Here is a 142,476-nt window from a genome sequence, read left to right as displayed (position 1 = left end):
TAAGATTCAAATGATGAAATTATTCTTGTCAGTATGACCGAAAAGGTTTTAATGAGTTTTTTAAGTAGTTTACAAGTGATCGCACTGGGACGAGGGTCCATGTCAACCTGTCATGCAGTACACACGCTGCTGTTATTCAGCTTCCACACGCAGTCCACACGAACACTTGAAAATGCGCACATTTAATAAAGACATAAGCCTACATATCATCACAAACGTGACTATTGGTGGAGCTCGACTGTTTTCTGCCATGTTTGGCGCGATTTGAGTTGTGCAGCGTTAAAGGCACAGGGGCTAATTAGTGCTGCAGAGTCACAATAATTATTTTTAAAACAAATTGTATAAGTTTATTTTAGTTTAAGTCATTGTCGAGTCTTTTACTTAAAGTCAAGTCAAGTCACTTACTCTCAAATCCAAGTCAAGTTATTTTCTTACATCAATCAAGCAAGTGGCAAGTCCTGAAAATTGTGACTCGAGTCAGACTCAAGTCAAGTCATGGGACTTGAGTCCCCCACCTCTGCAGAATATAATAGAATCTTTTTTGTCACGGTACAAAGTACAGCTAACCTGAAAAAAACAACAACAAGAGCTATAGGTAGTAATTTAGTTAAGAAAGGTGGTGAAAAATGTGAGTAAAGAAGAACCACCAACCACCCACTGGCCCAATGGCGGAGTCCAAGTGTCATGGCGAAGGCATGTGCGCGTTCTGTCTTTCCAGCGCTCTGGGTTGTTACAGTTAATGTTATTTTAACATTGCGTAACTTATCTGACTCCAAAAGATAAAAAGGAAAACCTTGTTGAATGATATTATTTGTATTTGATTATTAAGCGTGATAATAATCCTGCACTTTGGGTCATTGTTTGATTATCCCGCTTTACTCTAAACTATATTCACTCATCATATTCTCAGTCTTGGTCATTGCCAGAGGTAAGAGACCAGTAACATTTAGGTGGCTGCCCCCTGCAACTCACTGCTAAACGCACCTTTTTTGGTCAGCCTAGATTATTAACACCTAATCACAAGCAACAATTATTTTCAGCCACAGGTAATGACCACTCCACAGCAACAGATAGACCAATCTTACCTTCTCCAATGGCAGCTTTATATAATCATGCCATCGTTTCCCATGTACACTTAACTGGAATATTATTACTGTAATCAGAGTCTGAGACTTACCCTATTTAGATTGGTCAGACAACACTTGTGTTGTTCTAAATGGAAATTCACATTAACAGCCTCTAAGATCTAAGTACACTTAAACTAATGCCAAGTTGTTAGCCGGATCTCTAAAATTCTCAGATGGTGTGTTTTTGTCACCTAGACAGGATTCAAGTCCGTTACTAACCTGAGCGGGGATTTGCGGTAACAAGGATGTAACGGGATACAATATAATTCTTATACTGAATACATAATATAAGAATGTTGTTATAAATCCAGAATACTGCGGAACAATTTCAAACATGACACTTTATTAATGTTTCTTGCCAATTACAATTCAATTCAATTCAGAGAATACTAAAACAAAACATCAAATCCTCACAGATTAGTCTAAAATGCTTAGCTGACAATAGAAAAAGATGCGATCGAAAAACACAGTGCTGTGTGTCTAGAGAACAGATGTAAAGGTGTGAGTTGGTAATCATCATTCATTGTTGTTTGCTGTCTGAGATGGAGATGCAAACTCTGTGGGGAGTTCATTGTATTGGATGAAGTTCTGTGTTTCCCGGGATATGGTGCCCTTTTGGTGCGGACACCTTGGCACCAGCCTTACAGTTAAGAAAACACTTTATTCTTACATGTTTGCCACATTACAAAAAAAATATATGAATTTAAATGCTGCTATATAAACTCATGTAAAGCGATGATGACATTTGAATAAAATCAGTTTTTAACCTGTTGTTCCTTGTCATATTTGCTCTGTATCTCCTGCCCGAAGGCAGTAGTTCAAACAGAGAATGGCCGGGGTGAGATGAGTCTTGTAAAATGTTCCTTGCTTTCTTGAGGCAATGAGAATTGTACAGTTCTTCCAGTGATTGAGCCAATGCTCCTCTGGGCTTCTGGAGTGCATTGTTGTCCGCAGCTGTCAAACCAGACACCAATGCAGTATGTTAGAATGCTATCTATGGAGCAGCGGTAGAAGGACACCAGCAGTTCCTCACTCAGATTGTTCTTTTTAAGGAGACTTAGGAAGAACAGTCTCTGCTGGGCCTTCTCTACATGTGCAGTGGAGTTAGCGCCCCCAGGACAGGTCCTCCTCGATGTTATTGCCCAGGAACTTAAAGGCAGCCATCCTCTCCACACAGTCCCCACCGATATACAGGGGCCCAAACTCTGTTTTGTTCCTCCTGTAGTTCACAATTAGCTCCGTGGTGTTGAGGACAAGGTTGTCGTCTCCGCTCCACCTCATCCCCATTGGAGGAATTATTTCTCCCGGTGATCAGCCCCACCACGGTGGTGTCGTCTGCACATTTGATGATGGTATTGCTGGAGTGGATGTGGGTGCAGTCATGAGTGTAGAGCAGGAGAGTAAACCTTGTCCAGTGTCTTCTCATCTCTAGTGGAGAGTTTGGCACATGTTGGTAGAATTTAGGGAGCACAGTTTTTAACTCGGTATGGTTAAAGTCCCCGGAAATAATATGCATAGCCTCAGGATATTTGTTTTGCAGGCAAAAGCCCCAATGCTAAGTTAGCATTAGCATCCGGCGGAATGTACACAGTGGTGACCATGCCGACAGTAAACTCTCTAGGTAGGTAAAAGGGTCTGCGTTTAACATTGATGTACTCTAAAACAGGGAGCAATGATCCTAGAGTTAGTGCGCCAGCTTTTGTAAACATATATGCAGAGCCCCCTCCTCTGATCTGGGCTGCTAGCTCGATGGCCTCGTTCATTATAGCTGAATGAAGCCATGTCTCAGGGATCAACAAAACACAACAGTACTTTACGAGCCTGTTGGTTGCCGTCTTGCCTCTCAGTTCATCCATTATGTTGGCAAGGGATGTTGCATTAGCAAGTGGTGGCATGTTGGGGTTCTTTTTTAGCTTCGTCACGCCGGCTCAACAGCCTTGCTTTTGTCTTCTGTCCCTGCGTCGCCTTTGCTCCTGGGGTCCTGGTTATATCCACCAGTATGTTGTGAGAACAGAAAAAGTGATCTGTAACAGCTCGGTCACTCTGTAGTCTTATCTTTAAGAGCTTGTGGTGGCTGTAGATGTTTTTTGCAGGGTAGAATGTGCTCAAATCGATGAACAAAACATACATAAACATCAAAACAAAACACTGAAACGAAGAGCACGGAGATGCTATGCGTGACACTAATGCTGTGTGGGTATCATAATCTTTCTGACAGTCCTTTCAATGAACCAGTTCAAAAGACCAGTTTATCAATTCTTTTAAAGCCTGACGTAATGTTCAATCAGCACTTTCAAATAAATAAATCTGTAATCATAACTTCTGTCTCTTACGTATCAATACACCTCAGACACCATACATATATTTATAAAATAGACGTTTTAGCAAAAGGTTCCTGACCTGTGTTCTACAGCCTGCAGCAATGTCTGTCTTCTGAGCGTGTGAGTTAAAAAATAACTCTATGGAAGCTGCTTAAGACCTACATGCAGTTTAATGGACATGTTCATTCTGTACAGTAGAGTTAGAGGTTTACATGCTTTTATCAGAAAATTGTGTTTTCATAAGTTCAGCACACAGGAATGAAACTCAAACCGCTGGTGTTGTTCATGAATGCATACTCAGACATCAGTTTGTGTGTTTCAGGTTTTCCAGCGGTTGACTGACTACACTCTTCTGCCCACGGCCTGCAGTGAAGCGGTTAAACTCGGGGCTGCGCTGTCATCTCTCTGTCTGCTCATCAACAAGAAGCAGAACTATTAAACAATCACTACATCGTCTTTTACCTTGTTTACAGATAACACTTTAAACATGTTCCAAATATTTCAGTCTGAGTTTAATGTAACCAGTTCAGTTTCAATACGAGCGTGACATTATTAAAGTTTGATAATAAACACACGTGTGTAGTGAAGTGTTTAGTTGACAGCTTGTGGAGCAGCAGAATTCACCTGCACTATAGCGTACTTCAACAAACATCCCAGACAGACAGATGAACCTTTACATATTCGCCCAGATTTCTGATGTTTAGAAAGTTTTTTCAGTAGATGAACAGTTTTGCAATCGTTTTTTTACTATAATAGTCATATATGAATTGTCAGTAATAAGACTCATTACACAAACCTCCACCAACAGCAGAATTAAGTTTGATACGGCTTTGATTGCATGAATGTGGATCAGCTACAGTTGAATCATCAGGCAGCATTCATCCATCACATTTATAAAACTGACAGATCAAATGTTTTCTAGATCCTTCACATGAGCACAACTGTTATTAGTGGGTTATTCAGTGATCCTAGACCGGATTAACAATTTTAAAAGCATCACCATTCTGGAATGAAGCCAGCTGTGTTTTCATCCATTATTATTTCATTACAAGTCAGTGCTTGGGCTACAATTTTAATTCCTGTCCAAGATGAAGGAAAAAGCCACTAGAATAGAACAGATTGTACATAACTTAATAGAAGCCAAGAATCAGAAACAAGGTTTGGGGTCTAAAACAGCTCTTGCTGTAGCTTTTATTGAAGATTATTTAAAAATGAGACCGTTGTTCAATAGTTTTTCGAGATTATTTCAATAGTCAAAAATATAAATCACTGCACTATTCCACAGATATATACACAGGGTTGGGAGGATTATTTAAAAAAAAAAACATTCCAGTACAGTTACAAATTATGTTACTGATTAAGTATCACACTATAAAAGTAATGTATTCCGATTACTTTAAGAGTCACATGTAAATTACATGATTTTTCATCCACACAGAAGCGAGGCGGCGTCAAAACAGTCTTGGTGACAGAATATCAGATGAAATTGAGATAAACAGGAACTTGCTGCTAGATTAAAACGAAACGATTATGTTTGATTATTGACTATTAATGTCAATTAACACAATACATTGTAAACATACTTATTTTTATAGGCAATGTACACAAAACAAGCAGAGAAGCAATATAACATTGTATATAGAAATTGGTTGCACAACTCAAACACACTTTAAAACAACTTCAGTTTTGAAACAATTGTAATCTGGATAGAAAACTTTACTTAGTAAAATTACAGTAACAGGGTTCCTCCCGAACCCTGCATACACATTACATGGTTGATGTTTGGTGTCTTCAGATGCAAATCCTTCATGAAGATCTAAAAACATTACAGAACATCTGTCACATCACCTGATAGTCACACATCACAGGTTTAGAATGAATAAAACACGTGTTAACTCTTCAACCCAAAATTCCATGTTTAGCAGCTGTAACTAACATAAAAGTTTCTCAAGAGCAGCTGAACAAAATCTCACTCACTTGTGAAATATTGTTTTTCTAGAATCAGCGGAAGGTCATGTCATGTATTAATGTCTTCAAACTGTATCAAAGATAGATAAGATTTCTGATGTCATTCCTGCATTATGTGCAGAACACACAGGCTAATATTATACACATGTCCTTCATACATTTAATGCATCTTTTAAGAATGCCTTTTTTACCTCTGAACAGACGTGTAAAACATGTTTCTGAGCTGGTGATTGGCCGGGCAATGAGAAGCAGCAGCCAATGAATAAGCAGAGAGTTTATTCTGCGAGGACTTAAGCACACCAGGATAATCACAATATCAAGACGTGACTCTAGTCTCGCTTCATCGGAGTACAAACACACCAGTGTAGAATAGAACGAGACCTTCGGTTTATAGCTGCTCACCTGCAGAGGAAGTGATGACACACGCACAGGAAGTGATGTCACCGGACTACACAAGCAATGTGAGTGACCTGCAGGAGATCTGAGGAAGCAGACATAAACAGTCAGCTAACATCATCACAGGTTAAATAATGAGGTTTTGTTTCTGAGCTGGTGATTGGCCGGGCAATGAGAAGCAGCAGCCAATGAATAAGCAGAGAGTTTATTCTGCGAGGACTTAAGCACACCAGGATAATCACAATATCAAGACGTGACTCTAGTCTCGCTCTTCAACTTGATGATCATGACGAGCATTCAATGAAATTACAGAGAACATCACAAGAAACACAAAGGTAACATGTTTGGATACCTACAGCCGCAATCATGTGCTTCACTTTCTCTCATGATGCTCTACAGGCCACACGTGAACACTGGTCAGGCTGATAGGAGGAGGACATTTCCCATGATTCCCTCAAACATCTATGGAAACCTGAAAAAAGTCAAAGGTTCAGGTTTGGGCTCAGAGAATACAAGAGGATATGAGAGCACAGATAATAAACAAATGTATTAGATCTGGATGAGGTGCGCTTTCAATGATACTTCTGACACCCGTCATCTCACACCCACACAAGAGTGAGAACACACCGCTGGACTAGTGTTCAGTCCTGATAAACGTCTGGCTTTCTTTCTCACGGCTCTACAACTTAATGCCGTATTGACAAAGTTTTCACATTTCAGTCCAGTTTCAGACAATCAAAACAGCAGACACTGGTGACAATATTACTCCATCTGAACCACACAACAACCTGTTTATATGATGTGTGTGTGATGACAGAGAGTGTGTTCAAGCTTTTTCAACATGCACAATATTGGTTATTTTAGCCGTTTACAAAAACACAAATTCAAGTTTATATGAAGAATACGAGCTTAAAGCTTCAGTCAGAGGTGATCCACGTTGACTAAAGGAAGGGTTTAGGAACTCATGATGTCATGTTCGGGGTTCACCACAACATACCAAAACTTCTCATAGGCCTTCCAAATTCTGATTTCATAAAAAGCCAAGCTTTTTAAAAAAGCCAAACATTCATTATCTGGATCAAATGAAGATCAACGTGTTGAAGGTTAGGAACATTCCATTATATTAAGCATGATGTGTCAAACACAGTAGAGGCGTGTGACGGTACAGGCACGCATGACGTCCAGTGACACTGGGGTTTATTGATGATGAAACAAGACAAGCAGCCACATGAATTCTGAAGTGTACAGAAATATACTGTCTGGGTTTCAGTCATTGCCTAAAAAGAATTCTAAAAAAATATTAAATTCATTTTGAATATTTTAATTGTTCTGTATGACACTAGAAAATAAGTAGTGAGTACTTACAGAATATACACACTAAACAGTATATATGGAGCGACATGTTTCTGAGCTGGTGATTGGCCGGGCAATGAGAAGCAGCAGCCAATGAATAAGCAGAGAGTTTATTCTGCGAGGACTTAAGCACACCAGGATAATCACAATATCAAGACGTGACTCTAGTCTCGCTTCATCTGAGTACAAACACACCAGTGTAGAATAGGAAACATTAGCTGCGCTGATATCACATTGTAATTCAGTATATACTGTCCCAGTAGAAGTATCTAGCTATTGACCGTTCAACAGTGTGTTTAATATGCGTTCACTACGTGACCCGTATGCTCTTTGACCTGTGACGCATTAACATCATTGTGTAAGTAGGCCTTGATAAAAACAATTGATTCAAGAGAAATGTATTAATCGGTTTTCTGCTATATTTATTTGATTTACTTTTGAAATGTGAGTGTTGCTCAGCTCCCGTGGCATCATGGGATAGAGAAGTGTCCATCTGATCCACACTCACCAATCTCATCTGAAGCAGATCTCTCATACTGAGGCAGCGTAAGACATGCTGGTCATTAGGGGTGTGACAAGAGACTTATCCCGAGACACCACAACCAACCAAGACATTTGCATGAAATATTTCATCATTGAGGATTTCTTTCAAATAGAGGAGAATGTCCTTTTAAACACACAGTACCACACATTTAGACATTTAAAAATAAACTTGTACATAATTAAAATGACTTCATTTTAAATAGAGGTGTGAACCTACACTGGTGTCACGGTTCGGTTCGATTATCATGTCATCGATTCGATTCGGTTCAATTCGATATCACGATGCATTGACGATGCATTGGCATCTCAAATTTAAATTTTACTAGTTCACATGTTTGTCAATAAATACAGGCAGTCAGATATATGAACTGAAACTTTACTTTTACCTGCTCTAATTTGAGTATCAAACATCAAGCAAAACTCAAATCTGGGCATTAGCATTTGTGGTATTAATCCCTGCGAATGGGCGTAAATCGCATTTAACAGTAGTGGGGCGACAATACACATAAAAATTCTCAACAGCAATTTTTGAAGGGGAAACAAATAATACAATTGTACTAACTACGACACAAAGCGACAATATGCATTAGGTTCATAGGTTTATGATGCAGCCTTGCAGTCAAATTATAACTGAACTGGACTTTCACATACTGTAACACAAGTGAACAAAAAAAGCTTCATACCATTTATATTTTTTGTCTCTGTTGTGAAGACAGGAAAACAAATATAAAAACACACAACCCTTGATAAAACATGTTAACAATGAGTCACTTTTTAAACACTTGTTATTCTGATTTATACAGCAACATCATCTGATAAAGTCACCGTACATCGACATTAATGAGTGGTTGTTATTTTCTCCTGTAGTGCACTGCCTCCACCAACAAACTTTGTTCATGTTCGTGTACCCAAACAAACAGTCAGTAACAGTGACAGAAGCTTAAATTCTGTGTTGTACTCGTTGATGAATCGCCCGTGTTTCAGTAAGCTGAATGTTTAGCTTATCCGCCGCGCACATACTGAACACAATAGATGCTGAAAAAACAACCTTCTCCAACTAAATGAAAGCTGAGCACCTTTTGTGGACGCTAGATACAGTGCCAACGTCACAAAACTGTAACCGGTATGTTCGCGGCTGTGTGTGACACGGGATCTGAATGGCAGGATCGGTGGCTAATTGTGGCCGTTAATGTTCACAGAATGCCAGGTCGCAAAAAATAATAAATGCATGAGAAACGGCTTCGGCGTGTTAGTTGCAGTGTGTGACGTCCTTTGTTTACTAACGTTCACTAGCCAAGTAACATTTTAATCGCTTACATAGCAGATTCATGTAAAATACATCGGTAATCAGCATTTTTTACAACAACTAATTTATTAATGAATCCACATCAACTACATTGAAGAGAATCACTTCATTTAAAGTGAATAAAATATCCTTCTTACTGGAGTTCAACAACCACTGATGAACAGAGCCGCATACCTGACTTAAATATGTTACGCAATGCGCAGGTGAGATGAAGGCGAAGAGCAGGCAGTGCACAATTAGTTTAGGTAAACATATATATGACAATAGAGAATACGAGTTTAGTTGATTTGAGGAGGGGACAACCCTCGGATGTGGGGGGAAGTGTCCCCTCCCTCCCCCGGGATTTACGCCCATGCCCCTGTGTGTTTTATTTGTGAGTGACAAGATTTACACACAGCTTGTGTCCTGTCCAGGTCTTGCTTGCCGCATTTTTCATTAAAGCCGAAATGTGCACAGATGTCGTCTTTTAAAGTAGTTGGTGAATTTTTAATTACTCGCGTCTCGCCTTCCTCCGCCATTGTATGCTAAAGCAGTAAAAGCACGTATGTGGTTAGAAAAACTTAAGTACGTAATAACCGGTGATGGTCTGTAACTGAACCGATACCGAATCGTCCTCGTTTGCATCGCGATGCATCGTAAAAACGATTAATTTCGACACCCCTCATTTTAAAGCGGCGCTAACATGCCATGTCATTCACTTTGACTTAAAGCGTCATGAAACCGCCCCTTTGGAAACAGGCGCCTCAATCACAAGGTGCCGTCAAGAATCATCAGGAGAAAAGTCTTCTCATTGGTCAAGAAAACACAGTATGATGAATAATAATGAGACACAGACTCTTCATCAATGTATTGTGGTACATCACCACGTCACATCTTTTGACGTTGGCTAGATGAGGATATTAAACACAGAAGCAACAGCGCTTCGGGTTGGTGGCGCTTTAACACCAGTTATCTTAACGGCTTCTCATGCTTCACATGGTGACCCTGTCAAAAAGTAATTTTGATCTGGATTCACTCCACCTGGGCTCATACAGGTTTATGAAAGGTTTTATCCAACATGGATTCCCGTTTCGTAACAAGGGATTGGACAATTCTCCTAAAAGAGCACGCCCACACGTCATCCACCCAGCAAAAGACCACGCCCACCTAACCCTACTCTAGTTTTGAATAGAGCTGGACTGATTATCCACGTGGATTATAAGCCCATCAATCAAGGCAGAAGAAAGACACTGAAGGATTGCTCTCTCACACTGAAAACATCAGTTGATGGAAGAGGCATTTCCACATTCTTTTTAGTCCAGTCAGTCACAAATACAAACCATTTTAAAGCATCAAGTACTCACGTAAAGACAAGAGGATGAGGAGTCATGTGATCACATCCTTGGGTTGAGCGCTCGATTTCACATGATCTGTCCCAAACACAACAAAACAGCAACATTCTTCATCAAATATGTAGAGTTTACTGCATGTTTAGCCGATGTCATGCTGCACATGTGTGGGATCTTCAGTCAGTCCTAAAAAAAAAGAGGAAATGTTTGAATTCTGTGTTAAAAAAGATGATTTCTCTGAGGAGAAACGGTTTGAGTGTAAAGAGCGACTGATTTAAGTGGAGCGTATTCTTTCTGAGCAGTATTGTTTCTTTGTGTCCTTCCTCTTTACCATGATGTTATATAGTCACCATGGGTTTAGGGCAAACTTTTTATCTGAGCTCTCCATATTCTTCATTTTAAACATATTTTTCATTTTCACACCACACACTTGAGCTGCACGATTCTGGATAAATTGAGAATCCCGATTCTTTTGATTTGAATAGAGATTGTGATTCTGAATGACTAAAAATAATACATTAACTAGAGATTCTGACAAAAACATATACATCGATCGGTTTAAAATATCAGTGATCAGTCTACTTGATCTGTTATAGTTGACATCGGCCTTGAAAAATGCAAGTCGTCTAAACTAAACGGTGTACATGGAGCAAAATGTTTCTGAGCTGGTGATTGGCCGGGCAATGAGAAGCAGCAGCCAATGAATAAGCAGAGAGTTTATTCTGCGAGGACTTAAGCACACCAGGATAATCACAATATCAAGACGTGACTCTAGTCTCGCTTCATCTGAGTACAAACACACCAGTGTAGAATAGAACAAGACCTTCGGTTTATAGCTGCTCACCTGCAGAGGAAGTGATGACACACGCACAGGAAGTGATGACACACGCACAGGAAGTGATGTCACCGGACTACACAAGCAATGTGAGTGACCTGCAGGAGATCTGAGGAAGCAGACATAAACAGTCAGCTAACATCATCACAGGTTAAATAATGAGGTTTTGTTTCTGAGCTGGTGATTGGCCGGGCAATGAGAAGCAGCAGCCAATGAATAAGCAGAGAGTTTATTCTGCGAGGACTTAAGCACACCAGGATAATCACAATATCAAGACGTGACTCTAGTCTCGTTTAACACAATAAAAGATTACAGGTGAATAATATCAGATGACCTGAAGAGAGAAATCCATCATCTGAAGATGCGCAAGAGTCTGGACAGTCTCACACACTTCACATTCACAATTTAAGACAAAAATGAATTTAATCTCCCTACACGTCAACATCTTCTGTTCTCCAAAGACAAAAACTCTTTTCGTGTAAAGTATGAAATAAATCAGAAGTGTGAATGGCTCAAAACCCTAAAACAAAAACCTGATGAAAATGTAGACATTTATATTAAAACGAGCACGCGCACACTCACGCACTTCTATGACTCGTTCGGATTGACGTCGCACCCATATAAACACCGTGAATATACATTAAGTAACTACAACTTTACTGTTATATACAAAAATAAGTTGAACAATTTAAGTTATTAAGGATTCATTTACCATTACAGGTCCTTTCATCGACACGTGAACAAAGTGAACACGTGATCTTAACTCTATCTGAACACGAAACTTCACTCACAACTATCGACAGCTGAAGTCTATAATGACATCAAACAAATGTGTTCAGATCTAAATATTAAATTCTTTGTTTCTATCGTAAAACTCAAGCGTGACTCTCACTTACACGCATCTGCTGCCGTGCACATCGCGCCCTCGAGACAGAAAGAACGCGCAAGCGGCGCGTGGCCGACAGTGACGTCGTTTTCTTTAGATGTTTTATGGCGAATGGCAAACCAGCTCAAGCGCTGCATTTACCGCCACCAGCTGGACGGGAGAGAGTGTGACGCGTTGACTGAACGCATCTGTATTTCATCATCACCACCGCACTAGTTAACTGTTTCTGTCTGTCTTACTCTTGTACTTTAATCAAAGCAGACAAGAATCCACATGTCACGTGGCGCATTCAGAGAATGAATTACTGAATTACAGCTCATAGTATGGAAGTAAAATAGTGGCAAATGTGTTTGAAGCAAAGAGACGTACTGAAAAAAATGCATTGTAATAACAGTTCTTACATTATAAGGTTCTGCTATTCAATATGGTTGTACATTTAAGCTGTGAATATTTCAAATTGAAACATTTCACACTCGGTATCAGCGTCTAAAAATTAAAAAATCTAAATTCACCTTTTAAATTTCATTTAAAAAATTCAACTTATTTTTAAATTCAACCTTTAGTTTTCGACAGATAATTTTCAGTCCATATTATTATTTCAATTTAAAAATTCGCCTCCACAAATTCAGGGGTTCAAATTCGGCTTGAAATTCAAAGTTTCACATCCGGGAATCCCAGGAAAAGCAATAGAGCGCCGATTGTACAAATGCATGATCTCTTCCTGCTGCCTGACCGCTTCACCAGCAGGTGGTGTACGTCGGTTCTGACGTAGATCAAATCAAGAAATGCAGAAACTCTTTAAATGTTTGCCACACAGTCCACTCATCTGCTCGATTAAGTGAATTTAGTTGTTCTCATATATAGCTTCTTATACATCATCAACATTTTCAGAAATTCAACTGACTCTTGCACTGCCAGTAGTCTGCACAGACACACTTTAGGCCTATTATGCTCAGACTATGAATCTCCTCCTGCTCTGGCTAGAAAGAATTAGGTTATGTTTTACTTCAACCCATCATGTTCACATAAATATTATGCATCATCAACGTTTACATGACATTTGTTGTCGGTCAAATACTGAGATCCCACTGATAACTGCTCCGATTTTAACATGTAGGCAACTCTCTCAGTAAGTGCTTCTGTTTATATGACATAGCAGCAATCTCTACAGACTTTCTTTTTATTTTCCTCACATGATCTTGTTTTAATTTGCGACACTCAGAAAATGCTGGATGTTGTGGAATTGTGGAAACGTTCGTCGTTTTTATTTTGTTAATAAAAAATAGAAAAAACGATCTTTTAGCCAAGCGAACTTCTTGACCAGAAAGCACTTTGTTTAGAGCCAGACTACACCCGAAATGTCTTGCAGCCTGCAGCCAAACAAGATACCTCACGGCGTTACGGATCTAACCGCTGTAAGATGGTGTTCCCCAAAATGTGCGACAAACTGCTTGAGTTGCTGTCTGTCAATAAAATGCAAAAATGTCAATTAGACATAAACATAAACTCGTACTCTAGATAGACAGTGCAAGGAGATGGGGTAGAATATTAAAATAATTAAATTAATATTATAAATGTATGACTCCATTTATTCCAGGCCACCTAGAATTGTCCCCGTGCTCCATGTCCTTTCCAGGGCTGACAGTGGTGAGCTAAGCTGCCAGTACAAACGTCAATATTTTTTTTCTTGATGATGCATAAGAAGCTACATATGAGAACAACTAAATTCACTTAATCGAGCAGATGAGTGGACACCGTGGCAAACATATAAAGAGTTTCTGCATTTCTTGATTTGATCTACGTCAGAACCGACGTACACCACCTGCTGGTGAAGCGGTCAGGCAGCAGGAAGAGATCATGCATTTGTACAATCGGCGCTCTATTGCTTTTCCTGGGATTCCCGGATGTGAAACTTTGAATTTCAAGCCGAATTTGAACCCCTGAATTTGTGGAGGCGAATTTTTAAATTGAAATAATAATATGGACTGAAAATTATCTGTCGAAAACTAAAGGTTGAATTTAAAAATAAGTTGAATTTTTTAAATGAAATTTAAAAGGTGAATTTAGATTTCTTAATTTTTAGACGCTGATACCGAGTGTGAAATGTTTCAATTTGAAATATTCACAGCTTAAATGTACAACCATATTGAATTACAGAACCCTAAATTGCAAGAACTGTTAATACACGCATTTTTTTCAGTTAGTGCTATTCAGCACGTCTCTTTGCTTCAAACACATGTGTCACTATTTTACTTCCATATGCTAGTGAATGTGCTCAAAACATGTTGACTCTTCCATGACAAGTGTTCGGCACATGCAGCTGAAACGACGGAAAAATCATATCCAGTGAAGTGTTTTCAGAGTTAACGTCTATATTCTGAGATGTCTCAATGTCCGCTAATGTCTGATTCGACTCATTTCGAAATGACTCATTTGAACCGATTCATTTTGTTGAAACAACTCATTTGTGAAAAACTGAACTCACTGACCGAACCCATCAAATCAGTCACTCAGAACACAAGTGAGCTTTAACCATTTAACAAGACTGTAAGATATAGTGTTTAAACTTTATTTATGACAGTAATGTAAATGTAGATATTTATCATTTAGTTCCGAGTTACCTTTGAGTTTTGAGCTCGCTCAGTTCATTTTATGTGGTAAAAAAAAAAAGCTGGTGTCAATATCACAGCTTTTTGCAAAGAGGGCAATAAATGAGGATTGCGAATAATTTCATAACCAATATATAATTTAAATATAAAACTAAATAACAACTTTATAAAATTACAACGTTTCTTTGTAGTTATTTTGGATTTATTATAATATATAATAGGAAGTGGACTATAATAGCTGACTATTCTAAAAGACACAGTGACAAATGAGCAGAACGATTCTTTCTCGAACTTTTTGATGAATGTGTCATGTTTTCAGCCATTCACAACGTTGAACCTCTACTCACTGAAGATGTCAATAAAATCTAAACTTGTGTTGTCTACTGACTCGAGATGTTTATTATGAAAATAATTCTCATACAGCAGTTTCATCTCTGCACTTATTACAAGAGTACACACACATCAACATTTAAGAAACAAGTTCATAAAAGGTAAAAACATGAATTATTAACATCATCATGTTTTAAGTCTACTGCTACTAATATACTAGATACATTGTTTTGTTGATTATTTGCACTACAGATTAACATGTGTTAACATGACCAAATGAGATGAGATTGAATAAACAAGAAACAGATCAAATCACGACAGTTGAATGTGAGCAGCGGGTCATCTGATGTCGGCCGGTCTGAGCTGTCGTTCTCCTTCAGCTAAGAAGATCTGCATTGTGCGGTAAAGCAGATGAACTCCTAACTCTCTCTTCCTCCGGACGGGCCAGGTTGACACCACACCGTAGTAATCTCCTCGTTTCTTGTTAGTCAGCATCTTCAGACCTTAAACAACACAGATGAAAACATGAACGTCAAGAACACGCGAGACATGTGGCCCAGAGAGATCTGAGCGTCTCCTCACCGACAGCATCCACCATACAGGCCTCACGCGTGTACGCTTCCACAGCGATGACGTTCTGAAAACAGTGAAGAGAGATGACTCCATTCCCACTGTTCCACACCTGAAGAATCTGCTGCACTTTTGAACACAGCTTCTGCAGAAACAACAACAACACAACATCACAACAACACGATTGTGTTTTCAGGTCTGTTCAAGACATTACACACAGACAAATGCTTTCAGTCATTTCACGAAGCCATAAAACCTGCTAGAGCAAAATAAAAGCACAATGTTTCATTAGGCCAGACTTAGAAACGACATCACTGACAGACTCTTTTAAAGAACACCGAGCGGCATGAGTGCAAAAGAAGAACACACAGATGTCCATCATGGGTCCTTCAATAAAGACACACGTTACCTTTGAGGTCTTATCTCCTTTAAAATATTCCAGCGCTTCATAGAGATGACTGTACGGTCTGGAGCGTTTGCCTTTGCCGATATAAAACACAGCATTGATGAAGGTCTGAAAACACTCTTTAGGACTCATGGATTGACTTCGATACGGCAGATTCATCGTCACGCTATAAAAAACACACAGAGAGAGAAGTTGAGTTTCTCTTCATGTGTTGACCTGAAAGCAGCAGATTGTGAAGTCATACACACACCGCGGGTCCAGGAGCAGATAGTTAAAGCTGGATTTAATAAAACCTTCACGCCATCTCTTATTCTGATCGGCCTGATCAAACTGCTGACACAAGGCCAGCTCATCCGCCTGACAGTCTGGAAGAATGAACCTGTCAAGAGCTTTCTCCAGTTCTCCACTGTAACCTGTAACTGACACACACACACACACACACGTGAGAAATACACACGTTTAAACACGCAAGCAGACTAAACATGTGATGGTATCAGGACTGTAATATCAGAATCAGAAAAAAATGGTTTCTTCCTCTTAAATATATAAAAAATTAAGCTTTTTTTATTATATTTATTATATTATCTTTTATCCTCTCCACTGTGTTTATTATTATCAGTGTTTTCCTGTTGCTTTGAAACGTAGTGGTGTTCAACGATTAATCACATCCGGTGTTTACATTATATATGTTCTTGTTCTACATTTTAACATGAATTATACCTTTGTATGTTTGAATACTTAAATATCGTTTTATTTACAGCTACAGGGTTTTAGGCACTCCACTTAGCATCATGCCACAACGCCCTTAGCTGTTATAAAATGCACTGTAACCCACTATTACTGCTTTAACAGCTTTAACTCAACAAATGACCATGGCTAGCCGTGCGTTAAAGGATTTTAATGCACCTCCTCTTCGTGTCGGGTGCTTCTCGGCATCCACGTTGTGCATTAAAATCCTTTAGCCGTGGATTATCCCTAACAAACAGAACATGTAAGATATAATGATGACAGATGTCAGATGTTATTGGGGAATAACTGAGCTCAGAATGTCATGACTCAAGTATTCCTGAGCGCTGTGTGATGTTCAGTATTACTGAAGAGGGCATAATAATATTATACAAGACACGATACCTGTGAGATGTGAAGCTGGACTCTGTGATGAGTGTGACGTGTGTGTCTTCTGAAGAGATCTCTTGTATTTCTGCAGATATAAGGGTCGAGTGTGAGTATTTATGGGTCCTGGATCTTCTCCCAGTTGGATGAGTTTGTTTCGGAGTTGTCGGTCAGTTAATCCGCTCAGCACGTCTTCATCATCATGTTGATCGTGGTGATGTTTGACTGGATTTGTGTCGGTGATCTGTAGAGATCTCCAGTCATACAGCAGCGTGTCTTCAGAAGAGCACAGAGAGCTGTTGGACGTGACGGGGACGTGAGTCTCGATGAGTTCGTGACCTTCTTCAGAGTCCGTGTACAGATATTCCACCGGATCGTTGCATGACGTCTGTCCGCTGATGACAGAGATGTCGGCCAGTGTCCGGCGTCTCACATGACCTGACAGTCGGCTCATGCTGTATCGAGGCGTACAGCCCGTCAGTCCCGAAGAGCCGAATGCTTTCATCCGCGTTTCAGGAGTTTCACAGCCGGTTTCTGGAAGCGATGCGGTGGAGTTGCCGGACTCCGTCCTCCTACTTTCCTCAAGTTCGTCCGAAGTCAAATATCCCATCGTATCTGTTTCTTTCCGACAGCTTTCAGGAATGATGACGGTGTCGGCCATGCTGTCGAATAACAGATGCGTGTCAGCTTGACTGTCTCCGTCAGACAGGTTCAGAGAGCACACATCAGATGTTTCTTCACAGATGTCGTGTTTGGACAGAGGGCACGGTGATCTGAGGGTGTTGCGGCGTGAGCGGGTGACGGTGGGAAGCGTCTGCTCAAACAGAGAAGAGCTGGAGGACAAACTGGAGCTCATTCTCTGTGAGCAGCGGCTCTGTCGCGAGCGCGTCCTCCCGGTCACAAAGGGACTGGGTGTGAAGTGGAGTTGGGTGACCTGGTGTCTGTCTGAATGAGATTCGCACTCCGTTCTCTTCCCGTCATCACTGGCTGAGGGAAGTTTAATGTTTTCAGTTGAAGTTTGGCTTGGACTGGTGTAGGGGACGCTGTCACAGCTGTTGTACTCACTGGATCCGCTGCTGACGGGAGGCTGAACGGTGCTCTTAAACACTTCTTCATCATCATCATCATCATGGTGATGTAATCCCGGCCCCACCACAGTCTTTTCAAACTCATCCTGCAGCTCATTGGCTTCTTTGGAGAAAATGAATACATCATCAGGATATGTGACATCGATTCCCTGATTCTGGAAGACTGTAGCCATGCGCTCCGATCCCAGGAACTGAGAGTAGTCCGAAAGGTTTAGGGTTACATCAGCGGAGCGATCGGGAGACGGCTCTGGACTGGACGCTGGGAAACCATCTGGTGGTTCTCTGAAGGTGACGCTCTTTCTCCAGGGACATCCGTCGCTCTCATGGTCCAGCACAGAGACTGATGTACTGGAGAGAATGGGCTGTGCATCAGACACGTCAGACAGACAGAACATCTGACTCTCTCTGCTCATCCTGCTGGACAGACGTGTGCTGCTCAGAGGTTCATGTTGATCAAACACGCTGGAAACCTCCAGACCGAGCGAGCTGTCACTCATGGACGGGCCTGACAGAATGGCTGCAAAGAGACAATACGAGAGGTTTATTTCTGCTGCCGAGCGGAACAATGAACTATAAATCTATAAATCTTCAGCGTAAAAGCGTACAGTATTGCAATTTGTGCGGGTGGTGTTCCTCCAGTGACGTGTGTGTTTCATACTCTTGAAGCAGACTGGCACATTTACTGTTCTCCTCTTGTTCTGCCAGATCTGACGGTTTATTGCCATCCTGAAAACACAAACAAACCATTCCTGCATCCATCACTTCAGACGTCTTCTAGTGGAATGAGGTCCAGATGTCTCACCTGATCTTTGAGGTTTGGGTCTCCACCGTTTCTCAATAGTAAGCGCAGATTCTGAAAACAACCCCAAGAGGCAGCGATGTGTAAAGGAGTCAAATCCTCGCTGGTCCTAAAAAAAGACACGTCAATGAAAATGCTATGTTGGATTGTTTGGAGATGTAGCGCGTCACTGATCATCACTTCTCATGTTTAACTGATTTCCTGGCCGATGTTGATTTGACATCATTCTGAATCTTCCAGTTAGCACAGAATTTGATCAACAGGTCTGGATTTTTGATAGTCTACATAATATGTTTCTCTTTTTTTATTTTCTGTCTCTATTTCTATGTGTGTTATTTAATGTATTGTCAATATATAGCAGCCTTGTAACAATGAAAATTGTAAAGCGCTTTATAAATGAAAGTTGAGTTGAGTGAACTTTACGTCACAACACCACCTATCAGTCCAGAGATATGATGAACAACAGCTTCTGTTCAAGTTTCACATGCTGTGTCAAATGGCATTTTAGTAACTTTGCTGTAAAATCCAAATGCACATTTTCTTTGTATCGCTCTGAAACCTGCTGTTTGGTAACTTAATGCTGGAGCCCCAAAAACTACTAAATCAAACTCCTCTCAAAGCATTTGCTGCTTAGCATGAAATGTGATGGAGAACATCGAGATGAGATGATGATGCTCATCCACCGTCTCCAAGAATTCAGCGGCGCGATGTGTTTCTGAAACAAAGCTTTCATCTGAATCATAATGTGAGAGCATATGCACAGTTTCAGCAGATCTCTGTTTATTTTTGGTCTCAGGTGAGCAGTTCTCCTCAGTTTAGAGTGTGAAGCCCACTGAAGGGTGATGATGATGATGACGTGAGTCACCTGAGGTTTGCGTCAGCACCGTGCTGTAGAAGGAGTCGCAGACATCTCAGTCCTCTCTCAGACTCTTTACCTGCCGCTAGATGAACGGCTGCCACACCGCCTCGTGTGATCGTGTTGGGGTTCTCACCCTGACACAACAGAGTGTCCACACACCTGGAAACAAGAGACCATTCCCTCCTATAGCAGCTCGTAACATATATTACACGTCTCGAAATATCACACCGAGAAAAACAAGCTTCACTGACACACGTCTGTAACTGCTGATATATAAACTCCCCACATTTACACACCAAATACTTGACAAGCACACGCACTACACAACAGTAGATTACATTGCGGCAGTAGATGTGGAGTGACGTGCTCTCTCTCACCGGGCATCTGTTTGATTGACGGCTTCGATCAGTAATGACTCGGCCTGTGTTCCGCTCATCTCTCCTCAGGAGTTTATCACTTTCATCTCTCTGAGGTTTCACATTCAAACTCATCAAGTCTCTCTCGCCGTCTCGCACACACCGCGTCTGGATGTCAACAACATTGAAATTTCCCTCCATCCTCCGTCTTCAGCTAGTGCAGCGCGCCACAGCGACACCTGCTGTCCGGGGGGAGAGAGAGAGAGAGCGGGCGTTTAGCGCAGCACCGCCATATTGGAGCGGGCATGACCTGAACACAAACAGATGTGAGGAACCTGAGGTTTATCTACATCAAAACACACAATAACGACCTATGTCACGCAATGAAACATACAAAGTATGAAAACTGGTGTCGTAATTGTGTGCTACTGTGTTGTTTTTTACCCCACGAGATTGTGGTACAGTAGTGTTCCTGTCACAATTTCAAAACTCTTCACACACTGTGCATCTCTGCAAAACAAAGGGCCAAACTGTCAGTCATTTTTAATTGGTTTCACACAACATGCATTCAACATCTTCCAAAATCTACAAACACTTGTCATTCATACAAACCGTTTGTACTTTCAACTCATTTGTCAAATGCATATCGGCAATTCTAAACAAAAATGTGACGACTTTAATGTGTTTCTGGAGTCATTAGTTTGAAAACTAGAAAATAAAAGAATAATATTTTCAAAGAAAGTTTTATTGTGATTTCAGATGTCCTGTTTTTACTCTCTTTACCACGTTTGATCGCTATCTTCAGTAGTGACGTCACAATTGACAGGTAGTAGCAATATTGTAAAATTGTCTTTTGATTTAAATATTTGCCTGAATGTTTTCTATACCAGCATGTGCTCACTGCATTATACTGCATGTTTAAAAGTTTTTTTAGGAAAAAAAGACAATTTGGAATCACTTTAACAAAGTTGTTCATGAGTTCCAGACGACTGCTAAAACACCTCAGAATCATATTTGAGCGATGCGTCTCAGGTTTGGTGTTTTGCACACAGCTCTTCTTGGCTGATTTGATATTGAATGGATTGACTAGTGAACTGAACTTTATTCTGGCCAAACATACAAAGACTGATTCAAAATGCTCTGCCAGGCTTTAACCCACACTACATTACACCACTTCCTCTGCCCTTCACTGGTTAACAGTGAGTTTATTTCTTGTTGTTTGAATGATCTGAACTGTGACTTGTTAACCCTTAGTTTGAGATCCTCTGGTAGGGCTCTATTAAAAATCACTTAATCCAGACTTGGCACTAATGATTAGATTAGATTAGATTCAACTTTATTGTCATTACACATATACAGGTACAGTGTAACAAAATGTAGTTTAGGTCTAACCAGAAGTGCAATAAGCAAGTGCAGGATATACAGTGTTAATAAATACAGAATATAATATTAGGAAAATACTATACAATGGGCATGTACTATGAAAATATGACAGTCGGTATGTACTATGAACAATATAAACAGAAGGATATATACTGTGAACATTAATGTACAGGTGGTTATGAACAGATAACAATATAGACTATACAATAGTGCAAGTGACTTGAGTTTGCATTAGTTACAGACTTTAGCTATTAAAGTTACAGTGCAGTAGATGAGTTGGTGCAGTTATTAAAGTTACAGTGCAGTAGATGAGTAGTGCAGTTATTAAAGTTACAGTGCAGTAGATGAGTTGGTGCAGTTATTAAAGTTACAGTGCAGTAGATGAGTTGATACAGTGCAGTAGATGAGTTGGTGCAGTTATTAAAGTTACAGTGCAGTAGATGAGTTGATACAGTGCAGTAGATGAGTTGGTGCAGTTATTAAAGTTACAGTGCAGTAGATGAGTTGATACAGTGCAGTAGATGAGTTGGTGCAGTTATTAAAGTTACAGTGCAGTAGATGAGTTGATACAGTGCAGTAGATGAGTTAGTGCAGTTATTAAAGTTACAGTGCAGTAGATGAGTTGATACAGTGCAGTAGATGAGTAGTGCAGTTATTAAAGTTACAGTGCAGTAGATGAGTTGATACAGTGCAGTAGATGAGTTGGTGCAGTTATTAAAGTTACAGTGCAGTAGATGAGTTGATACAGTGCAGTAGATGAGTTGGTGCAGTTATTAAAGTTACAGTGCAGTAGATGAGTTGATACAGTGCAGTAGATGAGTTGGTGCAGTTATTAAAGTTACAGTGCAGTAGATGAGTTGATACAGTGCAGTAGATGAGTTGGTGCAGTTATTAAAGTTACAGTGCAGTAGATGAGTTGATACAGTGCAGTAGATGAGTTAGTGCAGTTATTAAAGTTACAGTGCAGTAGATGAGTTGATACAGTGCAGTAGATGAGTAGTGCAGTTATTAAAGTTACAGTGCAGTAGATGAGTTAATACAGTTATTAAAGTTACAGTGCAGTAGATGAGTTAGTGCAGTTATTAAAGTTACAGTGCAGTACATGAGTTAATGCAGTTATTGAAGTTATAGTGCAATACATGAGTAGATGCAGTTATACAGTTACAGTGCAGTAGAGGCGTTAATGCGGTTATGAAGGTTACAGTGCAGTAGATGAGTTAATGCAGTTATTGAAGTTATAGTGCAGTAGATGAGTTAATGCAGTTATTGAAGTTATAGTGCAATACATGAGTAGATGCAGTTATACAGTTACAGTGCAGTAGATGAGTTAATACAGTTATTAAAGTTACAGTGCAGTAGATGAGTAGTGCAGTTATTAAAGTTACAGTGCAGTAGATGAGTTAGTGCAGTTATTAAAGTTACAGTGCAGTAGATGAGTAGTGCAGTTATTAAAGTTACAGTGCAGTAGATGAGTAGTGCAGTTATTAAAGTTACAGTGCAGTAGATGAGTTAATGCAGTTATTAAAGTTACAGTGCAGTAGATGAGTAGTGCAGTTATTAAAGTTACAGTGCAGTAGATGAGTTAATGCAGTTATTAAAGTTACAGTGCAGTAGATGAGTAGTGCAGTTATTAAAGTTACAGTGCAGTAGATGAGTTAGTGCAGTTATTAAAGTTACAGTGCATTAGATGAGTTAATGCAGTTATTAAAGTTACAGTGCAGTAGATGAGTTAATGTGGTTATTAAAGGTACGGTGCAATACATGAGTAGATGCAGTTATACAGTTACAGTGCAGTAGAGGCGTTAATGCGGTTATGAAGGTTACAGTGCAGTAGATGAGTTAATGCAGTTATTGAAGTTATAGTGCAATACATGAGTAGATGCAGTTATACAGTTACAGTGCAGTAGATAAGTTAGTGCAGTTATTGAAGTTATAGTGCAGTAGATGAGTTAATGCAGTTATTGAAGTTATAGTGCAATACATGAGTAGATGCAGTTATACAGTTACAGTGCAGTAGATGAGTTAATGCAGTTAGTTATGCAATAGATGAGTTACAGTGCAGTAGGGAAGTTGGTGACCGTGACCGCCTCTGCTGTTTGTGCCATAACCTGTGGAACTTCCGGCCCAATCTCAAGCAGGCAAATACTGACTCTTCTTTTAAATTCCTTCTTAAGTATGTATTTCCTCTGTAAGGGCTTTACTTCATTTTATAATGTGTCATATAATGAAGTATTTTTGTATTGTAGCTCTTAAGAAATCTTTCATGGTCATACAATGTTTACCAAGTCTGTTTCAATGTAATGATGAATGTGGTGCTTTACATTTTCAGTCCGGATTACTTCACACGCTGAACATTGTGTCGTCATGGTAACGGTGTGTGGATGCGCTGCGGATGCAGGAGATCTGTGGTGGGGGGCACAGCCCTGTGTAATATGGCGGAACACTAGTGCACACATACACCAGAGAATACGGCTGTACATGATGAACACTAAACAGTGCGCACGTGTACTGTCCACACCCGACCTGCGTGCTGCAGCTCACGAACTTCGAACTTCAGCCGAACTTTGACGAACTTCAGCCGAACTTTGACGAACTTCAGCAACTTGACGAACTTCAACCGAATTTTGACGACTAAACAAACGGAACCAGTTGGTCCTCGTGCGCTGCTGGTGCAGTTGTGAAGTTGTTGTGTGTCTGTGAGATTGATGAAGACTCAGAGTGTGTGTAAAGTGCACTTTTGCACAAGTTTACAGTTTCAGTGTGAGCAACAAACACAGCGATGATTTTAAAGAAACTTCCGGTCAAATCATCAGTGTTGATCCTGCGCGTGAGTAACGTTACACTTCATCTAACATAAAGTGTGTTATTATTACACACGTCGTGTGCTGTTTAACGAGCTTGTGTTAGTAAAACTCAGCGCAGTGATGAATGATCGATCGGGTTTTGAGTTCGAAGTGAATTGTCGTGATCGTGTTGCTGATCAGACAGTGAAGGGCTGCTGTTGTTCCACAGGCCGGGATCAGACGGGTCCACTCGGTTCCGCCGCAGCCGGTTCCTCCTCTCGAGCAGACGCTGCGGCGGTACCTGCGGGCTCTCGAGCCGCTCTTACCCGCCGATGAGCTCGAGCACACCCGCAAGATCGTGCAGAAGTTCGGCAGTCCCGGGGGTCTGGGTGAAAAACTGCAGAAAGAGCTGATGAAACGAGCCAAACATTCACACAACTGGGTCAGAAACTTTCTCTCTCTCTTACACACACACACACACACACACACACACACACACACACATGTTTGTTCAGCTATCTCTATGAGGACATACATTGACGCAATGCAATCTCTAGCCCCTAACCATCAGAAGTGAGTACCTGACCCTAACCCTATACCCTAAACCTGATTATACCCTAAACCTGATTATACCCTAAACCTGATTATACCCTAAACCTGATTATAACCTAAACCTGATTATACCCTAAACCTGATTATAACCTAAACCTGATTATAACCTAAACCTGATTATACCCTAAACCTGATTATAACCTAAACCTGATTATACCCTTAACCTGATTATACCCTAAACCTGATTATAACCTAAACCTGATTATAACCTAAACCTGATTATAACCTAAACCCTAAAACCAGGTCTTGACCCTCAAACAGCCCTTTAAAGGGGTCTCAGAAAGTGAGGACCGGCCAAAATGTCCTCACTTTACTCTCTTAGTCCTCACTCTGCTGGTCTAAAACTCAAACTGGTCCTCATGAAGACACACACACACACACAAGTGTTTGACAGTGGTGGTTGTGACTGTGGTCATTGATGTGTGTAGATGTCAGACTGGTGGGTCCAGTGGGCGTATCTGGAGAGCAGACAGCCCTTGGCAGTTCACTCAAACCCGGCCATCTCACTGCCCAAACGAGACTTCACAGACTGGAGAGGTCAACTAGTGTATGTCAATCACACACACACACACACACACACACACACACACACACACACACACACACACACACACACACACATCGCATTATTCACTGCTAATGATGAATTGACATAACTGATAAAGTCACGAAATAACCACTATTTTGCACAAACATTACATCAATTGAATGATATTCTGTCTCTGGTGGTGTGAATATGACATGAAAATAATGCAATTTGATTATTGGAGCATTTATTACATTTACATGTAGTCATATAACAGAGGCTTTTGTCAAAGAGACTTACAGAGAGTTTAAGAAGCAATAAGTGATATGTCACACAGGAGCAATAACACAACAGGTGCTGATACAAAGTTACTAGTTTCAACAAACCTGTTGAGAGAATATCTATAGATTTACATTTGTCATTGTTTTTATTTGTGTGTGTGTGTGCAGGTTTGCATCAAAGCTCATAGCTGGAGTGTTGGATTTTAAAGCAAAGGTGGACAGGTTTGTCTGATGAATTGATTTAAACTCTCACAGCTGTTCTGTCATACGCATGCTAAGATTGATTTAGTGAGTCATCTGGAACTCACTTCTGTGCTTCAGTCCAACTCTTCACTTATTTATAAACATATCATCATGATCACACATTACTGTCTGTCACACAATATCATCTTCCCTCTGTGTGTGTTCTCTTACACAGTATTGTGTGTAACTCAATATCTGTCTATATTTCTCTTGTGTGTGTGTGTGTAACTGTGTGTGTGTTGTGTTCTCTAACACAGTATTGTGTGTAACTCATTATCTGTCTATATATCTCTGGTGTGTGTGTAACTGTGTGTGTGTGTGTGTGTGTGTGTGTGTTGTGTTCTCTAACATAGTATTGTGTGTAACTCATTATCTGTCTATATATCTCTGATGTGTGTGTAACTGTGTGTGTGTGTGTGTGTGTGTGTGTGTGTTGTGTTCTCTAACACAGTATTGAGTGTAACTCATTATCTGTCTATATATCTCTGGTGTGTGTGTAACTGTGTGTGTGTGTGTGTGTGTGTGTTGTGTTCTCTAACACAGTATTGTGTGTAACTCATTATCTGTCTATATATCTCTGGTGTGTGTGTAACTGTGTGTGTGTGTGTGTGTGTGTTGTGTTCTCTAACACAGTATTGTGTGTAACTCATTATCTGTCTATATATCTCTGGTGTGTGTGTAACTGTGTGTGTGTGTGTGTGTGTGTGTTGTGTTCTCTAACACAGTATTGTGTGTAACTCATTATCTGTCTATATATCTCTGGTGTGTGTGTGACTGTATGTGTGTTGTGTTCTCTAACACTGTATTGTGTGTAACTCATTATCTGTCTATATATCTCTGGTGTGTGTGTGACTGTATGTGTGTTGTGTTCTCTAACACAGTATTGTGTGTAACTCATTATCTGTCTATATATCTCTGGTGTGTGTGTGACTGTGTGTGTGTTGTGTTCTCTAACACAGTATTGTGTGTATCTCATTATCTGTCTATATTTCTCCGGTGTGTGTGTCTGTGTGTGTGTTGTGCAGCGGGGGGCTGGCGGTGGAGTATATGCGGGCTCAGCCGTTATGTATGGAGTTGTATCCACAGCTCTTCTCATCGTGTCGTGTTCCAGGACCCAAACATGATCATGTGATTCATTACGGTCGTCCGCGCCGCGGCCCCGCTCACATTACTGTGGTCAGGAACTATCAGGTGATCTTATCATAACCGTTCTTCATCCTCACTGATCTCACACTAACATTATGATGAACACACCAAAATAACATCACATCATAACACACGTGTAGAAAAGAATCATTTCAGTTCATGCTGATGCTGATGCTGTTGCTGATGCTGATGCTGATGCTGATGGGAAGATTGCACGGGTGGATCCACATGTCTCTGATCCTGGACTTAAGACTTCATGATATATTTGATTCATATGTGAGAATTGAACCCATGATCTTTTCGATCCATTATCGGTTCATGCAATACAGAAAGTGTTCATAACACAAGAAGATGTGAATGTATAGTCTGAACGAACTGTGAGTCACTCGGCCAAATGCATAAAGCAAACGCTCCAGAGGGTGTGTCAACAGAGCAAAACTCTTCTGATTGGCTGTTTTATGTGATTGATTGACAGTAATATTTGAGTGTAATATGTGTTTATGAATGCTTTTCTCTTATAAAGTCACGTGGATTACTCTCATGATATTTAAGAGGATGAAGTTGACGACAGGTGTTTTTTCTTCAGCAGAGATGTCACTCATGAGGTAAAGTCAGCTGACTGATGACGTGTGTGTAGTTTTTTCAGCTGGATGTGTATAACAGTGATGGAACAGCGTTGACAGAGAGTCAGATTCACTCTCAGCTGCTCCGGATTCGCTCACAGTCGTGGAAAACCGATAAAGAGCCTGTGGGGATTCTGACCAGTGAGCATCGGCACACCTGGGGTCAGGCTTACACACGTCTGCTGCGAGGTACACAACTAAATCTCATCTCTCAAGACCTTATCTGGACCATCTGTTGTTCAATCAGAGGTTTGATCCGGAAGTGTGGGAGCGCATGTGCGCATGCTTGTGTGCGTACGCGCGTGTGCGGGAGTGAGTGCGTGGGAGTGAGTGCGTGGGAGTGAGTGCGCGGGAGTGAGTGCGCGGGAGTGAGTGCGCGGGAGTGAGTGCGCGGGAGTGAGTGCGCGGGAGTGAGTGCGCGGGAGTGAGTGCGCGGGAGTGAGTGCGCGGGAGTGAGTGCGCGGGAGTGAGTGCGCGGGAGTGAGTGCGCGGGAGTGAGTGCGCGGGAGTGAGTGAGTGCGCGGGAGTGAGTGCGCGGGAGTGAGTGCGCGGGAGTGAGTGCGCGGGAGTGAGTGCGCGGGAGTGAGTGAGTGCGCGGGAGTGAGTGAGTGCGCGGGAGTGAGTGAGTGCGCGAGTGCGCGGGAGTGAGTGCGCGGGAGTGAGTGCGCGGGAGTGAGTGCGCGGGAGTGAGTGCGCGGGAGTGAGTGAGTGCGCGGGAGTGAGTGAGTGCGCGGGAGTGAGTGAGTGCGCGGGAGTGAGTGCGCGGGAGTGAGTGCGCGGGAGTGAGTGCGCGGGAGTGAGTGCGCGGGAGTGAGTGCGCGGGAGTGAGTGCGCGGGAGTGAGTGCGCGGGAGTGAGTGCGCGGGAGTGAGTGCGCGGGAGTGAGTGCGCGGGAGTGAGTGCGCGGGAGTGAGTGCGCGGGAGTGAGTGGCGCGGAGTGAGTGCGCGGGAGTGAGTGCGCGAGTGAGTGCGCGGGAGTGAGTGCGCGGGAGTGAGTGCGCGGAGTGAGTGTGTGTGTGTGTGTGCGCGTGTGTGTGTTTGACCTGACAGAACTTTTGTCAGCTGAGACCCATTCGTCAGTGCAATCATCATCCAATCCTACACACACACGCATGCACACATATACACACACACACACACACACACACACAGTATATTTACACAACACAATATAAACAATCTCACAAATCCTCGGGTGGTTTATACAGATGTCATAATACACATCATCATCAGTGCTCAGGCTGGACTCTACAGTCCAAACATCTTCAGTTGACTGTTTACACATGCAGTGTAGCGTCTATGGGGTGTTCAGTGTGTGTGTTTGTGTGTGTTTTCAGATAAAATCAATAAAGAGTCTGTGAGACTGATCGAGAAATCTCTCTTCACTCTGTGTCTGGATTCTCCTGTCATGAGGATTTCAGATGAGAAGTGAGGATCTCTTTACAGCGCTTCATGTGATGATGGCAGGCGGTGTGTGTTTCTGTTGTTGTTGATGATGGTGTTTTTTCACACAATGATTGATTGACAGGTACTCTAGTCGAATGGCGGCACAGATCTTACACGGGGGCGGGACTTATTCCAACAGTGGAAACCGCTGGTTTGATAAGACACTCCAGGTGATGTATCTGTGATCTTCAGCTTTACTGTCGCTGGAACAGTGAAGTGTGAATGAGGAGATCTGTATATGATGATTCATGTGTCATGTCAGATATGATGATGTGTGTTATGGGCTTGTCTTGGTCAGTTTGTAGTGGGTGAGGACGGTTCATGGGGTCTTCTGTATGAACACGCCACAGCTGAGGGTCCGCCCATATCAACACTTCTGGATCACATTCTACACTGCTGGTATTCACAGACACTTACATACACACACAGTTGTGTTTAAATTACTCAGTACACACTGTCACATGATCATGCTTGCTTGTGTGTGTGTGTGTGTGTGTGTGTGTGTCTTTCAGTCAGAAGCCGGAGCGGGTACGAGCTCCTTTAGTACCTCTGGCCATGCCAAAGAAACTCTACTTCTACATCGACTCGGACATTAAGAGAGACATCGAGATGGCCAAACAAAACCTGGATATGTGAGTCCAGCTGCCTGTTCTTCACAGCACACACCAGTCTTCTGTATGAAAACACACATCAACTCATACATGTATAATCCACAACAAAATATAAGAGCAGCCGTCATCATAAAGAGAAAACACAAATAGTTTAGAAATCTGTCAAAACTGCTTTAAAACTAAACATATTTATCTTTTTATACCCAAATCTGATCGGCCACATTCAACTTCTCTCAAAAGTCAAAAAGAATCAAGCGTAACATTCAACCCCTCACACTTATCTCTCTGTTAAAGAATGCTTGTGAATAACTGAATTAAAAATGATCAAATGCTTTTCTGTTTTTTCTCGTTGAACAGTCCGTTCATGTCTAACAACAATGCTGATCTTTTATCTTCAGAAATAGATCTCACACACAGTCATGATGATTCTGCTCATCATCACTAATACTGTTAGTTTACAGGTCTCGTACATTTCTTCAACACTGACTGTTTATACTCTAAATGAATCCTTAAATTAATGACTCATATCACACTTTATATACATGTAGATTTATTTAACCCTGTAAAAGTCTTTCATTGTTTAGTCCTCTGGATTAACTGTAATAATGTCGTAATGTTAAAGGCTTAAATATTGAAATGAGTGAATAATACACATTTAGTCAGACATGAATATATGAACATACAGTTCAACAGATCTACTGTACTTCTCAATCAAATCAAATCATGAAAGATGAAGCGTCAGGAGACAGAGTGTTGTGTTTCTGAGGGGTTTGTGTGCACCACTTTACACAACAGACATGTGCTCTTCTCACAATAACAACATCAATCATTCCTGTCATCTCTCCTGTCAGTCTCATCAATGATCTGGACATCAAATGTTTTAACTTCCAGCGGTTTGGAAAAGAGTTCATCAAACAGCTGAAACTGAGTCCAAACTCCTTCATTCAGGTGGCCATACAGCTGGCGTACTACAGGTGACACACACACACACATGACAGTCCATAGGCATAATGAGTTGTATACTGTACAAACTGTATATTTTATCCCCTAAACCTAAAGATCATAGAAAACTTTAGCATTTTTAGATTTTCATAAATGATTGTTCTGTACCATTTATAATGTTTTGTGCCCGTGAGGACCTCAGTTTTGTTCCTCACAGTGACACGAGTCCCTATGAGTTGCTGTGCATTTAGGTCCTCACTAACACATAAAAACATGTCCACAGACACACACTTGGGTTTCCATGTTTTATGGGGGCATTCTATAGACAAAATGTTTTTTATACTGTACAGAGTGTATATCATATTCCTTAACCTCTAAACCTAAGATCACAAAACAAAACATTTCAAAAAATTCTGTATGACTTATAAACTTGTTTCCTCATGGGGACCAAAAAATGTCCTTTGTAAAAGAAAATCTTTGTGGGGACAAAATGTCCCCATACCGTGGGGTTTACCTTACCCACACACACACACTGTTATTCTATTCATGTCTTTTCATTTTGCATCGGTGCGTTACTGCTTTTCATTATACAGTGTTTTGGAATACTTGATTCTGATTGGCCATTCGCCACATTCAAGGTCTGATATTGCCAGATAACAGCCGCCCAAAACTAGGCACAGTATAACCTTCATTATGTTTACACATGATTAAACCAATCGCCTGTTTGAAGCTTCTGCAGGTTGTGTCTGACTTTAAATAAAAAGTGTTTTTCATTAGGAAAAAAAGGTCTGTGTTAAGATAATAAATATTTTAAATCAATACTTCATCTTCAATAACTTACTGATGAGGTAAGTAGCGGCTTGTTATAACCGGGATCACGCACACATTCATGATCCTAACATGGCTGTTGTGTTTTACTCACATGAATGTGCATCCAACATGTCCACACACAAGAACACAGCTTCTGTTCTCTTTGAAGCTTTCTTCTCTATCTCTCAACTCAGATTTGATATTGATGAGATGTGATAGTTGTAGTTTTTGTTCATGATGTGAAGCAGGCGTTCAGTGACGGTGTGTTGTGTTGTTTGTGTGATCTCAGGAATGTAAAAGTGTTGTGTTGTGTTTCCAGGGTTCACAGTGAAGTTTGTGCGGCGTGTGACATCGCCTCTCTGCGGATGTTCAGAGGAGGACGGACGGATTACATCCGCTCCCCGACCAATCAGATGCTGAGCTTCATCCAGGCCTTTGACGATGAGTCTGTATCTGTGAGTACTGATGAAGCACAGAGACACTGAAGAGGATGAAGGACACTGATGACAGGATATGAACTGAGAAGCGGTACTTTTGGACCGGTACATAATTGGTCGGTACCATAGTATGAATAAGCTTCATGACAAACCATACTGTTATCCATACTTGCGTTGTTTGTAATTCGATCATTTGTAATCAAGTAAACATGTTGAATGACATTATGATGTGCTCCTATGCATATGCTAAGTGCCGTAAGTGGTATGCTAATGAACACACACACGTTTTGTTATGTGGCATTTGTCAACTGCAGTTCTAAAGCTCAGTTGTAATAAAGAAACTTCAAATGTTTAACATCTTTCACATCATGTGTTTTTGCATCAAATTAAAGAGCGTAGTATCAAAACCAGTATCGATATCCATAAAATCGTACTGATACCCATCCCTAGTTGTGTGTGTGTGTGTTTCAGAGAGAAGTTAAAGTGGATCTCCTGAGAGAAGCTGTTGATGCTTACAGCGTCCTCACAGAACAGGTGAACAGACACAAACTTACACCAAACATCACTGCTGTCTCACACCTCACAGACAGACATCTTAATGCTATAGTATACATGTCATCACTAATGAAAACTATGAACACCACTGTAACTGTAACAAAAATAAAACTTTTACATTGATGCATGTGGCAGAAGCGTTTATGCAAAGCGACGATAAAAGACAAAAGTGCAGTAGCTACACAAACGCGGAACCTGAGAAAAATGCCTATCAAGCTAGTCATTGCTGCCAGTTACTGCACTTTTGAAAGTCTCGTTTCCCTGAAAGGGTAAAAAAAATGAAACACAAAGACAGAACAGATGTCACATGAAATGCCTGATCTCAATTTGGACCAAACGTCTGTTCACTGCACTTTGTCTTCGTAGGGCAGCGTACTGCACACTTCTTTCTGAGTATGTTCAGATGTCTAGGATGGAACCCATGACCTTGGTGTTCCTGAGCAAAATCAAAATGTGCAAAGAAAAAACATTTGAATCCATCAGTTTTCTAATGAAACTGTCCAGAATGATGAATGTGATTACTGATCAAACGTGTGTGTATGTACACAAGCATTCAGTGCGCTGCAGTTATATTCGTGGAAGTTTGCTTGGTTTCATAATGATGAGGATGTGTTCCTTCATGATGTCACACACACATTGTTTTAATAAGGCACTGATGGGACAAGCTGTTGACCGTCATCTGTTGGCTCTCAAACTTCAAGCCATCGAGGAGGGAATGAGTGTGCCCAGAGTCTTCATGGACACGGCGTATGGACTGGCCACTCACTGGAAACTCAGAACAGGACAGGTAACACCACCAGAACACAAACACTTCTTCTCGTTGTCCTAAACATGTTAAAGAGTACCTAGCATATGGTTTTTTTGGTCCTACTTTGGTTTATGGAGTGTCCAACAACGAGTTTATGTACATACAATGTGTAAAAACACTATAATGTCGTAATAATAGGCAGTTATTCGTACCTCCCTCTTGACTGACTCTCAAATGATTCGTTCCTGCGATTCATCCGTCTAGGCCCAGCCTACCTGCTAATCTTGCGTCATGTGATTGGTCAGATCGTGTAGTCTGTTGTTATTGGTCAAACGCGTTCATCATTTGGCGCAAATGGAACCCCCATACCATCATTACAGGATTACGGTTTACATGTGGTTAGATGTCATGTATACTATATGTGTAGCCAGAGGTGGCGGCGATTTTACTGAACCAATTTGAGCCCGAGTCTGACGAGGAAGAAGACGCTAATCCTCCACAAACTCCACCACGACTGGAGCAGATGTTTGTCAGTGACAAGTGACAACTCTTGTCATAAAAACTCCCAGTGTGACAACATGCATGTTGTGCTTTTGCTCATCAATGAAATAAAATATTATTTTTTCCTAAAATACTGTTAATACTATTATTTCGTCTTAACTGTGCGTTCTCATGGTACATAGAGCATTTCAGAAAGTCGACGTTATAAAAAATTATTGTAGTTTCACCCAAATTTGTCTATATAGGTGCATGTGCGGCAAATGTGTCAAAATGCAAAGTTAATAGCCAGATAAACAAACTGTAACGGTACATGCTAAAGTTAGTGTTATATGCATTAGCTAAACACAGACATAAGGTACACAAATATTTCTTGAAGTTAAGACAAAAATCAAAAGTCACAGTTACAGGTTGTGATTCAGTGGAGCTAACAGGTCCAAATAGAGTTTGTATTGCCCCTCTTTCAAGGATAGTTGTTTCACATACCCTGCAGTGAACGCGCCAAGATTATTAAAGCAATCTTCAGTGAAATCACGTGCGCACAGTTAAACTCTGGGGTTATACTCCTCTGGTATCGTTTGAAAGATTAATTGTAACCATTTTTCCCTCAGAAGTTCTTCCTTTAGTAGTTGAAATAAGACGGACTTAGTGTTTAAGAAAGTAGGGGATAAACCGATTAAGGATTTGTAAGTAATTAAAATAATTTTAAAATCAATGCGATACTTAATGGGTAGCCAGTGAAGCGATGATAAAACTGGGGTTATGTGATCGTATTTTCATGACCTAGTAAGAACTCTGGCAGCTGCATTCTGAACTAACTGTAGTTTGTTTATCGATGATGAATGACAAGGATTACAATCGTCAAGTCTTGAGGTCACAAATGCATGAAAAAGCTTTTCTGCGTCAACAACACATCCAATATTTCGTCATTTGGCAACTTTTCTAAGGTGGAAGATAAGAGCTATAAGCAATATTTCTATTTTATTAGAATTTAAAAGAGAGAAATGACTAGTCATCCAATGTTTTATATCTTCGATGGACTTCGATTAGGCACAGGCTGAAAACAGGTTTCAAGGTATACTGAGGTTTGAAAGAGTAAAGGTTTCAAAAGCACTAACATTTTCTGTGATACCGTTTCTGAGGTATGAGCTGTGTTTACACAAAGATACATCATTAAGTCAAGTGACGCAGTGTTTGATGTTTAGGTCTTATATATAGGCTATGACAACGATAAATGTTTTGAAAGAGTATTATCATTTTAAGGCTTTATTTTTTACATGACATATGAGTGACCCTGGATCACAAAACAGTCTTAAGTAGCACAAATGTTTCTTAGTAAAAGCCAAAAAAAACATTGTATGGGTCAAAATTATTCTTTTATGCCCAAATTCAGTGGAATATTAAGTATAGATCATGTTCCATGAAGATATTTTTTTACATTTCCTACCTTAAATATATAAATCTTTATTGTTGTGAGTGGATGACCTGTCACAGTGCTTTTGAATAACAACTTCAAAGACCATTTTCTCAATATTTTCATATTGGATTCCTGAGTTTTAATCGGTGTATCTCAGCCAATATTGTCCGATTGTAACAACTCATACATCAATAAAAAATTCTTTATTCAACTTTCTGATGATGTAAAAATCTCAATTTCAAAAAATTAACCCACAAGGCTGGTTTTGTTGTCCTGGATCACATATGTTCAATCAATGTTGTTTAAAAATAAAATGTTTTTTTTTTTAGTGTTGTAATTGCAATACCGTGAAACCGTGACACGGTCACTAGAGGTTATCATACCCTCAGAATCTCATACCGGCCCATGACTACTTGCGATGCAGATCTACTGTACATCTGAAATAACACGGGTTTGGTATGTCTGACAGGTGCCCACTAACACGGACAGCGTGATGTGTTTCGGACCGCTGGTTCCAGATGGATATGCAGTGTGTTATAATCCACAGCAAGATCACGTCCACTTCTCCATCAGTGCCTTCAACTGCTGTGAGGAGACCAACGCTGAGAGACTGTCTGTGACGCTGGAGCGCTCGCTCTGTGCTCTTCAGATGTTAGTTCAGCCTCCTCTGTAGAACCAGAAACACTGTGTGATGATGAAGATGATGATGATGATGATAATGATGGGTCACTCTGAAAAAAGGAAAAATGTTTGTCTGGTCTAACAGCTTTGAGAAACACAGATGTTGTGAATGTGATGAGATTCAATTGAAGTCAAATCTTTTCAAGTGTTCTTGGGCCAGATATTTCACTATGACATTTATGTGTAAAATAACAAACAGTAGCTGTTACATCTCCTGAATAAAACTCTGTTTGTCATTTGGTGAGAATAGAGTGCACTGGTTTATAATATTCCCTTTTAGATTTGTGTTGATTCTGTTTCACTTTCTTAAGTGTGATGTGATTTTAAATCCGCTCTTTACATCTTTGAGATGTCTTAAGATCAGGCCTGTATTCTTAAAGCTTCTTACAATCCTCTAAAGAAGCTCTTCATTTTGCTTAAAAACTTCTACAATGGAGTCTTAGCTTAAAAATGATTCAGGATCAATCTGAGAGAACTCTGAGCAAAGACAAGACAAGAACTTTTATCTTAGTGAGGTGGCGGGGCTGACCCGTTGCTATGTAGGACACACTCTTTTAAAGACTGTGATTGGTTGTTTGACCAAGAAGGAAAAAATAGCGCTTTTGAGTATAAGTGTCATTAGTTTTTTTTATTGATGCTTAATTAACAACAACAACATAGCATAGAGGAGAAAAAGTTAATGAACAATATACGCAGAGATATTCAGATTAACAAACAACATTGTCTACATACAACATAAATAAATAATAATAAAAGGACTAAAGAAAATTAAAATTCAAGGCTTTGCAATAGTCCACCGTTCTCTTAGCTTCTTTACACCCTTCAATGTTTCAAAATATTGACAGAGCTCAAATTTTAATGTGTAAAGTTTGGTGTTATGGAAGCAAATAAGAGACATAATGTTTTGAAATTTAACAGCCTATGAATACCTGATTTTGAATTATTTTACTTTGGAAACCATGTATCTGAATTTATTTGTTTCGAATTTACCTCTATGAAATTTAAATATGAAAATTCTTGATTTCCAATTTAAAAACCTGAATTTAATGCTCACAAATTCAGATACAAAAAAAATCAACTTACAGAATTTCAGATAAAATACATTCAGATTGATCAAATTTGATTGCTCTTATTCAGATCTCAAATTTCAAGTTAATACTTTTCAAAGAAAACATCTGTCTAATTCCACTGCTCAAATTCAGATCGAAAAATTCAAGTTAAATATTCACATGGTAACATCCGGGCTACCCAGGATAAGAAAAACAGTTAAGCCCAGAGCCCGTCTGTAATTGAACCGAACCATTGAACCGAACCATTGAACCAAACCGACGTCGGTCGAAAAATAAGAATAATAATAGTTCCAAAAAATAATTAGCAACAACATACTTTTGTTCTGTAGAGTCTGATTGTACATAAACAGCAAACTTAACGGAGCGCCTTCGTTTTCCCTAGAAGTCATCTTCTTTACAGGTTTAATATCCGTGCCTTGACCTCTTCTTGGATCATGACTGACAGTCAGGTTGTCGTGCTCTGATAGGCCGCCCGACATCGGTTCATTGGTTCTGTTCAATGGTTCGGTTCAATAGTTCTGTTCAATGGTTCGGTTCAATAGTTCTGTTCAATGGTTCGGTTCAATAGTTCGGTTCAATGGTTCGGTTCAATGGTTCGGTTCAATTGCAGATGGGCTCTGGGCTCAACTGTTTTTCCTATCCTGGGTAGCCCGATGTGAATATTTAACTTGAATTTTTCGATCTGAATTTGAGCAGTGGAATTAGACATATGTTTTCCTTGAAAAGTATTAACTTGAAATTTGAGATCTGAATAAGAGCAATCAAATTTGATCAATCTGAATGTATTTTATCTGAAATTCTGTAAGTTTTTTTTTTGTATCTGAATTTGTGAGCATTAAATTCAGGTTTTTAAATTGGAAATCAAGAATTTTTTATATTTAAATTTCGTAGAGGTAAATTCGAAACAAATAAATTCAGATACATGGTTTCCAAAGTAAAATAATTCAAAATCAAGTATTCATAGGCTGTTAAATTTCAAAACATTATGTCTCTTATTTGCTTCCATAGGTGTCTTTTTTGACTACGACATTTGTGCTTAAAATAATAAATAGATTGAGCAAAAAGGATTTTTTTAATCTAAAGGTTTTTCATACAAAAACAAAAGATTTTTAGCATCCAAGAAAATGTCAATGGCAGAAATCTCCCTTAAAAAGACTTTAATGTCTAACCAAAATAGCTTCCAAATGCAGTTAAAAAAAGATGCAAAAGCGATTCATCATCCGTATTAGAAAAAGCACAGGTTATAATGTCTTTTATTATATTATAACTATCTGGTTTACTGGGTAAATACAGTGAATAATCTTATTGGTGACACAATACTTCCTAGAAATCATAAAAGCTTTCTGCCATTCAACCACTGGGCTCTTATTCGTGTTAGAGAAATGTTGTCACAACTCTTGTCAGTAACACACACATGTTTAATAACAACAGGACTGATTAACTGAATAAATGCAGAGGCTAAAGCATCAAAGACAGTCGCATACTCGATATATACTCGATATGGGAAGTTGAAACTTATTTTAGAATTCTTCATATGACAGTAAAGACCGTTATTGTGAAATAACTGCGTCACCAACAAAATACTATTTTTCACCAATAGTCCATAAACATTGTTTATTCTTATATGTAATATCTTTATTGTTACAAATTAAGCATTTGTGGGAAGAGAAATAATGTTTATGTACCAATAACCAAGATAATTAAAAAGAAAAGTGAAGCCGCCAATTTTATAAAAGATTGAATTTGGGATATTCCACATTTATCATTAATTTAATACAATTTTGAATCCATTTAATAAAAAAATATATATTTGAAACTTCGCAGTCAATAGCATTTAATCCACTCTGATTAAACAAATGACACAATTAACAATTCCGTGAAATGACAACATTACCATGAAAAATGAAGTTTTTACCAGCAGTTTTTACTCTGCTCACAGCACAGATTTGATCATTTGCAGGGATGGGCATAAATACATGTAAATGTATTTAAATACAAATACAAAATACTGTGTGGAAAAAAATACTGTGTGGAAAAGTGTATTTAAATACAAATACAGTATTTTGTATTTTGAAAATACACAAAATACATGTGAAATTGGTGATTCAGTGCAGGTACCCCTGTTAGGCTGAAATCTATCTGGGCCTATTCTAAATGCCAAAAGCATGATGTGTTTAACTGCTAAGAAACTTTCGTTTTCATTTTATTTACTGCTTCCCTTCCCCTGCCCTGTAGGAAATATACAACTACAGAAAAAGAAACTTAAAAAAAAATGTATTATGTTTTATCTCCATCATTACTTCGAACTCAGTAACAAAAATAGAAAGTTTGTCTAAAATAAATAAAATTAGAATTTGGCATTATTCACCCAAAGGTTGTTTTTTTCTACTAAAATCTAAAGATTTTGTGTGGTGTATCATTCATCAGTGTCATCACAGATGCACACAATAAATACACTAAACTGATGGAGATTATTTTGTTTAATACAATCGTTAATTAAAAGAAAATAATACATTTAAAAATGTATAAGACAGTATTTTTCAATTTAATGTGTGTTTAATGATATCATATATTGATATGTTTTGTTATAATGTCACAATTTGAAGTTATTACTGAGGGTTTAATTAGTGTACTCAAAACCTTTTTCACATAATGACCTAAAAATGACCGAAAACCTAATCAATTTATATGTGAAGAAATGCATTAATCATTAAAGTGTTTCACAAATTATTCGGCAAACAAATGACTTCCTCTCATCGCTCCTTGATGATGATTTGTAGAAGAATTTATCAGAGTCGCCCCCTGTCGTTTCACAGACTTATACAACAGAGAGCACGTCACGAATAAAAGCCTCGTCAGTTTAATGAGGAGTGCGCGCAGTAAACAGTTTCGCGGCGTATCTATGCGAATTGTGAAAGTATAAACAAGGCTTTAACTGCACAAAGCAACAGAAAGCGGCAACTGTGCGCTTATTACAACGCTTACGGCGTCACACGTGACACTCCGTCTCGGAGAGCGTGCACAAAAAAAACTGCCAACGTGCAAAGTGAGAATTTGAATTTCCTTTCGCGCCAGTTTTAATAACAAATCACAATTACTCATTCACACTTGTTTCTTTTTCCACTCTCATCTTCCAAGTATTCCTGCCCACTAAAAGGTGCACATGTATATCTACTTACCCCAATAGCTCTATAAACTATTTAGTGTCATAAAAAAAGTTAAATCAATTTATATAATCGCTACGAATCTACGTCATGTTGATGTTGTTATGACATCACCTATACCCAGTGGCGGCTCCAGACACTTTTGATTGGGGGGCAATGGGGGTCCTGGTCATTTCAAGGGGGGTCTCATGAAAACCAAAAACAAAACAGTGGACACGGCTAATAACTGCAAATTACTGCTAGTAAACAAATAAAACCAGATCCATGCACACTGTGAAAACAATGACGACAGGCAAAACAAAAAGCCGCATCTTCTGACAGAATATTCAAGACACTGGTACTGTTTGAACCACGAGTAACTAAAACCCCTGGACGCTGCCCCTGAGATCCGAAAGAACGACAGGGTTATGATTTTAATTTAGGCTGTCTTGGTTTCTCGTCTGGGCCATGGCTTAAATCCCCTGTTAAATCCTTTCCATTTCAAATAACGTATGTGCAACATTAAGTGCAAAATGAAAATAAAAATTCAATTATATCAATTACATTTGTAATCATAAAACCCGTGTAGGAACTCCCAAATGTAATTGATATAATTGAAATTTTATTTTCATTTTGCACTTAATGTTGCACATACGTTATTTGAATTGTATATTTAGATACACAATTGCATTGTCAATTTACATACTGCATTGCCATTTTGCATATTACATTGCAAATTGAATTTTGCAACACATAAGCTTCCATATGCGAGTTGCTGCGGTCCCACCTCCTCATCCTCTAATTCAGTGGTTCTCAACTCTGGCCCGCGAGATCCATTTTTCTGAAGAGTTTAGCCCAAACTCTGATAAAACACCTGTTGAGGCTAATCAGTGACTTCAGGAACAGACCCGTTCAACTTAATGTAGGGCTGCACAGATTGTTTGGCATATCGCATTAAAGTACCGCGAGAGCGATTCAAATCCGTACAGAACAATCTGCACTTGAATTGCTCTCGCGGTACTTAAATCTCATACTCTGATAGATTTGCGCAGCGACGCATTAAGTTGAACGCGTCTATTCCTAAAGACGCTGATTATCTTGTTCAGGTGTTTTATATCAGAGTTCGGGCTAAACTCGGCAGGAAAATGGATCTCGCGGGCCAGAGTTGAGAACCACCGCTCTAATTCCTCGGTGTCCTCTATTTCTAATTCTAGGATCAAGCAGGGCTCGCCTCCACTGCAACGGGTATATTTTCAGTCCTATTTCCGTCTGCTGTCAATTTGTTTTTAGGTATGACGAAGCGATCCATTTTTAGCTTAAAGATATAAAGTGCGTTGCAGCACTTGCGGGCTCGCGGCAGCGCCTTGAACGCAATGACGCAAGGCGCAGCGGCAGCAGCGTTCATGGGGCGTCGCTGTGATTCTTATGTTTATATTTTTTTATATATCGAATAAATAATTAATTATTATTGTTCTGCGTAGTTTGAAGAGGACCATTGTTAAATCTTTATCCCGGATATATATATTTTAATATATATTAAATATTTTTTAATCACGGAGGCGGTGGGGGGTCAAATGGGGGGTCAAGGCGTTTTTTGGGCGGGTCTTGAGACCCCCCAAGACCCCCCCTGGCGCCGCCGGTGCATATACCTAACACGCAGTAACGTTAATATTTGAAACACAAATAAAATTGACCATGAAATCCTCACATTATTCCAGAAAAGTCGCAGATCCAATGCTGGGTTGTAGCTACAGCTGAAGCTCACGTGCATGAATGTTGGGGCTGAGGAAGGGCGTGTCTGGCCTGAATTATGTTAGTTGATGTTAGGGTGACCACCTGCTAATAAGCCCAAGCCCTATTCCCCTAAACATGTGTAATTGCTGATGTATGCTCATGAACAGGCCAGCCAATGTATATTTTTTTACATAAAGATTCACAATATTTTGAACATTCAATGAATTGACAAATGCACTTCCACTTACGATTTACTTTAGCCATTTAATTTCCCCAGTCTTTCTTGTACCCACACCTTCTCTTTTTAATTAATGGCTCAGACCAGTGGCGTTGCTAGGCCCTTTTTAGGGGAGCTAAAGCCCCCCTAAAGTTCTAGCTCAGCCTCCCCTAAAATATGTGTAATGTAATCTGCACAAGAATTCGAGATCGCTTTATAGCCCCCTTTAAAACTCTTATTATGAAAACGGCGTTAGGCTGCGTCATTTAGCGCATTCTTCAGTTCACACAGTAGCACATTGGAGTTAACATCAATAGCAGAGTAACTTTACAAGGTGTGTTCATTAACATGACGTCTGCATTTTTGCCATTCTTTGTTATAAATGCATCTTAATATGATGTGGAAGCGATACAAGACCCTTTCCCATCACTGTTTAAAAGTTTTATGTGCGTTCACCCCTCGTTAACTATTTGTTAACTTTACCTCAAGCCAAATGAAAGCACTAAACACCAATGACGTCATACTTCGACGATCAAGATGATATTGTAGCGCACAGAAAGTGTCATTAATGATGATGTGCAATAGTTATAGAGAGGTGACGGTAGTTTTGACAGCTCTGGAAAGAGGACGAGCAGAAGAGTTACTGTAGATCAGCCCGGTGCGGCAGTGTTATTCATTGTTCTGAGTTCAGAGGAAATAAAAGTGTACAGAAGCTCTATGTCGTTTTTCAGACTCTTCAGTATTTTTATCATTAATTGAAAACATATTGTGGATGTAATAGATGAACACACAGTCATGCAGAGAGAGTGACAGCGCTAGTGCTCATCAGAATGAATGGCAGGGAAACATATTAAGTTATTTTTACTGAATAATGATTCAGCAGTTGATTGTGACATTTTATTTTATGGATTGTGGCTGTTGTTGTCACTTTGAAATATAAATGTTGCAGATTGACCGATTAATGTGATATTCATTTGAATAACAATAACTTGTATTTATGCTTTTCTGCATATTCTTTCTTAATTATTTATTTTAGTAACGTATACAATATGTGGTGATTAGAGTGTGGCTCTCTCTCTATATATATATCCTTATTGGAGGCTGAGCCCCCCTAATATTGAAGACCTAGAATCGCCCTGGCTCAGACTCTCTTTCTCCATTTTTCAAATTGGAGCGCGCATCTAAAAGTTCTTCCGTAGTGTGTGCAGTGTGCTCGCGCTGTCATGACAACAACAACGGAACAACCTAGTCAGCAGTTCAACTGAGGGGTGGGTGTGGCAACAGTAGCGTGCTGAACTGTCAAGTAATGTTCGTTTGGTTGTCTGGGGCTCGAGGATATAGAGCGACCAACTTTTTTTTGAGCAAGAATTGATTATGCGTGACACGGTCTCAATTTGCGGGACGCATGAATCGGGCCTCAAACGCTGTGCGCGCACGCGCTACGCGGGACGGGTGGTCACCCTAGTTGATGCACGAAAACACCCTGATAAAAAGGTTGACTGGCTCAAAGTATTTTGAGTATTTTGAAAATACAAAAATACTCATCTTAAATGTATTTAAATACAAATTACATTAGATTTTTCCAAAGGCTTTAAAATACAAAATACTATTTTGTATTTCAAATACGTATTTTAAATACATGTATTTGAAATACTGCCCATCCCTGATCATTTGGTTGTTCAGATACTCATATGAGATCTTTCTACAAATTTGTAAAGCATTTGTTTTATTTTTAGTTCATGATTTTTCTTGTAAGAGTCATTTTCAAGATTGTCACATCCATAACACTTCATATTCCTCATAAATGGACACATGAAAATGAATATAAAGTCACTATTTGATGTTCTATAAAGAAGCATCACTTCTCCATTCATTGTGTATTATTGCTTCAGGTGTCACGGTCCAGTCCTTCCAGTCGTGAGTATTCGGGCCTTGGGGACAGAGCCGTGACAATATCTTGTCTTGTGTGTGTGTGTGTTTCGTCTTGTGTGGAGACACGTGGTGGTTTGTTTTGACATTTCGCCGCGTGTCTTCCGTGTAGCTCCGCCCCCTCGTCTGTCTGTCTAGCGTCACATTAGTGTTTCATCTTCCTCACCTGTCTGTGTCTCTTCCTGCTAGTCGCACTCATTGTTAAGTCTTGTGACCTGCTCGTCCAGATCCCTTTGTCATCGCTCCTCATTAGTTTCCCCTTATTTAATGTCCCTGATTCCCTTGTTTTTGGACTTAATTTAGATTATTCTGAACTTTGTTTTGCCCCCTCGTGGGAAGTTTTCTGTTTGTCAGTATTGTTTAGTTTCATGTTTGCCCCTTCGTGGGTTTATTATTTTCTGCCTTAATAAATATTGTTTAACCCCTTCACTTCTGCCTGCGTCTGGGTTCTGTCCGACCGGACGTGACATCATGATTGTGCATTTATTTCACAGAAATTCTACAAAGTTTATCGTCTCCCAAAAACCACACCCTTTTTTTGTCACGTAACGCATGTTTATTTCCCTTTTTATAAATATAATATTTCTTCATAGACTGACATTTTTTGACGCTTAGACTCTATCAACAAAGGTTTAGTAAAATATACAGTCGTGGCCAAAAGTTTTGAGAATCACATAAATATTCGTTTTCAAAAAGTTTGCTGCTAAACTGCTTTTAGATCTTTGTTTCAGTTGTTTCTGTGATGTACTGAAATATAATTACAAGCACTTCATACGTTTCCAAGGCTTTTATCGACAATCGCATGACATTTATTCAAAGAGTCAGTAGTGTTGGCCCTTCTTTTTCAGGACCTCTGCAATTCAACTGGGCATGCTCTCAATCAACTTCTGGGCCAAATCCTGTCTGATAGCAACCCATTCTTTCATAATAACTTCTTGAAGTTTTTTTGTGAAGCCTTGTGCTTGTCAACATTCTCACCTGAGTTAACAAGATGATGACTGAAATGATCTCAGCAGGTCCTTTAATGACAGGAATGAAATGCAGTGGAAAGGTTTTCTGGGGATTAAGTTAATTTTCATGGCAAAGAAGGACTATGCAATTCATCTGATCACTCTTTATAACATTCTGGAGTATATGCAAATTGCTATAATAAAAACTTAAGCAGCAACTTTTCCCATTTCCAATATTTATGTAATTCTCAAAACTTTTGGCCACGACTGTACATGTATATTCAGTATATTCGTAACAGATTAATTCTCTTTTTATGTCACGTCATTAACGCAGGAATTGCCCAAATACATTTCTGTTTATATCATGCGGGACATTTTTCCGAATTAAATGAAACGAAGCAATATTAACTTTTTTAATAAGTGGTTAGGGAGCCGCCAAAACTATCGATGTATATGCCGATCTCGACAATCCTTCAGCGTTTGATAACAATATTCTACCATCTAAAGGTCGGTCTAATATTAGACGAGCATTAAACAAATTACATTGTCTAGTAATAATTTAAGTCCATTCTATCCTTTTGATCTTTACGTATTTTAAGCCCTAAATAACAAACGTGTTCTTTAATTGAGATACCACACAGTTCCTCCATCATTAGGTTTGTCTTTCAAAGGAAACAATTCACATTTACTACAATTAATAATGAGGTTTAATGCTGAAGAAAAAACATTTAAACAATCGAGCGCCACATTTATTTCACTTTAATCTCTCATAAAGTAGTCGTGTCATCGGCAAGCTGCAAACACTTTATTTCTCAATCGAATAAACAAATACATTGAAACAAATGACTATTGATGTGAAGACTAAACACCTCCATAACTAATAAAAATAAAAAGAGAGCTAATGGATCCTTGTTTTACACTTCTACCAATAGTAAATCTAGGAGTTCAGATTCATTACATTTACTATACAATGTACGAATTGCCCTAATACAATTATTACCAAAACCAAAGAAACTCAGAGTATCTATCAAACATTTCTGATCAACAGAGTCAAATGCCTTATAATAATCAATAAACCTGCATTAAATGATTTTAATCAATACGACACAAAATAAATCGAATATTATTACCAATGAATCGAGCACACATGAAGCCAGATTGTCAATAATCAAACAGTGTCATTAGTTGACCGACTGCTGCACAGCTGCACTTCTCATGTTATTAAATATGTTCATGTGGACATTTCTTCTATTTCTGCGCTGTTTAGGAGATTATTAACTCACTGTCAGTCAATTCGATGTATTTTTAGAGTGCTTTTACAATTTGCATTGCATCAAAATAGCTTTAAAATAAATAAAAAAACAATAATAAATCATGCATGGCAACACGTTCATTCTCACTTTTCGTGTTTCGTCCATTTAGCTGCTGCTAGAGAAACTCTTAAGTCTCTTATAAGACCCCCTCTCTACACATAAAATATTGGACCTTAAATCCATTAGGGGTTAAGATGCTTTATGAATGACTTTTATTCTATACCAGGATCTTTTCTGTAATCTGCGGGGAAACGCGCACATTTCTAAGAATTTTCTTAAAATTGTGTCACTAGGAGCAACTCTTAGGCTTAAATTGTTCATGAATACTGGCTCAGCTGTGTAAAAGATGTTAGAAAGAGCTGTTGTTCATCACTTCATACACATCTAACAGACATCTTATATGACATGTGACAGCAGATGTCCGTGTTCTATCAGGGAAGAAACCTCGGATTTGAGATCCTCAACCTGGAAATGATTTCTGGAAGTGCAATCCAGATGCTGTGGTTTTTCTTTTGTTATTTGCTTCGTGAAATTATGTACTGCATTTGAACTATTACATACTGAAATTAACCCTATTGATGAATGAACAAATCTGATGTTCCTTCCTTGCTGGAGGTGGGAAATATACCAATCCCGAAATGTATTGAACGCAACATTTATATTTCGGATGTAGGATATTTCCCACCTCAAACCGGAAATGATTTCTGGAACTCTTTTAATGTTAATAAACACTTGTCATGTTTTAATGTTAAATTGTTGGTGCGACCCGGCATTAAAAGAACAGAAGAACGTTACGTAACTTACGTTACTTGCGGGTTTAAGTTGGTTAATATCAATATCGTAAATCCGAGGTATCATGAACGCACGTCGCGCGTATCACGACAGGCGGATATGACGTTTGTTGTTGTAATGCACCAGCCGGAAGCAACACAGACGGGAATAAACAAGTGAGGGCGCCGGGCGGTTGTGTGTTAAATACCTGCAGCGCTCGAGTTGTCGTTCGCTTGTATTTTGTTTAACATCATCGTTAGATGTGTGTGTTGTTGTGATGATGAGAGTCGTGTTTGTGTTTCCTCTGCTCGCCGTGTGTGTGTTGTGTGTGTGTTTGGCGTATAAACCGGTGATCATCGTCCACGGACTCTTCGACAGCTCGTCAAATTTTAACGCCCTCATCAGCTTCATTAATGCGGTAAGACGTCACCTTCAATGACGATTATAAGATCCAATAAAAGTGTGTCGTGATGACAGTAAACGCGCGTGCATGTGTTGTGGTTAATGTGTCTTTTGTGTCTGCTGATGTGTCAGTCTCATCCGGGCACGAATGTGTCTGTCATCGACCTGTTTGACGGCAGTGCGAGTCTCGAGCCGCTCTGGACACAGGTGGAGGGCTTCACACGGGCCATCTATCCCATAATGCAAAACTCTGCTGACGGTGTGCACCTCATCTGCTACTCACAGGGTCTGTAGTACACAAACACGTCTGATGTCTGTCTGATGTCTGTCTGATGGCTGTCTGATGTCTGTATGATGTCTGTATGATGTCTGTGTGATGTCTGTCTGATGTCTGTATGATGTCTGTATGATGTCTGTCTGATGGCTGTCTGATGTCTGTGTGATGTCTGTCTGATGTCTGTATGATGTCTGTATGATGTCTGTCTGATGTCTGTCTGATGGCTGTCTGATGTCTGTATGATGTCTGTATGATGTCTGTCTGATGGCTGTCTGATGTCTGTATGATGTCTGTATGATGTCTGTCTGATGGCTGTCTGATGTCTGTATGATGTCTGTATGATGTCTGTCTGATGGCTGTCTGATGTCTGTATGATGTCTGTATGATGTCTGTATGATGTCTGATGGCTGTATGATGGCTGTCTGATGTCTGTCTGATGTCTGTATGATGTCTGTATGATGTCTGTCTGATGGCTGTATGATGTCTGTATGATGTCTGTATGATGTCTGTATGATGTCTGTCTGATGGCTATCTGATGGCTGTCTGATGGCTGTCTGATGGCTGTCTGATGGCTGTATGATGTCTGTCTGATGGCTGTCTGATGGCTGTATGATGTCTGTCTGATGTCTGTCTGATGGCTGTCTGATGCTGTCTGATGTCTGTATGATGTCTGTATGATGTCTGTCTGATGGCTGTCTGATGTCTGTCTGATGTCTGTCTGATGTCTGTCTGATGTCTGTCTGATGTCTGTATGATGTCTGTCATTCTGTCTCCTCTCGTGTCCGTAATCGTTTTTAAGCAACAGAACACAGACTGTGAAGTGAGCAGAGATGTTTGCTTCACAATAACACAACTTGTGTTAGGAGATCACCTACTGTACACTAGTGCTTCAGCCGACCCCAGATTCTCTGTCTCTCTCTCTCTCTCTCTCGCTGTCTCTCTCTCTCTCTCTCTCTCTCTCTCTCTCTCTCTCTCTCTCTGTCTCTCTCTCTATCTCTGTCTCTCTCTCTCTCTCTCTCTCTCTCTGTCTCTCTCTCTCTCTCTCTCTCTCTCTCTCTCTCTGTCTCTCTCTGTCTCTCTCTCTCTCTGTCTCTGTCTTTGTCTCTCTCTTTCTGTCTCTCTCTCTCTCTCTCTCTCTCTCTCTCTCTCTGTCTCTCTGTCTCTCTCTCAAATTCAAATTCAAATGAGCTTTATTGGCATGACTGTGAACAAACACAAATATTGCCAAAGCATTGAGTAATAATAAGACATATAGTATGAACATTAAAAAAGAAAGCAAAAGATAAAATAAAATAAAAATAATAATGACACATTGCAACAATAAAAATAAATAAATACATGTACAAGGACCCAAACTAACAGTGGTATCAATAAGATTTAGTTTTTATCTCTCATGTTATGACAACAGAACAAGTATTGTGCAGACAGATCAATACATTCCACCATTTCTCCCAAAAGATATGATAGTTTTTCTATATCATTCACTCTATGGAATTCAGGATAAACATTTCCTATTAAAGTAAAGTACTTCTGTCTGATGGATTGATATTTACTACATTGAGTGAGAAAGTGAAGTTCATCCTCCACAACAGCATCAGTGCAGTTTGAACACAATCTATGATCTCTGGATGTCCAGTTCTGTCTGTGTCGACCGGTCTCTATACACAGACTGTGATCACTGAGGCGATATTTGGACACAAGCTTTCTCTGCCTGTAATCTTTCAGTTTTATTAGGTATGGTGCCAATTTGTAATCGGTTCTTATTTTCGGAAGCAAGTTAATTTGTTTACGTCATTGATCTTATTTTGCCAGTAAAGAAGATATTCTTCTTGAGTCGTGTTTAAAATGTGTCTGAGTTTAGACTGTCTGAACTGATCTGATGTGTTCAGCTGATGTTTGTTCAGGAGGTGTAGAAAGGATCGCTCTCTGGATGTGATGTATTATGTCTGAAAGCACTATGATGGTAGTTGTCTGGTGAACTCTCAGATAAGTGAAACCAGAACTTAGATGCCCTCTTCTGGATTTCAGACAGGAGAGGAAACTTTCCAAGTTCTGCTCTACATCCCAGATTTGAGGTATTTCTGTGAGTTCCCAGGATGTTTTTGCAAAACTCAAGTTGGAAAATTTCCACTGAACATTTGTCCCAGGATTCATAGTTCAGTTGGAATTTGGGGCCCAAGATTTCACTACCATATAGAAGAATGGGTTTGATGACCCCATCAAAGATTTTCAGCCACAGTCTAATAGGGAGGTTCAACTGAAAAAGTGTTTTTCTTAGACCATAATAAACTCTACGGTCTTTCTCAGCAAGTTCTTTAATTGCCATGTTAAATTGTCCTGAAGCAGAGATGGTCAGACCCAAATAGTTATAGTTTGTCACATGACTAAGAATTGATCCCCCAAGTGTAAAAATGTATTTTTTCTCTGTAAAACGACTTTTCTTTAGAAATATGATTATTTTGGTGTTGTCCATGTTTATTGGGAAGGCCCATTCACTGCAGTGATGTTCTAGAACTGACAGACGTTCACGCAAACCTTCTTCATTTGGTGACAAAAGCAGAAGGTCGTCCGCATACAAAAGACATTTAATTTCTCTGTCCTCAAGAGTTAAACCAGGACTAGAGGATTCTTCAAGCTTTGTGGCCAATTCGTTGATATAAATATTGAATAAAGTCGGGCTTAGAGAACATCCTTGGCGAACTCCTTTAGTCTGTCTAAAATAGTCAGTTCTTTCGTTGTTGATTTTGATGAAACACTTGTTGTCCTTATACATGTTCTTAATTACATCATAAACTTTTCCCCCTATTCCACTCTGGATGAGTTTAAGAAAGAGCCTGTTGTGCCAAACCGAATCAAAGGCCTTTTTAAAATCTATAAAACAACCAAATATTTTTCCTTGTTTTGTTTGATAAACATGTTTCTTTATAAGTGTATGTAATGTGTATATATGATCAGTGGTCCTTTGTTTGGGCAAAAATCCAATTTGACAGTTATTTAGACTTTTGTTGTCATGGAGAAACTGCACTAATCGCTCATTAATAATGGAGCAGAATAGTTTGCCGAGGTTACTGCTTACAGTGATACCTCTGTAGTTATCAGGGTCACATTTGTCCCCTTTTTTGAAGATTGGTGTTATTTGACTTTCTTTCTATTCCTCAGGAAAGTGTCCTGATCTCAACAGCAAATTAAATAATTGGAGAATGGCATCTCTTAATTTAGGGCTGCTATATTTCAACATCTCATTTTTTATTCCGTCTGGGCCACAAGATTTTTTATTTTTCAGAGATTTTATTTTTTCTGTCAGTTCATTTCATGAAATAGGAATGTCTAATTGGTTCATTTGGTCTTTGATAGTGTGTTCTAGTTCATGTAGATGGGAGGTCAGGTGTTTTTGGGAGGGGTTTGGATCATTTTGTGTATAAAGGTTACCAAAATGTTCGGTCCAAATATGTGGATCATCGATGGGAATGTGTTTTTCTTTTTTAGACTTATTTAAATGATTCCAAAAGTCCCAAAATGAATTTTGGTTTACTGCTTCTTCAATCATGTTAAACTTAGTTGTCATATGTTCAACTTTTTTTCTCTTTAACAGTGACTTGTATGTTTTAAGGGTTTGTTGATAGAGAGCACGTGTCTGATGGTCTGAAGGATCTCTGTGTTTTTTATTTGATAACATTCGTAGTTCTCTTCTAGACATTTGACATTCTTTATCAAACCAGTCATCTTTGTCCATCTCTTTCTTACCATGGTTCAATTTGATTATGTTCAAAGATTTGTTGGCCACATTCCAAAAAATATGACGTAATTGTTTTGTTGCCAGATTGACACTTTTCTCATCTTCTTTAAACACGGAGAGAAGAAATGTTTCTATCATGTTTTCAGATTGAGTGTTACTGAGCTTCATATTGTTCACGACTGGATCTCCTCCAGTAAAATCTTCTCGGCATGGGAAACAGTTTGTGTTTGTGATGTGAAGCTGGTAAAGGGTGAAGGGATTTGTTTAAACTAATGACTATGTGGCAGTGGTCTGATAAAGGTAACTGTGGCATGACTGTGAAATAATTGATCTTGTTTTGCTGTAAATCTGTGATGACATAGTCAACGGTGCTGCTGCCCAGACGTGAGCTGTATGTAAACTGACCCATAGAATCACCTTTTGTTCGCCCATTAACTATATATAGACCCAGACTTTTGCACATCTGTATGACTTGTTTACCATTTTTGTTTATAGTGTCATCATAGTTCTGACGGGGTTTAGTTTTAACTTTGTTTTGCTGTACGTTTGAAATCTTGATATATTTATCTCCAGTAGAACTAATGATGTCCAGTTCTTTCCCAGTTCTTGCATTGAAGTCCCCCATTAACAGAACTGATCCTAAAGACTGGAACTGAATGATCTCCGACTGTAATGTTGGGAAAATGTCTTCATCATAATATGGAGACTCGTGTGGAGGGATGTATGCGGCACACATGTATGTGTCCTCATCTGAACACATGAGTTCTCTTTTCATTTTTAGCCAGATATGTGTTTTCCCTTGTTTAACAGGCTGAATGTAATGCAGCAGTTGTTCTTTAAACCACACAATTATTCCTCCAGAATCCCGTCCAACTTTCACATGAGGACGCTTAACTGATGGTATAAATATTTCTTTGTAATTTAAAGGAGCGGAGATCTGACATTCTAACCGACTCCAGGTCTCAAGTAATATTATGATATCAGAACTATGTACAATATTTACAAGATCAGGGTTTCTGTGTTTCTCTCCAAAAGCAGAAGAATACATTCCCTGAATGTTATAGCATGTTATTTTAAGGGAGGACATGTTATTGTTTTCTTTAACCAGAAATAATGTATGATTTCTCGATCACGTTGTGCAGATAAAAGGCAATATTGCAGAGTAAATATTAAGTAAAGTAAATGTAGAAAGAAATAAACATGTGCATAATATAAATCATGAAAAATAAATATTTAAATGAATAGATGAATGTACCTAACTATCATTACATATTTAGTGTAAGAAGTTGTCACATATGAGTTTCAGCATGTGTTTGATCTGATGGAGGTCTCTGTTGTCTGCTGTGGTGTAACTGACCGTCTGTCTGACTCTCTCCTCATGGACACGATGTGTTGTGTGAGGACTTCTTAAAGTTGCCTCCTTTAGTGTTTGTGCGAACAGTCTCATGCCGTCTCTATGGATGTGGATGTGATCGTACAGATGGTCATGACTGATGCGCTGATGGTTTGCGATGGAGACGTTCTTCAGTTGGGCACAGACTCTGGCTAACTCTCCGTTAATTTGGTAAATGATGTTTTGTGGAATGTCTCGACGGGGCAGAAGGGTTGAGAAGATGACTTTAGCGCTGGGGTAGATCCTGCAGGCTGTTCTCAGTACATCTGACAGAGCTTTGGTGACGTCTGTTCTTCTTCCGGTGAGGTCGTTGGTTCCAGTGTGGAGTATGATGTGTGTTGGTGCGCCCAGCACATCTTCTCTCAGTAGATTCAGTGCAGACTGGGAGGTGGGACACCAAAACTTCTTCACGTTTCTTCCTGGAAACAGTCGTCTCTGATGGAGGTGATGACCGTTGGAGTCACACAGGATGACGATGTTCTCTTTTCTCATCTCTTCTCTGTTGGTGCTGTTGGGTGATGTTGTTGTCAGTGGATTGCTCTGTCTGACGCTGCTCTTCTTCCTCCTGTTGTCTTGTGAATTAAATGTTTGTGTGATTGTAGTAGAAGAGATGCTCTTTCTTTGTTTGCCGATGTTCTGTCCATGTTGTGTTGTGTTTGTGCTGTTCCTCTCAGTAGATGTGCTCTGTGTTGATGGGAGGATGTCTTGCAGACGTTGTGTCTCCTCAGCAGAAGAGATGCTCTGTGATAGTGTGTTGACTTCAGGCTGATGTTGTGCTGTGTTCTCAGTGGATGAGTTGTTGTGTTGTATGAGTGTGTTTAATTGTCTCCTCATCTCGTCCGTCTGTCTCTCTATGATGATGTAGTGATGTTCTCTTGTGACCAGCTCCTGTATCACTCTCCTCAGCTCCTGTCGCAGCTCCTCATTGTCCTCCTCCAGCTGTCTGACAGTGTTGTGAAGTTGTTTCATGTGTTGTGTGTTGGGATGGTTGATCAGACTCTGGAGTTGGTGAAGACTGTTGCTGGTTTCCTCTTTAAACAGACAGTAGTCCTGCTCCAGTTCTGACAGGTTGTCTCTCAGGATCTTTATTTTAGGTGAGGTTGGAGTGCTGATGTCTCTGTATGTTGGAGCAGAATATGAGCTTTGATCAGTGTTGTTGTCCGCTGTGGTGCACGTCTCATCTGGTGTGATGTTCTTCACTTCAGGATCTTTCTTTATTTTTTGAACCTTCATTTTCAAGTTTTTGAAGTTCCTTTGAAATTCCTCTAGACTGGACTCTGGTCCCTGAACCATGACTGTCCCATTGTGATAAAGATTTACAATAATCTTGAAGTCATTTTCTCCCTCCAGTGTGAGCTGTCTACCTTTACTGATTCCTCCTCTTCTGCAGCACGTCATGTTAGATGAGAGGACTGTGTGCCAGACTGAAGGGTGTTCAGTGAAGAACAGCAGGTTACAGCGAACTCTGTTCTCTTCTGCTCCAGTATAGTCTGACAACAGCATCTCTGGGTTTTCTTTTAGGATTATTTCTTTTATCTTCCTCTTTTCTTTCGTTGATTTAACATCCACTGAATATAATATATCCAGCTCCTCTTCATTTTTAAAAGATGCCTCTGCTTCCACAGTTTTAACTGTCATGACTAGAGTGTACTGACTCTATATTAACTTTAGATGTTTCCAGAAATGTAATTTGAGGTCTTACCCTAATAATCTTCTGCCTCTTTTGTTCTTGAGTTAGTATCCAATCACGTACACTATGTTTTAGTCGAAAAAACATACATTATCTGGCAAAAAAATATGCAAAATCATGAGCTGATGACTTTGCTGCCAACTGCCATCTCTCTCTCTCTGTCTCTCTCTGTCTCTCTCTGTCTCTCTCTGTCTCTCTCTGTCTCTCTCTCTCTGTCTCTCTCTCTCTCTCTCTCTCTCTCTCTCTCTCTCTCTCTCTCTGTCTCTCTCTGTCTCTCTCTGTCTCTCTCTGTCTCTCTGTCTCTCTCTCTCTCTCTCTCTGTCTCTCTCTGTCTCTCTCTGTCTCTCTCTCTCTCTCTCTCTGTCTCTCTCTGTTTCTCTGTGTTTTTTGAAGGTGCGGTGTGGTTCATCCATGGTCTGGGTAGGGACTGCCTTGCTCTGTTGCTTCTAGGGGGGTTGTTTGTGTTGCGGTTTAGAGCAACATCTTTTAATTTCTTTGCAAAGATGGGGACAGACGCTCTGTACAGGTGTACATGGTCATAGAGGCATGTGAGGTCCAAGGTGGGATGATGTGCCAGGTGCACTTGAGGTTTGAGTGCACAAGTTCTAGAGAGATTTGCGTTTATTTGTTGAATTGTGTCTGGGTGGAAGTCTTTCCGTGGTAGCAGTGTCGAGATGGTGACTTTGGCCTTTGGGAAGGTGGTTGTAGCTTTTTCGATTACCCTTTCCAGTGCTGTGGCCACTCTTTCTTGTTGTGCTCTCAGGTCGTTTGTGCCAGTGTGGATTATAATGTGGCTTGGTGATCCTAGGTTGTCCTCGTTCAGAGAGTCTGAGGACACTCTCTGTCTCTCTCTCTGTCTCTCAAGATTCAAGATTCAAGATCTTGAGGTCAACAAAGCATGAGTAGAGCTTTCTTTTATTTTGGTTCTCTCTCTCTCTCTCTGTCTCTCTCTCTCTCTCTCTCTCAAGATTCAAGATTCAAAGGAGCTTTATTGGCATGATAAAAGAAAATTTACATTGCCAAAGCACAAGATTAAATATAAACATGCAGAAATACAGATTAAGATCAAAAATAAAATAGAATAAAATTAAAAGTCTATAAGTAAAAATCTATATATATATACATCTCAATATAAACAGAAAAAGAGTTTTAATTAAAGTTCTCAATGAGGGTGACAGTGTCAGTTTGTGTGTGTTGTCCTGTCAGTGTTGTGTTGTGTTGTGCTGCTTGTTCTTTGGTCGTGGCAGGACTTGACATATCTTGCAGCCAGGTTTGAGCTTCTTGACTTTTCTCCCAGTATGTATGAGATCTTGTCCTTTTGTTGAAACTGGTCAAAGTCTTTGTGTAAGTTTGTAAACTGGGGGAAGAATGTTTCTCTGATGTGTGTGTAGTTGGGACAGGAGAGGAGAAAGTGCAGCTCTGTTTCCACTTGATTGTGTGTGCAGTGTGGACACAGTCGCTCTTCTCTCGGTGTCCATGTGTGTCTGTGTCTGCCCGTCTCTACAGTGAGCTGGTGATCACTGAGTCTGTACATGCTCAACACTTTTCTTAGTTTAGGGTCTGATACGCTTGTGAGCTATTCTGACACTATATATTCTCTCTTTAGTGACAGATAGCATTCCAGTTTACTTTGCTGAGCTGTTGCTTCTGTCCAGTGTTGGAGATATTTCTCTTTTTGTCTTTTGATCATTTGGTTTAGTCTGGCTGGGGTTGACTTGGGCATGTTTGGGGTTGTAGAGTTAGTTGTGAGATCAGTTGGATGAAGGGGTTTCTCTCTGGGCTCAGCTTTTGATGACTTGAGGCTTTGTGATGGAGTGTGTCTGTGTCGCTGTTCTTAAGGTGTGTGTAGAATTTTAAAGCTCTTTTTTGTATTTTAATGATTAGAGGATACAGTCCTAATTCTGCTCTGCAGGCGTTGTTTGGAGTTTTTCTCTGTACCCGTAGAATGTTTTTACACATTTCTGTTTGCAGAATCTCTATTGGTTGTTTGTCCCATCTGGTGAACTCTTGGTTGGCGAGAGGACCCCAAACCTCACTTCCATACAGCGCGATTCGTTCTATAATTGATTGTATTATTTTCAACCAGATTACGGTTGGGATGTCAATTTTGATATTCTTTTTGATGGCGTAAAAGGCTCTTCGTGCCTTGTCTCTCAGGTCATTCACAGCCTTGTTTAAGTTTCCGGTGTTACTAATGTTTATAGCGAGATATGTGTAGTTCTTGGTGTGTTCTAGGGGCACGTTGTTTAGTTTGAAACGGTGATGTTGATTTTGGCTACTGGGCTTTTTTTGGAATATCATGACTCGAGTCTTCTTAAGGTTAACCGATAGGGCCCATGTTTGGCAGAAAGTGTGCAGGGTGTCCAGATGTTGCTGTAGACCTTCTTTTGTGGGTGACAGCAGCACCAGATCGTCTGCAAACAGGAGACATTTCACTTCGGTGTCTTGTAAGGTCGGGCCGGGTGCTGGTGACTGTTCTAGAGCTCCAGCTAGTTCATTCATGTAAATGTTAAATAGTGTAGGACTTAGACTACAGCCCTGTCTCACTCCACGACTCTGGGAGAGAAAGTCTGTGTGCTTGTTGCCAATTTTAACTGCAAATGTGTTATTGGTGTACATTGATTTGATGATGTCGTAGGTTTTTCCTCCGATGCCGCATTGAATCAACTGAAGAAAAAGTCCCTCATGCCAGATTGAGTCAAAAGCTTTTTTGAAGTCAACAAAGCATGAGTAGAGCTTTATTTTATTTTGGTTTGTTTCTTTGTCAATTAAGGTACGAAGAGTGTATATATGATCGGATGTGCGGTATTTGGGTTGGAAACCAATTTGGCATTTTCTCAGGATGTTTTGGTTGTTTAGATATTGGATAAGTCTGCTGTTAAGAATGTTACAGAGGAGTTTACCTAGATTACTGTTAACACATATTCAGCGGTAATTATTAGGGTCGAATTTGTCTCCACTTTTATGGATTGGAGTTATGAGACCTTGGTTCCAGATTGTGGGAAATATACCTGTACTAAAGATGATATTAAACAGTTTGAGGATGGCGAGTGTAAGTTTTTGGTCTGCGTGTTTAATCATCTCGTTTAGGATACCGTCGATACCACTTGCTTTTTGGGATTTAAGTTTTGGTATATTTTGTTCTAGCTCAGCGAGTGTAATTGGATAGTCTAAAGGGTTTTGGTAATCTTTAATTGTTGACTCCAGAGTGCATAGTTTGTTGTGTAGGTTAGTTTGTTCATGGTTCTTGGTTATTTTACTAAGGAGGTTTGAGAAGTGCTTTATCCATACGTCTCCGTTCTGAATGGGAAGATCTTCATGGTGGGGTTTGTTAAGTGTGTTCCAATGTTCCCAGAAGCGATTTGTTTCTAGAGATTGTTCAATTGCTTTTAACTGGTTTTGTGTATCTTGTTTCTTTTTCTTCCTTAGTGTGTCCTTATATTGTTTAACTTTTTCATGGTAGAGTTGGCGTGTGTTTACATTGTCAGCATCTCTGTGATTTGATAGAATTCTTACTTCTTTTCTAAGGTTTTTACACTCCTTATCAAACCATTTCTCATTTACAGGCTTTTTGTTTGGTTTTGTGTTAGTGGGTTTTAGGTCAGATAGGGTTGCAGATATTGTAAAAATTTGGTTAATCCTGTCTACTGCTAAATTTACACCTTCACTATCGTGTGGAAATGGGGTATCGAGGAATTTATTCAGTAGGATTTGAATTTTTGGTTCACGAGTTATGCTTTTGTATGTCTCTTCGCAATTTTGTTTCCACCTGAAAGTTTGTTTTAGGGTATGGAGGTGAGTTTGTTTTGATGCCTCTGTGTTAGGTTTGGATCTATTGAGGTAGAGAGTGATTTTACTGTGATCTGACAATGGGGATGGTGGGCTAACTGTGAACGCTCTGAGGGAGTTAGGATTCAGATCCGTGATGAAATAGTCTACCGTACTGTTACCCAGCTTAGAACTATAGGTGTACCTACCGTATGAATCTCCTCGTAGTCGTCCATTGACCATGTACAGACCCAGTGTGCGACAAAGATGGAGAAGTCTTAATCCATTTTTGTTTGTTGTTTTATCGTAGTTCAGTCTTTGTGTGTGTGTAGGCATGGAAAAGACATCTCCTCCTGGAATGTGTTTGTCTCCCTTGGAGTGAACCGAGTCTAATTCTTCACCTGTCCTGGCATTTAGGTCACCGCAGATCAGAACATTGCCCTGTGACTGAAAGTAGTTGATCTCCTCTTCCAGGATCGTGAAACTGTCCTCATTGAAGTAGGGTGACTCTGCTGGAGGGATGTAGGTTGCACACAGGAAGATATTCTTATCTGTTGAAGTGATGGTCTTGTTGATTTCTATCCATGTGTAAAACTGGCCAGTTTTAGTCATTTTTATTGAGTGGGCGTATTCGGACTTATACCAGATCAGCATTCCGCCTGAGTCTCTTCCCTGGGTGACACCAGGCAGTTTGACGGATGGAATGATGAATTCTCTGTAGTTTGTAGGGCGACCAGTGGGTCCGTCTCCTCTACTCCATGTCTCCTGTAGGATGAGGATGTCTGAGTTTTTTGTTTCAGAGCTGAAGTCTATGTTTTTGCTTTTCAGTCCAAAAGCAGATGACCTCAGGCCTTGAATATTCCAACATGATATTGTAAATGATTTGTTATCCATAAGTTATTTATTTGTTTATTGCGGATTTTGTCTTAATACAGTAGGTGTGAGCAGATCAGGTTCAGCATCTGATGGATGTCTTTTAGCTCGGCTGTTGGAGCTTGTGCAGATGTCGGTGTGGAGTTTCTGCTCACTGTCTGGGCATAGCTTAGGCTGCTGGAGTTCTGTTGCATATGCCGGGTGGGGGTGTAGGCAGCAGGGCTGGTGCTCTGGTCTGTTGGCTGTTGTTTTGGCAAGGAGGGTGGCCCAGTCTCTGGCTGTTTTTTGAAGGTGCGGTGTGGTTCATCCATGGTCTGGGTAGGGACTGCCTTGCTCTGTTGCTTCTAGGGGGGTTGTTTGTGTTGCGGTTTAGAGCAACATCTTTTAATTTCTTTGCAAAGATGGGGACAGACGCTCTGTACAGGTGTACATGGTCATAGAGGCATGTGAGGTCCAAGGTGGGATGATGTGCCAGGTGCACTTGAGGTTTGAGTGCACAAGTTCTAGAGAGATTTGCGTTTATTTGTTGAATTGTGTCTGGGTGGAAGTCTTTCCGTGGTAGCAGTGTCGAGATGGTGACTTTGGCATTTGGGAAGGTGGTTGTAGCTTTTTCGATTACCCTTTCCAGTGCTGTGGCCACTCTTTCTTGTTGTGCTCTCAGGTCGTTTGTGCCAGTGTGGATTATAATGTGGCTTGGTGATCCTAGGTTGTCCTCGTTCAGAGAGTCTGAGGACACTCTCTGTCTCTCTGTCTCTCTCTCTGTCTCTCAAGATTCAAGATTCAAGATCTTGAGGTCAACAAAGCATGAGTAGAGCTTTCTTTTATTTTGGTTCTCTCTCTCTCTCTCTGTCTCTCTCTCTCTCTCTCTCTCTCAAGATTCAAGATTCAAAGGAGCTTTATTGGCATGATAAAAGAAAATTTACATTGCCAAAGCACAAGATTAAATATAAACATGCAGACATACAGATTAAGATCAAAAATAAGATAGAATAAAATTAAAAGTCTATAAGTAAAAATCTATATATATATACATCTCAATATAAACAGAAAAAGAGTTTTAATTAAAGTTCTCAATGAGGGTGACAGTGTCAGTTTGTGTGTGTTGTCCTGTCAGTGTTGTGTTGTGTTGTGTTGTGCTGGTTGTTCTTTGGTCGTGGCAGGACTTGACATATCTTGCAGCAGGTTTGAGCTTCTTGACTTTTCTCCCAGTATGTATGAGATCTTGTCCTTTTGTTGAAACTGGTCAAAGTCTTTGTGTAAGTTTGTAAACTGGGGGAAGAATGTTTCTCTGATGTGTGTGTAGTTGGGACAGGAGAGGAGAAAGTGCAGCTCTGTTTCCACTTGATTGTGTGTGCAGTGTGGACACAGTCGCTCTTCTCTCGGTGTCCATGTGTGTCTGTGTCTGCCCGTCTCTACAGTGAGCTGGTGATCACTGAGTCTGTACATGCTCAACACTTTTCTTAGTTTAGGGTCTGATACGCTTGTGAGCTATTCTGACACTTTATATTCTCTCTTTAGTGACAGATAGCATTCCAGTTTACTTTGCTGAGCTGTTGCTTCTGTCCAGTGTTGGAGATATTTCTCTTTTTGTCTTTTGATCATTTGGTTTAGTCTGGCTGGGGTTTGGGGTTGACTTGGGCATGTTTGGGGTTGTAGAGTTAGTTGTGAGATCAGTTGGATGAAGGGGTTTCTCTCTGGGCTCAGCTCTTGATGGCTTAAGGCAGGGGTGTCCAAACTTTTTCTTAAGGGGGCCAGATTGCATTTGGTCAATACACAAGGGGGCCGTATGCTTTTATTTTTGAATGCTTTCATGGATTTTCTTTGTTATGCTAATCATGGTCATTATAGTAAAATGCAACTCTAAATTAACTATAATTTATTTTTAGGTCCAAGCACATATAAAAACAAAACTTCAGCGTTACATAAATTGAATAAAGTATGTATGAAAAAGAATGTATGAAAAGTTTAGCTCAAACGAAGTATGACACTATAGTAGTTAAAGGTAACATTTTAACAGTCACTTTCAAATTCAACACCTGAATGGAGGGATGATAGGCCTACAAACATCAGGGTTTAATAAATTAGAAACTGATTTATAACAAAATGTATACAAAGTGTAGAGAGAAAGTTATATCTCAACGAATAGTGACAAATAAAAAAAATATAGATTATTAACAATTACCTGCAAACTCAACAAAGCATCAGAGGTTTTAAACATTTATGTAAGCTGCATTAATTTAAAATATGGATGAAATATACTGATGAAAAGGCTAAGCTCGAGTTAAGTGACACTAGAAAAGAATAAGTTTTAAGTATTCGGTAAACAGGTAACAGTAACACTGTCGGGCCTCCTTAAAAAAAAATTAATAGACACACTGCGGGCCGTTTAAAATTCATCCCCGGGCCGTGATTGGCCCACGGGCCTGACTTTGGACACCCCTGGCTTAAGGCTTTGTGATGGAGTGTGTCTGTGTCGCTGTTCTTAAGGTGTGTGTAGAATTTTAAAGCTCTTTTTTGTATTTTAATGATTAGAGGATACAGTCCTCTCTCTCTCTCTCTCTGTCTGTCTGTCTCTCTCTCTCTCTCTCTCTCTCTGTCTCTCTCTGTCTCTCTCTCTGTCTCTCTCTCTGTCTCTCTCTCTCAAGATCTCTCTCTCTGTCTCTCTCTCTCTCTCTCTCTGTCTGTCTCTCTCTCTCTCTCTCTCTCTCTCAAGATTCAAGATTCAAAGGAGCTTTATTGGCATGATAAAAGAAAATTTACATTGCCAAAGCACAAGATTAAATATAAACATGCAGAAATACAGATTAAGATCAAAAATAAGATAGAATAAAATTAAAAGTCTATAAGTAAAAATCTATATATATATACATCTCAATATAAACAGAAAAAGAGTTTTAATTAAAGTTCTCAATGAGGGTGACAGTGTCAGTTTGTGTGTGTTGTCCTGTCAGTGTTGTGTTGTGTTGTGCTGCTTGTTCTTTGGTCGTGGCAGGACTTGACATATCTTGCAGCCAGGTTTGAGCTTCTTGACTTTTCTCCCAGTATGTATGAGATCTTGTCCTTTTGTTGAAACTGGTCAAAGTCTTTGTGTAAGTTTGTAAACTGGGGGAAGAATGTTTCTCTGATGTGTGTGTAGTTGGGACAGGAGAGGAGAAAGTGCAGCTCTGTTTCCACTTGATTGTGTGTGCAGTGTGGACACAGTCGCTCTTCTCTCGGTGTCCATGTGTGTCTGTGTCTGCCCGTCTCTACAGTGAGCTGGTGATCACTGAGTCTGTACATGCTCAACACTTTTCTTAGTTTAGGGTCTGATACGCTTGAGGCTATTCTGACACTTTATATTCTCTCTTTAGTGACAGATAGCATTCCAGTTTACTTTGCTGAGCTGTTGCTTCTGTCCAGTGTTGGAGATATTTCTCTTTTTGTCTTTTGATCATTTGGTTTAGTCTGGCTGGGGTTTGGGGTTGACTTGGGCATGTTTGGGGTTGTAGAGTTAGTTGTGAGATCAGTTGGATGAAGGGGTTTCTCTCTGGGCTCAGCTCTTGATGACTTAAGGCTTTGTGATGGAGTGTGTCTGTGTCGCTGTTCTTAAGGTGTGTGTAGAATTTTAAAGCTCTTTTTTGTATTTTAATGATTAGAGGATACAGTCCTAATTCTGCTCTGCAGGCATTGTTTGGAGTTTTTCTCTGTACCCGTAGAATGTTTTTACACATTTCTGTTTGCAGAATCTCTATTGGGTGTTTGTCCCATCTGGTGAACTCTTGGTTGGCCAGAGGACCCCAAACCTCACTTCCATACAGCGCGATTGGTTCTATAATTGATTGTATTATTTTCAACCAGATTACGGTTGGGATGTCAATTTTGATATTCTTTTTGATGGCGTAAAAGGCTCTTCGTGCCTTGTCTCTCAGGTCGTTCACAGCCTTGTTTAAGTTTCCGGTGTTACTAATGTTTATACCAAGATATGTGTAGTTCTTGGTGTGTTCTAGGGGCACGTTGTTTAGTTTGAAACGGTGATGTTGATTTTGGCTACTGGGCTTTTTTTGGAATATCATGACTCGAGTCTTCTTAAGGTTAACCGATAGGGCCCATGTTTGGCAGAAAGTGTGCAGGGTGTCCAGATGTTGCTGTAGACCCTCTTTTGTGGGTGACAGCAGCACCAGATCGTCTGCAAACAGGAGGCATTTCACTTCGGTGTCTTGTAAGGTCGGGCCGGGTGCTGGTGACTGTTCTAGAGCTCCAGCTAGTTCATTCATGTAAATGTTAAATAGTGTAGGACTTAGACTACAGCCCTGTCTCACTCCACGACTCTGGGAGAGAAAGTCTGTGTGCTTGTTGCCAATTTTAACTGCAACTGTGTTATTGGTGTACATTGATTTGATGATGTCTCAGGTTTTTCCTCCGATGCCGCATTGAATCAACTGAAGAAAAAGTCCCTCATGCCAGATTGAGTCAAAAGCTTTTTTGAAGTCAACAAAGCATGAGTAGAGCTTTATTTTATTTTGGTTTGTTTCTTTGTCAATTAAGGTACAAAGAGTGTATATATGATCGGATGTGCGGTATTTGGGTTGGAAACCAATTTGGCATTTTCTCAGGATGTTTTGGTTGTTTAGATATTGGAAAAGTCTGCTGTTAAGAATGTTACAGAGGAGTTTACCTAGATTACTGTTAACACATATTCCGCGGTAATTATTAGGGTCAAATTTGTCTCCACTTTTATGGATTGGAGTTATGAGACCTTGGTTCCAGATTGTGGGAAATATACCTGTACTAAAGATGATATTAAACAGTTTGAGGATGGCGAGTGTAAGTTTTTGGTCTGCGTGTTTAATCATCTCGTTTAGGATACCGTCGATACCACTTGCTTTTTGGGATTTAAGTTTTGGTATATTTTGTTCTAGCTCAGCGAGTGTAATTGGATAGTCTAAAGGGTTTTGCTAATCTTTAATTGTTGACTCCAGAGTGCATAGTTTGTTGTGTAGGTTAGTTTGTTCATGGTTCTTGGTTATTTTACTAAGGAGGTTTGAGAAGTGCTTTATCCATACGTCTCCGTTCTGAATGGGAAGATCTTCATGGTGGGGTTTGTTAAGTGTGTTCCAATGTTCCCAGAAGCGATTTGTTTCTAGAGATTGTTCAATTGCTTTTAACTGGTTTTGTGTATCTTGTTTCTTTTTCTTCCTTAGTGTTTCCTTATATTGTTTAACTTTTTCATGGTAGAGTTGGCGTGTGTTTACATTGTCAGCATCTCTGTGTTTCTGATTTGATAGAATTCTAGATCTAAATATGAAACTCAGAGTAGATGGTTTTGACTACACCGTGTTTATTACCACGGATATTGTGAAATGTTTTGGGTGCGGAAAATCTGGACATTTGATTAGCAGGTGCCCTGAGCCCAAGACTCATAACAATAGAGAAAAAAGAAAGGAAAATGAAACTGCAGTAGAAACTGAAAATGAAGAACTTGTTGGTGTTGTGAATGTAACAAATAATGACCCAACCCCTAGCACATGTGATCAGGGAACACCAACTGTAAATGAAAAGATGAAGTCAAACGATTTAAATTTGACAAAAACCGACAATGCACAAAGTGAGATCAGTGAAATTGTCATTGAAATTGTGAATAAAGTTGGTGGTGATGAAAGTGAGGAACCAATTGATACACAGGCTAGTATGAGCCAGTGTTCTGATGTGGAGTCAGTGGTTGAAAGTATGAGTAATATTGAGAATTCCCTTATGGATACGGACCAGGTTGTGTTCAAAGCACCTTTAAAGAGGAAAAAGGACAGGAAGAGTATAGTGGTAAAACAGGCAAAAACAGTGGAAAAAGAACCAGAGGAAAGCAATGTGGTGCTTGAGGATGGTAATGAAAGTGACTACTCTGACTCTGGTGCGTCAATTTGTTCTCAAACAAGTGGCACAGGTGGCAACTATGGGGCAGATGAAATCCAAAATTTCCTAAAAGTGACAAAAAATGTAAGAGGTGTAAAAATTAATAAATACTTTCCAGATCTCAAGCGATTTGTGGAAAGCATAAAGGTTTCGATGTGCGAGGGCCGATTTGACGAACAAGAAGTTTTTAGATGAGAAAAATGGTGACAAAAATTCAAAAACAGTCAAACAATGATGATGATGACATGGCTTAATTTGATTTTTTTTGAGCGTCTTTTTCTTTTTGCTGCGGTCTCTTCCTCCTTTCAAAAAATGACTGATATTCGCATTGCCACATTAAATGTGAATGGAGCTAGGGACTACAGAAAAAGAGCAGAGATAAATGAAGTAATGAAACAAAATAAAATTGATGTTTTTTTTGTTCAAGAGACACACAGCGATGAAAATAATGCGATTGAATGGGCCAAAGAGCATACTGGCCTCTCTTTTTTAAGCCATAACGCTACTTTAAGTGGAGGAGTTGCAATTTTGTTCAATAAGAATTTTAGCCCATCATCGTTTGAAGTAGAAGAAATTGTAAAAGGGAGGTTTTTAAAGGTCAAAGCTGATTTTGAAGACCATGTTTTTGTTTTTCTTTGTGTTTATGCACCAACCTTGCAAATAGATAGAATGTTGTTTTTAGATTGTTTAAATACAGAAATAGGAAAATGCAATGGTGATGACCTATTGATTTTGGGGGGAGATTTTAATTGTGTTGAAAAAAATATAGATAGAAATCACATAGAACCACATATGATTTCAAGGAAGAAACTAATACAAATGATAGAATCCAATGAGCTATGTGATGTTTGGAGAAACTTTAATGAAAATGTAAAACAGTACACTTGGTTACATCTTCGTGATAATTGGTTGTCACTTGCAAGGTTGGACAGGTTCTATTGTTTTAGACACCATTTTAGTTTTTTTAAAAATAGCTCCATTTTACCAGTGGGGTTTTCCGATCATAGCTTAGTGATTTGTGTTTTAACTGTAAGCTCTGTGAAGTCACAGAGCGCATATTGGCATTTTAACACAACCTTGTTAAACGATTTACACTTTAAAGAAATTTTTGAATTTTTTTGGAAACAATTTAAAGAAGAAAAAGAGAAATATGTTTCTATACAAAAATGGTGGGATATTGGAAAAGTCCAAATAAAACAATTATGCCAACAATACACTCGAAATGTCACAAATTTTTTTACTGAAACCATTGCAATGTTAGAAAAGGATATCTTAAAGGCTCAAGAGTTAATACAGACAACCGGAAATCAAGACCAAATTGAAGTCCTTTATTCAAAACGAACTGCCTTATCAGATTCATATAGGAAAAAAGCACAAGGAGCATTGATTAGATCACGATTTCAAGGCGTAGAACACATGGATGTTCCTTCAAAGTATTTCTTTGGCCTGGAAAAAAAGAATGGCCAGAAACGTCATATTCAAAATTTGCGCTCAGATACTGGAATCATGTTATCAGATCCTTTTGAAATCCGTAAAAGAGCAAATGAGTTTTATAAGTGTCTGTATAGTTCTGAGTACAAAGAAAATCAGACGATAAAACCAGATTTTTTTGAAGGATTACCAAAAATCTCCCAATGTGGAATTGTGTAAAGGCATCACCACAATAGAACTATATGAAGCTCTTCAGAGTATGGAGAATGGAAAAGTTCCAGGGATAGACGGTATCCCCTTTGAGTTCTATAAGGCTTTCTGGGGTATTATTGGAGAGGATCTGCGAGCAGTTCTCAGTGATAGTCTAGCCGGAGGGCTACTACCGCTCAGCAGCCGCAGAGCAGTTCTTACCCTCTTACCCAAGAAAGGAGATTTGGGTAATATCAAAAACTGGAGACCTGTCTCGCTTTTGTGCTCAGACTATAAAATTTTGTCAAAAGCATTAGCAATTCGTTTAGGGAAAGTCTTGGAGGAAGTCGTCCACTCTGATCAATGCTATTGTGTGCCTGGAAGATCAATATCGGATAATATTTTTTTAGTCAGAGATTTAATGGAGTACTCGAAGCTGACTGAGTTAAATTTTGGCTTGATTTCCCTCGATCAAGAGAAGGCTTTTGACCGTGTCGAGCATGATTATCTGTGGGAAACATTAGATGCCTTTGGGTTTAGATTCGATTTTATAAAATATATTAAAGTTTTATACAGTGACATTGAGAGTCTATTAAAGGTTAATGGTGGTTTATGCGCTCCCTTCAAGGTTGAACGTGGGGTGCGACAAGGATGCTCGTTGTCTGGAATGTTGTACACTCTGTCAATAGAACCACTTTTACATAGACTAAGAAAAGTTTTGAAAGGTGTCTCTTTAAAAGACTGTGATGATGCTTTTAAATTGTCTGCGTACGCCGATGATGTGGTTGTTTTTATTAACAGGCAAACTGATGTGGACATTTTACGGAAAACTTTAAAGGATTTTAAACAGATCTCAGCTGCAAAGGTTAACTGGTCTAAAAGCGAAGCTTTTATGTTGGGAGAATGGACAGATGGAACCCCAAACCTTCCAGATGGATTAACATGGTCAAAAGGTGGATTCAAGTACCTGGGAGTATACTTGGGAAACAATGTTTTTCAATCGAAAAACTGGGAAGAGACTTACGAGAAGCTGAAGGGTCGACTGGATAAGTGGAAATGGATTAAACCATCACTATCTTATAGAGGACGTATCCTTGTTATTAACAATCTTGTTGCGTCTTCACTCTGGCATCGTCTAAATTGCATAGATCCACCATTATATCTGCTGGCAAAAATTCAATCAATGCTTGTAGACTTTTTTTGGGACAAAATGCATTGGATAATCCATAGTGTTTTATATTTACCAAAGGAAGAAGGTGGCCAAGGACTCATAAACTTGCAAAGTAGGGCTGCTACATTTCGAATGCAGTTCATACAACGGTTCTTGACTGGACCTGAAGCTGTAAATTGGAGACCAGTGGCTTCTGCTATATTAAAGACTACTGGTGGACTACAGTTGGACAAAACGTTATTTTTAATGAATCCAACAAATGTTAATGTTAAAAAACTACCTATGTTCTACCAAAATCTTTTTAAAGTTTGGAATACTTTCAAGGTGGAACGAGACAGCAGAACAATGTCCTTATACTGGCTTCTTCAAGAGCCCTTGGTTAATGGTGCTAGATTAAATCTAGTTTACGGTGGTGTTTCCATGTCTGAATATTTTATCAAAGCTAAAGTCATAACACTTGGACATCTAGTAAATGTAACAGGCCCAAATTTTACAGAAGTGGAGAAATTGTCAGCATTGTTGGGTTTTAATTCAGCACGAGTTATTGGTAAAGTTATACAAGGTTTGAAGTCCATTCTTACAACGGAAGAGAATGAAATGTTAATTAAGTATAGTGCTAAGGAAATTCTTCCCTTAGAGAAAGATGAATTCCCAAAGATCTTGTTATCACCAAAGTTGGATGAATATACTGGCTTTTTTCTAGACTCCGGAAAATTACTAGATTTAGAATTGAAAGAAGTGAATGGGAAGAAAATATATAAAACCTGTGTCAAAAATTTTAACAAGAAAACTTTACATGGGAAAGTAGATACACCTTGGTGTTCTTTTTTAAGTCTGGAAGAAAATGTAAAACCACAGTGGAGATCCTTTTATAAACCACCATTAACTAAAAAGAATGGAGATTTACAGTGGAGGATTTTACATGGCATCATTGCAGTTAATGCTTTTATTTCGGTGTTGAACCCAGATGTTGGTCAAGAATGTCCTTTTTGTTTTCAGAGGGAGTCCATTTTCCACACTTTTGCACTTTGTGATAGGCTTAAAGATCTATTTTCTGTTTTAAAACTTTTTTTTAACTGTTTTAATGTGGAATTCTCAACGCAGCTTTTTATTCTTGGTTTTAAGTATACAAGGACACGACAGAGGGAATGTCAATTGTTAAATTTTATATTAGGAAAGGCAAAAATGTCAATCTACATGAGTAGAAAAGACAAAATAGAAAAAAACTTTTATTTCAATGTGGTCTCAGTTTTCGCTGCCCTAGTTAAATCACGATTGCGAATTGATTTTTTATATTATAAATCAATCGATTGTTTATTAGTTTTTGAAGACATATGGTGTCAAAGAGAGGCTGTGTTCTGTTTTTGAAAACAAACTTTATTTTTCCAATTTCTGTTGATTGTTTTTTGATGTTAAAGCCAAGTGATGTGTAAGGGTTGAGAAACTGTAATTAAAAGTTTTTGTTAAAAAATCAAAAAAAATCTCTCTGTCTCTCTCTCTCTCTCTCTCTCTCTCTGTCTCTCTCTCTCTTTCAAATTCAAATTCAAATGAGCTTTATTGGCATGACTGTGAACAAACACAAATATTGCCAAAGCATTGAGTAATAATAAGACATACAGTATGAACATTTAAAAAAAAGAAAGCAAAAAAATAAATAATAATAATAATGATACATTGCAACAATAAAAATAAATAAATACATGTACAAGGACCCAAACTAACAGTTTTTATCTCTCATGTTGTGACAACAGAACAAGTATTGTGCGGACAGATCAATACATTCTACCATTTCTCCCAAAAGATATGATAGTTTTTCTATATCATTCTCTCTATGGAATTCAGGATAAACATTTCCTATTAAAGTAAAGTACTTCTGTCTGATGGATTGATATTTACTACATTGAGTGAGAAAGTGAAGTTCATCCTCCACAACAGCATCAGTGCAGTTTGAACACAATCTATGATCTCTGGATGTCCAGTTCTGTCTGTGTCGACCGGTCTCTATACACAGACTGTGATCACTGAGGCGATATTTGGACACAAGCTTTCTCTGCCTGTAATCTTTCAGTTTTATTAGGTATGGTGCCAATTTGTAATCGGTTCTTATTTTCCGGAAGCAAGTTAATTTGTTTACGTCATTGATCTTATTTTGCCAGTGAAGAAGATATTCTTCTTGAGTCGTGTTTAAAATGTGTCTGAGTTTAGACTGTCTGAACTGATCTGATGAGTTCAGCTGATGTTTGTTCAGGAGGTGTAGGAAAGGATCGCTCTCTGGATGTGATGTATTATGTCTGAAAGCACTGTGATGGTAGTTGTCTGATGAACTCTCAGATAAGTGAAACCAGAACTTAGATGCCCTCTTCTGGATTTCAGACAGGAGAGGAAACTTTCCAAGTTCTGCTCTACATCCCAGATTTGAGGTATTTCTGTGAGTTCGCAGGATGTTTTTGCAAAACTCAAGTTGAAAAATTTCCACTGGACATTTGTCCCAGAATTCATAGTTCAGTTGGAATTTGGGGCCCCAGATTTCACTACCATATAGAAGAATGGGTTTGATGACCCCATCAAAGATTTTCAGCCACAGTCTAATAGGGAGGTTCAACTGAAAAAGTGTTTTTCTTATACCATAATAAACTCGACGGGCTTTCTCAGCAAGTTCTTTAATTGCCATGTTAAATTGTCCTGAAGCAGAGATGGTCAGACCCAAATAGTTATAGTTTGTCACATGACTAAGAATTGATCCCCCAAGTGTAAAAATGTATTTTTTCTCTGTAAAACGACTTTTCTTTTGAAATATGATTATTTTGGACTTGTCCATGTTTATTGGGAAGGCCCATTCACTGCAGTGATGTTCTAGAACTGACAAACGTTCACGCAGACCTTCTTCATTTGGTGACAAAAGCAGAAGGTCGTCCGCATACAAAAGACATTTCATTTCTCTGTCCTCAAGAGTTAAACCAGGACTAGAGGATTCTTCAAGCTTTGTGGCCAATTCGTTGATATAAATATTGAATAAAGTCGGGCTTAGAGAACATCCTTGGCGAACTCCTTTAGTCTGTCTAAAATAGTCAGTTCTTTCGTTGTTGATTTTGATAAAACACTTGTTGTCCTTATACATGTTCTTAATTACATCATAAACTTTTCCCCCTATTCCACTCTGGATGAGTTTAAGAAAGAGCCCGTTGTGCCAAACCGAATCAAAGGCCTTTTTAAAATCTATAAAGCAACCAAATATTTTTCCTTGTTTTGTTTGATGGACATGTTTCTTTATAAGTGTGTGTAATGTGTATATATGATCAGTGGTCCTTTGTTTGGGCAAAAATCCAATTTGACAGTTATTTAGACTTTTGTTGTCATGGAGAAACTGCACTAATCGCTCATTAATAATGGAGCAGAATAGTTTGCCGAGGTTACTGCTTACAGTGATACCTCTGTAGTTATCAGGGTCACATTTGTCCCCTTTTTTGAAGATTGGAGTTATTTGACTTTCTTTCCATTCCTCAGGAAAGTGTCCTGATCGCAACATCAAATTAAATAATTGGAGAATGGCATCTCTTAATTTAGGGCTGCTATATTTTAACATCTCGTTTTTTATTCCGTCTGGGCCACAAGATTTTTTATTTTTTAGAGACTTTATTTTTTCTGTCAGTTCATTTAATGAAATAGGACTGTCTAATTGGTTCATTTGGTCTTTGATAGTGTGTTCTAGTTCATGTAGTTGGGAGGTCAGGTGTTTTTGGGTGGGGTTTGGATCATCTTGTGTATAAAGGTTACCAAAATGTTCGGTCCAAATATGTGGATCATCGATGGGAATTTGTTTTTCTTTTTTAGACTTATTTAAATTGTTCCAAAAGTCCCAAAATGAATTTTGGTTTACTGCCTCTTCAATCATGTTAAACTTAGTTGTCATATGTTCAACTTTTTTCCTCTTCAACAGTGACTTGTATGTTTTAAGGGTTTGTTGATAAAGAGCACGTGTCTGATGGTCTGAAGGATCTCTGTGTTTTTTATTTGATAACATTCGTAGTTCTCTTCTAGACATTTGACATTCTTTATCAAACCAGTCATCTTTGTCCATCTCTTTCTTACCATGGTTCAATTTCATTATGTTCAAAGATTTGTTGGCCACTTTCCAAAAAATATGACGTAATTGTTTTGTTGCCAGATTGATACTTTTCTCATCTTCTTTAAACACGGAGAGAAGAAATGTTTCTATCATGTTTTCAGATTGAGTGTTACTGAGCTCTGCTTCATATTGTTCACGACTGGATTTCCTCCAGTAAAATCTTCTCGGCAGAGGAAACAGTTTGTGTTTGTGATGTGAAGCTGGTAAAGGATGAAGGGATTTGTTTAAACTAATGACTATGTGACAGTGGTCTGATAAAGGTAACTGTGGCATGACTGTGAAATAATTGATCTTGTTTTGCTGTAAATCTGTGATGACATAGTCAACGGTGCTGCTGCCCAGACGTGAGCTGTATGTAAACTGACCCATAGAATCACCTTTTGTTCGCCCATTAACTATATATAGACCCAGACTTTTGCACATCTGTATGACTTGTTTGCCATTTTTGTTTATAGTGTCATCATAGTTCTGTCGTGGTTTAGTTTTAACTTTGTTTGGCTGTACATTTGAAATCTTAATATATTTATCTCCAGTAGAACTAATGAAGTCCAGTTCTTTCCCAGTTCTTGCATTGAAGTCCCCCATTAACAGAACTGATCCTAAAGACTGGAACTGAATGATCTCTGACTGTAATGTTGAGAAAATGTCTTCATCATAATAAGGAGACTCTTGTGGAGGGATGTATGCGGCACACATGTATGTGTCCTCATCTGAACACATGAGTTCTCTTTTCATTTTTAGCCAGATATGTGTTTTCCCTTGTTTAACAGGCTGAATGTAATGCAGTAGTTGTTCTTTAAACCACACAATTATTCCTCCAGAATCCCGTCCAACTTTCACATGAGGACGCTTAACTGATGGTATAAATATTTCTTTGTAGTTTAAAGGAGCGGAGATCTGACATTCTAACCGACTCCAGGTCTCAAGTAATATTATGATATCAGAACTATGTACAATATTTACAAGATCAGGGTTTCTGTGTTTCTCACCAAAAGCAGAAGAATACATTCCCTGAATGTTATAGCATGTTATTTTTAGGGATGACATGTTATTGTTTTCCTTAACCAGAAATAATGTATGATTTCTCGATCACGTTGTGCAGATAAAAGGTAATATTGAAGAGTAAATATTAAGTAATGTAAATGTAGAAAGAAATTAACATGTGTATAATATAAATCATGAAAAATAAATATTTAAATGAATGTAGCTAACTATCATCACAGATTTAGTGTAAGAAGTTGTCACATATGAGTTTCAGCATGTGTTTGATCTGATGGAGGTCTCTGTTGTCTGCTGTGGTGTAACTGACCGTCTGTCTGACTCTCTCCTCATGGACACGATGTGTTGTGTGAGGACTTCTTAAAGTTGCCTCCTTTAGTGTTTGTGCGAACAGTCTCATGCCGTCTCTATGGATGTGGATGTGATCGTACAGATGGTCATGACTGATGCGCTGATGGTTTGCGATGGAGACGTTCTTCAGTTGGGCACAGACTCTGGCTAACTCTCCGTTAATTTGGTAAATGATGTTTTGTGGAATGTCTCGACGGGGCAGAAGGGTTGAGAAGATGACTTTAGCGCTGGGGTAGATCCTGCAGGCTGTTCTCAGTACATCTGACAGAGCTTTGGTGACGTCTGTTCTTCTTCCGGTGAGGTCGTTGGTTCCAGTGTGGAGTATGATGTGTGTTGGTGCGCCCAGCACATCTTCTCTCAGTAGATTCAGTGCAGACTGGGAGGTGGGACACCAAAACTTCTTCACGTTTCTTCCTGGAAACAGTCGTCTCTGATGGAGGTGATGACCGTTGGAGTCACACAGGATGACGATGTTCTCTTTTCTCCTCTCTTCTCTGTTGGTGCTGTTGGGTGAAGTTGTTGTGAGTGGATTGCTCTGTCTGACGCTGCTCTTCTTCCTCCTGTTGTCTTGTGAATTAATTGTTTGTGTGATTGTAGTAGAAGAGATGCTCTTTCTTTGTGTGCCGATGTTCTGTCCATGCTGTGTTGTGTTTGTGCTGTTCCTCTCAGTAGATGTGCTCTGTGTTGATGGGACGATGTCTTGCAGACGTTGTGTCTCCTCAGCAGTAGAGATGCTCTGTGACAGTGTGTTGACTTCAGGCTGATGTTGTGCTGTGTTCTCAGTGGATGAGGTGTTGTGTTTGTTGTGTTGTATGAGTGTGTTTAATTGTGTCCTCATCTCGTCCGTCTGTCTCTCTATGATGATGTAGTGTTGTTCTCTTGTGACCAGCTCCTGTCTCACTCTCCTCAGCTCCTGTCGCATCTCCTCGTTGTCCTCCTCCAGCTGTCTGACAGTGTTGTGTAGTTGTTTCATGTGTTGTGTGTTGGGATGGTTGATCAGACTCTGGAGTTGGTGAAGACTGTTGCTGGTTTCCTCTTTAAACAGACAGTAGTCCTGCTCCAGTTCTGACAGGTTGTCTCTCAGGATCTTTATTTTAGGTGAGGTTGGAGTGCTGATGTCTCTGTATGTTGGAGCAGAATATGATCTTTGATCAGTGTTGTTGTCCGCTGTGGTGCACGTCTCATCTGCTGTGATGTTCTTCACTTCAGGATCTTTCTTTATTTTTTGAACCTCCATTTTCAAGTTTTTGAAGTTCCTTTGAAATTCCTCTAGACTGGACTCTGGTCCCTGAACCATGACTGTCCCATTGTGATACAGATTTACAATAATCTTGAAGTCATTTTCTCCCTCCAGTGTGAGCTGTCTACCTTTACTGATTCCTCCTCTTCTGCAGCACGTCATGTTAGATGAGAGGACTGTGTGCCAGACTGAAGGGTGTTCAGTGAAGAACAGCAGGTTACAGCGAACTCTGTTCTCTTCTGCTCCAGTATAGTCTGACAACAGCATCTCTGGGTTTTCTTTTAGGATTATTTCTTTTATCTTCCTCTTTTCTTTCGTTGATTTAACATCCACTGAATATAATATATCCAGCTCCTCTTCATTTTTAAAAGATGCCTCTGCTTCAACAGTTTTAACTGTCATGACTAGAGTGTACTGACTCTATATAAACTTTAGATGTTTCCAAAAATATAATTTGAGGTCTTACCCTAATAATCTTCTGCCTCTTTTGATCTTGAGTTAGTATCCAATCACGTACACTATTTGAGTCGAAAAAACATACATTATCTGGCAAAAAAATATGAAAAATCAGGAGCTGATGACTTTGCTGCCAACTGCCATCTCTCTCTCTCTCTCTTTCTCTCTCTCTCTCTCTGTCTCTCTCTCTCTCTGTCTCTCTCTCTTTCTCTCTCTCTCTGTCTCTCTGTCTCTCTCTCTCTCTCTCTCTCTCTCTCTCTCTCTCTCTCTGTCTCTCTCTCTCTCTCTGTCTCTCTCTCTGTCTCTCTCTCTCTCTCTCTGTCTCTCTCTCTGTCTCTCTCTCTCTCTCTCTGTCTCTCTCTCTGTCTCTCTCTCTCTCTCTCTGTCTCTCTCTCTCTCTCTCTGTCTCTCTCTCTCTCTCTCTCTCTCTCTCTCTCTCTCTCTCTCTCTCTCTCTCTCTCTGTCTCTCTCTCTCTCTGTCTCTCTTTCTCTCTCTCTCTGTCTCTCTCTCTGTCTCTCTATCTCTGTCTCTCTCTCTGTCTCTCTCTCTCTCTGTCTCTCTCTCTCTCTCTCTCTCTCTCTCTCTCTCTCTCTCTCTCTCTCTCTCTCTCTCTCTCTCTCTCTCTCTCTCTCTCTCTCTCTCTGTCTCTCTCTCTGTCTCTCTCTCTCTCTCTCTGTCTCTCTCTCTCTCTCTCTCTCTGTCTCTCTCTCTCTCTCTCTCTCTCTCTCTCTCTCTCTCTCTGTCTCTCTCTCTCTCTGTCTCTCTTTCTCTCTCTCTCTGTCTCTCTCTCTGTCTCTCTATCTCTGTCTCTCTCTACCTCTCTCTCTCTCTGTCTCTCTGTCTCTCTCTCTCTCTCTCTCTCTCTCTCTCTCTGTCTCTCTGTCTCTCTCTCTCTCTCTCTCTCTCTCTCTCTCTGTCTCTCTCTCTCTCTGTCTCTCTCTCTCTCTCTCTCTCTCTCTCTCTCTCTCTCTCTCTCTCTCTCTCTCTCTCTCTCTCTGTCTCTCTCTCTGTCTCTCTCTCTCTCTCTCTGTCTCTGTCTCTCTCTCTCTCTCTCTCTCTCTCTCTCTGTCTCTCTCTCTCTCTCTCTCTCTCTCTCTCTCTCTGTCTCTCTCTCTCTCTCTCTCTCTCTGTCTCTCTCTCTCTCTCTCTCTTTCTCTCTCTCTCTGTCTCTCTCTCTTTCTCTCTCTCTCTGTCTCTCTCTCTGTCTCTCTCTCTCTCTCTCTCTGTCTCTCTCTCTGTCTCTCTCTCTCTCTCTCTCTCTCTCTCATTAGTGTATTAATAGTGATGGTGGATGTCACATAACATCACATGTTGCTGAATAATTGTGTTGGCCGTGTTAGTGTTTACATTTCTTGTGTTGATGTGCTGCAGGTGGTTTGATCTGTCGGGGGATTCTCTCCACTCTTTCGGATCATAATGTTCACTCGTTCATCTCTCTCTCTCTCTCTTTCTCTCTCTCTCTGTCTCTCTCTCTGTCTCTCTCTCTCTCTCTCTTTCTCTCTCTCTCTGTCTCTCTCTCTCTCTCTCTTTCTCTCTCTCTCTGTCTCTCTCTCTCTCTCTGTCTCTCTCTCTGTCTCTCTCTACCTCTCTCTCTCTCTGTCTCTCTCTCTGTCTCTCTCTCTGTCTCTCTCTACCTCTCTCTCTCTCTGTCTCTCTCTCTCTCTCTCTCTCTCTCTCTCTCTCTCTCTCTGTCTCTCTGTCTCTCTCTCTCTCTCTCTCTCTCTCTGTCTCTCTCTCTCTCTGTCTCTCTCTCTCTCTCTCTCTCTCTCTCTCTCTCTCTCTCTCTCTCTCTCTCTCTCTCTCTCTCTCTCTCTCTCTCTGTCTCTCTCTCTGTCTCTCTCTCTCTCTCTCTGTCTCTGTCTCTCTCTCTCTCTCTCTCTCTCTCTCTCTCTCTCTCTCTCTCTGTCTCTCTCTCTCTCTCTCTCTCTCTCTCTCTCTCTCTCTCTCTCTGTCTCTCTCTCTCTCTCTCTCTCTCTGTCTCTCTCTCTCTCTCTCTCTTTCTCTCTCTCTCTGTCTCTCTCTCTCTCTCTTTCTCTCTCTCTCTGTCTCTCTCTCTGTCTCTCTCTCTCTCTCTCTCTGTCTCTCTCTCTGTCTCTCTCTCTCTCTCTCTCTCTCTCTCATTAGTGTATTAATAGTGATGGTGGATGTCACATAACATCACATGTTGCTGAATAATTGTGTTGGCCGTGTTAGTGTTTACATTTCTTGTGTTGATGTGCTGCAGGTGGTTTGATCTGTCGGGGGATTCTCTCCACTCTTTCGGATCATAATGTTCACTCGTTCATCTCTCTCTCTCTCTCTTTCTCTCTCTCTCTGTCTCTCTCTCTCTTTCTCTCTCTCTCTGTCTCTCTCTCTGTCTCTCTCTCTCTCTCTCTTTCTCTCTCTCTCTGTCTCTCTCTCTCTCTCTCTTTCTCTCTCTCTCTGTCTCTCTCTCTCTCTCTGTCTCTCTCTCTGTCTCTCTGTCTCTCTCTCTCTCTCTCTCTCTCTGTCTCTCTGTCTCTCTCTCTCTCTCTCTCTCTCTCTGTCTCTCTCTGTCTCTCTCTCTCTCTCTCTCTCTCTCTCTCTCTCTGTCTCTGTCTCTGTCTCTGTCTCTGTCTCTCTCTCTCTCTCTCTCTGTCTCTCTCTCTCTCTCTCTCTCTCTCTCTCTCTCTGTCTCTCTCTCTCTCTCTCTCTCTCTCTCTCTCTCTCTCTGTCTCTCTCTCTGTCTCTCTCTCTCTCTTCTCTCTCTCTCTCTCTCTCTCTCTCTGTCTCTCTCTCTCTTCTCTCTCTCTCTGTCTCTCTCTCTCTCTCTCTCTCTTCTCTCTCTCTCTGTCTCTCTCTCTCTCTCTGTCTCTCTCTCTGTCTCTCTGTCTCTCTCTCTCTCTCTCTCTCTCTGTCTCTCTGTCTCTCTCTCTCTCTCTCTCTCTCTCTGTCTCTCTCTCTGTCTCTCTCTCTCTCTCTCTCTCTCTCTCTCTCTGTCTCTCTCTCTGTCTCTGTCTCTGTCTCTGTCTCTGTCTCTGTCTCTCTCTCTCTCTCTCTCTGTCTCTCTCTCTCTCTCTCTCTCTCTCTCTCTCTCTGTCTCTCTCTCTCTCTCTCTCTCTCTCTCTCTCTCTCTCTCTCTCTCTCTCTCTCTCTCTCTCTCTCTCTCTCTCTCTCTGTCTCTCTCTCTGTCTCTCTCTCTCTCTCTCTCTCTCTCTCTCTCTCTCTGTCTCTCTCTCTCTCTCTGTCTCTCTCTCTCTTTCTCTCTCTCTGTCTCTCTCTCTCTCTCTCTCTCTCTCTCTTTCTCTCTCTCTCTGTCTCTCTCTCTCTTTCTCTCTCTCTCTGTCTCTCTCTCTCTCTCTCTCTCTCTCTCTCTCATTAGTGTATTAATAGTGATGGTGGATGTCACATAACATCACATGTTGCTGAATAATTGTGTTGGCCGTGTTAGTGTTTACATTTCTTGTGTTGATGTGCTGCAGGTGGTTTGATCTGTCGGGGGATTCTCTCCACTCTTTCGGATCATAATGTTCACTCGTTCATCTCTCTCTCTTCACCACAGGGGGGACAGTATGGAGGTACAGCTTCTGATGCTCTGACACACGTGTGTTCTGCAGTGTTGATCCACTGATGTGCGACTGAAAACATTTTTGCTTTATTTTTTCAGACACAGATTATCTGAAGTATCTGTTTCCACAGTTTGTCAAATCTAATCTGTATCACGTGTGCTACACTTCAGTGGGTCAGAAGATTTCCATCTGTAACTACTGGAACGGTGAGTGGATTACATTTCTCACTTCTTGTGTTCCTGTGTGCTCTCAGGTGATATTTGTGTGTGCTTTGTGTAGATCCTCATCACAGGGAGCAGTACATTAACAGCAGTGATTATCTGGCGTTATTAAACAGCGAGAGACCAAACCCCAACTCTACCGGTAAGACAACTAAAAACATATGCTGTTGGCTGTTTTTCCTCTGAGTGATGATGTCATATCCTGTTCACACAGCCTGGAAACAGAACTTCCTGCGCATGAAGAAGTTGGTTCTGGTTGGAGGTCCAGATGACGGAGTTATTACACCGTGGCAGTCCAGGTTTATGAAATCTCCATCCGTTCCTCTCATCAGATTTGTGATGCGATATAGAGATTCAGACTGCAGGAGCTTAGAAACATTTGTGTTTAACCAACTTATTTAGTCGTTTGATTCTCCTTCAGATCTGAGTCTCCGCACCAAGAAATAATAAAAATAGTGAAATCAGCATCAATCTGATAAAAGTGAGCAGTGGAATATCAGACTTCATATCTCTCTTCTGATCTGTGTGAAGTTTACTTTAGTTTGGTTTTGATAAACGGTGCTTTTGGTCAATTTAATAAAGTCAAATAGTAATTGGAGAAAGAAGAAGACTTAGGCATACAGTAGAAGACAGTGTGATGGTGATAAACGTCTCTTTGTTCAGTGATCTAGTGTATCAGGACATGATTGTAAAGAGATTTGAATGCTCTTTTATTCTCTCTGTTGTTCAGTCAGTTTGGCTTCTATGATGACAATGAGACAGTTGTTGAGATGAAACAGCAGAAGGTAAGCACAACGTCATGTTGTCTTGTGTAGTTTTTGTGGTTTCTAAGCATAAATTAAAGTGTACAGCTATGTCCCGACTAACATATAATAACATGTGCACACACACAGGCATAAAGTGAGTGAGCGTGTGTTTGTGTGTTTGTTTCAGCTGTTTCTCATGGACACGTTTGGTCTGAAGACGCTGTACGCTCGAGGAGATCTGATATTGTGTTCTGTACCTGGTGTTGCTCATGTTTACTGGCACTCCAATGAGACGGTATATAAAACCTGCATAGACAAGTGGCTGACATAAACAACAACACAACAACAACACCTCAGTTACTTACAGTCAGATCCTAATAGTCAAACACACATACATGAGAGAGAGATGACCGTCAGTGCCTGAATCATCTAACGTCATCTTTACATCTTATCCACATGCTTTGTTGTTTTTAATGTGTTTATGTTTATTATTTGTTTTAATGATTGACGGATGTGAAGAGTTCAGTTTTTATGTTTGTGTGCCTCATGAAAAGGGACAGTAAAGACGGACTTGATGTTTTATATTTAACTCAGTTTAACTTTAAACCTCTTAAAAGTTTGAGTTTTAATTTGAAAGGGAATGTGATGTGTTTTATGTTCACAGTTGTTTAATAGTCATTGAGAACTGTGGGGTTACAGTAAGCACAATGTGATGAAGATGATGTTGTTACACATCCACTGTCAGTATTGTAGAAAACATTTAGTCACATTTATTGATGTCATAGCAGTGTTGTGTGTGGATGGTCTTGTTTTATCTACTTTAAAGTGAATGAAGTGTATTGAACTACACTTTCAGCTGAAACTGAATTTCTCTTGGATTAGTTTAGATTTTGTAATATAATTGTTTTTACGTTTTATGTCAAGGTCAATAAATGGCTCATGTTTCTAACATCACAGTGACAGATGAATTCTTCATTCACTGCTTTCATTTGGAAAGTTCATTATAAACCGATCTGACCGGATTCCCTCGTCTTTCAAACGGACCGCCTGTCAATCACTGATGAAGGGGTGCTCAGTTTTCTATGCTTACATTAGAGATTGTAATAAACTGAACTGAAACCGGCTTAAAATGATATTGGAAAGAGATCTAGAGACTATGACGTATGAAATATGGAAGCAGGTGTATAACAGTGACAAACTACTGTTCATAAAAATAAATCCCAATTTATTCATTATATAAACGCTCACTATCAGACACGATTTAAACTTTAAAGAGTAAACTTTAAGTGTCCTCAAAATGACATTTCATTCAGTGTGTAATGTTGCTGTGTGTGAATGTGAGCAGTCTGTGGAGTTGTAAAGCAAAAGGTGAATATATAAAGTTATTGGCTTGAGAAAGAAGGAGTCGACTCTGAATCATGCGAACGAGTCGTCTGTTGTTGTCATTTCAGTTCTGGGTCAGATGTGCGTCACTCGGTGTAATGACCGCATATGTTCCATTTGCAAAACCCGCGATAGACCAAACACAGCAGACTAGACCGTCTGACCAAACACAGTAGACTAGACCGTCTGACCAATCACATCAGACTAGACCGTCTGACCAAACACATCAGACTAGACCGTCTGACCAATCACATCAGACTAGACCGTCTGACCAATCACATCAGACTAGACCGTCTGACCAATCACATCAGACTAGACCGTCTGACCAATCAGATCAAAGTAGGCTGACAGAAAGGAGGGGATTAGACAGATGAATCGCAGAACGAATCATTTGAGAGTCATCAAGAAGATAAGATAAGAATAACTGACTGCTGTTGGACACTTCAAAAACCAAAATAGGACCTTAAAATTCACAAAATATTTCTAATATAAGACAGTGCTGATGGAGGATCTATGGTTCATGTGTTATATGAATGTGACAGTTGTGTGTGAAATGAATAACAGGCCTTTGAAACATAGCAGGTGTATTCCAGAAAGCTGCTTATGTGACATACCTGGGTCAGTTTTAGTTTAGCTGATAACCAGCTTTCAGTTCCATAAACAGAATTAACTTTCTGGGTATGCAAGTAACCATAGCAACTCACTCTCTGAAGATAACCCGCTCCGGAGCAGATTGTGTTTCAGTGTTCGTTTATTTTAAGGAGACGTTGCTAAGCTTCCGAGGTTGTCTGCGCTTTTGATGAGAGTCAAGTGAGTATGTAGAATATATGATCATTTTATAGCATTATGAGGATTACAATTCCAGTCACACACATTGGGATTGAGCATTCACAACTGTTTGCATGCTCATTTTGTGACTTAAAATAAATAATGTGAGCTGTTCTTAACAAGTGTAAGGCTTTGTGCGTTTACATTAAATACTGTACATACTTTCAATCCGGCTTAATATCAGTGGATGCTTAAATGGTGCAGGAGTTTTATCATTTAACAAAAAGTTAGGATACACAGACACTGAAACGATTCAAGTGACCAACAGACCCATACAGCAATACTGTAGAGGATAAGACTCAATCAATACGGAAATATTTTCATTTCTTTAAAGCAGCTTTACTACAATGCACAGCATGAAAAGTGCTGTAGAAAAAAAAGGGTAAACACTGAACCGTCATGTTACAAAATCATCACAGTTATACACGACAACAGACAATACAAGTGCACCTTTCTTCAAATTTAATATTTATTCTCATCTAAATCAGAAATGCATTTACACAAAAAATTGCACAAAACCCGATTACACTTTCATGAAAACGTAAAACTCTTTTGTCAGCAGGTTGAGCCGAAACATCAAAAGATTTTCATTATTTCAGCTACTCATCTGAAGCATTACTCACATGTTACAGTAAAATGTATTTTATACAGAAAGAACAATGTTTTCAATCCAGCCGTTAAAAGGCTCAGCTCACAGTAAAAAGGAGTACAATATTTACACAAACAACACCTTTAAAACCTTTCTATTATTCACTGTACCCAGAATACATCTATTACTGTCTGGAGATCATAAAACCATAAGATCCTCAACACTGACAGCTGACCTCAGATTTCAATAAAAATGTACCATCATAAAAACTAATGAAAAAACATTTAATTCTATTCTTTACATGTCGGGTGATGCGCTTATTAATACAATTAAATATTCCATCAGTAAAACCTCTCAATCACTGTTTGGATTTAAAAACAAAAACAACATCCACACCAGTGAAGGTCTTTGGCTTACACTAAAATACACATAAAATACATCTACATACACTAATGGGTAAGAATACTGTACGTCTCAAACTCCATCAGCACCACAGATCCAGATTCTCTGTGCTGGCAAACGCTGGGTTTTCTCGAATCTTCCAGTAAGTTTCATTGGTGACCCACACCTCTCTCCCAGCATGATCGAGTGTCCGTCTGAGAAAAGACAAATGACCACACACACAAGTTTAATGCAGAACTACACACCTTCTACATGTGTCCATTGAACATGATGTTCATACTAATGTTTCATCAGAAACACAGAGCATCTGCTCCAGTAACCCAGTGTATCTAGAGACTAACAAATGACCAACTCATCAAAATCATCTGAGATCACAGTAATAAAGATTGTAGTTTAAGACGGCGTTTATACTGGTGCGTTAAACACGCATAACTTTTGCTATGTTACACCTGGCGTTTACACCACTACAGAGTTTTTGGGCCCTGAATACAGAGACTTTTGGAAATGCTGTACCCTTGTTTTAGTTGAAAACTGTGGGGTTGTGTTTCTGTGTTAATGGATAAAAAGAGAGACTTTAGAAAACGCAGTTGTGGTTCCCCTCATTCACTCAATGATACAGAGATAACCAATCAGGGAAGAAAACTCACTGATTTGATCAAGCCCCGGTCACATGACTCATTACTCTACCTGAGGGCGTCAATGATCAGCCTCGTAGAGCGTGTAAACTGTTAAACTTAAAGCTGCGCTGCGTACACGGATCGACACGGTGACATACAGCAACACGAGAGAGAATCCAGATCTTTTAAATATCTCTCTCAGTACTGTGATGTCATCAGTCTATCGGCCTGTGTGGCGCCGGATGAAATCAAACAAGCTTAATAACATGAATCACCTCATCTAACATTATCCTTGCCATGTTCATATTGTACAGACAAGTTATCAACTGTCATCAACAACCAATTTATGTTTCACGAGTTCACCTATGCAAATAATTAGCAGAAGTGTAAAAGGTATGCGTGTTTGGCGTGCTGTCCGGGGAGCGGGCTCCGAGCTCGCCGGTTCCTTCAGAAACCGGAACACTCCCCCCGCTAGGGTGAGTGTCCTGAGCTCGGAAACGGCCCGAACCCAAAGCAAACCCCCCAAGGGCGTAGAAACTAGACAGCAGCTGGACAGCGCATACCCCCCATAGGCGAGGCTAGAGGCTGCGTGGTGTTTGAAGGGGTAGTTGATGTTAGCTCTGGCGAGAGCGGAAGGAACTGCGGTTGAAGGGATGACACTCTTGATGAGGCAAAGTTCCTGCTGAAATTACTTGCTGTGATGTGGATGGTAGCCGGCCTGAAGTGTTGAAATAGTTGGGTTGGAAATGGGAACTGATTCTTTTGTGTGAGAGGGTGTGTAGGCAGTGCGAGCCCCCTGTGGGGGGAAACTGGGGTGTGAGGGGTGAGGGGTGAGGGAGGTTGTGACTGCTGCGGCAGAGCACGTGTTGGAAGCACGGGCCCCTGCGGGAGCGGTCACGGCGATACTGGCTTCTGCAGAATTGGTGTCTGCTGCGGGAGAGCATTAGAAAGCATTGGCCCCTGCGCCTTCTGATTAAATTGCATTTGCTGAGTTGGATCGTTGGGGGAAAACAAGGCTCTGGCTGAACTGAGGGTGGCTCAGAATTTCTTAGCTGATATTTAAACGAGTCGGGTGATGAGTGTCCGGTGGGCTTCTCTGATGAGGGCACAATCCGACCTGACGTAGGTCTTAAATGCTTCAGATGACCAGCTACCGAGCGCTTGAATCGGAGGTTGTGAAAGGCCCTTTTGAGCGGCTGTAGTTGCTGCGCCAATGCGGAAGGAATGACTGGAGAAATGATCTGCTTGGATGCCGGAGTGGAGCAAAACTGACTTCAGGTGTTTTTGGAACCAGAAGCGTGTGACGGGTAGGTTTGAATAGTCTACGAAGAGCGGTTCGAATGGTGATTTGACTTGAGATCTAAAACAGAGGTAGGGTACAAGGGTTTGGTATGGCTGGAGTGGAGTTTGAAAATTGAAGATGTAGATAAAATGTCCTCTTCTGGCGTGATCTGTCTTGCTTTGCTTGATGAAAAAGGAGATTGTTTCTGAGTCGAGCACTGATAAATCTGAAAAGTTGGGATGAATTGCGGGATCGTAATTTGCCGTGGTGGAGATTTCAGAACATCTGAGAAATTCAAAGAAAGCCAGAATGAACATGGCATCTAGCGTGCGTGCTGTATGTTTGGAGTGGTATCCTCTGCGGAGGGTTGTAATACATTTGCTCAAAATTTCTAGAGTGTTGGGTTGTCTGGCATCTGGGAGGGCGGGTCGGGTTCTCTGGATGCCTTTTATGAGCATGGAAGCTTGAGAGCTGGCTATGACTGGGGAAGGGGCGTTTAAAATTAATTTATGGAAAAATTGGATTCCACTCAAGTATCCTTTGATTGAGCTTGCTTGGAGATTTTTTATAGTACTTAGGAAGGAGAAAAATGACGTGATGGAAAGGAGAGAGAAATCTGGGAAGGGGAGGTTATAGATGTGGTGAAATGCTTTGAAGTTCCGCCACGCTGTGAGATAATACAGTATGGTCCTGGGGGAGACAGCTTGAATGATGGCGTCGAGTGAAACGTCCAACAGGGCTTTTAAAGGGTGATTTAATTGAAGATCAATTCCGAATATGGGGGTACGAGTGTTGGATAGAGGTCCGCATCCGGCACCAGCTGCCTGAATTTCTGAAATGAAAAGCGGGACAGTGCGTCAGCCATCTGATTTTTGGACCCGGGGATGTGCTTGGCTGTTAGAATGAACTGATCGCATGCCGAAATCCATATCAGGCGTCTGAGAAGGGGCATTAAGGCGGTTGGGTGGGAACGTCCTTTATTTATGCACTGCACCGTTGCTTCATTATCGTAATGGACCATTATGCTGGAGGCGGACCATTCTTTCCCCCATAACTGTGCTGCTACTACTAATGGATATAGCTAGAATCTGTGTCCTGATGTTGCTGGACACTGAGGGCGGTTCCAGGACCGGGGCGTTGATGGGCACCCGCATTTGAGCTGCTGAGGCCAATGAAAATTGAGGGCGGGCCTGAGGCAGAGCAAGGAGGAAGGGAATTGCGGCCACTGGAGCAGCTGACGGAGGCAGCCTCACGTTAGCGGCGGCGTCCAGGGCGGGGGCTTGAGGGAGGGAGGGAAGGCCAAAGCCCTGGGGGAGGTAAGGAAAACTTTGAGCCGGGGCCTGTGTCCCTAACGGAGGCAGCCTCACGTTAGTGGTCGACATTGGCGCCGCTGGCCAAGAGCTTGCTGATGTGAGGGGGAATTATTAGAAGTGATCTGGAACCGCCTGCAGAGGCAGGCTCGCTGGATATTGGTGGCTGAAGATGGTGGGGGCGGGCCGAGTTTCCTGGGAAGTCACAGGGAAAGAAATATATAGCGGCTCGAGCTGTTTGTCCAGGGCGCGGCCCAGACTAGCAGAAATCCTTCTTCGACGGGCTAGGGGTGTCCTGTCTTGCCCTGCTGATGCGGCTGAAGGCCCAGCCCGGGCTGAAGGAGGTCTGAAAACCTGAACCGGCTCTTTTTCGACTTCCTGCTGCGGGGAAGATCTGGCTGGTGGGTCTTCTGACTGCAGCGCGGTGTAAATGTCGTACAGCTCGGCTTTGCTCAACCGGCTGGTCAGGTTAACATCCCGATTGGACAGAGCGAGTCGAAGTCCAGCAACTGTCCACTTCCCGATGGCTGGGATTGTCGAGTGCTCCGAAGCGTATGATGCCGCCGGTGAGGAGGAAGGGAGCCTAACCTGGCTCCGTACGGAAGAGCGGTTCTCTTTGGAGGCGCGGCGAGTCGGTCGGCTTTCCTGGCGGCCTCGTTCTTGACCCGCAGGTTGGGATCTTGCCTCCGTGCTGAGACTGGAACCCTGACGAGCGCTCAAAGGGGCCGGAGTATCTTTCTGGAGTGGGCTGTCGTTAGCAACAGGATCCTCGGTCTCTGACATGTTTGAAACTGCAGAGACGTCGCAGGTAAGAAGTTTTGCTTATTTATTCGCAATCAGTAATCATGGCTTCCACCCTACCGGCTAATCGAGCCAGCCAGGTTTGATTATATGCTCCGGCTCCTCCCGAACTTTGTTTATAAAACATCATATGTCAATACAACTGTTTACATTGTCTGAATGGACATGTGACGTGATCTCAGTAGTTTAGAGTAAACACAGATTCTTTTCTAAAGCACATGTTGAAACGCCAGTATAAACCAGGATCGTAATCAAATGCAGCAACAACGGGCAAATGTGAACACCAGCAAGGTCCTAATATCTAAAATCTCTTGTGAGTGACATTGTGCAGTTTAATCCATGTGTCTGTCAAACACAAGAGCTGAAACAATCTATTTTTCAGTAGATTGTTTAGTTGATTTAGTTTCCTGATATCCAGTGATGACTGGTGAGGATGCGCAGATCACGACACTTGAATGTAGTGTGCTTTTTAAATCTCATTGTGTACACCTGCAATAAAGCTTTTACACCATTCAAGGTAACGCTACATGGAGAATAATGTTTTTTTTAAACAAGATGTGAGACGAATGTGTGTTTTTGCACCTCAGAAGTGTAAGAACTCACTTAAAGAAGCGTGGAACATGTTCTTGCCCTCTCTTGGCCAACTCTTTCCTTCTTTCTCGCTGTTTCTCCTCGATTTCATCCTTACGTTTGTCAGCCTCCGTCACTTTACCTTCTTCAAGAAGCCTAGAAAATAAAACCAGAAGCTGACTTTGATTGGACGTGAGCAGTACTGAAACTCATGATGGTGAAGCTGCTTGTTTGTGTCCTGTGAAGTTGTTTAGTTGATTGATCAGATACTCGAGAAATCTAAAAGAGAAAGTGTAAGAAGTGTGATGAAACCTTTGGTCAGGACGGTAGCGTGTGTCTGTGGGAGGAAGTTTGTCTTTGATATCATCTGTCAGTTCATTCAGTTCTCTGGCGTACTGAGAGAAGCCAAAGTAGTTGAAGTAATCCTCCGGCTGAGAGTCTGTGACAGAAAAACACCTCACGTTTACAAACACAACAAACTTAACACACATTCAGAAGAATCCACGTCTCGTGTCACTCACTGGGCTTCCAGATGCATTGTGGGTTGGGAAGCGTGTCACAGAAAATTCCCTCGTGCCAGGATCCACCGAAGCGATGAACGACTTTACCGGCGCGGTCCAGAACCGTTCCCTGAACTTCATTCTTAATGCTCCCTTCACCCCAGTAACGCGACTGCACAACACCAGACAAACATCACACATCTCACCATGTCAACAAAACACTCAAGACACACTGTGGATTCTGAAAGACTCACTTTGATGAAGGTGATCTTACACGTGCACTCGTCACTATTCACGTTACGAATGATGACATCACCGTAGTGTTCAAGCCATCTCTGCTGACTGAAGACATTTTGAATGCACGTCACCGCTTTATTCCACTCGTAATGATCGCCGTACCTGAACAACACACATCAACACTGTCAGTGTCATTTATAAAGTCTGAACACTGCTCCAACATAGGTCAGTTATTAGGTTTGTGCAAAAACATCACTAACTAGATAATGTTCTAACATGTAGGAGTTTCTCCTCATCATCAATCTTTCATGCATGTTGTCAGAAATACTCACTTTGGTAGCGTGACGTTGACCATTCCTGATGAAACGATCTCCACAGATTTCCCCCAGAATTTATACTTCCATCTCTGATCTGAAGAGACCTTCATGTTAATATTTCATCTGGAAACATCTGCATCATGTACACAGAAGAATGAGGGGAAGTGTTTACCCTGCCAGAAGGTGAAGTTTTCAGATTCAGCGTGACAAGCCGACAGAGGCGGGTGATGACTGACCTACACAACAACAACACAAGTGAAATACAATCATCTCCTGACGTCTTCAAGAAGAATCTTCAGCAGTTATAAAGCCCACACACACACCTGCTCTGCGATGTAACGGAAACCTCGATCCTCACGGATGTTCTCGTATGTTTCTCCTAGAACCGGGTTAAAGGGTTTATAGCGATTCCTCCAGCTGGCCCACGCATAACCAGATATAGAGAACGCTGCCACATAAACCTACAAACACACAACACTGTTCTTATACATCATGACACACAGAACCCAGATAGCACAATCCATCTGGCTAATGTCTATTTGACGTCTTCAATACATAGTTTGCTCATCTGCAATACATCTCAGAGACATCTTTAATACGTCTGCTGCGTAAAACATCTTCAGACGAGCAGCTTTATAGCCATTCTAAATCAAACATCTTACAGACATCTAGAGGTCTACATGACGTCTGACAGCAGATATCTCGGAGTTGTATTGCAGATGAGCAAACTGTGTATTGCAGATGTGAAATAGACGTAAGCCAGATGTGTGTGTGCTATCAGGGCAGTTCAACACTTTCTGAAGTAATTCTTTGAAACTGATGACCACTTTAATGTGTGTGTGTGTGTTTTAGCTGTGGGTTGTGTCTCCGAGCTAACAATACCACGACACACCCGCCCCCTCACCCCATTCCAAATACACCCAACCAACACCCCATTACCACAACTACTACCCCCAACCTCTTCAGAACAAGACAAACTGAAGAGCTCTTCAGAGACTCGGCACTAAACTGAGCGCTTACAGGGTTTTGTGTGTGTATGCACCATGTGTGCGCCCTGTATGTGCTGTGTATGCGGTGTGTACCATCCTCTGGTAGGGGTCATCGGTGTGGTTGGCAGTCTCCAGTAGGTGTGAGTATTCCAGCTCTTCAGAGACTCTCTGCAGTAAACTGAGCGGTTCGTTTAGAGCCACAGGCATGGACACTCGTGACAGATCTTTGCCGATGTTGTTATAGAGGATTGTGAGGATTCCTATATGACTGTTATCAGTGCCATGTGCCGGCAGGACCGTACGTCTCCCAGAGTCTCTCGGAGCGCTCGACAGCACGTTTGGAGCACTCGACACACTTGCTCTGTACTTCATACTCGCAGCGGCTGAAATCAACACAGAACGGTCTCATCAGCATGAGCTGAAATGACATCATGAATGATCAAACCAAAGCGTGCAGATGTACCGTGACCATCCTCCGGCTCAGAGTTGCTGGTGGTGACGTCACTCAGACCAGATTCATCAGATGCTTCATTTTCAGACAAACTCTCACAAACCTCTTCACTGGCGTCATGATACTCGGCCACAGAATCTGCGACTGACAGCGTCCGCTGAAGCTTTCGCTCCTGAGACGGTGTCGCCTGACAACGCACACACACATTAGTCAGTGACCGACACACGCGCGCGCACCCACACACACACACGACACACACACACCTGATCCTGCCGTACAGTACAGTAAGATTCATCTGAAGAGTCTGATGACAGCGACACAGAGTGAACTCGAGTCAGACGTGACTGCAGATCCAGCTGAATATTACAACACACGTGAACATAAAATCAACAATCTGTGTAACAATAACTTCATGAAATTATAATTGTCAATCAGGGCAAGACGATGTGTGTTTATTAATCTGAAGTTATCATGAACAAACTATCATAACATTGAAATCAAATCATCTGCAGACCCAAATCTCTCAAAAAATAACTTGCGTATCACGGTTTCAGTTTTCTCATTTTTAGTTTGACGCAAATTAATTATTAACGAGAAATTAAAAAGTCAAACATTTTAAGCTATTTTGAGCTGTGCTTTGTCATCAAGCATAAAACCCTAGAATTACACTTAGAAAAAATAAAACAACTGTTCTCTGCGGACATTAAAGTTTAAAACACAGAATTTTGCATTATCCAGTGAACCTGGTCAAGAAATTTTGTTCCTATAAATGTCATGAGTAAACGTGTGATGGCTTCAGTGTTCACCTCAGTTAGAGTCGTACACAATGTGGCCAGCTGATGTGAGGTGGACTGTCTCAGATCCGGTCCGGTCCAGGCCTGTCTGACCCTCTCACGCTCCACAGCCAGAGATTCATGAATGGACTTCAGAGACACGTGCACTAAACACACAAACACAAGTCATTGAACGGACGCCTTCAGACCACCGATCCACGTGTGACATCAGCTGCTGAGCTCATGATGCTCTGATGTCACGCAGCGATCTGTCTGCGCAGCACCTATCATCTGTGTTAACGCTCTACAGATACTGACCTCTTTCACACATGGCACAGATGTCCAGCTGAAGTTTCTTGCCCTCCGGTGACACCTCGGGTGTGGACAGCTGTGAATAAACGTAATGCGGGATGGACTGAAGTGATGTGGTGAAACCAGACGACGTGCTCAGATGACTCGAGGAAAACTGCTGCGAGACAAGAGACATGATGATGAGCAGATCATTTCACTTCAACGTTAAAAATACAACATCAGATTGACAACTAGCAGACGCAAAGTACACACGAGCATCCCAGGGATCTCAGAACATTGGCTAAGCGTTCTAGGTCGACGTTCCCTCTCATGTTTATGGAAAAACAATCTTGCACTAATGTAAAAGAGCATTAGATCACCATAACGTGTCAGGAAGTGTTAGGAAGATGTTGAAGGGTTTGTCATTTCATGGATTCTAGCTAACAAACATGTTTGAGAACGTTTTGCTAATAATCCAAGAATGAATAATTGGAACACTGGAACATTACATTTCTTCAGTGTTTTTATCTTGATTTCCAAAAAATGTTTTGCTATTCAAGTAAATGTATCTTCAGATATTAGCTCTTCTTTTCTGGGGGAAAGAACATTAAGAGAATTTATTCTTACGGAAATCACAATTTCAAGCCTAAACTAAATTTCAATACTTTATAAAAATCACGTTTGCCTCCTACGTATATGTGTTTTGAATTAAGGTTGTTTAGATGTTCTGACTGAAAAACAAGACAAACACAAAGAAAGAAATTCGATGCGTGTTTTTGTACATTATGCAAACAGGCCCTAAACAATAAAAATGATAGGGCACCTCAAGTTTTCTCCTCTAGTGTGACACTTACGGGGTGATTTCCCTTCACCAAAGACAAAAGGAGAATAACTTCAATTAAACTTAAGGTATATTTAAGGACACACTTAAGAGAAAACTACACTTAAGATGCTTTATGCAACCGGTCACAGGATCTAAAACAAGACACCAACCAACAAGAAGTCTTAACACTTACAACTCCAAGAGACTCCACTCGTGAAAGTGTGCGTGAATGGCCCCAGATCTTCCCAGATTTCCTTTTAGGTTTCTCCAGACTGAGATTCTGTCAGATTATCACATCATCATCATCATCATCATCATCACAGTGAAGGTTTTCTGAGGCCTGTGTTGTACGAGGAGACTCACCTGCATACTGATGCGATGCTCTAGCTCAGTGTTTGTGATGGGAAGACCTCCCGCATCCCAGTGAAGCTTCTGGATTAAACGTGTCAGCTCCGCTAAATCCAGCTGACATCTGGCCAGTTCTGCACAGGTGACACATCATCACTTCAGTACACTCCCAGCATGAATGACATTTAACAGCGGACACACATGACATAATTGAAGAGCCTCAGACCTTGTTGACACATGTCAGCGTCCTGCGTCTGCTGGAGCCAATCAGAAACCTTGGTGTTTATGCCGGATGAAGCTGCTGAAGGTGACCCTTGACACTCTGACTGGAACAGTGACGCTGTGCTCTCATAGTGAGGATGCTGAGACACAAGCAGACAGGTGTAAATCAAGCACATGAGGAGCGGTCATGAAGCGTGTGAAGAGGTGCTGATGTGTACCATGACTCTGCTTCTGTGAGCGAGACTGGCCATGGCCGGGAAAGTGCTGCTGTTAGTGCTGGAGAGAGCTTTCAGAACACCCTGATGAACATTCACCGCTTCGTTCTTCTTAAACACGCGATGAGCCGTCAGTTTGGTCAGCCAGATGTAGAAGATATCGTCACTTTTAGCCTGGAAGAATTACAGATGTTAACTCACGAGTGTATAGCATCGAGGGAGTCACTATCAGAGAGAGAGAGAGAGAGAGACGCACCTTCACGTGATATAAACTGTCACCTGCGTCCAGATCGATGCGTTTGGTTTTCTTATTGACAGACATGACAGCGTGACTGACGTCCACAGAGCCGTGAATCTTGCCTCGAGCCATCTGAGAGCACTCACATTCCTTACACGGGTGTCACCACAACAGTTTAAAACTAAAAAACACATTTCTGTTTACTTACATCCTGCTGAGTTCTTGAATATTTCAGCACTCCTTTATCCAACACGAAATATCTCTGAAGAGAGAGAAGAAACACTTGAGAATGAGTGAACATGTTTGTGGTGTCTGTGGGTGGGTGGGGTAAAGTCACCTTATGCCAGCCCTGAAGAGGAGACTTGCGTTTCTTCAGGAGGAATCCCTCACAAATGCCAGGAACGCCATTATTCCCCACGCCGACAGGAGCAGATTCTGTATCTAAGATCACCTCCCAATCCCTCGAGTTCTGTGTCACAAACATCTCAAATCAGTCAAGATGACACACAAAATCACTTCCTCAACAAATAAATATTCGACTCAAACCGCTGTGAGATGCACTTCACAAACATTTAACAGCGCAAGTAATATCAGCTGTGGAGAGATGTTTGATGTTCAGTTTCACTCATTTCATTTGTGTGTTCTAGATCCACACACACACACGTGAGGTCAGTGTTGGGTCAGCACGGCGTCATGAGTTTGAGGTGTTGAAGCGGTTCTATGTTTCTATGGTAACAGACCTGTCGTGAGGAGCCGGAGCTGTTGTTCCGTGAGTGTGTGGCTTTGACGGTGGTCCTCTCACGAACACCCATCACTGACTGACAGCTGCGTCTCTGCTCTGCCATTGATCAATAATAACCCACTGCAAGAGAGAATGATTCACGACTGAACTCCTCTTCCATCAAATGACATCTGAAACACAAACACACAACCTCATTAGGGGTGGTTTCTCACACAGGGTTTGTGTAATAAATGCTGTCCAACTGAAAACAAAACACTGACATACATCACTAAACATCCGTCTCAAAATACACAAGTAATGATTTTATTTGGGCATGTTTGTAAAAAAACACGCAAGTCCTAATTTAACAAAGGCCTAGTCCTGGTTTAACCTGGTTTAACCTAAACTCTGTCTGGCACACCAGCTCTTAGCATGTCATCAACGGCCCGTCACATAAAAAAGTTAGTGGACACTTTTTTGAGACTAGTGTTTAGTTTTTAAATCAGTAGCATCAAATGTTAGACGGGTTTAATTTAAGAACAAAAATGAAGACCGGTGGACCCCCAAATTACTTTTAATAATGATCCATGTTGTCATGGAAACCAATAAACCGTCAACTGCTCTAGATTCAGAAATGGACTGACTTTGTGCTACACAGTCGCAAATATTTCAATAAATGTACAATCAGAGGAAGAGCTTTCAAAGACCAATGAAATTCACTGGAAATCTGGAGATTTATTTTGTGTAGATCTTTGATGGTTTGTGAAACTGACAGGTTTACACTATTGATGTTCTCAGTTACTGTAGTCTGAGCTGTAAAGCTGCACTGTAATTACAAAATGTGTTCATTTAAGTTGATTTGGCAGCGTCCCACACAGCAAACAGAGCATTCTAGTAATGCGCTCACATGATCATTTGAAGGCATTTTAATAATAGCTTTCCTGTAACTCAGTGGAAAGAGCATTGTGTTAAAAACGCAATGTTGTGGGTTCGAAATCAGAGGATAGTAAATACCCAAGTATAAATGTATAGGATAAGTCAATTTAAGTCGCTTTGGATAAAGGCGTCTGCCAAATCCATAAAATGTAGTAAAAGCAACATGAATATCTTAATTCAAGGCCTAGTCCTGGTTTAGGCTAAACCGTGTCTGTATAACCAGGCCATACTCGTTGAATAGTCCATTTTAATACAGAACTTTATGGTAAAGTTCTCAAAACCACTGTCAGTGTTTACTAGAGTTGTAACGATTCACCGTGAGGAGGTTGAAAATCGATTCTAATGTGCGAGGATTCATATCTGCTGAGGTGTGAACGGAATCGCAGTACATGTTTTGAACAGCAGGGGCCGCTGTGTTCACTGTAAACATAAACGTGGACATGCTGATGCTTTTAAATGCAAAGAAAATCCAAGAAAAGCACAGACAGTGTTAGTTTGTTTATATTAAAGAGAAGTTTTCTATTATTCATTTGTTTTAAAATTGCAGTTTAGTTTTGTTATTTGAAATAAAACAATTGTATTATACAAAACGTGAAGCATTTAAGAAATAATACAAGTGAAGTTGTTAATTTCTTATTTGTTTCAACTCAATTTGTAAAAATAAAAAACATTTTGAGATCAGAGTAAATCGTACATCCCTAGTGTTTACTGCAGCACACATTAAAGTGTTGATACATTTCTGTGTTTGACAATAACAGAAGCATCACGGACTCCAGTACGACATCATCATCATCATCATCATCATCATCATCACTCACGACAAATTCTTCAGACACAATGAACTAAAGAACACAAAGAGCCGGATGAGAGAGAACATTAAATAAAAACACAAATGATGGAAGTGACACAAGATGGAGAATGTGTGTGCGTGTCTGAAGAATCTCCGCAATGTGAACAAACAGGTTCAACACAAAATGAGTTTCTATGAAAACTATGTCAAAGTGTTAAAGGATAAATGTGATGTTATCACACAGTTTCACTGAGCTCGTGTATAATACAAGGACACAGTAACACGGATCACAATGATCATTCACAACAAGACATCACTGCAGAATGAACTTGAGTTTATTTATAAACAGACCAATGATAGAAGTGTGTGCGCGTGCGTGTGTGTGTGTGTGTGTGGAATGTGATCAGACCGCTCAGGTGAGTCGCGCGCGCGCGCGCGGTGCGTTTCTACTGCGCTTAACACAAATCAAACAGTTCTGCTTTAGACAGAGACGTTCACTTTCAGAAAGCGTTTGATCACATTGTGTTCACCATTATAAATGAAAGTATTGCATGTATGACACGATACACTCTCACAACACAAACACACGGAATAATACTAATAACTAGATGTGCAAATGAAACAGAGGATAAGTGACCATAATTCTTAATACAGCACACAAATATCACACACATGTACACACAATTCACTGACTGATAAATGAACGGAGAGTTTGTCATTCTTACCTGATACAGGTGAGCAGCTGCGTTTGTCTAAATATCGCGGGCACGCGCTCGTACTCGCGCTCTTAATCTCGAGGGTGACGTCACTAGAGGCGTGTTCGCCAGCAGCGACAAGTGATTTCCAAAATACATCATTTTAAAACTACATACGCTCATTCACACATTACACATTTAGTGTTCTGCCTATATAAATAAAACTCTTGCAAACTTTTATTTCCTTTCTAATAAACAGATTGTATTCACACTTTACAGTTTACATGACTAAACACTGACGTTTCCATCTAGTTTTTGCTCTGTTTTTTATCGGCAAAGCAAATGGTCAACAAAAATGTTTAATAATTTGCTGTCTCCATGCTGTTCCAGTGCTTTTACCGATAAAGTAGTGTGAGTAATGACGTCATATCTGAAAAAGTCATGTCGCTTCAGTTTGATACAGCGCTAAAAAGATCTGCCCGTCAGGGGTTTCCATACCTAATGTAGATTATATCGCTAATTAGGCCAAATGTTATCAGTAATGAGAGAATCTAAGATAGAAAGGTTATTTTGGTTAACTCACATTTATTTAAACCGTTTATTCTGTTTTTTCTGTTTATTTGAAAAACTTACACTAAATTAAAAAAAAAGTTGCCTCAAAATGGAACTGAAATTAATTTAAAGTTATAAAAATAAACAAAAACTTAAATAGAATTTAAATATAAATCAATTATTTTTATATAGCAATGCATCAAAATTGACTTTAAGAACACTTTACATAAAAACTATGAATCTTATAATAAATGTTAATTTAAAATATTAATAAAACTATGTACTAAAAAAACAAAACTTTATTTTCACGTAAGGTAATTAAAAGAGAAATAAGACGATGTTGAAGTGGAGCAGCTCTTCAATAATTGTATTATTAGGAAAATACTTATTTCTCCTATTTTTAGAGTTCAAGAACATTAAATCGGATTTGATTTCTTAAAACCGATGCAGATTTGACCTAAAACATTGTATTAATGTTTATAACCATTTTCTAACTGCTCTTCATTAGCTTAACTGAGGCGATGCGAGTTGTTTATCTGTACCAAACGATACCAAACGGGGCGGGACGCGACGATCACAATACACAGCCAATCAGAACATTGTGATCTCTGTCCACGCCCACTCGCCGTAGTCCTGTTGTCATGACTTCACTGATGCCTCACCGGACGCTGTGCAATCATTTCAGAATCTAAACGTATTTAATCAAATGATATAGCCAGTAATCATCAGTGTTCGTCGATTAATATTCATGAGGAGCAGAACATATATCGAATGAGATCGTTGTGTGGGCGGAGCTGTCAGCCGCGACGTCGCAGAAATAAAAACACGTTTCTACCGTCGAGACCTCTTATCACGTGACGCGTGTGGCGTTATTCTCAACAGAGCTTTTGGAGTCGACCACTTTGTTTTCCTAAATTGTTGGAGATAAAATTCTTTATTATTAAATTGCACTTTCAACATTTTTATTTACAGGTGTCACGTTTGTGATTTTTCACGTGTCATACAGCCACTGATCGAGAAATGGAAAGAGACTCACGATTTTATATCAATACTTTTATTTCTTCACATATTTTATTCTACCATTATTTTTTCAGTTGAATTTCAGTGCCACCAATTTTTGTTGAGCTCCAAATTTCCAAGACAACATTTTTCTCATCCACACCCGCAAGAACCCTTTTATGGCATATAAATATCAACAAATTCTTAGACATAATCCCAACAACTCATAAGTAAGAATGTATATCAAAATTGGACAAAGATTTAAGACCACTTACATAACTACAATAAACAGAAGCATTATTAACGACTTGTTCAATTATAAACAATGAAAAATACACCAATAGGTATAAAGTTGGTGTCTAAACAATATAAAAAGGCTGTTGCAAAATATTCAGGCATGTCTGAAAACGGGATTGTCATTGGCAGTGCATCATGGGATTGATGCATCAGATATCTTTCTCTCAATGATCAAGATCGATTGATGACGGAAACGGCACTCCTGTACACATTTATAGATCAACTCCTCACTCACAGAACACATACAATGAATGCTAGAACATATTCATCAGTGAAGAAACGAAAAATAATGAAATTATTACATCAGAACAAGACAAAGTCAATGAAGAAACAAAAGCACATGAGTACAGTAGAGTTTTGTTCCAGAAGGGTTTACAGATGTTTTATTCAGCTGCTTCTCCTGTATCTCCTTTAGTTTTGGGTTCCTGCCACCATTCAGCCAGAAAAGACTCCTCATAATCCCCCATACCCTCAAACTCTTCATCAGGAGGATCTGATGATGATGATGATGATGTGTCCTCTGGTGTCACAATGTCCTGTCACAAACACACATTCTTCAGGTGTATAAACATTTCATTCATTCTCTTTCTATTCATCTCTGTGATTGTATGAAAAAACGTGTCTATAAAAGAGTTTTTTGTAAGATTGCAGTGATGTCCTGCTGCGTTCGACGCTGAACGTGTGCTTGTGTTTTACCTCATGATCTGTCTGTAGATAATTCTGTGCGAACTCCAGCAGTTCTCTCTGTCGAGTGGTTTGATTGTAATACATCAGCGCTTCCTGTACACAAACACATGTGAGATGAATGTGTGTGACGTCCTGCAGATGACAGCTGTGTGTGTGTGTGTGCTCACGGGTCGTGGTTTGAAGTGTTGTTCCTGCAGTCCCCACTGTTCTCTGTAGAATGTGTAGTATGCCACGTTCTGCCGCATCACTTGATCTTCTGCATCAAACAGCATGTAACTCGCTGCACACGGCGCTGCACTTCTCGCATCATTCACTAACGAAACACACATCATCACCCATTAATGACATGACAGCTTCATGCATTTGGTCTTTGAGTTGTATGTGTTGTGAGAACATATGTAGCTGTTGGAATGTTACACGAGTCTACTGAATTTCATACATGTATGTGGAATGTAGTGATGAAATGAATTGATAGGTGGCGCTATTGAGCCACGTCACACTTCATTATGAAACACATATCAGATCAGAACAGATGTTCTGTTCTTTCATTGCATCAGTGATTGATGAAGTCAACCGATTCCACGGACAAAACAATGTCTGTGTAAAATAAAGAATGATGCCGACAGCTTTATAAAGTCATGTTTCACCTCCTGTAATTTAGGTTCAAATATTAGGTGACATTTTGACCCCATCCCTCTATGAAACAGTGAATTGCTCAGTAAATGTTCACCTGGTGTTTCATATATTTGGTTTAGTTGAGACAAAATTACCAAACTGTAAACGGACACATGACTCGTGTGTGTGTGTGGACTTTGTTTTTTATATGTTAGTGAGGACCTAAACAAGAATACACACCAACTCATGGGGACTCGTATCACTGTGGGGATCAAAATTGAGGTCCTCACGGGCACAAAACATTATAAATTGTACAGAACGACATTTTTTTAAATCTCATAATGAAAAAAGTTTCTTATGATCTTAAGGTTTAACGGTTTACATTTATGCAATTGGCAGACGCTTTTATCCAAAGACATTGTATTATCCTATACATTTATACATAGGTATTTGCAATCCCATGGGATCAAACATACAACCTTGTGTTGTTAATGAATGCTCTGACCACTGAGCTACAGGAAAGCTACACGGTTGGGTTATGGGATCATTATGCTTATGGACTGTCCACACGGAGATAATAAAACATACATGTGTGTGTGTGTGTGTGACTCACATTTATAATAAGCAAACTGCAGGTAGTGGTACATGGTGGCAACGAATTTCTCCACAAAGTAGCCGCCAACATTTGGCTTCAAATTCTCCTCGCATTTAACTTTACACTTTAAAGCCTCAAAATAGAAATCTAGGACAGAGACAAAATAAAACATACATCATGTTACACAGAAGGTAAAACGCAATGTTGTCGTGAGACTTCATCAGATCTTTTATGTGTTTATGCAGTAAACCTTATTGATGTTTCTTCTTGATTTGTCACTCACCAGCTAGCGTTGGATAAAAATCTTTGACCTCCTGCACTTCATAGGAGCCTTCACATGACTGCAGACACAGGCTGTGTGTTTGGAAATAATCGGCGGCCGCCAGCTCCATGTCTCGAGCGCTGCTGCTGAAGTCTCCAGAGTTATACAACTTCACCGCTTTCACAAATAAAGCCTAAGAGAAAGAAGGAAAGAGTGTTTAAGTGAAGGATTGAGAGCCACACGAAGGAGGATGAAGAACGATGAAGACCTCGTAGGGCTTCTCCTCGTGGTCTATGAGATACTCCTCCACATCAAACAGACTTTTGTAGTAGTTCATAGTCCGGGATAAAAGTGGATCGCCAGGGTTTCGCTGGAGACATGTGTGTGCTGCTGAAACAGCTTTCTCCAACTCATTCATCTGTACACACAACAACACAAATACATGTCAGCACACAATATGTCCAGTCAAGTCTTGAATGACCGTATAGAACTGTAGAAAGACAAGTTTGTGTAGAAGCAGAACCTTAAATCATCTAAAACTGACACTAATGTCATGTAATACAAGTATTACTAAAGGCCCCAGTTCAGCATCACACGTTTCATAAAGAAACTTCATATCAATCGAGAAACTTCTACATTTATTTTATATTGTAAGTGCGTTAATTGATGAAAGGATAGTGCATTACGACATTATTAAATACAATGAAGTGTTTCTTAAGGTCGGCTCGCGTGGACGTGGCATGTGCGCATGCGCAGTCGTTGCAGCGTCACGTCAAGTAGCGCATCTGCAGCACGAATCAATCAAAAGTTGAAACGTCTGATGCGTAACATGTTTTTAATAAAGCATTATAATCCTCTTGAGTTCTGCACCAGTCTGACCTGATAATGAACATACTGCAGGTAGCGGTAGGGAATCCTCTGCTCGAACGCAGCCAGTGTCTCACTCTTCGGGGGAGATTTCGAGAACACGGGGAAGTTTGTTTTGCACTTCTTGAGACACGCGGCTCTCGCGATGATGTGCCCCATGATCCACAGGCTGGTGTCGGTGCTGTTACCGTCGCGTGGCCGCGTTTCGGTGCCGCAGGTCCGGCTGCAGTGAGCCTCGCTGTCCTTCAGCAGCCGGTGCAGCCGCAGACTGAGCTCCAGATATTTGACGCACTCCTTCCAGCTCTGAGACGCGTACATCTCTAACGCGTGTCCGTACGCAGACTCGAGCGGCATCAGGTCGTTCTCGGGGAAACTCTTGAAGCTGTATTTCTCATACTGAGCTTTTCCTGACAATACGTGACAAACGATCACGAGAAGCGCAGATAGGCGCGCTGCAGCGGCTCGGGCCATGATTCAGTTCCTCAGTCGCAGAGTGAAGGTCCGGGCAGGAGAGAATTCATGTCAGTCTGCACGTAGGAAACTTGCGGCCCGCAGAGATTAAAGGAGTTTACGGTGAAAAAACACACAACAGTGATGCGCAAACTTTACAGAGGCACCGCGCGATCACTGGGTCCGAACGCCCGTCGAGTTCTTGACAGCCAGCTCCTCTCTGTTCAGGCCAGGCCGGGGGGAAATGTCCAAGACAATTGTTTTGAACGTTGTCGGTCTTCGTTCGGACATTATTTAAATGTGTATGAGGATTCCGATGACCGTTTTTTTAGTTTTCAATAGGGAGGAAAATAACTGCTTATGGCCCTGAGCAGAATGTGTGTGGACTTTAGGACCTGCGCGACCCTCTGTTCACTCAGGGTCCGTTTAAGTCAAGACTGCGCACTCGACACCGGTTAGCAATTTCACTCATACGAGACCAAGTCATGTTTACTTGAATAAGGAAAGACTGTTATCTTTAACGTTGCTCGCTAAGATCGCGATCAATATATATACACCCGACCAACTATTAAACTTGATCTCGGATGTAGTATTAAACTTGCCCTCGAAGCTCCAATTTCCCGGGAAAACCAATGTGCAAAGTTTCTGTAATGGATCGTCAGTCTGTAACGATTGATGATTGGCTCTTTTTACTGGAAGGGCGGGACTTGCCCGAGACGCCGTTCTGAGCGTTCACGTTTTCCCTTTAAAGAAATAGAAGTGCGGGGTCTTGTTGATTGTGTAGTCTTTGCTGTGACACGCAGCAGCCTGCAGTTACACAGACGTGTGCATCAAGTCTGCACATGAACATTTTGGAATATTTGCAAAAAGTTTTGACGAACACTAAAGTATGCCAACTACCTAAAGCCTTTGATCGTTTGTTATTGAGGGTGCGCCGTGACGTTTGTTATCATGCGTAAGTTTCTCTTCAGGTCAATGGAGTCCGTTTGTCTCTCTCTTCTGCTCCTCGCGCTGCGGGTCGTGTTTGCTCAGTTAGAAGATGTGATTATTGATCGATACTCGATACCGACGCACTGCTCCAGAGAGGTTCGTGTCGGTGATTATGTTCGCTATCATTATAACGGCACGTTCACTGACGGACGCAAGTTTGACTCGAGGTGAGTAGATGACATCATCACGTCATAAACTGAGTCTGATTGATTTGATGCACATCTTTATGGAAAGAAAAAAGAATTTATTTAAGAAATGTCCATTCGCAGACGACACTACATTGTGTTTGAAAGACAGAAATGAAATGCATAAACACACCAGTGTATCTGTGCTCAGAATGAATCCTTAAAGTATACAAACATGTGTAATGAACTAATGCAAAATAAAGAAGTTGTAACTTTAAATTTAAGAAATGATTTAAACTGGAATCCAATCGTTGACAAAACTAGTAAGAGGTTTAAAATGTGCGTTCACTTGTCAGCAGCTGAAGAGTTTTCTACATCAGTGTAAGTTGAGCTTCTTTATCATCAGACGCTCCTCACAAAAGTCGCCAATAATGACTATTTTTTAAATGCTTTTTGAGTTTATTTAGAAAAATAAGTTCCACTATTTGAAAAAAGCTGATGTAATATAAAAGACCACAGTGGCTCACTCAGAGCAGAGGTTTCACAAACTTTATGATGCTTAGGAGAAGGACCCCAGAGAAGGGACCCCCTTTGTGAAATACACATCCATAAATCATTTGTATGTGTAATAAATACAGATATTAGATCAATCTTAAATATGATATTCCAATGACAACATATTATTTCACATGGAGTGCCAAAAATTGAACGATTTACAAAAGCTCGTTAGAAATAAAGAATTCTGGAATGCATTTAGCAATAAAAGGAGATAACTAGACTTCAAACTCTTTGAACTTAAACTATAATAATGTTTGTTTTATCTGTGTTTTCCTGAAATCAGTTTTTTAACCTGTGGCTTAGAGTTATTGAGTTATGAGACGCTAAACAAAGTCTTTAGATGGATTTGGATTATTTATACTTAAAGAATACAGATAGTGTGAAGACCATTTGTCTGAACACATACACTGAACATGACTAGATAGGACATGTGAGTAAACTTTAATGATGAATGTTTTGATAAAGATCAGCACATTTGCATTGTTGTCACTTTGGATAGAAGCGTCTGCTAAATGTAAATGTTTGTATCTCCTCTTAGCTCCGCCTCTCTGAAACACAGATTTTTAACAAAGCTCATGGCTCTGATTGGCCAGTTCACCAGTGTGTAGTGATTGGTGGAATACTGCAAGGGAAATGTAACGCCTCTGACCATATATGGAACATCAGGTTCCTCTTCAATTGTACTGACAGGTACACCACCATACTTGTGTATACATTTGGGCGGTCTTAGTCAAATCAGACCACCAACTGATGTAGATTTGTGGGGGTGCGGCTACACGAGGTGTTTCAGGCAGGTCTGGGTGAGCCTTCGCTCTTACATAGAATGACTCTTTTGTTCCCACACTTTCATTTCTGCTATTTTATGTGTCTAATACATGCATGAGCAACTTATTACACACCAAAGACACAGAAAAACACGTGTTCACGCCATATGACTCCTTTAATAAAAAACGATGTCATCTCTATTACCATAAGGATGATGGCGATAGGTTTGTTAACTCTACGCAGCATACTTTGATGTCTCACACGGATCGGTCTGTGCAGCGCTGCGTAAAATGAGCTTAAAAATCTTCGACTTGTTTCTCCATCAGTCTGGACAAAGGCTATCCCATAGTGGTCCATGTGGGTGTGGATTCTAAAGTCATTCCTGGTTTGGATAAAGGAGTGGAGGGAATGTGTGTGAACGAGTGGAGAAAGATCACTGTACCGTCTCACCTGGCTTACGGAGTTCTGGGAGCAGGTAACAGTGTTTTCTGTCTTATGAAGAACAGATGAAAAGATCCCACACGTCTGTAACAGTGATGTTTCTCTATAGGTGAACTGATCCCGCCCGACTCCACGCTGGTGTTTGATGTTCATCTGCTGGATTTATGGAATAAAGCAGACACGGTTGAAATAAGAGTACTGCACAGACCGCAGAAGTGTAAGAGAGCCGTGATGGACTCAGATTTCGTCCGATATCATTATAATGGATCTCTGCTAGTGGGAACCGTGTTTGGCTCCAGGTAAACCAGACTCAATGATGTTCATATTAAAAATAAGATAGAGAAATATGACAAATATAGTGTAGAAAATGTCACCTGGGAATGGATACCTGTTCAGTTAATTTGAGTAAAAAGCATGTGTCTGTACAGCCGAGGGATAAATGAAAGACCACTGGAAGTTTTCCTGAATCTACTGTTTCTAGGTGTGTGTTGAGGTCAAATGATCAAAGGATTTTTGTTTTAGTCGGTGAACTACTAACAATATTTCTAAAAAATATATATATATATTTTGCGTTTATTTGTAGAAAATAAAAACCGTAGAAACGAGGGAAAATAACAGTAAAGATGCTGTGAATACTTTTTCAGACGTCATTACTGCAAAGAAAACAAGTTCAGATTCACGTTTAATCAACACAACAGTCATATTTCTACATGTACAGTAATCAATATTTGAAGTGGATAGAAAAAGTTGATCAAAGTTGTCCTAGACGAGAACTATTTTTCTTCTCTTAGAACACCTTTGATGAACCTTTTTGATCCACTTCAAATTTTGACTACTGTATTTAGAAAAAGTTCAAAAACATTTTGTTATGTGATAACCTGGATCTTTCTCACAGTTGTCTTGTCATGCTGTCACTCTTTCACATTGCTCTTTGAGGATTGATCTTGTTGAAATTCACTGGACTAGAATGTCAACAATACATCAGAAATGATGACTACATGAACATCTGAAACAGTTTCTTCATATTTGCTGCGGCTGTTTTATTGTTTTTGAAATATGAGTTCTGTATAATGACTGTAAACTCTGTTCATAGCCACGATCTGAACTCAACATATGACACGTATGTGGGGCAGGGCAGTCTCATCAGGGGAGTGGAGCAGGGCATTCTGGGAATGTGTGTCGGGGAGAGGAGATCCATCATTATTCCACCGTTTTTGGCGTACGACAAGAACGGATACGGTACTGATGCCTTTGTGTATTTACAGTCTGGATGTGTGTAAATGATGAGAGACAACAACTCAAAGTCAGAAGAGCGAGACCGAGGAGCTTGAGAATAGCTGACAGGAAGCACTTGGACTGCTAGTTGAGTGTTGATGTTGGATTTGTAGTCTGAAGGACGTTTCTCTGCAGGAACCAAGATTCCTCCGTATGCCACAGTGATGTTTGACGTGTTGCTGGTGGATGTGTTTAATGTGAAGGACGATGTGATGATTGAAGTTGAAGAGATTCCTCGGCCGTGCAGAAGAAGAGCAGCGCTGGGAGATTTTATCCGTTATCATTATAACGGGTCATTTCAGGACGGGACGCTCTTCGATTCCAGGTCAGCACAAACGGATGCTGTGGCATTCACTCACTCTGTTGACCGTTTGTCTTTAGATGTATGATGTGGTGTTTTTCCTACTCACAGTTATTCTCATAACGGCACGTTTGACACATTTGTTGGCGTGGGTCGTGTGATCGCTGGGATGGATAAAGCTCTGCTGGGTGTTTGTGTGGGCGAGAGGAGACGGGCGACTGTACCACCTCATGTAGGATATGGAGAGGATGGATCAGGTATGTGCACGTTACACCGGTCATCCTTTAAAAACATCTTTCTTGATCAAATGCTCTTTAAAGCGATTAAAAGTTCTCTAAAGTAAATATGAAAGAAAGAATATTACTTTGAAGTAGATTATATCTGGAGTTGGAAACTGGAATATTGTTGTGTAAGTGTCCGAGCATTCTTCTACTCTTTGTCTGTCTTGTCACTTATGCTCACACTTATAGAGCGTTCCCATCAACACGACTTGTGTGAATAAATCACGCTTTTCGCTTGTAGTTTGACGCTTGAACATTTAGAGGCTTGAACTTCATTCACACTTGAAATTGACTTCACAATACACGCGAATTGGCATCATGGGAGGGGCACCTGCCAGGCGTCTCCAGTCTTGTACATATATATATAGCTCAAATTCAGTAAAGAGCGTTTTACAATTTACCAAATTGTCCAACCTCCTCACTTACTTTCTTCCAAGCAAGATCCTTTTATTCCTGTTTCGATAAAAGTAAGATGTATCGTACAGCTCCAGGTATCCACATTCAGTGACGATGATTTTGTCCTCCACTCGCTACGTCATAGTCACTTCACTATTAGAGCAAGCTCCTGATTGGTTAATGCGGTGTGAATTTTTGCCAAAGTTTAGATTTTTCAACTCTCGCAAATCACGTGTCAAATGCCCGAAACGCTGAATTCATGCAGCATCATTCGTGCCGCCTCATTCACACTGCATGATGTCCTATCGCGTCTTTGCATTGACTTAACATGTAAATAATTTGCACTTAACACTTCAATCGTGTCTGGTGGGAACACAGCTTTAGAAAGACATTCTCTTCAGTATATATGAATGTATATGTTTATTCTGCTCTGGTAAACTGCACGTTTTATTAGCTTAATGTTAAAGGGATACTCCACCCCCAAACAAAAATTCTGTCATCATTTACATTAACTGATGTTGTTTCCTTCAGGTGAATTGATTCCTGGATCAGCCGTGCTCATCTATGACCTTCACATCATTGATATTCACAACCCTGAAGATGGAGTGGACGTCAAAGTGACGTATAAACCCTCCGCGTGTAACGTGACCAGTGATGTGAATGATGTCATCATGTACAGATATAACTGCTCTCTACTGGACGGCACACGGCTCTACACATCGTAAGTCACATCTCCGTTCAACACGCCGTGGGATCGTTGTCACACATTCTATTTCAATACGTTCTTGCAAAAAAACTGACAATGTTTCTCTTTAAATCATCCTAGTTGTGTATCTAAGAATTACACTTTTTGAAAAATTTTGATGGTATGCACCGGGCAATTTTGAACACTGATTGAACATCACAACACAGAATGCACTCATGTTATGTTGTTTTTCATACAGAGACGATTACCCAGAAGCCCCTGGTGTGACGTTAGGACAGGGGAAGTTGATCTCGGGTCTGGATGAAGGTCTGAGGGGAATGTGTGTGTCAGAGAAGAGAGAAATCACTGTGCCACCTCACCTCGCTCACGGCTCGGCCGGAGGTCAGACATCATCACAACTACACAAACACTCAGGCAGCCGTTGTTATGGCAGAAATAAGATGCGGAGGGTATTGTATCACACTGAAGGGGCTTATTTGCCTCATATCCCCCCCATTTTTACCCATAAATACTCAATGCAAAGCACCTCATGAATACTGATTCCTATATTAATAAACCTGGCATCCAATCCGATGTCACACACCATAATGAACCGTTTCTGGATCCTGATCCCATCCTTTATCTCCGTAATGAAATCACAAATGACCACACATGAGATTTACAAATCAATAATTGTTATTACAATAGTTCTATTAACTCTTTCACCGCCATTGAAGAGTTATCTCGTCATTAAAAAAAAAATGCTTCCCCGCCAAAGAGAGTCATTACGCAATCAGTGTTTGTACTGTTGTACAGCAGGTGGCGCTGTTACACACCTTTGGGGAAAAAGTACAGAATCCCAGAACCTAGAACGTATATGTTTTATCTGTTTTTAATGATTGTTCTGATTGTAATCTGGGTGGAATCTTTGACAACATTTTTTAATTATCTCAGCTGTTTAATCTAAATGATGCATTTTTGAAGAAACCCACCCACATCTACAGAGTGATAAAAAACGAACAAATGAAGATAGAAGAATACGGTTTCCTTTGTTTAAAAGCTGAGACTCTGTTCTTTCATTTAACATATTGTTTGTCCATATATTCTTTACAGAAAATTTACGTTGAGCCATTAAAGTTGGGGGGAAATGTTAAAAAACGCTGGCGTAAGCTGGCAACTTTTTTTAAAGAGGCTGGCGGAGAATGAGTTAAAGCAGAAGGTTTCTATGTTTACAGCACCAGACTGATGATTAACAGCTCATTAAATCACATCATTATCAGCGGTGTCCTTCACCTGAGAGAACATTTGAAGACATCATTGTAAAAGACCAATGTTTCTTCAGTCCTGTTGTGTTATGAACATGATTATAGTTTGGACTGATAATGAGGACAGACAGAGAAATGATTGTGCGAGAGCTTGACGGCTGTATTTCCACACTTTACATGTGATGATGATGCACACTATGTAAGGAACATATATTTAGTATTTATTTAAACTGTGTTCTGCAGTTAGGTTATTTGATGCTGTCCTGTATTCCATGCTGTTGGATCATCTCCTCCTCATGCGCTCATAGGTGATGGTGAGACATTCAGATTGAGTTTTAACTATTTGATTTGGATTTGACAAGAAGGTGCATGGGACAATAATCACTCAATTCAAGCGCAAATAATCTTCTTGATAATTGATCTTCAACAGATAGGAGGTGAAATTAAATGTGTGTGAGGCATTAATGCTTATAATCATTTTTATCACACTTACTTTCTACAATCTCTCTTGAGTTCAAACTCACTTGTGTGGCTCCTTGTCTCCAGAATCTGTTTACGCACGGGTCAGAGTTGACTTACAGGTGCACACATTCTCCTGTCAAGTTTGCATTTAATAGATCACTACCTTTGCGTGGAAAGTGGCGTATGCACGTTTCCAGAACAATTTTGTGTGTACAAAACATTTATAAATGAGACTCCAGATGTTGATTATAGATCATTCAGTGGACGGTTGTGATGACGACCTCATCGAAAGAGACACACAGCTTTACCTGAAGACACTTCTGTGGCTGCAGAACCTTCATTGATGTGCTCATCTCATGTGTGTTGTGTGTTCAGCGTCTGGTGTTCCCGGCAGTGCTGTGTTACTGTTTGAGCTGGAGTTAGTGGACGTACAGAAGGGTGTTCCTGAGGGCTTTCTCTTCATCTGGCTTCAGGACAGTCCTGATCCGCTCTTTCCTGCCATGGACATGAATCTTGATCAACAGGTGTCACTGGAGGAGGTAAACGTCCACATCCACAGACGGCGTGTCATGAAATCTCTCTCGCTCACTCAAAACACTTATACTGCACTCAGAGAAAACTGATGAGATGAGATGATGTGTGTGTGTGTGTGTGTGTGTGTGTGATTGAACATACGTTTGATTCTGGGGTTTGTTGTCTTTCTTCTGCAGTTTGTGGTGTTCATCGAGCGTCAGGTGGGTGAAGGCAGAGGTCGCATTCGTCCTGGAACAGATCGTGACGTGGTTATAAAAGAGATGTTCAAGAATCAAGACCGCAACACAGACGGCAGAATCACTGAAGATGAACTGAACGTCACAGAATCCAAACACGATGAGCTCTAAACACGTCAACACATGTCGATGTTGTGATCAGTCTGCCGTGCTGATAAAAGAGTAACAGATTTAGCCCATGACTGCACTGAAATAAAAATGCAGTTTTACACAATTACTTTGTTGTTACGTCATCAGACACAGGTGTGGATATTCTTCACATTCTGCATGTTTGACCCTTTCATAGATGTCCTTCCGTATGTATGTAAGCAGGTCATGTTTTTGTCCATTAAATACTATTTAATCAAATAATTCACGTCATTGATGGATGGTTCTTATGGTTCTGGTACCTATTATGGGTTGCATGAACTAGTCTACATTAATGCTCTGGTGCGACATTTAAAGCTTCATGTTGAATAATCGCAGGTCACGTGACTTTTGTGACACTGTACCTTTAAAGGGGTCATATGGCGTGAATGTGTTTTTCTGTGTCTTTGGTGTGTAATAAGTTGCTCATGCATGTATTAGACACATAAAATTGCAGAAATGAAGGTGTGGGAACAAAAGAGTCATTCTATGTAAGAGCGAAGGCTCACCCAGACCTGCCTGATACGCCTCGTGTAACCACACCCCCACAAATCTACATCAGTTGGTGGTCTGATTTGAATAAGACTGCCCAAATTGTACTGTAACTTCAGCAGCTCCAGGCAAGTGAACAAAAGCAGCAATCTCATTGGTTGGCCAGTTTTTAACACGGGGTGTCAAACCAGAAAAAGACCCACAGGTGTGACACTTCTACGCCTTGCATTGTGTGCGTTGGTGTGCACAGTCACCTTGGTGCCCTTTGCTAAGTCACGAGGTGTTAAACATTAATGTTAAACGCTCAAAATTATCCTTCCGCACGCAGATCTTCTAATATTATAGGCTATTTTATACTTGTTTCTATATAATAAAACATGAAAAAAAAATGTTTCTCATATGTGGCTGTTGTGTTTATGTTGTGTCTACGTTAGCTCATCCTGTAAGACCAGAGTTGTGCCCAATTTTGACCCCTGGCTGGAGACTACCCCCCCCCCTTCACTTGCACGAGCAAAACTAACGTCGTGTCTCCTTTGCATGGCAGTTCACTCCGATGAACTGTAGATGGCAGCATGAAATTATAAATGTGATTCTGTTAATTGACACTTGTTAGACAATATTTTAACGTAATCTCGTGTCAAGGTAATAAAACTTTGTTACTTTATGTTAAATCCCAGTAATGGGCAATGACACTTCCACTGAAATGTGTAACAATCCAATAAACCCTTGCATTAAAACAATAACAATATATGTCGTATTATAACCATTCTGATGCATTAGTTTTAAAGTATTTTGGGGGTATTATTTGAGCAGGCCCATTTTACCAGCCCGCCAGGATTCTACCTCCTGTTTCTTCTGTTCGAATACACAAAGAGTCGCTCACATGGATCTGATAAACCTACACAAGTAATACATTTACATTTATGCATTTGGCAGACACTTTAATCCAAAGTGATTATACATTTCCTTTCTGACTATGTGCAATCCCTTGGGATCCAACCCATGACATTGGCATTGCTAGTGTCATGCTCACTGAGCCACAGGTAAGCTAGGATACAGTATGTTTAATGTTACACATTATTCTACAAACATAGACAGCTTTAGTTATCTTGTCAGACCTGAACACACCCACCTCCATCATACTGTGTAACATTCTTATACTTTCTGTGAGCGGCCTCTACACTCATATCAGTTTGTGTTGTTATTCATGTCCTGTCCTGGAGTTCCCAAAGAGAACCAGAGGTCATGAGTCCAAACTCCACTTCTGGCCTGATGCTTTTCAGTTCACCCAGATACTTGTGATGATGGGCAATCCACCTGCTGATAACTACAGCCAACCAACACTCAACCAGACTAAAATTGGACACTTTTTTCTATCCCCACTATTTTATTTTCACTCCCGGTTGAGTTTATTGGATTATTACGCGTTTCAGTGGAAGTGTCATTGCCCATTACTGGGATTTAAAGGTGGGGTGGTTGATTTAGAAAGGTGCTAACTTTAGCCTGCTAGCACTGAATTTATAATACCAGCCTCTATGCGATTGGGCGTCCAAAGCCACGCCTCCTCCACACACATTAATGTATTTTATAAATCTATGTAAAGAAATAGAAACTAAATCCATTAAATTCTTCTCGAAGCATGTACATACAGTACCTGTCCAAAAGAAAGAGAGCAATCATGGTATCATCTTTCTGAGTAGCTGTCTTCATCATGTAAAAGCTTAACCGATGATAATTCCAGTTTTTCCTTTTTCATAATCCAGACATCACTGCTTTTTAAAAAACGGACTTTCGTTTTGAAAATTACTTATTGTGGGTTCCGTAGGAAAGTTTGATTGTATTTTATTGTCCCTACATTGACACAGTGGACGTGAGCGCACTGATGACTATGATGTTATGCAAAGTAGGTTGGCTGAAAATGTACACATTACCAGTCACAGTCTTCGGCCAGAACATTTTGATTGGACGAATGTTTTTTGGTCCTCGGATTTTAACAGACAATATATAATTATCAAAATATTATTATTGTTTTTCTCATCACTGCCTGTTCATATAAAGTCTGCGTGCTCTCCTATTGTTTAATCCAATGATGTCATGGCTGTTTTGTGGACATGAGTCAAACTGTTCTTTCATTGAACAGATAAATTTTCAAACCAGACTGTGATCCCGTAGCGAACTAGACTGCAAGAGCAGATTATGAATTCCAAAAAATGTACCTTAAACCTTCATACCTTAAGGCTGCTGGTATACATTTCACATAAGTACTATGATCATTTTTAAGTTTATTTTAGCTCCATCAATAAACTCATCCTAAAGCCTAAGTACTTCATGACAGGACTCCAGCTCTGGATAAGTGAAGTTAAAGGCTCACCAAACTCAAGTCACGATCTATGTATTTTTCATCCATGTACTGGTGATGGTGTCTTGTTTTCTCATTTTTACTCTTTGATCACATTCATTACTCAGATTCATCTCCATGCTATGGCATATTGAATCCTTCGTCTATTTATTCTGGCCTATCGAGTATGGGATCAGAATTGTTTCATTATTCTGTATAGATAAACTACGATTCGCAAATAAATATAGACAATTTCACAAACATTTTTAAATCCACATATGCGCAAAAAGCGAACCATAAATACATTAGATGTTCCACAAAAATAAATGGAATTCACAAATAAATACAATAAAATTTGCATATAAAAAATATTTACAAATGTATTTTAATTATATTTATTTGTAGATCGCCTTCTTCACATTTGTGGATCGCTTTCTGTGCATTTGTGAATCGCTGCACGCATTTGTGGATCAGTGCGCGCTTTTGTGGATCAGTGCGCGCATTTGTGGATCAGTGCGCGTATTTGTGGATCAGTACGCGCATTTGTGGATCAGTGCGCGCATTTGTGGATCAGTACGCGCATTTGCTATGCGCGCATTTGTGGATCAGTGCGCGCTTTTGTGGATCAGTGCGCGCATTTGTGGATCAGTGCGCGCATTTGTGGATCAGTACGCGCTTTTGTGGATGGCTCTCTGTGCATTTGTGGATCAGTGCGCGCATTTGTGGATCAGTGCGCGCATTTGTGGATCAGTACGCACATTTGTGGATCAGTACGCGCATTTGTGAATCGCTGCACACATTTGTGGATCAGTACGCGCATTTGTGGATCAGTACGCGCATTTGTGGATCAGTACGCGCTTTTGTGGATGGCTCTCTATGCATTTGTGGATCAGTGCGCTCATTTGTGGATCAGTACGCGCATTTGTGGATCAGTACGTGCATTTGTGGATCAGTACGTGCATTTGTGGATCAGTACGCGCTTTTGTGGATCAGTACGCGCATTTGTGGATCAGTACGCGCTTTTGTGGATCAGTGCGCGCATTTGTGGATCAGTGCGCGCATTTGTGGATCAGTGCGCGCATTTGTGGATCAGTACGCGCTTTTGTGGATGGCTCTCTGTGCATTTGTGGATCAGTGCGCGCATTTGTGGATCAGTGCGCGCATTTGTGGATCAGTGCGCGCATTTGTGGATCAGTGCGCTCATTTGTGGATCAGTGCGCGCATTTGTGGATCAGTACGTGCATTTGTGGATCACTAAGCGCATTTGTGGATCAGTGCGCGCTTTTGTGGATCAGTGCGCGCATTTGTGGATCAGTGCGCGCTTTTGTGGATCAGTACGCGCATTTGTGGATCAGTACGCGCTTTTGTGGATGGCTCTCTGTGCATTTGTGGATCAGTGCGCGCATTTGTGGATCAGTGCGCGCATTTGTGGATCAGTGCGCGCATTTGTGGATCAGTGCGCTCATTTGTGGATCAGTGCGCGCATTTGTGGATCAGTACGTGCATTTGTGGATCACTAAGCGCATTTGTGGATCAGTGCGCGCTTTTGTGGATCAGTGCGCGCATTTGTGGATCAGTACGCGCTTTTGTGGATCAGTACGCGCATTTGTGGATCAGTACGCGCTTTTGTGGATGGCTCTCTGTGCATTTGTGGATCAGTGCGCGCATTTGTGGATCAGTGCGCGCATTTGTGGATCAGTACGCGCATTTGTGAATCGCTGCACACATTTGTGGATCAGTGCGCGCTTTTGTGGATCAGTGCGCGCATTTGTGGATCAGTGCGCGCATTTGTGGATCAGTACGCACATTTGTGGATCAGTACGCGCATTTGTGGATGGCTCTCTGTGCATTTGTGGATCAGTGCGCGCATTTGTGGATCAGTACGCACATTTGTGGATCAGTACGCGCATTTGTGAATCGCTGCACACATTTGTGGATCAGTGCGCGCTTTTGTGGATCAGTGCGCGCATTTGTGGATCAGTGCGCGCATTTGTGGATCAGTGCGCGCATTTGTGGATCAGTACGCACATTTGTGGATCAGTACGCGCATTTGTGAATCGCTGCACACATTTGTGGATCAGTGCGCGCTTTTGTGGATCAGTGCGCGCATTTGTGGATCAGTGCGCGCATTTGTGGATCAGTACGTGCATTTGTGGATCAGTGCGCGCATTTGTGGATCAGTACGCGCTTTTGTGGATGGCTCTCTGTGCATTTGTGGATCAGTGCGCGCATTTGTGGATCAGTGCGCGCATTTGTGGATCAGTGCGCGCATTTGTGGATCAGTACGCACATTTGTGGATCAGTACGCGCATTTGTGAATCGCTGCACACATTTGTGGATCAGTACGCGCATTTGTGGATCGCTGCACACATTTGTGGATCAGTGCGCGCTTTTGTGGATCAGTGCGCGCATTTGTGGATCAGTACGCGCATTTGTGAATCGCTGCACACATTTGTGGATCAGTGCGCGCTTTTGTGGATCAGTGCGCGCATTTGTGGATCAGTGCGCGCATTTGTGGATCAGTACGCACATTTGTGGATCAGTACGCGCATTTGTGGATGGCTCTCTGTGCATTTGTGGATCAGTGCGCGCATTTGTGGATCAGTGCGCTCATTTGTGGATCAGTACGCGCATTTGTGAATCGCTGCACACATTTGTGGATCAGTGCGCGCTTTTGTGGATCAGTGCGCGCATTTGTGGATCAGTGCGCGCATTTGTGGATCAGTACGCACATTTGTGGATCAGTACGCGCATTTGTGGATCAGTGCGCGCATTTGTGGATCAGTGCGCGCATTTGTGGATCAGTGCGCGCATTTGTGGATCAGTACGCACATTTGTGGATCAGTACGCGCATTTGTGAATCGCTGCACACATTTGTAGATCAGTGCGCGCTTTTGTGGATCAGTGCGCGCATTTGTGGATCAGTGCGCGCATTTGTGGATCAGTGCGCGCATTTGTGGATCAGTACGCACATTTGTGGATCAGTACGCGCATTTGTGAATCGCTGCACACATTTGTGGATCAGTGCGCGCTTTTGTGGATCAGTGCGCGCATTTGTGGATCAGTGCGCGCATTTGTGGATCAGTACGTGCATTTGTGGATCAGTGCGCGCATTTGTGGATCAGTGCGCGCATTTGTGGATCAGTACGCACATTTGTGGATCAGTACGCGCATTTGTGAATCGCTGCACACATTTGTGGATCAGTACGCGCATTTGTGGATCGCTGCACACATTTGTGGATCAGTGCGCGCTTTTGTGGATCAGTGCGCGCATTTGTGGATCAGTACGCGCATTTGTGAATCGCTGCACACATTTGTGGATCAGTGCGCGCTTTTGTGGATCAGTGCGCGCATTTGTGGATCAGTACGCGCATTTGTGAATCGCTGCACACATTTGTGGATCAGTGCGCGCTTTTGTGGATCAGTGCGCGCATTTGTGGATCAGTGCGCGCATTTGTGGATCAGTACGCACATTTGTGGATCAGTACGCGCATTTGTGGATGGCTCTCTGTGCATTTGTGGATCAGTGCGCGCATTTGTGGATCAGTGCGCTCATTTGTGGATCAGTACGCGCATTTGTGAATCGCTGCACACATTTGTGGATCAGTGCGCGCTTTTGTGGATCAGTGCGCGCATTTGTGGATCAGTGCGCGCATTTGTGGATCAGTACGCACATTTGTGGATCAGTACGCGCATTTGTGGATCAGTGCGCGCATTTGTGGATCAGTGCGCGCATTTGTGGATCAGTGCGCGCATTTGTGGATCAGTACGCACATTTGTGGATCAGTACGCGCATTTGTGAATCGCTGCACACATTTGTGGATCAGTGCGCGCTTTTGTGGATCAGTGCGCGCATTTGTGGATCAGTGCGCGCATTTGTGGATCAGTGCGCGCATTTGTGGATCAGTGCGCGCATTTGTGGATCAGTACGCACATTTGTGGATCAGTACGCGCATTTGTGAATCGCTGCACACATTTGTGGATCAGTGCGCGCTTTTGTGGATCAGTGCGCGCATTTGTGGATCAGTGCGCGCATTTGTGGATCAGTACGTGCATTTGTGGATCAGTGCGCGCATTTGTGGATCAGTACGCGCTTTTGTGGATGGCTCTCTGTGCATTTGTGGATCAGTGCGCGCATTTGTGGATCAGTGCGCGCATTTGTGGATCAGTGCGCGCATTTGTGGATCAGTACGCACATTTGTGGATCAGTACGCGCATTTGTGAATCGCTGCACACATTTGTGGATCAGTACGCGCATTTGTGGATCGCTGCACACATTTGTGGATCAGTGCGCGCTTTTGTGGATCAGTGCGCGCATTTGTGGATCAGTGCGCGCATTTGTGGATCAGTGCGCGCATTTGTGGATCAGTACGCACATTTGTGGATCAGTACGCGCATTTGTGAATCGCTGCACACATTTGTAGATCAGTGCGCGCTTTTGTGGATCAGTGCGCGCATTTGTGGATCAGTGCGCGCATTTGTGGATCAGTGCGCGCATTTGTGGATCAGTACGCACATTTGTGGATCAGTACGCGCATTTGTGAATCGCTGCACACATTTGTGGATCAGTGCGCGCTTTTGTGGATCAGTGCGCGCATTTGTGGATCAGTGCGCGCATTTGTGGATCAGTACGTGCATTTGTGGATCAGTGCGCGCATTTGTGGATCAGTACGCGCTTTTGTGGATGGCTCTCTGTGCATTTGTGGATCAGTGCGCGCATTTGTGGATCAGTGCGCGCATTTGTGGATCAGTGCGCGCATTTGTGGATCAGTACGCACATTTGTGGATCAGTACGCGCATTTGTGAATCGCTGCACACATTTGTGGATCAGTACGCGCATTTGTGGATCGCTGCACACATTTGTGGATCAGTGCGCGCTTTTGTGGATCAGTGCGCGCATTTGTGGATCAGTACGCGCATTTGTGAATCGCTGCACACATTTGTGGATCAGTGCGCGCTTTTGTGGATCAGTGCGCGCATTTGTGGATCAGTGCGCGCATTTGTGGATCAGTACGCACATTTGTGGATCAGTACGCGCATTTGTGGATGGCTCTCTGTGCATTTGTGGATCAGTGCGCGCATTTGTGGATCAGTGCGCTCATTTGTGGATCAGTACGCGCATTTGTGAATCGCTGCACACATTTGTGGATCAGTGCGCGCTTTTGTGGATCAGTGCGCGCATTTGTGGATCAGTGCGCGCATTTGTGGATCAGTACGCACATTTGTGGATCAGTACGCGCATTTGTGGATCAGTGCGCGCATTTGTGGATCAGTGCGCGCATTTGTGGATCAGTGCGCGCATTTGTGGATCAGTACGCACATTTGTGGATCAGTACGCGCATTTGTGAATCGCTGCACACATTTGTGGATCAGTGCGCGCTTTTGTGGATCAGTGCGCGCATTTGTGGATCAGTGCGCGCATTTGTGGATCAGTGCGCGCATTTGTGGATCAGTGCGCGCATTTGTGGATCAGTACGCACATTTGTGGATCAGTACGCGCATTTGTGAATCGCTGCACACATTTGTGGATCAGTGCGCGCTTTTGTGGATCAGTGCGCGCATTTGTGGATCAGTGCGCGCATTTGTGGATCAGTACGTGCATTTGTGGATCAGTGCGCGCATTTGTGGATCAGTACGCGCTTTTGTGGATGGCTCTCTGTGCATTTGTGGATCAGTGCGCGCATTTGTGGATCAGTGCGCGCATTTGTGGATCAGTGCGCGCATTTGTGGATCAGTACGCACATTTGTGGATCAGTACGCGCATTTGTGAATCGCTGCACACATTTGTGGATCAGTACGCGCATTTGTGGATCGCTGCACACATTTGTGGATCAGTGCGCGCTTTTGTGGATCAGTGCGCGCATTTGTGGATCAGTACGCGCATTTGTGAATCGCTGCACACATTTGTGGATCAGTGCGCGCTTTTGTGGATCAGTGCGCGCATTTGTGGATCAGTGCGCGCATTTGTGGATCAGTACGCACATTTGTGGATCAGTACGCGCATTTGTGGATCAGTGCGCGCATTTGTGGATCAGTACGCACATTTGTGGATCAGTACGCGCATTTGTGGATGGCTCTCTGTGCATTTGTGGATCAGTGCGCGCATTTGTGGATCAGTGCGCTCATTTGTGGATCAGTACGCGCATTTGTGAATCGCTGCACACATTTGTGGATCAGTGCGCGCTTTTGTGGATCAGTGCGCGCATTTGTGGATCAGTGCGCGCATTTGTGGATCAGTACGCGCATTTGTGGATCAGTGCGCGCATTTGTGGATCAGTGCGCGCATTTGTGGATCAGTGCGCGCATTTGTGGATCAGTACGCACATTTGTGGATCAGTACGCGCATTTGTGAATCGCTGCACACATTTGTGGATCAGTGCGCGCTTTTGTTGATCAGTGCGCTCATTTGTGGATCAGTACGCGCATTTGTGGATCAGTGCGCGCATTTGTGGATCAGTGCGCGCATTTGTGGATCAGTACGCACATTTGTGGATCAGTACGCGCATTTGTGGATGGCTCTCTGTGCATTTGTGGATCAGTGCGCGCATTTGTGGATCAGTGCGCTCATTTGTGGATCAGTACGCGCATTTGTGAATCGCTGCACACATTTGTGGATCAGTGCGCGCTTTTGTGGATCAGTGCGCGCATTTGTGGATCAGTGCGCGCATTTGTGGATCAGTACGCACATTTGTGGATCAGTACGCGCATTTGTGGATCAGTGCGCGCATTTGTGGATCAGTGCGCGCATTTGTGGATCAGTGCGCGCATTTGTGGATCAGTACGCACATTTGTGGATCAGTACGCGCATTTGTGAATCGCTGCACACATTTGTGGATCAGTGCGCGCTTTTGTGGATCAGTGCGCGCATTTGTGGATCAGTGCGCGCATTTGTGGATCAGTGCGCGCATTTGTGGATCAGTGCGCGCATTTGTGGATCAGTACGCACATTTGTGGATCAGTACGCGCATTTGTGAATCGCTGCACACATTTGTGGATCAGTGCGCGCTTTTGTGGATCAGTGCGCGCATTTGTGGATCAGTGCGCGCATTTGTGGATCAGTACGTGCATTTGTGGATCAGTGCGCGCATTTGTGGATCAGTACGCGCTTTTGTGGATGGCTCTCTGTGCATTTGTGGATCAGTGCGCGCATTTGTGGATCAGTGCGCGCATTTGTGGATCAGTGCGCGCATTTGTGGATCAGTACGCACATTTGTGGATCAGTACGCGCATTTGTGAATCGCTGCACACATTTGTGGATCAGTACGCGCATTTGTGGATCGCTGCACACATTTGTGGATCAGTGCGCGCTTTTGTGGATCAGTGCGCGCATTTGTGGATCAGTGCGCGCATTTGTGGATCAGTGCGCGCATTTGTGGATCAGTACGCACATTTGTGGATCAGTACGCGCATTTGTGAATCGCTGCACACATTTGTAGATCAGTGCGCGCTTTTGTGGATCAGTGCGCGCATTTGTGGATCAGTGCGCGCATTTGTGGATCAGTGCGCGCATTTGTGGATCAGTACGCACATTTGTGGATCAGTACGCGCATTTGTGAATCGCTGCACACATTTGTGGATCAGTGCGCGCTTTTGTGGATCAGTGCGCGCATTTGTGGATCAGTGCGCGCATTTGTGGATCAGTACGTGCATTTGTGGATCAGTGCGCGCATTTGTGGATCAGTACGCGCTTTTGTGGATGGCTCTCTGTGCATTTGTGGATCAGTGCGCGCATTTGTGGATCAGTGCGCGCATTTGTGGATCAGTGCGCGCATTTGTGGATCAGTACGCACATTTGTGGATCAGTACGCGCATTTGTGAATCGCTGCACACATTTGTGGATCAGTACGCGCATTTGTGGATCGCTGCACACATTTGTGGATCAGTGCGCGCTTTTGTGGATCAGTGCGCGCATTTGTGGATCAGTACGCGCATTTGTGAATCGCTGCACACATTTGTGGATCAGTGCGCGCTTTTGTGGATCAGTGCGCGCATTTGTGGATCAGTGCGCGCATTTGTGGATCAGTACGCACATTTGTGGATCAGTACGCGCATTTGTGGATGGCTCTCTGTGCATTTGTGGATCAGTGCGCGCATTTGTGGATCAGTGCGCTCATTTGTGGATCAGTACGCGCATTTGTGAATCGCTGCACACATTTGTGGATCAGTGCGCGCTTTTGTGGATCAGTGCGCGCATTTGTGGATCAGTGCGCGCATTTGTGGATCAGTACGCACATTTGTGGATCAGTGCGCGCATTTGTGGATCAGTGCGCGCATTTGTGGATCAGTGCGCGCATTTGTGGATCAGTGCGCGCATTTGTGGATCAGTACGCACATTTGTGGATCAGTACGCGCATTTGTGAATCGCTGCACACATTTGTGGATCAGTGCGCGCTTTTGTGGATCAGTGCGCGCATTTGTGGATCAGTGCGCGCATTTGTGGATCAGTGCGCGCATTTGTGGATCAGTGCGCGCATTTGTGGATCAGTACGCACATTTGTGGATCAGTACGCGCATTTGTGAATCGCTGCACACATTTGTGGATCAGTGCGCGCTTTTGTGGATCAGTGCGCGCATTTGTGGATCAGTGCGCGCATTTGTGGATCAGTACGTGCATTTGTGGATCAGTGCGCGCATTTGTGGATCAGTACGCGCTTTTGTGGATGGCTCTCTGTGCATTTGTGGATCAGTGCGCGCATTTGTGGATCAGTGCGCGCATTTGTGGATCAGTGCGCGCATTTGTGGATCAGTACGCACATTTGTGGATCAGTACGCGCATTTGTGAATCGCTGCACACATTTGTGGATCAGTACGCGCATTTGTGGATCGCTGCACACATTTGTGGATCAGTGCGCGCTTTTGTGGATCAGTGCGCGCATTTGTGGATCAGTACGCGCATTTGTGAATCGCTGCACACATTTGTGGATCAGTGCGCGCTTTTGTGGATCAGTGCGCGCATTTGTGGATCAGTGCGCGCATTTGTGGATCAGTACGCACATTTGTGGATCAGTACGCGCATTTGTGGATGGCTCTCTGTGCATTTGTGGATCAGTGCGCGCATTTGTGGATCAGTGCGCTCATTTGTGGATCAGTACGCGCATTTGTGAATCGCTGCACACATTTGTGGATCAGTGCGCGCTTTTGTGGATCAGTGCGCGCATTTGTGGATCAGTGCGCGCATTTGTGGATCAGTACGCGCATTTGTGGATCAGTGCGCGCATTTGTGGATCAGTGCGCGCATTTGTGGATCAGTGCGCGCATTTGTGGATCAGTACGCACATTTGTGGATCAGTACGCGCATTTGTGAATCGCTGCACACATTTGTGGATCAGTGCGCGCTTTTGTTGATCAGTGCGCGCATTTGTGGATCAGTGCGCGCATTTGTGGATCAGTGCGCGCATTTGTGGATCAGTGCGCGCATTTGTGGATCAGTACGCACATTTGTGGATCAGTACGCGCATTTGTGAATCGCTGCACACATTTGTGGATCAGTGCGCGCTTTTGTGGATCAGTGCGCGCATTTGTGGATCAGTGCGCGCATTTGTGGATCAGTACGTGCATTTGTGGATCAGTGCGCGCATTTGTGGATCAGTACGCGCTTTTGTGGATGGCTCTCTGTGCATTTGTGGATCAGTGCGCGCATTTGTGGATCAGTGCGCGCATTTGTGGATCAGTGCGCGCATTTGTGGATCAGTACGCACATTTGTGGATCAGTACGCGCATTTGTGAATCGCTGCACACATTTGTGGATCAGTACGCGCATTTGTGGATCGCTGCACACATTTGTGGATCAGTGCGCGCTTTTGTGGATCAGTGCGCGCATTTGTGGATCAGTGCGCGCATTTGTGGATCAGTACGCGCATTTGTTATGCGCGCATTTGTGGATCAGTGCGCGCATTTGTGGATCAGTACGCGCATTTGTTATGCGCGCATTTGTGGATCAGTACGCGCTTTTGTGGATGGCTCTCTGTGCATTTGTGGATCAGTGCGCGCATTTGTGGATCAGTGCGCGCATTTGTGGATCAGTGCGCTCATTTGTGGATCAGTGCGCGCATTTGTGGATCAGTGCGCGCATTTGTGGATCAGTACGTGCATTTGTGGATCAGTACGTGCATTTGTGGATCAGTACGTGCATTTGTGGATCAGTACGCGCTTTTGTGGATCAGTACGCGCATTTGTGGATCAGTACGCGCTTTTGTGGATGGCTCTCTGTGCATTTGTGGATCAGTGCGCTATTTGTGGATCAAATGCGCGCACTGATTTGTGGATCAGTGCGCTCATTTGTGGATCAGTACGCGCATTTGTGAATCGCTGCACACATTTGTGGATCAGTGCGCGCTTTTGTGGATCAGTGCGCGCATTTGTGGATCAGTGCGCGCATTTGTGGATCAGTACGCACATTTGTGGATCAGTACGCACATTTGTGGATCAGTGCGCGCATTTGTGGATCAGTGCGCGCATTTGTGGATCAGTGCGCTCATTTGTGGATCAGCACGCGCATTTGTGGATCAGTGCGCACATTTGTGGATCAGTACGCGCATTTGTGAATCGCTGCACACATTTGTGGATCAGTGCGCGCTTTTGTGGATCAGTGCGCGCATTTGTGGATCAGTGCGCGCATTTGTGGATCAGTACGTGCATTTGTGGATCAGTGCGCGCATTTGTGGATCAGTACGCGCTTTTGTGGATGGCTCTCTGTGCATTTGTGGATCAGTGCGCGCATTTGTGGATCAGTGCGCGCATTTGTGGATCAGTGCGCGCATTTGTGGATCAGTACGCACATTTGTGGATCAGTACGCGCATTTGTGAATCGCTGCACACATTTGTGGATCAGTACGCGCATTTGTGGATCGCTGCACACATTTGTGGATCAGTGCGCGCTTTTGTGGATCAGTGCGCGCATTTGTGGATCAGTGCGCGCATTTGTGGATCAGTACGCGCATTTGTTATGCGCGCATTTGTGGATCAGTGCGCGCATTTGTGGATCAGTACGCGCATTTGTTATGCGCGCATTTGTGGATCAGTACGCGCTTTTGTGGATGGCTCTCTGTGCATTTGTGGATCAGTGCGCGCATTTGTGGATCAGTGCGCGCATTTGTGGATCAGTGCGCTCATTTGTGGATCAGTGCGCGCATTTGTGGATCAGTGCGCGCATTTGTGGATCAGTACGTGCATTTGTGGATCAGTACGTGCATTTGTGGATCAGTACGTGCATTTGTGGATCAGTACGCGCTTTTGTGGATCAGTACGCGCATTTGTGGATCAGTACGCGCTTTTGTGGATGGCTCTCTGTGCATTTGTGGATCAGTGCGCTATTTGTGGATCAAATGCGCGCACTGATTTGTGGATCAGTGCGCTCATTTGTGGATCAGTACGCGCATTTGTGAATCGCTGCACACATTTGTGGATCAGTGCGCGCTTTTGTGGATCAGTGCGCGCATTTGTGGATCAGTGCGCGCATTTGTGGATCAGTACGCACATTTGTGGATCAGTACGCACATTTGTGGATCAGTGCGCGCATTTGTGGATCAGTGCGCGCATTTGTGGATCAGTGCGCTCATTTGTGGATCAGCACGCGCATTTGTGGATCAGTGCGCACATTTGTGGATCAGTACGCGCATTTGTGAATCGCTGCACACATTTGTGGATCAGTGCGCGCTTTTGTGGATCAGTGCGCGCATTTGTGGATCAGTGCGCGCATTTGTGGATCAGTACGCACATTTGTGGATCAGTACGCGCATTTGTGGATCAGTGCGCGCATTTGTGGATCAGTGCGCGCATTTGTGGATCAGTACGCACATTTGTGGATCAGTACGTGCATTTGTGGATCAGTACGTGCATTTGTGGATCAGTACGTGCATTTGTGGATCAGTACGCGCTTTTGTGGATCAGTACGCGCATTTGTGGATCAGTACGCGCATTTGTTATGCGCGCATTTGTGGATCAGTATGCGCACTGATTTGTGGATCAGTGCGCGCATTTGTGGATCAGTGCGCTCATTTGTGGATCAGCACGCGCATTTGTGGATCAGTGCGCACATTTGTGGATCAGTACGCGCATTTGTGAATCGCTGCACACATTTGTGGATCAGTGCGCGCTTTTGTGGATCAGTGCGCGCATTTGTGGATCAGTACGCGCATTTGTTATGCGCGCATTTGTGGATCAGTACGCGCTTTTGTGGATGGCTCTCTGTGCATTTGTGGATCAGTGCGCGCATTTGTGGATCAGTGCGCGCATTTGTGGATCAGTGCGCGCATTTGTGGATCAGTGCGCTCATTTGTGGATCAGTGCGCGCATTTGTGGATCAGTACGCGCATTTGTGGATCAGTACGCGCATTTGTGGATCAGTGCGCGCATTTGTGGATCAGTACGTGCATTTGTGGATCAGTACGTGCATTTGTGGATCAGTACGCGCTTTTGTGGATCAGTACGCGCATTTGTGGATCAGTACGCGCATTTGTTATGCGCGCATTTGTGGATCAGTACGCGCTTTTGTGGATGGCTCTCTGTGCATTTGTGGATCAGTGCGCGCATTTGTGGATCAGTACACGCATTTGTTATGCGCGCATTTGTGGATCAGTACGCGCTTTTGTGGATGGCTCTCTGTGCATTTGTGGATCAGTGCGCTATTTGTGGATCAGTGCGCTCATTTGTGGATCAGCACGCGCATTTGTGGATCAGTGCGCACATTTGTGGATCAGTACGCGCATTTGTGGATCAGTACGCGCATTTGTTATGCGCGCATTTGTGGATCAGTACGCGCTTTTGTGGATGGCTCTCTGTGCATTTGTGGATCAGTGCGCGCATTTGTGGATCAGTGCGCGCATTTGTGGATCAGTGCGCGCATTTGTGGATCAGCGCGCGCATTTGTGGATCAGTGCGCACATTTGTGGATCAGTGCGCACATTTGTGGATCAGTGCGCGCATTTGTGGATCAGTGCGCGCATTTGTGGATTGGTCTCTGTGCATTTGTGGATCAGTGCGCACATTTGTGGATTGGTCTCTGTGCATTTGTGGATTTTGAAACATTTCTAACGTCAAATCGTGAGCACAATCCACAAATAGGTGGACTCCGCCCACTATCTACGCAAGCCAATCGGTTAATCTCCGCCTTTTAAATAAATTTTAGGATAACTGAAGTTAATTAACTCAATAGTTCAAAACAAAACAAAGCCTGTTAAATTGATTCAACTAAACAACATTGCTTTTACCTTAAGCAATTAACTTACATTTACTGAAATAAAAAAATGTAATTTAATTTCAATGTAATCCAGTTACGTGCAACCAGTTGACATAAAAAAGTTAAGTTAGTCCAACATATTATTTTTTTGAGTGTGGATCAGTGCGCGCATTTGTGGATCAGTGCACACATTTGTGGATCAGTGCGCACATTTGTGGATCGCTCTCTGTGCATTTGTGGATTTTGAAACATTTCTAACGTCAAATCGTGAGCACAATCCACAAATAGGTGGACTCCGCCCACTATCTACGCAAGCCAATCGGTTAATCTCCGCTTTTTTTTGTCCAATAGGCAACGTTCTAACTTCAGCCAATCACGTTTTGCTATGCACTAAGATGCAGGGAGCTAACATGGCGACTAGTGGCGGTCTAAAATCTGTGTTATACTAAGAAATGATAATGGCCTCTTCTTTATTCTATGTAATGATCGCTTGTGTTCATATACATTGTCCGTATTGTTACATATATGCTTTATTTAAACGTGTATGACTTGATAACAGTGTGCACGGACTGGAAAACCCCGTCTGTCGGTGTACTACCAGTATAACGATTGCAGAATTAATGTGGGGGAAATCATCAGCATTTTAAATTTCTATGTCATTCATAATTCAAAATAAAACGTAATTTCTACAGTCATCTCGGTTTATCCCATTCCTGAATAATCTCTGCTGCTATCGCTACACTGTTCTGTTTACTGTCTAACTCTTTCCAATGACAAAGGATGTCCATTCTTTTACTATGATCTGTGCACACAATATATTCCTAAATTCAACCCCAAAAGTAAGTGATGTAAGCCTATACAATTTGTGTTTTTGAACCTTACCATAGTACATATTGGTATAGGCTACAACTGCAGATAATCAATTTACTGTAGATAATAATAATGGATGTGGCAGTGCTCTCAGTAGCGTGTTAAACGATAAACGTCTCCATTTTACCTGGTGCTAAATAAATAATTATTGTTGGGTTATAATTATGTATATATTGCTGCCTTTTAAATGACATAGAACAGCTTTAAAATACTGTTTATTTCCATTATTTAATGGCAAAAAAAACAACAACGGGGGCATTAAGAATGAAAGGGAGGCAACACAACTTTTTCTTCGATGAAAAAAGTATGAAGCAAAATATGAAACTGCCAAATAAAAATGAATTGAAGCCAATTGTACAAATGAATGAGTTCTCCATACAAATGCACAAAATGCACTGGATATTACTGGGCATTTCAGTAAAGCCATTTTCATACAGAGATCCCCGAAAATATGCGGAAGGAGTCCCGGGATGACGAGATCGGTTGATTTTGGTTTACAATGCCAGTGACCTGCAATTAAAAGGCAATTATTTTGTTAGGGTTCGAGCCTAAGAGCTAGAAACCTATTGTATTTGTTAAGATTTTTATTCTTCTTATTATTATTATTATTCTGCCATAAAACTGATACTGCAGCCCAAACCGTAAGGCCGACAGAGCTGAGATTTGGTCCTTGTCGCTACTCAGATACACGGAGCCACTCATATCGACCCATAGGTGGCGCTATAGCAATACCAAACGCATTTGCGCTCGATACTGCTAAACCGTTTGTCGCACACCCAAGTGTCTTATATCAGTTTAATCACTGGCTCAAAACTTAAAAAACGTATATCTCTGATATCTCCGCCATTATAGATTTTTCGCTAATTAGCATTTTATGAAAAAAATGAACTAGTCCCAGGATTTTTGCCCTATAGGAACCAAACCAACGCTGATGAATTCTGTTGACTGTGAATGTAAATAATTATCGAAAAAAAGTTGAATTTTCAATTCACGGTCGCGAGGTGGCGCTAAAACGTCCAAACCGGAAGTGGCATATTTAGTTAAATTTTTTATAGCACCTATAACTTGTATGGCACATGCATAAAATATAGCATCCGGTTCTCTTTTGACATGTATTGGGTTTTTTTCATATGTGTATTGTCTATTACATATTCATTTTTTATTATTTTGTTACCTGTGTCTTGTCACATTATGTGAGCTGTTTAGTAAATGTATAATACGACTACAGTATTTCTATGTGGAGAATTGTGGATAGACTTGTCCCACATGATAATCTTACAATATAGTCTACTTACGCTGCTGCCACTAAAGACTACGCTTGCTATTGTTAATGTATATAACAGGTATCATATAGTTTTGGCATGGCAGAGAGTTAGACAGTAAACAGAACAGTGTAGCGATAGCAGCAGAGATCATTCAGGAATGGGATAAACCGAGATGACTCCCTAGTCACCGGGGTTTTCCAGTCCGTGCACGCTGTTATCAAGTCATACACGTTTAAATAAAGCATATATGTAACAATACGGACAATGTATATGAACACAAGCGATCATTACATAGAATAAAGAAGAGGCCATTATCATTTCTTAGTATAACACATATTTTAGACCGCCACTAGTCGCCATGTTAGCTCCCTGCATCTTAGTGCATAGCAAAACGTGATTGGCTGAAGTTAGAACGTTGCCTATTGGACAAAAAAAAGCGGAAGTTAACCGATTGGCTTGCGTAGATAGTGGGCGGAGTCCACCTATTTGTGGATTGGGCGCACGATTTGACGTTAGAAATGTTTCAAAATCCACAAATGCACAGAGAGCGATCCACAAATGTGCGCACTGATCCACAAATGTGCGCACTGATCCACAAATGCACAGAGACCAATCCACAAATGTGCGCACTGATCCACAAATGCGCGCACTGATCCACACTCAAAAAAATAATATGTTGGACTAACTTAACTTTTTTATGTCAACTGGTTGCACGTAACTGGATTACATTGAAATTAAATTACATTTTTTTTATTTCAGTAAATGTAAGTTAATTGCTTAAGGTAAAAGCAATGTTGTTTAGTTGAATCAATTTAACAGGCTTTGTTTTGTTTTGAACTATTGAGTTAATTAACTTCAGTTATCCTAAAATTTATATTTTTACGTTCAACCAAAATAAATTCTACAGTTTCATTCAGTTCCTGTTTATTCAATGAATTTATTCAATAATTTTTACTACATTTTCCAACAAGAACAACTTGTGTTATCTCTAAAGACTACCTTTACTTTTCAATATCAAAGGCATGTACATTAAAACATTTTTTCAACAAGAATAACTTGTACAAACTCTGTAATATTTAAAGACTGCCAACCTAACCAAAGGCAACACTTTTCTGAACAAGGGTAACCACCAAACTCAAAAATATAACTAACTCTTTAAAATTTTTAAGATAAATGAACATTAAACACTAACAAGTGTTTATTTTTACTGAAAAATGCACGATATAAAACACTTATTTAAGAAAATTGCTCTCAAAATGCAGTGTACGCAAAGCATGCTGGGAAATATAAGTCCTCTGCCCTATTATAACTATTTTATGTTAACACAACTCCTTTATGTTGTCCCAACATGAATGGATTCAGTTATATGACTAAACATAAAACAATCATGTTGTAACCATATTTTCCAAAGGCTGTGTTGCTTTAACTTAAGCAAGTTAAGTAAATTGAACAGACAGCAAAATTTTTTTTTTTGAGTGCACAAATGCGCGCACTGATCCACAAATGCGCGCACTGATCCACAAATGCGTGCACTGATCCACAAATGCGCGCACTGATCCATCCAAAAATGCGCGTACTGATCCACAAATGCGCGCACTGATCCACAAATGCGCGTACTGATCCACAAATGAGCGCACTGATCCACAAATGCGCGTACTGATCCACAAATGCGCGTACTGATCCACAAATGCGCGCACTGATGCGCGCACTGATCCACAAATGCGCGTACTGATCCACAAATGCGCGCACTGATCCACAAATGCGCGTACTGATCCACAAATGCGCGCACTGATGCGCGCACTGATCCACAAATGCACAGAGCCATCCAACAATGCGCGTACTGATCCACAAATGCGCGCACTGATCCACAAATGCGCGTACTGATCCACAAATGCGCGCACTGATGCGCGCACTGATCCACAAATGCACAGAGCCATCCAAAAATGCGCGCACTGATCCACAAATGCGCGTACTGATCCACAAATGCGCGTACTGATCCACAAATGCGCGCACTGATCAACAAATGCGCGTACTGATCCACAAATGCGCGTACTGATCCACAAATGCAAGCACTGATCCACAAATGCGCGTACTGATCCACAAATGCGCGCACTGATGCGCGCACTGATCCACAAATGCGCGTACTGATCCACAAATGCGCGAACTGATCCACAAATGCGCGTACTGATCTACAAATGCGCGAACTGATCCACTAATGCGCGTACTGATCCACAAATGCGCGCACTGATCCACAAATGCGTGCAGCGATTCACAAATGCACAGAAAGCGATCCACAAATGTAAAGAAGGCGATCTACAAATAAATATAATTAAAATACATTTGTAAATATTTTTTATATGCAAATTTTATTGTATTTATTTGTGAATTCCATTTATTTTTGTGGAACATCTAATGTATTTATGGTTCGCTTTTTGCGCATATGTGGATTTAAAAAATGTTTGTGAAATTGTCTATATTTATTTGCGAATCGTAGTTTATTTATACAGAATAATGAAACAATTCTGATCCCATATTTTCACTTAAGTATCATGCTATTATAAAGCTTCACTCATGCTTCGGCGGATTTGTTATTTATCATGTCTAAGTATTTTTCATACATATACTGGTGCTGATGTCTCATTACTCTTCGATCGCGTTCTATTACAAGTCACTACACTCTTCTGTATGCGGTATTGAGGCTTCATCTCCATGTCGTGGCCTATCGAGGCCTTGGTCTATTGTTCAGCCTATCCTGGCCTCCGTCTCAATATCGTGGCCTATCGAGACTCTTGTGCCATGTTGTGGTCTATCGATGCCTTTGTCTCAATGTCGTGACCTTTCAAGGCTCTCGTCATCTAAAAAGAGTCGATCTCTGACAGTCTGAAGTGAGAAATGATGATTTCTTGTGAAGTTATTTTGACGCGGGTCTTCACCTCCAGTACAGGACTGACACCTGCATATAAGCGTGTGTGTTTCTCAAATATAAATACAGTAAAACAAACTCAAATACTGTCAAATAAAACATCTGAAGGCCTTTAGAAAGAATGCTATATTCATAAAGTCAAAAGACAACACATGAATAATCACATCTACATAAAGTAATAGTGTGAAGGAAGATCTTAAAGAGAAATATACAAAAGCATGATTGAAAGATTTATGCCAGCATGATTCTCAGCTATAAATAATAAAGAAGATCAAGTTGAATGTAAAACAGTGAGCTGATAACACCAGACCTTTTGTTCCACCGCTGTCTCAAAACTCACTGACAGAGATGATGTCATTTCTGTTACAACTAAAGAAACTGTGAGTTCATCTCATGTTGTTTATGTGATGATAGTATCGGCTTTATCTTATATTGTGAAGAAGAAAAACAACAATACTGAAGAAGAACGTAATGACTCTATTAATCCTGTATTTGATCAGTTTAATGATTTCACATCACAATTGTTATTACACCTCATATAGGCAGATTTTACTCATGTTAATATCTGACATGTTATCTGTGACGTGTAGAATCTCTCTATAATCTATAGATCACACAGTTTCACTGATGAATTGATATTAAAATAAAATCCAGGATAGAGAGGATGAGTGAATGTGGTGCTGATGCTGTGGATGAGGGTCATTGTGTCAGAGACGCTGTAGAAGGACAGAATTCCTGCTCTCTCATCCACATACACTCCTATTCTATCACATCTGATCTTTACAGGGAGTTCAGTGTTGATGTTATTGTGTTTGAATGTGTAACTAGAGTCATAACAGATCAAACTCCAGGACTGATCATTATATCCAAACCAACACTCACTCCATCCCTTCCTGATGATGCTCTTATATGACACTGATATACACACAACACCAGTCCTCTCAATCTCCCAGTAACAGCGTCCACACACACTCTCTCTACACAACACCTGACGCACATCAAATCTGTCTGGATGATCAGGATACTGCTGGAGTGTTTCAGTGTTTGTGATCTTTGTGTTTCTCTCAGACAGACTGAGGAGTTCATTCACTGTGTTTAGATCCAGAGTCAACTGATGAGAATCTGAGGAAGAACAAACACATTACAGAATGATGAATTTAAAGATGAAAATAAACATCTGATCAATGTCTGGTATCTGAACTCTTCATGCATGAGTGTCCTGAAGAAGCTCTGTGTGATTTGAATGCTTTTTTAACTCATGTTAAGATGAATATGTGTTTATAAAATATGAAACTCTAGACGTCAGGAGTCCCAGATGTTCTTCTGACTGAATGTATTTTCATGAAGTGTGTGATTCTGAATGATTGATGATCAACTCTGCTGATGTTTTCTTTCATTGTTCAGAGAGATGATCTTCTAGAGGAGGTGTGTGTGTGTGTGTGTGTTATTGTGTGTTATTTACATTGTAGGAAGTGCTCTCTGATCCTGGGCTCAGTGATGGTGTGTGTGACTGTGGAAATCAGCAGATAGAAACAGTGTCAATCTCATGATATCACTGGACTGTCATTCTAATATGATGTCAGATGTCCAGTGTTTTACCGGAGATCTTTCTCATGTGCTGTGTGCAGAAATCCTGCAGTTTGTCTCTCAGCTGACGGACAGATTCTCTCACATCATCAAAAGAAAAGAGGAAAGTGACACTGATGTCGTCTGGAGATTCAGGAGGTGCAGAGAGAGACTGAAAACTCTACACCATCAAATAAACACACAAATCCCATCATGACTTCACATGAAATCAAGCAATAGTGACACAATCTATGATGTTGTGTAGACTGTCAGTGTAATGTTGATGAATGAAAGAGACTTCACAGACCTGTAGGAAAGTGATGTGATCATCTGTGTGTGAAATCTTGTCCAGCTCAGCGTCTCTCCTCCTCAGATCATCAATCTCCTGCTTGAGTCGCTCCAAGAGTCCTTCAGCTCGACTCACTGCAGCCGTCTCCTGATCTCTGATCAGCTGTGTCACCTCAGAGCGTCTTCTCTCAATCAATGACATCACTTCAGTCAACATCATCTCACAGTCCTCCACTGCTGTCTGTGCACACCGCTGTTACACACAAACATTACAGTTACAGTTACACACACACACACACACACACACACATTACAGTTACACACACACACATTACAGTTACACACACTCACACATACACACACACACATTACAGTTACACACACTCACACATACACACACACACATTACAGTTACACACACACACACACACACACACACACACACACATTACAGTTACACACACTCACACACACACACACACACATTACAGTTACACACACACACACACACACACACACACATTACAGTTACACACACTCACACACACACACACACACACATTACAGTTACACACATACACACACACACACACACACACACACACACATTACAGTTACACACTCTCATTACAGTTACACACACACACACATTACAGTTACACACACAGACACACACACACACACATACACACATACAAACAGACACACACACACACACACATTACAGTTACACTCACTCACACACACACACACACAAACACAAACAGACACACACACACACAAACACATTACAGTTACACAAACACATTACACACACACACAGATCTCATCACATGTCACCTTATGACCCTCCACAGCGTCTCTCAGCTCCTGAACATCTTTCTCTCTCTGATGGATCTTCTCCTGAAACTTTCTCTGCGTCTCCTTCAAGTGTTTCTGAAGGACAAAGAAAATAAAGCTCATAAGTCATGTGATGATGTGTGAACATTAAGAGTCTACAACAGTGTGTGATTTCACTTCAGACCTCTTCATCTGTCCTCTGTGCTGCCGCTGAAACTGTGTCGTGGTTTTTATGTTTATCCATCAAACACATCAAACAAATGCACTGCTGATCAGTACGACAGAAAACCTCCAGAAGCTTCTGATGTTGAGGGCAGATCATCTCCTTCAGTTTTCTAGTCACACTCACTATTTTGTGTGAATCTCCAGAGTGAAATTCCTCATGACGTTCAAGATGAGTTTGACAGTAAGACTTCAGACACGTCAGACAGGATTTGATGGCTTTGTGTTTTCTTCCAGTACAGACGTCACACTCCACATCTCCAGCTCCAGCGTAACACACATCAGAAAGTTTGGTCTTCTTCAGTTTCTCCACCATTTCAGCAACCACCACATTCTTCCCTAGAACAGGCCGAGGGCTGAAGGTTTGTCTGCACTGAGGGCAGCTGTAGATTCCCGTCTGATCGTCCTGATCCCAGCAGTCTGTGATACATCTCATACAGTAAGTGTGTCCACAGTGAAGCGTCACTGGATCCTTCAGTAGATCCAAACACACTGAACACATCAACTGATCCTCTGAAAAACTCGCTTCTGCCATTTCTTCTCATTGACACACACCAACAGCTCAACAACACTTTCACTTTCTCAATCCAGTTTCCTGGTTGTGTGTTTGAGAGACGTGTGCAAAACAGGCGTGTCTGTGAATGTAATAAAAGAGTTCAGTGTGTGTCAGTGTCATATAGAGGCAATAAAACACTGCTGATGACCAAAGCACTGATCCAATGAACTCCAACAAACACATTTATAGTTGGATCAGTGTGATGCGCCTTTAAGACAACACAAACACTACAGTACTGTGTGCATATACTCTAATGAAATGTGTTTAGTTATTCAATAAACGTTTTTCAGAAGGACATGTGGTTCATGTCCGGCATCTTTTAGCACTTGGACTGCTCCATCTATCAGCTTCAAACCATCTCCAAATCCAGCGTTTATATATCATTCATCACCCAAATGCAGTGAACAAACAAACACAGATAAACTTCTGTCAGTCGAGTGAAGTGGCTTTGATGGGTGTGCTCTTTCTCTCGCTGGCTGGTTGACGTGTAGGAGTGCTTGGTTTTTGCCCCCGCTTGCTTTTCCGGGAGATTTGTCCCTAAGGGACTAAGAACGCTTGTTACAAAACGGGAACCCATGTTGGAAAAAAAAATTGTAATCTGTACGAACCCTGGCGGAGTGAATCCAGCACAGAAATAAAACAACAAGTTGACCTTGCTAAGCTTGAGAAGCCAACGTTTAACAGTGTAAAGAAAACAGAATGCATGACCTAGACTGTTACCATAACTTTAATGATATCCAACAAATCTCACAAAACAAAATTTCACCAAAACATAGGTTACAGTAAGCATCATAATACATGAACAGTAATGTTTAATGTTTATGTTGTTTATGGTTCCTGAAGGCAGAGTTGGAAAGTAACTACTTTACTGTTTTGAGTAGGTTTTTAAGTAGCTTTCAAATTCTGTAATTTGACTTGAGATGTTTTGTACTTCGTTATATCTAAAATCACATCCGTTACAGAGTAAAATGCAAGAAAAAGCAATTCTAAGGAAAAAAACGTGACCAGAAATGACTCCAGTGAATGATGGGCGCGAGTCGAGTTTGTGCCAATACCAGAAGAGTGATGGAGATGGTAGTGCACCTGTCCTAAAGGTGACTGTTGAAACGGCTGAAGGTAATGAAGTAAACCCCTGAACATATTTAAGCAACCATTTCAGCTTCAAGACAGGATTACATTTACATTTAGTCATTTAAAAGAAGCTTTTATCCAAAGCGATTTACAGAGAGTTTAAGGAGTAATAAGTGATATGTCACACAGGAGCAATAACACAACAGGTGCTGATACAAAGTTACTAGTTTCAACAAAAGCTTGACCACTACCTGTTGAGAGAAAGAGAGAGGGGTCATTTTTTTATTCTCATTTGTCTGTCAAGTATTCACAGAACAGATGAGTTTGAAGTAGTTTTCTGAATGTTGTGAGAGATGTGGTTGACCGGACAGAGTTTGGAAGAATGTTCCACCAGGAAGGAGTTGTGATTTACTGCCCTTATGAGAAGGCAATACAAGACGCCGCTGGTTTGCTGAATGCAGGGATATTGATGGAGTGTACTACTACTACTACTACATTTTATTTATGGGCGCCTTACTGACACTCAAGGACACCATACAGCAAATAGTACCAACAGTCAACAAATAAAAACAATTAATACAAGCTATATAAACATGGGATAGGCACACAAATAAATACACAAATAATATCACAGAAAAGCCAGCCTAAAAAGACGAGATTTAAAAACATTTAAATTTTCACTACTTTTAACATCCTGTGGTAATGAGATCCAAAGGTACAGAGCTGCGTGACTGAAGCTCGAGAACCCATAGCTGTGCTTGTTCGAGGAAGAACAAGGTTAGATGCAAAAGATGATCTGAGAGTGCGAGTGGGAGTGTAGTATTGAAGGAGTTCTTCTAAGTAGGGAAGAATTTAAAAATAAATTTGATATTTCACCAGAAGCCAGTGCAAGTGTTGTAATGTGGGTGTAATATGCTCGGCTCTAGAGGTCCGACAGATGATCTGTGCAGCAGAGTTTTGAACCAGCTGTAATTTATGAAGGAGCTTTGACAGCAAACCATACAGAAGAGAATTACAGTAGTCAACACGAGAGGTAACTAGAGCGTGAAGTAATGTCGCTGGAATCTCAACTGAAAGAGCCGAACAAAGACAATTTATATTTCATAGTTAATAGTATGCAGAACAAACTATCCCATTTATGTGTGCTTCAAATGATGCTCTCGAAGATGACATCTAAGGTTTTGACCGGAGTAGAAACTGACACTGATAGGGCATTAAAGAGCATAGAAGGAGATTTCGACCTAGCCAGATTGGTTTTTGAGCAAACAAGCTAAATTTCCATTTTTCCACTATTCAATTTAACAAAGTTGGATGTGAGCCACTCTTTAATCTCAAAGAATAGGTGAAGGAAAGTTAGAGGCAGAACAAGAGGCAGGTTGGGCAGACGTGTAAAGCTGAATTTTGTCGGCATAGCAATGAAATTGAATGCCAAACTTCCTAAAAAATGCCTCAGTCAGCAGCTAAAAGTAGGTCATTGGATATCTTGACTAATGCAGTTTCCACACTATGATGTGGATGGAAACCTGATTTGCTCATATAAACTATTATGAGAAAGATGGTCGTGTAGCTGAGCTGCATAACCCTTTCCAATGTTTTAGAGAGGAACGGTAAAATAGTTACTTGAATCCTGGCTTCTTAAGTCTAGGGGTTATGACGGCAGTTTTGAGTGTGGAAGGAAGAACACCAGAGGTTAGTGAAGAGTGTATAATGTCAGTTATTAGGGTGGAAACTGAAGGTAAGCTGGCTTTAACCAAAGATGTTGGAATGGGGTCTAGCTGACAGGTGGTGGGTTTGGATTTTTTAATCAAACAAATACTTCTTCCATACTCAGAAGATTAAAATCAGTATATTTTCGATTTTCCTGTTGAAATATGACATAAAAGCATCACAGTGCTCTACTGAGTAAAACTGAGGAGAGAGTGAGTTTGGTGGTTTAACATATTATTTAACACAGAGTAAAGTTTTTTCCCTGACTTCTTACACTTGTGGTGTTCCTGGCTCAAAAACACCCGCCTACCAAAGAGAGCTTATAAATCACTCAATATGCTATATTATCACTAAATATTGGATTCAATCCTTTCGTCAACTTCAGTCAACACTGGTTTAGTGTTTCTTTCTCGAACTGATTATTCGTAGGCCTTATTATTATTCTGATCTTATGCACCTTAATTATGCGTGAAAAGCATTGTAAGAGCCATATAGGGATTAGTTCATTTGTAATAATAATTTTGTAAAAATAATAAGAAAATATTTCATGAAAATTCGTAAGAAACATTTTTGTGTTTAAATGCATATTTAGTAATGTTTAGATCTGATTATATTTAATTATTTTGAGCTTCCAGTCAGATCGCACTACGTCATGACGTAAGCGATTGGACGTATTTTGTTTGCAGTTTGAAGTTAGAGACGGTGAAAGCAACACAGTTTTTTGACCGTGCGTACCATGTCTATGTAACAGTTTTTATTTTATGTTTTGAAGTAAACATTTAAAAAGAAGATCGTGGTTTGCTCGTGTTTCAAATACTGGTTACAATTTGACTGACTTCAAAAAGTGGTACAGAAGAATTAGAAGCAAAAAGGTGCCACTATATTAGTCAAAAAACTTGCTAATACGAAACAGCGCTGGATTACCTTGATAACGAGGAGGACGTTGTTAGCTTTGTTGTTGGATGAGGAAACAACGGATTGGAATTTAGCGCCGAAAACAAGCGACAGAACCAGTCTGCTCAAGAGACCCGCAGCCGCGACGGATCGACAGCAATCGGCAGCTAACGGTCGGCCTGTCAGTCAACAAAAGAGGTGACGCTGCGCGCGGAGGTGAGGACTTTTCTTCAAAGACGCGATTCAGACGCAGGAAGATAATGAGTGAGTTAAAAAAAAAAAAAAAACGGATTAACTTCTCCCTGTAAAAACGTATGCTTAAAGCAAGCTCTGATTCAGTCAACGTGGAGTTATTGCGATCTTTAAGGAGTTGTTTTGCACTCGGTTTATTAAGAAAATAACCTTTGAAGAAAGTGTTTGAAACGTTTGCATTCAACTAAAGCATTAGCTCTGCTGTTTGTAAGATGGCTGAGGAAGATGAGCAAAGATGTATTGAGGATATAATGAATAAGGGGAGGTCACATAAGCTGACAGAGAAGGCTTTAGACGAGAGATTGCAGAGGTACATTGCATTGAGAAGAAGAACAATAGGAACTCTGACAAGCAAAAAAAAGGAGTTAGAATCAATGATGAGCGATGCACAAAATCTACAAATGGTGAAAAACATCATGGAAAATGATTTTGCAACATCACTAAATGAGTTTAACCGTCTTAACAATGAAGTTGAAAATCTTTTGACTGAAGACGAAAAAACAGCTGATCAAGAGATGTGGTTTGAACCTAAAATGGCAGTAATTAGACAATTTATGAAGACCACAAAAAATTGGATTTCAGCTGAGCATGAACGCATACTGCCACTGGAAAAGGTGCTGCAAGAACAAAATGTGGTTGATTATCTGCAAGAAACTGTTAAACCAAAGGACAGTGTTTCACAGGTGGGGTTCAATGATGTCACACATGTCAGCACACGTGGATCACAAGTCAGTCGCCACTCAGCTGTGTCACGAGTATCATCAGCAAGAGCTAGACAGGAAGCAGAACATGCAGCCCTGCTCGAACGTGCTGCAGCACTAAAGAAAATGCAACAGCTTGAGTTTGAAGCAGCTAAAATCAAGGCTGAAAAGGAAGAGTTAGTGCTGGAAACTGCTTTAGCTGAGAGTAAAGCAAAATTAAGGGTGCTTAAAGAATATGAAAGATCTGAAGATGGTTTAAGTAGTTACTCGGCAGTGCAAAAGCCACAAGGTGGACACGTGAAGGAAAGAACTAGCATTTTGCTTCCACAGCAAGCTAATACGAACACTCATGTTCAACCACATACACAGCACTCCCGAATACAACAACAATCGCAACCAGTCTTCAATGTGTCTAATGCTCAATCTAACAGAGGTGATGACATAATATCGTTTATGCAAAAACAGAATGTAATCACGGAGCTACTAGTAAAACAACAGCAGCTATCTCATCTACCAATTAAGGACATTCCTGTGTTCAAGGGTGATGCGCTACAATACAAATCCTTCATGAGGGCGTTTGAGCATGCTATAGAGCAGAAAACCAGTAATGATCAAGACAAATTGTACTTCTTGGAACAATTTACGGCTGGTGAACCTCAAGAGCTTGTTCGCAGCTGTGCTCATATGACCCCAAAGAAAGGCTACTGCGAGGCGAAGCGACTACTTCATAAGCACTATGGGGATGAATTAAGGATTGCAAGCGCGTACATCGATAAAGCACTCAAATGGCCTCAAGTAAAATCTGATGATGGGAAAGCGTTGAGCGCCTATGCAATGTTTTTGATTGGATGTCGCAATACTATGGAAGACATCGAATTCTTAGAGGAGATGGATAACCCAACCAACTTAAGGACAGTGGTGTCTAAGTTACCATATAAATTAAGAGAACGTTGGCGTGCGGAAGCTTATGACATAAAAGAACGAAGAGGCAGACGAGCAAAGTTTGCAGATTTGGTGAGTTACATAGACCGCCAAGCTAGAATAGCGATGGATCCCCTCTTTGGTAATATCTCAGACAACCGCCCAATTTCAAGTGGAAAAAATGACCTAAAGGAAAAGCATCATGGAAGAAAAGAGGTCCGTGAAAGCAGTTTCGCAACAAATGTTTTCACTGAAAGCAAAGCGCCTCAAGAAACGCATGTTAAGCCAGCAAATTCAAGTAAAACTGTGAGTGCCTTTGAGAAGCCATGTTTGTACTGCCAGCAATCACATACGCTTGCCTCATGCAGCAAAATCAAACACCAGCCACATAAGGAGCGTGTGGATTTCTTAAAGCTGAAGGGCTTGTGTTTTGGATGCTTAGTTCCGGGTCCATCCATCCATCCATCCATTTTCTACCGCTGTATCCGAACTACCTCGGGTCACGGGGAGCCTGTGCCTATCTCAGGAGTCATCGGGCATCAAGGCAGGATACACCCTGGATGGAGTGCCAACCCATCGCAGGGCACACACACTCACTCATTCACTCACGCACTCACACCCTACGGACAATTTTTCCAGAGATGCCAATCAACCTACCATGCATGTCTTTGGACCAGGGGAGGAAACCCCCGAGGCACGGGGAGAACATGCAAACTCCACACACACAAGTCGGAAGCGGGAATCGAACCCCCAACTCTGGAGGTGTGAGGCGAACGTGCTAACCACTAAGCCACCGTGCCCCCCTTAGTTCCGGGTCATCTTAGCAAATTCTGCAAACGAAGAATTGAGTGTAAAGAGTGTACTTTAAAGCATCCAGACATTCTGCACATTATAAAAGATGAAGGTTCTGTCTTGCCTGTAAAGAAATATGGTTGTCAAGGAAGTGAAGTATCTTGTGCTCAAGTTTCTATTCTGCAAGAGTCCTGTAATCTCACGGGGGCAGGAGTAGCGGAATGTGTGCTATCAATAGTACCGGTGAAGATAAAATCGAAAAGGAGTGACAAGTGTGTTGAAACATACGCCTTTCTGGACCCGGGAAGCACAGCAACGTTCTGCACTGAAGACCTGCAAAGGAAGCTAAACATTAAAGGGAAACCAACACGAATACTTCTCAGCACCATGGGTCAAGACAAACCTGGAGAACAGAAGCTCATGAACAGTTTCGTCATATCAGACCTGGAAGTGTGCGGGCTGAAAGACACCAAGTTCATTGATCTACCTAAAGTGTTTACTCATAGCAACATACCTGTTCACGTCGGAAACATCCCTAAAAGGTCAGATATCCAGAAGTGGCCTTATCTCAATGAAGTATGCTTGCCAGAGATAAAAGCGGATGTAAGCCTGCTTATTGGAGCTAACTGTTCAGGAGCAATGGAACCATGGCGTATAATTAATGCTGAGGATGGAGGCCCTTATGCTGTGAAGACTGCCATTGGCTGGGTTGTGAATGGGCCTGTAAGAAAAGAACTGGATGATGCTATGAATGAAACGCCTACTTTTTCAGTAAACAGAATTTCTGTGATGGAAATTGAGAAGCTGCTGGTCCAACAATATAACACTGATTTTCCAGAGCGTAATTACGAGGACCGAGAGGAAATGTCTTCTTTTGAAGACAAACAGTTTTTGCAGTCTGTGCAGAAAACCACAACATTTGAGAACGGGCATTACAGCATTGGACTGCCATTAAGGAATGAGAAGCTCCAAATGCCAAATAACCGTTGTGTGGCGGAACAGCGCATAGCCTGTTTGCTTAGAAAGTTCAAAAAGAATCCTGAATTTTTTGAAGAATACAAGAGCTTCATGGAAACCATCATTGACAAAGGCTACGCTGTCCAAGTTCCAGTTCAACAGCTGAACCGTGACGACAACAGGCTGTTTTACATACCACATCACGGAGTGTATCACCCGAAGAAACAAAAGTTGCGGGTGGTCTTCGACTGCACAGCTTCGTTTCAGGATAGGTCTCTGAATAGTGAACTGCTCCAAGGACCTGACTTGACCAACACGTTAGTTGGTGTGCTTTTAAGATTTCGTGAGGAGCCAGTAGCTATAATGGCGGACATCGAGGCGATGTTCTATCAGGTCAAGGTACCGGAGCGTGATGCAGACCTACTCCGTTTTCTTTGGTGGCCTAACGGCAAGTTGAACGAACATATGGAGGAATTCCGAATGACTGTGCACCTCTTCGGAGCTACTTCTTCACCAAGTGTTGCCTCATATGCACTAAAAAGAACTGCTGAAGATCACAAGGCTGATGTATCTCCAGAAGCTGTCCAGACAGTTCTGCGCAACTTCTATGTAGATGACTGTTTGAAGAGTGTAGCTAAAGAAGAAGATGCAGTGACCCTGGCTAAAGATCTCCGCACCCTGTGTGCCAGCGGAGGGTTCACTTTAACAAAGTGGATGAGCAATAGCAGGAATGTGTTAATGACAATCCCTGAAGTGCATAGAGCCAGTGAAGTGAAAGACCTCGATCTAAGACATGACGTTTTGCCAGTCGAAAGAACCCTCGGTGTACAGTGGGACACAGAAACGGATACTTTCACCTACAGTATGAAGCTGCAAGACAAGCCGATGACCAGAAGCAAAAAGGTGCCACTACAAGCATTATTTATATAAACATTTGCAAATATGAAAGAAAAAATATGAAAAAAAACTGTACTTAAATATTTATTTAGGAGGTTTAGGCTCCGTTCA

At 41.2% G+C, this 142,476-nt stretch overlaps 8 protein-coding genes, 1 long non-coding RNA gene and 5 other non-coding genes across 22 annotated transcripts in view; 4 read left to right on the top strand and 10 right to left on the bottom strand.

The window, feature by feature from the left end:
* ddah2 (dimethylarginine dimethylaminohydrolase 2) overlaps nucleotides 1–4,022 on the top strand; it is a 14,190-nt gene extending 10,168 nt beyond the window's left edge. For all 3 annotated transcript variants that reach the window (XM_056740857.1, XM_056740855.1, XM_056740856.1), the window contains one exon: nucleotides 3,771–4,022. In XM_056740857.1, coding sequence (XP_056596835.1) covers nucleotides 3,771–3,887 — 117 coding nt within the window. In that variant the 3' untranslated portion in view covers nucleotides 3,888–4,022. The remainder of the gene's footprint in view (nucleotides 1–3,770) is intronic.
* Nucleotides 4,023–4,607: 585 nt separating this feature from the next.
* LOC130415916 (uncharacterized) lies at nucleotides 4,608–12,230 on the bottom strand. Of its 6 annotated transcripts, none has more exons than XR_008905988.1 (7): nucleotides 12,074–12,230; nucleotides 11,187–11,286; nucleotides 10,358–10,528; nucleotides 6,165–6,284; nucleotides 5,608–5,897; nucleotides 5,426–5,486; nucleotides 4,608–5,264 (listed from the first exon to the last, which is right to left on the bottom strand). It is a non-coding gene; the product is annotated as an uncharacterized LOC130415916 (long non-coding RNA). The 6 variants fall into 6 exon arrangements; XR_008905986.1 differs by having other exon boundaries at nucleotides 5,819–5,897; nucleotides 12,074–12,229; XR_008905985.1 differs by having other exon boundaries at nucleotides 6,169–6,284; nucleotides 12,074–12,229.
* LOC130416167 (small nucleolar RNA SNORA3/SNORA45 family) lies at nucleotides 5,627–5,756 on the bottom strand. Its single transcript, XR_008906035.1, has one exon. It is a non-coding gene; the product is annotated as a small nucleolar RNA SNORA3/SNORA45 family (small nucleolar RNA).
* On the bottom strand, nucleotides 5,953–6,082 carry LOC130416170 (small nucleolar RNA SNORA3/SNORA45 family). The gene has a single exon (XR_008906037.1). It is a non-coding gene; the product is annotated as a small nucleolar RNA SNORA3/SNORA45 family (small nucleolar RNA).
* LOC130416166 (small nucleolar RNA SNORA3/SNORA45 family) lies at nucleotides 7,211–7,340 on the bottom strand. The gene has a single exon (XR_008906034.1). It is a non-coding gene; the product is annotated as a small nucleolar RNA SNORA3/SNORA45 family (small nucleolar RNA).
* LOC130416168 (small nucleolar RNA SNORA3/SNORA45 family) lies at nucleotides 10,995–11,124 on the bottom strand. Its single transcript, XR_008906036.1, has one exon. It is a non-coding gene; the product is annotated as a small nucleolar RNA SNORA3/SNORA45 family (small nucleolar RNA).
* LOC130416171 (small nucleolar RNA SNORA3/SNORA45 family) lies at nucleotides 11,342–11,471 on the bottom strand. Its single transcript, XR_008906038.1, has one exon. It is a non-coding gene; the product is annotated as a small nucleolar RNA SNORA3/SNORA45 family (small nucleolar RNA).
* Nucleotides 12,231–15,054: 2,824 nt separating the features above from the next.
* On the bottom strand, nucleotides 15,055–20,382 carry ankle1 (ankyrin repeat and LEM domain containing 1). 2 transcript variants are annotated; one of them, XM_056741345.1, is made up of 9 exons: nucleotides 20,215–20,382; nucleotides 19,844–19,996; nucleotides 18,982–19,087; nucleotides 18,785–18,905; nucleotides 17,110–18,696; nucleotides 16,229–16,397; nucleotides 15,982–16,144; nucleotides 15,585–15,717; nucleotides 15,055–15,505 (listed from the first exon to the last, which is right to left on the bottom strand). In XM_056741345.1, the coding sequence occupies exons 1-9, from the start codon at nucleotides 20,271–20,273 to the stop codon at nucleotides 15,342–15,344; spliced, it is 2,655 nt and encodes an 884-aa protein (XP_056597323.1). In that variant the 5' UTR covers nucleotides 20,274–20,382; the 3' UTR covers nucleotides 15,055–15,341. The 2 variants fall into 2 exon arrangements, with proteins under 2 accessions (XP_056597323.1, XP_056597324.1); XM_056741346.1 differs by having other exon boundaries at nucleotides 16,229–16,391.
* Nucleotides 20,383–24,129: 3,747 nt separating this feature from the next.
* cratb (carnitine O-acetyltransferase b) lies at nucleotides 24,130–36,170 on the top strand. Its single transcript, XM_056741347.1, has 15 exons — nucleotides 24,130–24,403; nucleotides 24,589–24,801; nucleotides 25,400–25,518; nucleotides 25,947–26,000; nucleotides 27,047–27,212; nucleotides 27,805–27,979; nucleotides 29,127–29,217; nucleotides 29,318–29,405; nucleotides 29,534–29,634; nucleotides 29,748–29,867; nucleotides 30,698–30,820; nucleotides 31,918–32,053; nucleotides 32,507–32,569; nucleotides 33,240–33,377; nucleotides 35,723–36,170. Exons 1-15 carry the CDS (start codon nucleotides 24,356–24,358, stop codon nucleotides 35,924–35,926), a joined length of 1,839 nt encoding a protein of 612 aa, XP_056597325.1. The 5' UTR covers nucleotides 24,130–24,355; the 3' UTR covers nucleotides 35,927–36,170.
* An 11,030-nt stretch (nucleotides 36,171–47,200) lies between these two features.
* On the top strand, nucleotides 47,201–80,498 carry ppt2b (palmitoyl-protein thioesterase 2b). The gene is made up of 8 exons (XM_056741270.1): nucleotides 47,201–47,479; nucleotides 47,596–47,749; nucleotides 78,491–78,586; nucleotides 78,676–78,783; nucleotides 78,857–78,940; nucleotides 79,013–79,097; nucleotides 79,529–79,583; nucleotides 79,732–80,498. Exons 1-8 carry the CDS (start codon nucleotides 47,339–47,341, stop codon nucleotides 79,873–79,875), a joined length of 867 nt encoding a protein of 288 aa, XP_056597248.1. The 5' UTR covers nucleotides 47,201–47,338; the 3' UTR covers nucleotides 79,876–80,498.
* A 1,702-nt stretch (nucleotides 80,499–82,200) lies between these two features.
* Nucleotides 82,201–95,971, bottom strand: LOC130416038 (oxysterol-binding protein-related protein 6-like). The gene is made up of 22 exons (XM_056742124.1): nucleotides 95,903–95,971; nucleotides 93,471–93,642; nucleotides 93,068–93,199; nucleotides 92,939–92,992; nucleotides 92,749–92,862; nucleotides 92,496–92,666; nucleotides 92,282–92,417; nucleotides 92,071–92,189; nucleotides 91,901–91,987; nucleotides 90,912–91,062; nucleotides 90,627–90,760; nucleotides 90,084–90,176; nucleotides 89,833–90,007; nucleotides 89,463–89,752; nucleotides 88,704–88,841; nucleotides 88,553–88,616; nucleotides 88,396–88,474; nucleotides 88,081–88,225; nucleotides 87,848–87,998; nucleotides 87,639–87,765; nucleotides 87,360–87,482; nucleotides 82,201–82,940 (listed from the first exon to the last, which is right to left on the bottom strand). The coding sequence occupies exons 2-22, from the start codon at nucleotides 93,573–93,575 to the stop codon at nucleotides 82,829–82,831; spliced, it is 2,700 nt and encodes an 899-aa protein (XP_056598102.1). The 5' UTR covers nucleotides 93,576–93,642; nucleotides 95,903–95,971; the 3' UTR covers nucleotides 82,201–82,828.
* A 1,948-nt stretch (nucleotides 95,972–97,919) lies between these two features.
* Nucleotides 97,920–101,349, bottom strand: p3h4 (prolyl 3-hydroxylase family member 4 (inactive)). The gene is made up of 7 exons (XM_056741580.1): nucleotides 100,759–101,349; nucleotides 100,148–100,297; nucleotides 99,901–100,072; nucleotides 99,636–99,764; nucleotides 98,575–98,720; nucleotides 98,417–98,500; nucleotides 97,920–98,256 (listed from the first exon to the last, which is right to left on the bottom strand). Exons 1-7 carry the CDS (start codon nucleotides 101,215–101,217, stop codon nucleotides 98,104–98,106), a joined length of 1,293 nt encoding a protein of 430 aa, XP_056597558.1. The 5' UTR covers nucleotides 101,218–101,349; the 3' UTR covers nucleotides 97,920–98,103.
* A 642-nt stretch (nucleotides 101,350–101,991) lies between these two features.
* Nucleotides 101,992–110,768, top strand: fkbp10a (FKBP prolyl isomerase 10a). The gene is made up of 10 exons (XM_056741579.1): nucleotides 101,992–102,353; nucleotides 103,961–104,109; nucleotides 104,185–104,374; nucleotides 105,169–105,314; nucleotides 105,486–105,675; nucleotides 105,763–105,908; nucleotides 106,860–107,049; nucleotides 107,273–107,415; nucleotides 109,116–109,279; nucleotides 109,451–110,768. Exons 1-10 carry the CDS (start codon nucleotides 102,148–102,150, stop codon nucleotides 109,619–109,621), a joined length of 1,695 nt encoding a protein of 564 aa, XP_056597557.1. The 5' UTR covers nucleotides 101,992–102,147; the 3' UTR covers nucleotides 109,622–110,768.
* Nucleotides 110,769–130,903: 20,135 nt separating this feature from the next.
* On the bottom strand, nucleotides 130,904–134,223 carry LOC130415972 (tripartite motif-containing protein 16-like). The gene is made up of 6 exons (XM_056742014.1): nucleotides 133,580–134,223; nucleotides 133,396–133,491; nucleotides 132,575–132,808; nucleotides 132,301–132,448; nucleotides 132,164–132,211; nucleotides 130,904–131,823 (listed from the first exon to the last, which is right to left on the bottom strand). Exons 1-6 carry the CDS (start codon nucleotides 134,150–134,152, stop codon nucleotides 131,306–131,308), a joined length of 1,617 nt encoding a protein of 538 aa, XP_056597992.1. The 5' UTR covers nucleotides 134,153–134,223; the 3' UTR covers nucleotides 130,904–131,305.
* Between the last annotated feature and the right edge of the window lie 8,253 nt (nucleotides 134,224–142,476).

The sequence above is a fragment of the Triplophysa dalaica genome, chromosome 25, assembly GCF_015846415.1.
Source record: "Triplophysa dalaica isolate WHDGS20190420 chromosome 25, ASM1584641v1, whole genome shotgun sequence".
NCBI classification, from domain to species: domain Eukaryota; kingdom Metazoa; phylum Chordata; class Actinopteri; order Cypriniformes; family Nemacheilidae; genus Triplophysa; species Triplophysa dalaica.
The sequence above is the reverse complement of the archived record's forward strand: the minus strand, read 5'-3'. Positions and strand labels throughout refer to the sequence as shown.

Coding starts and splice junctions, on each gene's coding strand:
- ppt2b (XM_056741270.1), top strand. CDS start 47,339: ATGATGAGAGTCGTGTTTGTGTTTCCTCTGCTCGCCGTGTGTGTGTTG. Junction 47,480..47,595: donor TCATCAGCTTCATTAATGCG/GTAAGACGTCAC, acceptor CTGATGTGTCAG/TCTCATCCGGGCACGAATGT. Junction 79,098..79,528: donor ATTACACCGTGGCAGTCCAG/GTTTATGAAATC, acceptor TCTGTTGTTCAG/TCAGTTTGGCTTCTATGATG.
- p3h4 (XM_056741580.1), bottom strand. CDS start 101,217: ATGGCCCGAGCCGCTGCAGCGCGCCTATCTGCGCTTCTCGTGATCGTT. Junction 100,298..100,758: donor TGCAGTATGTTCATTATCAG/GTCAGACTGGTG, acceptor TTGTGTGTACAG/ATGAATGAGTTGGAGAAAGC. Junction 100,073..100,147: donor ACGAGGAGAAGCCCTACGAG/GTCTTCATCGTT, acceptor TCTTTCTCTTAG/GCTTTATTTGTGAAAGCGGT.
- LOC130415972 (XM_056742014.1), bottom strand. CDS start 134,152: ATGGCAGAAGCGAGTTTTTCAGAGGATCAGTTGATGTGTTCAGTGTGT. Junction 132,809..133,395: donor ACGCTGTGGAGGGTCATAAG/GTGACATGTGAT, acceptor TGTGTGTAACAG/CGGTGTGCACAGACAGCAGT. Junction 132,212..132,300: donor GCACATGAGAAAGATCTCCG/GTAAAACACTGG, acceptor TGATTTCCACAG/TCACACACACCATCACTGAG.
- fkbp10a (XM_056741579.1), top strand. CDS start 102,148: ATGCGTAAGTTTCTCTTCAGGTCAATGGAGTCCGTTTGTCTCTCTCTT. Junction 104,375..105,168: donor GGAACCGTGTTTGGCTCCAG/GTAAACCAGACT, acceptor CTCTGTTCATAG/CCACGATCTGAACTCAACAT. Junction 105,909..106,859: donor ATATGGAGAGGATGGATCAG/GTATGTGCACGT, acceptor TGTTTCCTTCAG/GTGAATTGATTCCTGGATCA.
- LOC130416038 (XM_056742124.1), bottom strand. CDS start 93,575: ATGGCAGAGCAGAGACGCAGCTGTCAGTCAGTGATGGGTGTTCGTGAG. Junction 90,761..90,911: donor CTGTGCCATGTGTGAAAGAG/GTCAGTATCTGT, acceptor TTGTGTGTTTAG/TGCACGTGTCTCTGAAGTCC. Junction 88,842..89,462: donor ATGACCCCTACCAGAGGATG/GTACACACCGCA, acceptor GTGTGTTTGTAG/GTTTATGTGGCAGCGTTCTC.
- ankle1 (XM_056741345.1), bottom strand. CDS start 20,273: ATGAGCGGAACACAGGCCGAGTCATTACTGATCGAAGCCGTCAATCAA. Junction 19,997..20,214: donor GTCAATCAAACAGATGCCCG/GTGAGAGAGAGC, acceptor TCTTGTTTCCAG/GTGTGTGGACACTCTGTTGT. Junction 16,398..17,109: donor TCCAGCTTCACATCTCACAG/GTATCGTGTCTT, acceptor TGTGTGTGTCAG/TTACAGGTTACAGTGGAGAA.
- cratb (XM_056741347.1), top strand. CDS start 24,356: ATGATTTTAAAGAAACTTCCGGTCAAATCATCAGTGTTGATCCTGCGC. Junction 27,980..29,126: donor TTACACACGTCTGCTGCGAG/GTACACAACTAA, acceptor GTGTGTTTTCAG/ATAAAATCAATAAAGAGTCT. Junction 30,821..31,917: donor ATACAGCTGGCGTACTACAG/GTGACACACACA, acceptor TTGTGTTTCCAG/GGTTCACAGTGAAGTTTGTG.